Here is a 144,179-nt window from a genome sequence, read left to right on the forward strand (position 1 = left end):
TCATGCTATTTTCGAATTCCAAATAAAAATTAGAACGGTTTTCATCGTAACGTCATAGACAAGACTTTCACTTGCCACGTGCGGTTATTAACTTTACACTACTCTCGTCTGTTGCGCTGTACAATATTTTGTTCAGATGATAAATATATATACTGAATAGGACTAAATCACACAAAACAATTCTCCATGTTTCGAAGAACACCTCAGTTTTGTGTGCTTTCCTCCGTTTGCTATCAATTTTAGACTCTCAGGCACAAATGCGAGCCAACATTCAGTACAAATAGTTGTAATATCCATATCGAACAGAAGACAATTATACATTAGAGAAAACAAAACAATGTGTTGCCCAAACGGATTTACACTTTTGCACAAACGTTGTAATATTCATATCGAACAGAAGACAATTATACATTAGAGAAAACAAAACAATGCGTTGCCCAAACGGATTTACACTTTTGAACAAACAGTTGTAATATCCATATCGAACAGAAGACAATTACACATTAGAGAAAACAAAACAATGTGTTGACCAACCGGATTTAGACTTTTGAACGTTACTATTTCGAACAAAGTAACAAAAACTGTGAATTTTTAAGTCACGTAAATGGTCACGACGTTACGATGACGTTTTACTGTTGAAGATGTTCAAAATGCAACACTGTGAAACGGGTCGACACACGTGTGTCATGGCTGCCGTTGGAATGGATTCACAGGGAATCACATCCCCTCTCTCATGTCGTCCAGCGTACAAGACTTTGTGGAGTAGACCGTGTCCTTTAGAGTTTCGTCCCAGAAAGGAGTGTGGCGGCGTTAGATTTGGTGATGTGGGTGGAAACTCATCCAGGAATTGCCGCACGTCACGATGACAATTTGGGGATGTATCGTTTTGCTGAGAAAAGCATTATTCAGCTCGGTACAGGCGGTAAACAGCTGATAGTTTGTTCCTGGTAAATGGTAAGATTACATTTGTCACTGCTCTTTCAAAAAAGAACATCAAAAGAACAGGCTCTGCGAACGGTATAGTATGCCTTCCACATCGCTGACAACGGGTTCTACACAACACTGGTGACTACTTTGAAGGACAGTAACAGTTGCAAACATCCAACTCTTTTGTGTCGGTTGTTAATAAATAGTCGCCGCTATTTAGGTTCCAATCCTCCGCTTTTACATTAAACAGCCATACTTCGTAGTTAGTTCTCGTGTTAGTATATGATTTAATACTGCATACATTGACACACGTATACATACTGACATAAACACAATCATTAAAAAGAAATAGTAAGACGCCCTTGAAAATAAAGTCGTGGGATTCCTCCTAACATCGTGACGGACATTGTTTTGTCCGGTGTGTCACAGCAACTCGACTTGGCGTGGACTCAACACGTCGTTGGAAGTCCCCTGCAGAAATACAGAGCCATGCTGCCTCTCCAGCCGTCCATAACTGCGAAAGTGTTGTCGCTGCAGGATGTGGTGTTCGAACTGGTCTCTCGAAATTTTCAATTCGATTCATGTAGAGCGATCTGTGTGGCCAAACCAGTTGCACGAACTGTCCAGAAAGTTCTTCAAACCAACCGCGACTAACTGTTGGTCGGACACATCGCGCATTGTCATCGATAAAGATTTCATCGTTGTTTGCAAACATGCACTCCATGAATGGTTACAAATGGTTTCTAAGCAGACGAACGTAACAATTTCCAGGCAATGATCGCTTCAGTCGGACCAGAAGACTCGGTCCATTCCATGTGAACACAGTCCACATCATTACGTAGCCATCACCAGCTTCCACTATACTTTGTTGACAATATGTGCTCGTGGCTTCGTAGAGTCTGAGCCTTACTTGAAACCTACCATCAGCTTGTGTCAATTGAAATCGGAGATCATCTGACAACACCGTGGTTTTCCTGTTATTTAGGATCGAAGCCATATGGTCCCGACCGCAGGAGATGTGCTGCAGGCGATGTCGTGCTGTTGGCAAAAGCACTCCTGTTGTTCTTGTGTTGCCATGGCCCATTAACGCCAAATTTCGTCGCTCTGTCCTAACGGACACATTCATCTTCGGTCCAACATTGATTTATGTGATTATTTCACGCAATGTTGTTTATCTGTTAGCACTCCCAAATCTACGCATCGATAGTTAACCGAAAGCCGGGACCACTGCGTTGTTCGTCGGGAGAGATAATTACTGAAATTTGGTATTCGCGGCACGCTGTTGACACTTTGGGTCTCTGTCTCTGTCTCAGTCTCTGCTCAACGGGAAGGTTCCCTTTATACAAAATTCAAGTTGATTTCAATTACATGGCAGAGGATATACTGTTTATTTATAAAATTCAATATTCAGAGGATGAATCTCTTTATTTCCTGCCAAAAGCTCACATCCAGCAACTACGGGTCCTAATTACATAATTAAACTGCTACAGATTAGGGTTTTGTCTTAGAAAATTTTCGTGTGTACACTCACCTTGACATGCAGGAATCAACTGAGCTGGTGCACAATACCACCACCAGAGGATGTTCCACACCCACTCCTTGACCCGTCCGTCCCCTCCCCTTCCAGAGTAAAGTGGTGAGAAAAACACACAGTCTGTGCTGGAGAGAACGGATCCCATGACACGAAATTCGAATCAATGTTGGGTTGGGTTGTTTTGGGGTAGGAGACAAAACAACGAGGTCATTTGTCTCATCGGATTAGGGAAGGATGGGGAAGGAAGTCAGCTGTGCCCTTTTCAAAGGAACCATTCCGGCATTTGCTTGAATAGATTTAAGGAAATCACGGAAAACCTAAATCAGGATGGCCGGACGCAGGATTGAACTGTCGTCCTCCCGAATGCGAGTCCAGCGTGCTAACCACTGCACCACCTCACTTGATCGAAATCAATGTCAGTAATATATAGACGGATTTTTTTAAAATCTGTTTATGGGACACAGGGCTCCCCGACTTGGGTAGAGCTTATGTCTGCACCTCTCACACACACTTCCAATGATTTAATTGCTCCAATTACAGCAGAATGGAATGAACTGTGGCCGCTCTTTGGAATCTCCTGCAGCCTTCAGGTCTGGGCGCCACCGCGAAGGTGAAAACCCATCCAATGTCCTAATTATAGATCATGATACAAAATGCCGCAGACCAAGGATCGGATGTCGGCCTCATTTGATCTTGTGATGTCAAACGAAGCATCAAGTAGTGGCAGTCAGTTGATTAGAAAGTTCCAGACAAGCTTCCTGTCTCGATACCTCGCTTAGATGGAGTTCTTCAGCTCTCCTCAAATTACTGTGTTCTTATTGACTAATGCTGGGGACTAAGGGGAGCTGATGCTATTTCTCTATCAAAAACAGAGGGAAGCAGTCCATTTGCACTGTCCTATCTTATTAATCGGTTAAAATGGCTCTGAGCACTATGGGACGTAACATTTGAGGTCATCAGTCCCTTAGAACTACTTAAACCTAACTAACCTAAGCACATCACACACATCCATGCCCAATGCAGGATTCGAACCTGCGACCGTAGCAGTCGCGCGGTTCCGGACTGAGCGCCTAGTACCGCTCGGTCACATCAGCCGGCTCAAATTAATTGTTTAACAATTTACAATAGTTAAATTGGTCACTTACAACACTCAGCTCCACCTTAAGATAATCCTTCTTCATGATAAAAATATATTTTCAACGTATAAGTATCACACACAAACATTATGCAATTCAAATAGTTACATTTTCGCCAAAAATAGATCGTACTGCTAAATATATCTGAGATCTTGTAAGCACTGACACTTGAGAACAAGCACGCTCCACCACCGTGACGTTTCCATTAAACATATCTCGTGAAAAGAGTACTGCTGATCATATACACTTGCGATCGTGAAGAGCGTACCGTCTGCTGATTGCTGAGAGGTGCAGCCACGCCACAGGCAGGGAATTCGCACCATCTCACGGGCACTGGTCAGGAAAGACCCAAACAAGTATCCGCCATGCCGCCAGCTGTACTCCCATCCCCTGGCGTCCACATGCCAGCTCTCATGACCGCTCAGAGGACTAAGAGACTTTCACCAAGCACTCAACCAATTAATTCATATGGGGGAGTAATCGTACAGTGCAAACATCCATCATATTGAATCTTCTCTTGCAGCACACACGTCCGCTTCTGTTTCCACTCACCCAGCATAAAGGTCACTTCGTTAGGGATTCATCCAGCGAACACTACCGCGGGGACTTGTCCCCACTGGAGCGAGCAAGAGCTGGCAGGCGTCCCATTCTTCGTATCTAATCCACAATTTCCGTTCGACTGAAGTCTTGTGCCCACTGCTGACAAGCAGCGGCAGCTTGGATATATAGTTCTAATAGCAGTTCCATCCCAACGTAGACATGTAAGAACTACTTCAATCTCCATCAATTTTGTCGCATTTTGAGATATTTTTGGTAATTTATACCTATTTTCCGTTAATCTTATAATTTCACCGATTTTATGTCGCTTCTGCACATGTCATCTTGACATCACTTCTCCCCATGTATTCTGAAGTTGCTTGTAAATGTAGTACTGTTGTCAACACCTAATAACTGCGTTATTTTTCTGTATGTATGTATGTGTGTGTGTGTGTGTGTGTGTGTGTGTGTGTGTGTGTGTGTGTGTTTGGCAGTATCAGTTTCACTTGGGGTGCCACACATGGTACAGGGTACGTTTTGGGATAGGATCAGGAGAGAGCTTGTAGGTGGATCCACAACTCGTTACGTCAGGAAATGGGTTGTGGAACGAGCACTCTTTATGGTCATTGAGGTATGTTTCAAAGGAGGATCCACCAAGTGTTATGGCTGGGAGAAGGTCGAAGGTGCATTCTTAATCACCACAACTCTGTCACGTGTATTAGGTTTGAATCTCGTATACATGAGTGAAGGGTTCCAACCTCCTTAACACTCATGCATTTAGGGAGATCGTGTGTAATTAGATGAACAGTGTGAGTAACATGGGTGCAGAATAGTTTACGCAGAATGGTAGTTATGTTATTGGAATGAGAATATCAGTCTATATCACAGGCAAGTTTTGAGCACGTATTATTCTTTCCCAAGAGCAAAATGTCAGAGTGTATTGATTACGTGGAACTAAGTTCGTTGTGTTCCTTAACGTGATGTCGAATGTAGTGGATATAGTGCGCTCCTACTTCTGGTCAGTTTTAATCAGGATCAATTAAAGCGAGTATACTTCGTGACTCCTATTCAGATACGAAGGGATGGCCAATCGTAGTAAAATTTTACTGAATTTATAGAGTGTTTCAGGTAAGGAATGAAGTTTGGCACCTCCTCCCAGCTGAGGGCTACTTCCTACAATGAGAAACAGTATTTGCGTCATGTGATGTAGGCAGAGTAACAGGGTAAAGAATATGATGCTCTCAAATTAATGGAGGGATTGGCTTAGCAATGATACGGAAAGTGAGAACTGTGCTGCAATGTCATTGGCTGATAGCATCACGAGATCGACTGGATGAGACGTTTTGTTGACATGATAACTCGTCAACAGTGGTGGTTTAGACCTCGAGTAATTGAGGAAAATGTGTTGAAATTACAGAGAAATTAAGAAAATTTGATGGAAAATCTATGAAACTGATGAAAATGTGACAAAAATTAAGTAGTGTCTGTCGGTCCATTATGGCCAAGGGACAACGATTGGTAAGCACTTCTCAATTCAATAAACTTTACCAACAGCCCTATACTTTATTTTATTTTATTTCGAACGCTACCAGTTTTGGCAATTCATTTTGGCACTGAGCCCACATACAGTCCACCTGGGACTGGATGGATGAGGGTCCTTGCAAGCTCCCTTGTGTGCATGAAAATCATTCCATTCTGATGGGATTGACAACTGATTGTACATGCTAGCCATGCTCTATGGATTCAAGTTCTGCAGAATACCCTCTTGTTACACATGGAGTTATGTATGTAAGCCATAAAAATGAAAGGTGGAGTGTTCAAAGGTTTGAGGGTCAGGATGAGGATTACTAACACCTAGGACTCCGAAACAGGAATCATATACTTCCCCCACCGATATCAGAAAAAAATGCTCTTGGTCTCAAAAATGGAACACCAAGACATCTCCTCCCCTGTCACTATGGAACATGAATTAAATGTAGAGGTGACAACCACCAGAGAGCTGTTTGGAAGTGCTCCACAATACCATAATATCTTCCAATTTCCATAAACTGTGATGCCTTTCACATTTTTTTCTATAAGAAACAACATGTCTGTCTTTTGTTTCAGTCATCTTGTGTCTTGTGGGATCAGCTTAACTTACAGCGTGTGATGTCCAGCTTTCTGTGAGAGCTGGTGGATAAAAATATGTTAATGGAGGTTTAGCACTTGATCCAGACCTCAAAGGCATGGTGGAAAAACAAAATGTATGGTGGTGTATAAACCTGTAGTCATACACTGCTTTGATGTGTTACAGCAGGAAGAACATTGAAGCAAAATGCTTATGAACGAACAACACAGGAACTCTCTCTTGTAAGCCTTCAGTGAGAACATGATGGGATTTCAAGAGAATTAGCAGGGCTTGTGACTTGGTGGACATCTCTTAATTGTCAAAATCATATGGGTTCAAATGTTATATATCGAAAACTGTAACACTCGTGAGAATAAAGCGGGTAAGCAGTACTCTGGCGCATGGGGGATTAAGAAGCGAGCTCTACACCGCTTCTTCTAAGTGTTAGGGCACACATATTACAACCTCTCACGTAGGTCTTACAGAGTGATGACAAGATAAACTGAGAGCTAATACTAAAATTTTTACTGAGAGACAATCAGCAGCAGATGTTATGTCTTTTGCTTTCTCGACAACATCCTTCCGTGATGTATGTGTACCTATAATTGGATCTCAGTATTCAGACTATGTTGCAAGCCATCGTACAGTGTGTGCTGCAGGTAACATTGTACCTCCACTAGTCGTTTCCTATTCTAATCTACTTGCATATAGATTGAGGGAAAGAGACTGCCTATACACACACTGAGCAATGCTTATTTCTCATTTCTTATGTTCATGATCCTTGTGGAAAATGTATGTTGGCAGCAGTAGATTCTCTCTGCGCTCAGCTTTAAATGTTGGTATCGTGTTCCTTGTAAAGAGCATCAACTTCTCTACGGTTTCCTATTGGAGCTATCTGGAGAATGATATCTGACAGCTGCAGAAAACTTATTCGCCATGCAAAGTGACTCTCATGATCAGTCCAATTAATTAACTATCAACCCTTTGATATTAGCAACATGCTGCTGGATGGAGGTGACGACTAGTGTACCACTGATATGATTTGGGAGTAGGAGAAATAATCAGACTTTTTCGTTGCAGTGATATCTTTTAATGAAATTTCAAACTACCACCTACACAGGAAGAGATGACCATCGTAATAAAACCAGATATATTACCGAATTTAGAATATGATACATAGTATCAACCTGATATTTATAACTTCAGCATGCTACCTTGACAAACTTTGTAGGTGTTAAAGCATTATGTTACTGTAAGAGAGTTCAAAAGTGAAGAAGCAACGTGCCACAGAGGTAGAGCATGCTCTTAGTACTCTATCATGAACCAAAGATGAGTTCAATTTTCTAGTTGTGTGATGCGGGGCATGGTAGATGTTCATTTGTTGAGGACCGATTATCCTTACCTAATGACATTTAGAGCACAGCATTGTATGGTAGTGAAATATGGACTATAGGAAAACTTGAAGAGAAGTGAATCGAAGCATTTCATATGTGGCACTACAGCTGAATGTTGAAAATTATATGGACTGATAAGGCGACATATGAGAAAGTTCTGTGCAGAATCGGGGTGTACTAGACGGAGTTGTAGAGTGCGAAAACTTTAGAGGAAGACAGAGATTGGAATACATCCAGCAAATAATGGAGCATGTATGTAGCAAGTGATACTCTGAGATGAAGAGGTTGGCACAGGAGTGGAATTCGTGGTGGACTGCATCAGACCAGTCAGAAGACTGATGAATAAAAAGAAAAATACATAATACTTAGAAAAAATATACCTTAAGCCACATTGTTGTCCAGGATTTTCGCAACAAGTAATGATACTTTAGCGATGTGAAACTGCGTGTATGGTCCGATTTTTTCTGTCTTCGAAATTAAATCTTATAAAAGGGAAAAATCTACAGTTTGTGTGAGAAATTCGTGGTGTATGATCAACAAAATTCCTGTCACAGATCAGATTAAGTAGATTTTTTTAAAACTGGGAGGAGTCTACGTTGGAGTAGAATTGCAATTAGAACTATACGCCCAAGTCACTGCTACATGTCTTGCAGCAGACCACGGCCAGTGATAGAAGTGGGCACGAAACTTTGGTCGACCGGTAGTCGTGTATTAGATACAAGGATGTATCGACGTGTTGGCTCTTGCCCGCAGCTGTGGGGACAAGTCGAACGGTGGCAGTCTCTGGATGACTGCATAGCGAAGTGAAACCTTTGAACATTCACTAGTGCCGGCGTGTGGATGCCAGGGGATGGGAGTGCACTTACCAGCATGGTGGATGTGTGTGTAGGTATCTCTTGATCAGCACCCATGAGACGTTGCGAATCCCTTGCCAGCAGCGCAGCCACATTCCTCAGTACATGGTGCGCTTTTTGTGATCACCAATTGTGTGATCAGTAGTATTTTTTTTCATGAGATATGTTTAATGGAAACAAATATTTACTATTAAAAACAGTCTTGGTTTCAATTTACGAGGGTTGTCCAGAAAGTAAGTTCCGATCGGTTGCGAAATGGAAACCACTGGGAAAATCCGGTAAAGCTTTGCACAGATATGTTGGGCAGTGTCTCTAGTATGCCCTTCGATCGTGTCGCGTCGCACTTTTCAGTTTTGAGTGAACAGTAAGCACTTAAAGATGCATAGGGAATAGCGTCTTTCGCCAAGTATGAGGACCTGGTTAGAGATTTTGCCTCTCTCATGCAGCACACATCACACAGCTGTCGAGCAGTTCCTTCTTCGTGCCAATTCTAGGCCGCAAACTGCAGGGTCAATGAAGACGTTCCTGCAGCGTTTCCGATCAGAAGTGTCTGATCACCAACAATACATTTCGTAATTTTACTCCCCCTGAGTCTCATCTCTGCTCACAAGAACCGCTGGCTATGAAGACAAAATTTTTAGACAGACAGCGAGCTGCAGACCAGTGGAGATATCTGGCCGAAAGCACAGGCGGCTGCTTTCTATGACGAGGGTATTATAACGTTGATACAACACTGCGACAACACTCGAAGCTGGAGCGACGACTATGTAGAGAAGTAGGTGGAAGGTGTACCTAACTGTTGCAAATAAAACGTCCCTGGTTTTCACTGTGGTTTCCGTTTCGCGACCAATCGGAACTTACTTTCTGGACAACCCTCGTATTTATTTCGGCGACTGGTTTCGACCACTACTGTGGTCATCTTCAGACCAATGAGTAAGAACCTCCTTCTGCTGGAGAATCACTACTCAGTAGCGATTCTCCAGCAGCAGGAGGTGAGACGGAGTTACAGTACGGCGGGCATTTCGTAAATGATTCCACGTTGAACCACCAACCAGGAAGGGCATAAGCCGTTGGTTTAAGAAGTTTCAACAAATGGATGTCTCTGCAAAGGAAAGAGCACAGGCTCACCGCCTCTGTCAGAAGATCACGTCAGACGGTGGCAAAACAGTTTTGTTCTTAGTCCCCCTAAGTCAACCAATAAGGCCAGTATGGAGCTGGCAGTACCTCAAGTAACCATACGGCGAGTATGGAGACGGCAGTTGCTGTACACGCGCTACTGCTTAAAATTTGTGCGTGAGAATAACAAAGTACAGCGAATTGAATTTTGTGATGACTTGCTAGAAATGAAGGAGGATGAGACGTTTCTTCTGTGCTTAGGTTTGAGCAGTAAAGCTAGGTTTCATCTGAGTAGAAAAGTGTATAGAAACAATTTTCACAAATGGGGCGTACAGATACCAATACAACATCGCAGCGTAAGGGAGATGTTCTGTGTCTGCTTAGGGACAAAAGTTTACGGAACATTCTTCTTTGTGGAAAGCACTGTAAGTTGAATAATGTACCTGGACATGTTGTAAAAATGACTTTTCCCGCAACTTACCGAATATTCACAAGCAGTAGACTTCGTTTTAGAAAAGGATGGAGCTCCACTCACGGCAGTTTTAAAACAGTCTCTTACTCAGTGATAGACAGGTCACATGGGGAATCTCGACTGGTGGATGGACAGTCGACTCCTGACTCGATTCAAAGAGCCAGATGTTTCTAGGTAGTGGGCGACGGGTGACTCAGAGAAAAACTGATGGTACCTCACCTGATTTCAAAATTCCTGTCTGGTGGCTGTAGTGAGCTGAATGAAAATTCTCCGATAGGCAGCTATAAGGGCGCCCTGTGTCACAGTCTTAAGAATACGTTTACCAAGTTACAAAAAAAGTGTTATAGACCATGTGCGCATGTGGATTTGCATGCAATGTGACGCTTTTCTCATCCATGAAAACAACAATTAATTGGTTGTCAGGCCATATCCATTCATTCATCTCAACAGTAATGCCACTGAAGATGGTTCAAAAGTAAGCACAACACGCAGTCCCCGAGTGGCAAAAAATGTTTGACCCAGCCAAGAATCGAAGCCATGTCCATCCAATCAGCAACCCGCCACGTTAACTACGACGCAGCTACTGAGACTAATGAGACACTGGCTCTTTAGAACAGTACATTAACATAGAAAACACTTCCAGCATCCTGTTTCCATGCTTCATTTGAAAAGAAAACCTGAAAATTCAGAAGCTGAATAACCGTTTGTATACTTTTGAGTGACTTGTTACTTCTTATGCTTTGACTTAGTAGCCGCATTCAGAATGTGTTGTTAGCGGTGATATGACCGGCGATCTTCAGCTAATGTACGGTAGGAGTCTACCGCAAGGTGACCCACACGTCACTCCCGTCGCAATAGCTCCACATCCTACCACTCTCACCTATCGGAACAAAAGCCGTTCACTAGCTCACTGCTGCCCACCATTCTCAGAGATAGGATTACCAGAGTGCTCATTAACTTACTTCTCCCCAGCACTCTTACGGTCCAGATTGCAATGTAGCTCACTGCTCCCACCACTCTCACAGATGCGATCGCATGGAGCAGACCACACGGTGACTTGAGGTGTCACTTTGTTCTCTGCGATCCTGGCACAGTGATACAGCTTTAAACTCGCTTTCCTGACTGGACATCTCTCCATCTCAGTTCAGCTTTTTATAAAAATAATTATATATGAAACATATTACTATTTTAACTTACAGGGTGTTACAAAAAGTTACGGCCACACTTTCAGAAAACATTCCTCACACACAAAGAAAGAAAATATGTTATGTGGACATGTGTCCGGAAACGCTTACTTTCCATGTTAGAGCTCATTTTATTACTTCTCTTCAAATCACATTAATCATGGAATGGAAACACACAGCAACAGAACGTACCACCGTGACTTCAAACACTTCGTTACAGGAAATGTTCAAAATGTCCTCCGTTAGTGAGGATATATGCATCCACCTTCAGTCGCATGGAATCCCTGATGCGCTGATGCAGCCCTGGAGAATGGCGTATTGTATCACAGCCGTCCACAATACGAGCACGAAGAGTCTCTTCACTGGGTACCGGGGTTGCGTAGACAAGAGCTTTCAAATGGCCCCGTAAATGAAAGTCAAGAGGGTTGAGGTCAGGAGAGCTTGGAGGCCATGGAATTGGTCCGCCTCTACCAACCCATCGGTCACCGAATCTGTTGTGTCGTACTTGTAAAGGCACATGTTCTAGCAGCACAGGTAGAGTATCCCGTATGAACTCATGATCATTGCTCCATTGAGCGTAGGTGGAAGAACAAGAGGCCCAATCAAGACATCACCAACAATACCTGTACTGTAGAGCAATGAGTCGCATGTCAACACAAGCACCGAAGTCAACATTACCTTCCTTGTCCACATAACATCTTTTCTTTATTTGCGTGTGAGGAATGTTTCCTGAAAGTTTTTCCGTACCTTTTTGTAACACCCTGTATATGATAGTCCATGTATACAGCTTGTCTCAGGAGGAATGGTCAAAATTCAGCAATATTACATGAACGATTATTTGAAGCAAAAATCTAAAAATGGACATTTGCCTTATTCCAAAGGGTTTCTAAGGTAGAACGCATTTAAAGTTACTTTCGTATATTTTTCTTGAATAACTCGATATCTGCAGCCTGTACTGAAAACGCTTCACAGTACAAAATTAAGCTACATTAAATACCCTGTGTAAAGTTCCTATTCATTTTTTTCTAGGACTTACACTTTGCCAAAGAAGAGGGAGAAAATGATGAAAATCTTGCACGATGTGCATGCACTGAGATGTAGGCAGGTTTTATAAGTAAATTTGAAGTAACTTTCCATCTTGATAGCCCACATGTTAATCAAATTATTTGTCTCGACTTGGTGTACACTACAGTTGCGCGTTGTAAACGATAACAGTCCACTGAATAATAAATAAATAACAATGTACATTGAATATGTTCTATCTCGAAAGCCACTGACAACAGTGGGCAGCAGAAGCTTTCCCACATCACGTACTATGCTCATAAGAGGTGCCAGTTTTCTACCACTCTGTTACTCGTCAGTTGTCCCTTGGATTCCCACTTCTATTGTGGAGTACCACAACAATTTTATCTATTTTATGATAACCGTTCCTACCCTTACGTCGTAGCAGATCTACTACCACTTCCTTCATTTTCATTACCCTTCCTGTGTGTACACCAACTGTTTGTGGAAACATAATGGGCACAAGATCTCCTACATACATAACCTTATGGCAAAAAGAATTACATCGAAAAACGGAAGTAACGCTCACTTAAACCTATTCAGAGACATCTGTACATACATTCATGTTTTCAATATGAAGTTCGTCGTAGAAAAAATAAATCGCATACCATAACGAAATATTCCTCAAAATTAGCATCCTAACATTCCTACCCCCGTATATGCCAAGTAATTTCCTCCAAATTTACTTTTAATTTTATCTCCTTGCTTGTCTCAAATATTCTATACTGCCCATTATTCAGCTTCGCAGATATGTCTGAAGTTATCTACGATTGGACCTTCCTTTTCTTCACTTTTTTCGTTTGGAACGAACTCTCATTTCCTGTCATTCTCTTCCTTCACATCCTGACCTTCCGTCTCATCCTCCTGTTGACTCACCGCCTCCTCTGCTACGTGACCTAGTGAGAAAATAATAACACAATCTTCCCCATATTATCCAATTTGAACATTTTCTGCATCACTACTGTTTTCATCTGGCACCTCATTCTCAATATCTTCCTTCTCCTCCAACGTAAAAACTTCTGTCCTATTTACATATCCTACTATGTCGGTTGAATTTTATTTCTTCTGTGTGTGTTTTTAAAGCTATTCCCACATCCATCACCAGTCATTTCTGTGATGCAAGTGCAGCATGAATGCTGTCACTTGGTTCCTGTAGCCTGATTTCGACACTCGCTGTTTCTTGCCAGCTCTGTACGAACGCTGACCCATTATTTGGTTGATATAGATTCCCTGCTTTTCTATTTGTTGGCTAAGTTTTCAATTGCAGGCCCCCTCCTGGCTGTCTGTTCCTACTGCTACTTCTATCGTTACTCCAATGTGGTGGTCCGTTAAAGTTATTGTAAGAATTATTATACAATTGTTCTCTTCTTATCCCACATGCTTGATTCTCGTCATGTGTATTGTGATCACAAAACAATTTTTTGGGCACTTCAACGTTGTTGCCGCATCTAAATCCCAGTACTTGCTGGTATCTAATTTGTAATTTCATGTGCCGAAATCTGACGATTTCACTAGTGCTACAGGGCACATCTAGGAATTAGCTATTTCTCAATAATGTGTCCAAGAAATTCCCAGGGTTTCTCTGCCATGACGCTTGTAAAATTTTTCACATTACTTTCTACTGCTCAGTTCGTTCTTGACTTTCATTTGACCAATAGCTCACAAGTAAACACACTAAATCTCGTGTAAGATTTGCAAGTTAGTGCAAAAGGCCTCATCCTTAGCACCATACCCACTTGTGAAAGTGTACACACGAAGTCCAGTTTGTACTGCAGTGGGCCAATGACCATACCCAGTGGTAATACAGGTTCACGTTAGATCACGAAAGTTAAGCACTGTTTGGCTTGGCTAGCACTTGTGTGGGTCCGTTACCGAGCACCGTTAGCAAACGGGGTGCACTCAGTCTTTGTGAGCCCAATTGAAGAGCTACTTGATCGAGAAGTAGCAGCTCCAGTCACCAAAACCCACAACAGCCGGGAGAGTGGTTTGGTGAGCGCACGCCGCTCCATATCTACATTCAGTGACACCTATCGGCCGAGGACGACAGGATGGCCGTCGGTACTGTTGCGCCTTCTGAAGCGTTTTCGGATGGAGTTATATTCTAGTGGCAAAGTCGGCCGCTGTGGGCGTGCGGTTCTAGGCGCTTCAGTCTGGAACCGCAGTGGTGCTACGATCGCAAGTTCGAATCCTGCCTAGGGCATGGGTGTGTGTGATGTCCTTAGGTTAGTTAGGTTTATGTGGTTCTGAGTCTAGGGGACTGATGACCTCAGATTTTGTAAGTCCCATGGTGCTTAGAGCCATTTATACCATTTTGTGTACAGGCCATGGTGATGGCAACGACAAATCAAATTGAGAAATCAATGTCTTGGAGTGCCGCACTTCTTGTATACGTGACATCTACATGTAGAAAGAAAATGTTTGATTTCAAACTCCTCTTCCACCCTGGTGTACGTCGTAGTTGCTACTGGTGAGACACTATTCTTTTCGTCCCATTACGCAGTTTTGTCAGACTCGTTGTGGCAAACTCATTAGTGCAGCATGCCCTTGCGCTAAACTCGTTCACTCCTCTCATATCAGTCCTTTAGACGCACAAAATTGCGTTTTCCCTCACGTCTGCTTGTAGTCTTAGCACCTGCATTACTTATTTTCTGAATCCATCAACACATTGGTTTCTTTGCTCTTGTGCCTTTTCGAACTGGAAGAGAGAGTGAACTTCTTCTTACCCTGCAGTCGAATCTGTATTTGAGCCATCCGAGCCGGCACCTCTGTTGTGTAATTCTCACTTCATCAGTTACTGATTATGTGACCAGCTCTTCTGCCGCTACATGTAGTTTGATTGCAAAATATTCTTCAATGTTATCTGTCTGCTCTTTTCTCTTGCCTATCCACACCTCCTGCCATTTCCGCTTATCGCTTATCTTCCCCGGGTCTCGCTTTATGGGTGAAAGTTGTGGTGATCGAACATTCGTTTCTTTGTGCTCCTTTTTTCTCTCCTTTGGCCGTTTTTAGTCACTTGCACTTCCTTCCTTCCTTATAGTTCGTCTTTTGCTTACTTCGCAACTTTTCTGAGATCTTAAATTTGTTGCTGTTATCCACCTTCTCCTCATTTCTTTTCTTGCTTCTTTAGATCCTTTCTAAAGAATGCTTCATGAAGAATTTTTTGCTCCTTATTTGTTCTAATCTTTCCTACATTTCTCGTCTGATCATTTGTTCTTCCTTTCTCGCCTCCCTAATCTCTCTTATTTCTTCTTCCGCCACTTTCCTAGTTCCTTTTGCTTATCTCCTAATCTTCCCTGTTCCTCCTTTTGTGTTCTCCCTTCCTTTCAACAGGAGAGCCATTTCGCCAAAGTTCGTAGCACTGTGCGGCTGACCGAGAAGAGAGAACAAGCTCTGCAGAATGGCTGGATATCTCCAGCATCCGTCCTCCTTACATGAGTCAAGCACGTGAAGCCGACGCTGTCCATGCCACCTGAACTAGAGCATGGTGTGGTGGTTCTTCTGTAGAAATTCCCTGGCTCCGGTGTTCCTGACACAGTACATGAAAATCATCTTAGACACACTCAGTACATCCTATCGAATAACCACAAGTGCCGAAACGAAAGAAATTGAAGACATCACATACGCAATCACTGTTGTTGTATTGCAATTGGAAATAAACATAGGTTTGGGCTCTCTCCCTGATTTCTTTAGGATTTAATTGAAATGTAATTAATTTGCATATCTAACGGACTCCTATTTGCGTATGAAAATGAGGCTAATTTTCACACAAGCGTATCACGGAATGAAAACAGACGAGCCATACCGCTTCGACGATTTCACCTGTAGTCGTCGGGAGTGTGGTTGGAAGATTAGTATTTTTGTTCTTTTTATTCACAACTTGTATTTGCGGTAAGCGCCTCATTTTAAAGTGAGACAAAGGTGTAGCGTTGTAGCTTTCTCGCCCACAGTAGCACTCCAAATTATAAAGTATCACAGAATTTCAGATGACAGCTTTGAAGTACGATCTATGGAATCACCTCTGGAGGCCAAATACGTTTCTCCAGTTTTACACTAATAAAAATTCAGTTCGCTAAAGAAGAAGATCAGTGTCATTAAGAAGGGATGAAGTAGAGTCCTTTTGAATTGTGAAAGAGAAAGGGGTGTCTACAATGAATTGTACAGTCTCTCGATTATGTATATTAGCATCAATTCCAATGTTGAGGATCAAAAAGTCGATATATCTTTCATGTCTCAACTTTAGGGAACTGTAGTAAGAGCAGTTACATTGAGACAGCAGTAGTGTTGGTGATAATGCTCCTCATGCTACGAAGAATTCAATAGTTCGGTCTTTCACGTGATTTGTCAGAGCCTCTGCTCGTCGTGGACGTGACAAGCGAGCCCAAAATAGGCAATATGAGTGACACTAGCCCATCTGTTCGTGGTGTGTCACGCAGGAGTCACTGTTTCTGCTGCATCACCTGCCGCTGGTGACAACACATGTGCGACAGTGGCCACAAACGACCATTGCTTGCTTGTAACCTATAACGCTGCATGTCACTATTAGACAACAGCTGAGCCTGCACTCCCCGTGGGCTACACAAACCACTTCTCCATACGTAGACCACTGTTTTAGTGGACAGAGAGATTGGCACTGGCTCACATCACGAAAAATGCCACTTGAGGCTAGTTGTATTGAAGACATCAGCAAGGCTTCCAAATCACGGGACACCTGGCACACTGCGATCGAATATCACATGACGCGACGTATCCTACTCAACAGTGGGACACCTCTGTCAGACAAGTGATGGATATATTCTAGTGTGAGAGATATTTAAATGTGAGAAATGAGACGGTGACGCAACTGCTGTCACCTATTAATTGCATGCGAACGAGGAATCTAATATCCAATCATGCGAGTGCCTTTGTACTCTTAAAGCAACCATCAGTTGGCCGTGACCTACTGTAGGACGATGCAGCACTCATTTGGTTGCATCAGGATCTCTTGAGGAACACGCAGACGGCAGACAGCTAAATGATCATGAATCTTGATGCGTAGCTTCTCGATGCCTCGACGAACATATGACATCAATCTCTGATGGACCATCATGGCCAAGGGACATCGGCTGGTTAAGTGAGTGTCATTGTCAATAAAATTCTCCATCAGCAGGATTTTATTTTATTCTGAAGACAACCAGTTTAGGCATTTCACCGTGCTATCTTCAGGACCCATACGCTTCTATCCAAAAAAGCAAACTTATCGTTGAGCTCCATAAATCATGCCTTCAAAAGAAGCAAGTTGCTATCACGTCTTCGAATGAAGCAATTGTATAACGATTTAATTAACGATGTCCAGTGATTTAAGGTGCTCTACAAGTTCGTTAATTTGGATAGAAGCGTATCGGCCCTGAGGATGGCATAATGAAATGCCGAAACTGGTTGCCTTCATAATAAAATGAAATATTATCTCAAAGTACACGGCTGTTTTTTGAATTTTACTGATATTGTCAGTTACCATGACACCAGTAGTCGTCGCCCTCATCAGGTCGACAGCGATTACAGCACGCTCCTAGGCAGTGGTTTCATAATTCAGTTGTTCACAAGTGTACTTCTTTTACCTTACCTGTTTGTAGTTTGGCTCTGCTGCCTGCATACTGCCGTGGAACATTTAATAGGAACAAATTCAACATGTATGGGAATGAAATACGACAGATTTCCGAGAAAGTAATTACGTGGCTGTCGACGCAATTAGTCGCTGCAAAGAGGTCTGTGTAATACGAGGGTGACTAAAACGTTTTTACGCACCCATTTCGTCGAACGGAAGGGAAATATGTTCCGTAATTTTGTAACCTACAGTTGTCGCATTTGACGCTTTAATCTTGTTTGAGAACAGAGCAAATCAGAAAACCGGTGAGATTAATCTTGACGTGTGAAGCTGTCGCTGCTCTATCTTATTATGAGCGGTAACAAAATCCCCGTCTGTCAGCTGGTATATATGTGCAATGACACATCTCGCAGAGAGAGTGCGGAACAGACCCCTCTACAATCCCCACGTGCGACACTTGTTATTGTTCTTATGGCAGGTACACTATTTGCGAATAAGAACAGAACACTATAATTAATCTGCAGTTACATCTTCTGGTTTATTAATTTACAATAGTATGAATGTAGTGCTGGATATGTATCATAGAAGCCTCATACCTCTCTAAAATTAGGGTTTGAGCTTTTAGCACGTCTGACTTGATCGTTCATTTTCTTCACTAGTGGTTAACTCGACAGGTATGCGTGATGTACGTCTCATATTGCATATGAGCATGACAAGATGAGACGGGCCAGTGCCTCTGGGAAATGCTGTACAATGGAATATGCCGTAATATAATGTGTCTACATGTATGGAATTACTCTCTTCTTCTCGTCGTGATTCTTCGCAAATACACACATAAACAGTGGAACGGTGATTGTTGGTTTTCTTATATAATAAGGGTAGACGTTAATTCTCTTATGGATTTCGTCAAATTAATGCGCTGAACTCGGACTTTAGAGGACTGCTGCCAATCATCAGCATTCAGGTCAGGTGTGTTGCGTTAAACCAGTAAAGACAAAAGGCTAGGTGGTTGTCGAGAAAACACCGTGTCTTTTACGTTCACTTCATAATTCCGCTCCGTTTCTAATGATCTCGTCGTTAACGCGACGCAAAGACGCTGACAGTAATTTCACCATTATATCACTAAGTTACTCTTAATTTACTGTCACCCTGTCGGATACGGCTTCAGTTTTACTATATTCACCTTCCAGAGTGTTTCGCTTTTACATTACTGGCCATTAAAATTTCTAAATCAAGAAAAATGCAGATGATAAACGGGTAATCATTGGACAAATATATTATACTAGAACTGACATGTGATTACATTTTCACGTGATTTGGGTGCATAGATCCTGAGAAATCAGTACCCAGAACAACCACCTCTGGCCGTAATAACAGTCTTGGTACGCCTGGGCATTGAGTCAAACAGAGATAGGATGGCGTGTACAGGTACAGCTGCGCATGCAGCTTCAACACAATGCCACAGTTCATCAAGAGTAGTGACCGGCGTATTGTGACGAGCCAGTTGCTCGGGCACCATTGACCAAACGTTTTCAATTGGTGAGAGATCTGGTGCATGTGCTAGCCAGGGCAGCAATCGAACATTTTCTGTATCCAGAAAGGCCCGTACAGCACCTGAAACATGCGGTCGTGCATTATCCTGCTGAATGTAGCGTTTTTCAGGGATCGAATGAAGGGTAGAGCCACGGGTCTTAACACATCTGAAATGTAACGTCCACTGTTCAAATTCCCGTCAATGCGCACAAGAGGTGACCGTGACATGTAACCAATGGCACCCAATACCATCACGCCAGGTGATACACTAATATGGCGATGACGAATGCGCGCTTCCAATCTGCGTTCACCGCGATGCCGCTAAACACGGATGCGAACATCAGGATGCAGTAAACAGAACTTGGATTCATCCGATAAAATGAAGTTTTTCCATTCGTGCACCCAGTTCCTTCGTTGAGTACACTATCGCAGGCGCTCTTGTCTGTGATGCAGCGTCAAGCGCAACCGCAGCCATCGTATCCGAGCTGATGGTCCATGCTGCTGAAACGTCGTCGAACTGTTCGTGCGAATGGTTGTCGTCTTGCAAACGTCCCCATCTGTTGGCTCAGGGATCGAGACGTGGCTGCACGATCCATTACAGCCATGCGGATAAGATGCCTGTCATCTCGACTGCTAGTAATAGAGGCCGTTGTGATCCAGCACGGTGTTTCGTATTACCCTCCTGAACCCACCGATTCCATATTCTGCTAACAGTCATTGGATTTCGGCCAACGCGAGCAGTAATGTTGCGACACCATAAACCGCAGTCGCGATAGACTACAATCCGACTTTTATCAAAGTCGGAAACGTGATGGTACGCATTTCTCCTCGTTACACGATGCATCACAACGTTTCACCAGGCAACGCCGGTCAACTGCCTTTTGTGTATGAGAAATCGGTTGGAAACTGTCTTCATGTCAGCAGCTTGTAGGTGTCGCCACCGCCATCAAAAAATTGTGTGAATGCTCTGGAAAACTAATCGTTTGAGTGTCACAGCATCTTCTTCCTGTCTGTTAAATTTCGCGTCTGTAGCAAGTCATCTTCGTGGTCAATTTCAATAGCCAGTAGTGTATGTAAGTTGGAGTCATCAGTTGAAATTCTGCGTGTGAGAATCGTTACCTCTATCGGTTTTCCCAAAGAAAGTGACAACCATGAACTTAAGTAGATTATACAACGTCTGGACAAACCACGTCTAATTAATACTGTGTAACCGATAGTTTGCCGGCCGCGGTGGTCTCGCGGTTCTAGGCGCTCTGTCCGGAACCGCGCGACTGCTACGGTCGCAGGTTCGAATCCTGCCTCGGGCATGGATGTGTGTGATGTACTTAGGTTAGTTAGGTTTAAGTAGTTCTACGTTCTAGGGTACTGATGACAACAGATGTTGAGTCCCATAATGCTCAGAGCAATTTGAACCATTTTTAACCGATAGTTTCTTCATTTACTCGTTTTGGAACAGATCAAAATTCGTGCTCTATGTGAGATGAGATTAGAGCTGATTGGAAAAACGTTCAGTTACATACTGTCCGCTTACAACTACCGCTGCCCCACTCATACTTCACAATGGTTAGGATGGAAATCAGGATCTGTAAGCCAGTAGAAACGACGCCACCGAGTCAACTATACACTGGTGTCCAAAACTAAAGCACCAAACGGAAATTTTGCAAGATTGTGTTTATTTTGCTACAAAACAGTATAAACAGGTGATAGTACAGTAGAAAAAACGTAACGAATACTTAACGTAAACATCTGTAACATGCATAACGGCAGAAAAAAATGGTTTTAGTTTTTTCCAGTTTGACAATTTTCATACACATTCCGAAAACTGGTTAGTGTGATTAGTACGGGTCGTGACTGCTTTGGCAGCAATGCAGTCCTTACTACATCAGGGAATGCTGGAAATGATGTTGTCATTCTCACTTTGAGGTAACAACACCCATTCTTCTTGCAGAGCTGCTCGCAAGTCTTGGAGAGTAGTTGGTGGATGCTGATGTGATGCAACCCGTCTCCTTAGCGCATCCCAGACGTGCTCTATTGGACTGAAATCGGGAGAGCGACCAGGCCACTCTATGCGTGCAAATTCTTCCGTTTCCAAGAAAACCTCGACCACTCGCGCTCTACGAAGTCTGGGCGGCCCAGATCGTCTCTCAACAATCATACATGACAACCCAAGATCTCGCCACGATACCTGAAACCGATTAAATCTTGCCGATCCATCCGTGAAATTTCACAAAGAGCTGTTCGAGTGGTCAACGTAATCCTTGCCACACCATTAGGTATCCCCCTTGATATCGTTTTTTTTTTTTTCACAACGTTTGGGTCCCGAAATCGTGTTTCACGTTCCCTCCAGATACGAATCCGTCGATAATCACTCTCCAGGCCAAATCTAGACTAATTTGTTAAAAGAAAATTGTCGCACTGTTCGAACGTGAAGATGGAATTTTGACCAGTCTAGACGCTTCCTTCAGTGGAGACCACTCTGCCGAAGCACACATGTCCAGTGGATGCTGTGAGCTCAGATGCCAGTTGCCATGCAGTACTGAGGCTGTACCGTCGTGGCATAATAGCCAAATGACGATCCTCTCTTTCTGATGTCACACATGGTCCGCACTGCCTTGGACTTCGGGATATAGTTCCGGTCTGTATAAACTGTCGCTACCTCTAAGAAACAATAGAACGATTCACATTATGCCAACGAGCTTGCGACTATCCTGCTTCCATTCTTCCCATGCCCCTCCACCGCCGAGACAGTGGTAGGCGTCTTCTCTGTGCCATACGGCACCTACTGTAACAAACACTATCACGTTTGGTAGGTGCTCTGACGGCATCACTGGCGTTGTGGTCCGTTGACCATCTTCTGTACAGAACACGATCATACAGACATCTGTACTCCAAATGAGTGTGATACGCCCTTCGCTGTTCCTGATATATATAAACGATTTCGGAGTCCATGTGAGCAGCCCATCACTTCCATTAATGTAGAAGTAGAAGTGACGCAGTCTTGTGACTATGTAGTGTAGTACTAATGTTTTAAGCCTGACAAGGCCAACATCTGGCATGTTAATTTTATATTGTGACGTTTCTGAAGAAGGCTACATTATTATAGCCGAAACCTAGGTAAAGTTTCCTTGCTCATGCAACTGGCGGCTGAAATTTAATATAATTACATTTTACAGTTGCTGACTCTGCTGCACCATGCTAAAACTATTCATATTATCTTCGTCCATTTTGATACTCTGCTCTCATCTGTTGTCGTGAGACAGCGGCTAGCATTTTGGGCTCTTACTATGTGAGCCAGCCTTGGTGCGCTCAGGGATTCCTTGTACGCAGCTCCCGGACCAACTGGTTTATAGGAGGTATGTATCCACTGGGCATCCTGTGGCATTGCTGAGTTGTTATCTTTTTGTGTGGTGTCACACATTTGTCTTTGTATGTCTACATGATCTGTGTCATTTTAAATCTCTGTCTGTCTTGATTGATCTTGTGTTGATCTATAATCCTCAGTTCAAAACTACACGTCGGTTTGTGTGCTTTCATAGACCTTTGTTGTTCACACATGTATGTGTCTTCGTTAGCCTGAGTGTTTGTTTGACGTTTCGTGGAACCCATGGTCCCCAACTTGTATTTGTTTCTGGAATTCAGATTAAATTTCATGTTAAACGTTTTTTTCATACTCAATTGTTTGTGTAACTCACTCCCCTAGTAATTATAGTTCGGTCTGGTCATTCTTCATGATTTTGGTGTGTATGTACTTCTGTTATCAGCTGCTGTTTCTAGCTCTCGTGTTTGTGGGGCCATAGCTAATGACTGATTTCCATCCCCAAGAGTCTGTTCAGATGTTATGCTGTTGGGATTGTTGGGATGTCGTTTCACTCGTAAGGGCTTCCCGTTTTCTTAAGCCCCTCACTGCGTGTCTTAATCTCGTAATTTGAGATTTATGCTTTGAGTTTTTATTACGTTCTTAATTCTCTACACCTCGGTTACATGATGCCCAAGTCTTTATTACCCATTTTAAATCTCAATTGGAAATTTTTCTTATATTCTTCGGATTTACAGTGATCTCCAAAGTTTTGATTGTATATAAAGTCTAATGTTACCTCTCGTGACCGAGCGAGGAGGCGCAGTGGTTAGCACACTGGACTCGCATTCCGGAGGACGACGGTTCAATCCCGTCTCCTGCCATCCTGATTTAGGTTTTCCGTGATTTCCCTAAATCGTTTCAGGCAAATGCTGGGATGGTTCCTTTGAAAGGGCACGGCCGATTTCCTTCCCAATCCTTCCCTATCCCGAGCTTGCGCTCCGTCTCTAATGACCTCGTTGTCGACGGGACGTTAAACACTAACCACCACCACCACCGCTCGTGATAATCTGTTAGGTACGCCATACATTGTCATTAGTGGCCACCACTTTCCTGGTGGTTCATATATGATCACATTTTAAATTTATAGTAGCTCAATATTTTTTCACAGTTCGACTTTGATGCTGCCTCTACTACGACAAAGTTTTTCACTGTTTCAGCATTGTTTATTTTCACCTTGTCCACTCTTAGATTTACAGTTTTCGTGAAATTGTCTTCCACCTATTTTACATTATAACCTTACTTGGGCTTTAGAAATAGTGTCCACCTGTCCTGCTATTGTTTTCCCCGTTATTTGCGGCTTTACAGGATGCGAATTTCCCGCCACACTTGCGTATGTCTTATTTTCAACGCACTGTTTTCGCAATCTTTCATTCTCTTTTTCCATTTCAGCAATTCTGCCCTCTGATATCTCTGTACTATTGCTCAGCGAATCATCGTATCTTTGATTTCGTTGAGTCTGAAAAATTTTCTTTATTCGTGTATAGGCGACTGTTAATCTCTGCAACCCTCTCTTCCTCCGACTCATACGCTCGCATGGAATTGCGAGCTTCAGTTCGCTCGGCAATATCTCTATATTTGTAGCCATGTTGCGGTCCTAGTGAGAGAATGATTGGGAGCCTCGTTTCTTTCCCCGGCCCGGCTCCTCCGGCACGAGAGGGCAGGGGGGCTTGTAGGGCTCACCCACTGGTCCTGTCTTGGGACTAAGCGCTGTCACAGGAGCTGCTAATTTTAGCCTCCCATTCACAACAGACTAGTCCTCCTCTGATGCCCGATCACTGAGGAGTTTTCCCGTCCCTTCCCGGCAATTGCCGCACCCCTCGACCTTCGCCATCTACTGGGCCGAGTTCCAATCTAGGCCTTGGCCGCAGCCCTACTAAGGTGCTCGGTCAGTCTCCCAGACTTTCCAGTCTGGCCGCATGTAACCTAGCCAGGGACACGTCGTCACCTCCTGAATTGACGGATCATGTCTGGGACATTCTGAACACGGTGGAACACGGCGAAAGTATAGATGCTGGTGTACCTCTGTGACGCTGCTTCCATGACACGATACACACCTATGCTTTTGCACTATGTTGGGAGGCTGTTAAAAATCGGCTACTTTATGGATGTCTCTGAGCTAGACGTCCTGTAGCGTGCATTCCACGGACCGCAGGCAATAGCCTTTTGCGATTTCAGTGCTGTCATGCGAGAGCTCACTGCAGTGCAGAGTGGTGGCCTGTTGTGTTTTCTGATCGATTCTGCCTCGGTGCCAGCCATGGCCGTGTGTTGGTCAGAAGGTCCAGTGAGCGCCTGCAACCAACTTGTCCCCGGCCTAGACACGCTGTACCTACAACTGGAGCTATGATCTAGGGTGCGATTTCATATACAGCAGAAGCATTCTCGTGGTTATCCTACGTACCCTGACTGCCACTTTGTACCTTAGTCTGGTGATGGACCCGTTGTGCTGCCACCCAAAAACAGCATGCCAGGAGGTGTGTTTCAACAGGATATCGCTCGCCCACATACCGCTATTGTAATCCAACATGCTCTACAGTGTGTCAGCTTGTTGCCTTGACCTGCCAGATCACAGAATCTGTCTCCAAGAATGCACGTACGAGTATGTGATATCCTCGAACGACAACTCCAGCGTCATCCACAACCAGCACTAACTATCCCTGTATTGACCGACCAAGTGCAACAGCTATGGAACTGTCTCCCACAAACTGACATCTGGCACCTGTGCGGCGCAATGTATCCACGTTTGCATGTAACATTCTGGCGGTTACACCTGTTATTAATGTACCAGCATTTTCAATTTGCAATTGATTTTCTCGCATTTGCATTAACCTGTCAACTTACAACATGTATCACTTAAATTGTTACCTAGAGAAATTTATTCTCGAAATTTCACTCTACATTCATTATTTCTTAGAGTTGCGATTTTCTCCGTTAGTGTATTAACAGCAACAGCAGTCTTCATTTGGCCGATCACGCTACGGACTGGCGGTAGCATGAGGCTTCTATACGTCAGCCACAGCCATAGCACTGGTGTATGGTCAACGCTATCACCCACAGGGCTGGGGTGGAGATCAGCATACCGAGAGGTACTGGGGTGGTATATTTTCTGTTCTCGCCATCGACACTAGTAGGTTAGGTTAGTGTTGTTTAACGTCCCGTCGACAACGAGGTCATTAGAGACGGAGCACAAGCTCGGGTTAGGGAAGGATGGGGAAGGAAATCGGCCGTGCCCTTTCAAAGGAACCATCCCGGCATTTGCCTGAAATGATTTAGGGAAATCACGAAAAACCTAAATCAGGATGGCCGGAGACGGGATTGAACCGTCGTCCTCCCGAATGCGAGTCCAGTGTGCTAACCACTGCGCCACCTCGCTCGGTCGACACTAGTAGCATCGAAGTCTAAAAACGTAAACAAAGTGGAATAAAGGATTTCTTGTGGCCATGATCTACCTTCTTTGCTGTGCCTGCACCCATCTTACGTAGAGAAGCACAGCCCAATCATAGTCATCCCAAATACCCCGTTATAGAGGAACCCATTGTTAAATCCTCATTTAAAATTGAAGTAAATGACGCAATTTTCTTCTCTATAAAATTGTGTTCTTGGCACCTAGGATTAATATACCGTAGAAGAGGGGTTATAAAACGTAGACTGGCAATGGAAAGAAAAGCGTTACTACAGAAGAGAAATTTGTTAACATCGCTTATAGATTTAGGTGGTAGGAAGTCTTTTCTGAGAGTATTTGTGTGGGGTTCAGCCATGTAAGGAAGTGTAACGTTGAAGATAAACAGTTTAGACAAAAACAGAGTAGAAGCTTTTGAAATGTGGTACTATGTAAGAGTGATGAAAATTATATGGGGAGATCACGTAACTAATGAGGAGGTACTGAATAGAATTGGGATGAAAAGAACTTCACTAACTGGTTAAATGGACACATTCTGAGACATCAAGTATTTAGTATGGGAGGGAAGTGTGGGAATGGGGTAAAAATTGATTGGAGAGGGAGACCAAGAGATGAATACAGTAAGTGCATTCAAAAGGATGTAAGATGTAGTAGTTATCCGGAGATGAAGAGGCTTGCACAGGATAGAGTAGCATGGAGAGCTGCATGAAACCAGTCACTGGACTGAAGACCACAGCAGTGACAGCTACATAATTAGTCTGCCTCCTCTGTTGTTATGTTACCGGCCAAACCCGATTTTAGGGTGAACTAGTTTCGCCTATGTCAAACTCGTTCGTCACCTAATCTGCAATTTACTTATTTACTTATATTTGCAAGGTTTACTTTGGTGGCACTTGGAATTGGAGAGTACTTTGTTTTTCTTACAATTGCATTTGTTTGTTGTACAGTTTTTCATGTAACTGCATTGCACGAAGCCTTGCCCTGATCCATCAGAATGTTTTGTGGCTGCAGTCCTAAAAGATATTTCAATATCCTTGCTAATATCTTCCACGTGTAATAACTTCTGAATGCAAACGTCCAAAACAGTTCTAAAATATAAAAAAGAAATTAAAACAAATATTTTTCATATTTTATTACAAAAAATTGTGGAAAATTTTAATTAAATTATACCTGCAATAACGTTTTTGAAGTACGCCATATTTGGTTCCATGTTTGTAGAAACACTCATCAATCTTCTGAAGTATTACTCCAATTATGTTTCGAAGGTCACCTCTGCCTTTATCTAAATATGGAATAGATATGGTTACGTTGTCTCCAATGTCAGCTGGTGGATGGGATTTGTCAGAGGAAGCTTTCATTCCTTCAGCTTGTTTTTTTTTTTTTTTTCAAATTTTATGTCGCAATTTTTCTAACATCTTGAATGTAGTTTGTGTCAATTTTCACAATATTCTCATCGTCAATGTCTTCGTATTGTTCAGTATTGCTGTCATCTTCGATTGCCTTCTTTAGGTTATCTTCATGATCAATATCAATTATGATCTCATTAGGCAACGAGGAAGTGGAAAGTCCTACTCCAGGTTCGATTCCGAATAATGCTTTGTAAGGTGATTGTATTATACCAGAGTGGTAAACTCGATTTTTCATGAATTGGACATACCTTAATCCTTCCGACCAGTTCGTCGAATTATTGTCCTTTAACGAAGAACTTATCATAATTTCAATGTCTTGGTTGGCATGTTCAACAGAACCCTGACTTTGGTCGTGCCTTGGTCTTCCATATACAATTTTATGTTCTGACCAAAGCTTTGCAAGTTTACTTATAACATTATTGACAAATGCTGCGCCATTATCAGATTGAATGCACGGTGCCCCTACAGTTAGGAATATGTCATTCAAATGATAAGCCACTTCTTCAGCCCTCTTTGATGTTAACGCATGAAGGAGAACAAATTTTGTGAGATGGTCTTCGTCAACTAGAATGAATTTTAAATTCCCGTCTGCTTGTGTTCGGAAATCAATCAAATCAACGTGGCATCTGGTATTCATTTCGAATTGAAATTGGCTTTGAAACTACCTTTCTTTTCTTTTTTGTCTCCTATTGTTGACAAACATCACACATTGATATATACAGGCATATCATTTCCTTTGTGATATTGGCATATTTTTTTGATGTCTCGGGTAACATCCTATCGCACCCACTATGACTCACAGCTACATGAGCTGCGTTAGTCACATCATAAAGTTCAGTATGGTTCAAATGGCTCTAAGCACTATGGTACATAACATCTAAGGTCATCAGTCCCCTAGATTTAGATCTACTTAAACCTAACTAACCTAAGGACAACACACATATCCATGTCCGAGGCAAGATTTGAACCTGCGACCGTAGCAGCTGCGCGGTTGCGGACTGAAGCGCCTAGAACCGCTCGGCCACAGCGGCCGGCCCATAAAGTTCATGTGATGGAACAAAGTATTTTATATTCCCTTCACACCGTGCATTTTTCACATCAGGAATTTTCAAAACAGTAAATCGTCCCAGTCTTCTTTTTCGTAATGATGTTCTTTTTCCAATCTTTCCAATCTTTTGTTCAACCAAATCTGCATATTTGTATACTTATAACACATTATAAGAAGACTTTTGTTTTCACTTTACAAAATTTGCTCCAGAAACTTTTCTCCCCACAGCTTTTGACTGGCTTGTCTATTACACGAAGGCTCATCAATAATGAAACGCCTCACAATAATTATACTAGGATTATAATAAAATCTTTTAAACGCAACCAGCAACTTAGTGCGCACTCGTCGATGCAAAATACCTTTGAAAACAAAGAACAGTGCGTGCAAAGAGCGGTTGAGAGGCGCGAGGCGCGAGCCGGTGATGATCCGGGGATATCCCGTTCGTACAGGCAGCGACACGCTTTCCAATTAGGCAAAATTAGTTCAGAGAACGACGTACCAGTTTATCCTAAAGCATGTAAATTCTAACTAGGATAAAACTATTGGACCTAGGCTAATCTGTTTTATCCTATCGGTAACGGGATGAACGAGTTTGACGTAGGCGAAACTAGTTCATCCTAAAATCGGGTTTGACCGGTAGCAGCTATATGTCATATTACGGTCGTCATCAGAATTTTTAAATGGAATGACCTTTAACATGGTCTCATATCTTCAAATTGTTTTCATGTCTCAGGCACTGTCGAAGCTACCACCGCCCTCAAAACTACTGAATTATATTTATCACCGGAAAATACTAACGACAAATTGTAAAAAGTTATTGTCTTACTGAGAAAATGATCTTGAGGGTTCCTCTGAGGTTGTTGGGCGATTACCTGTAGTGAGGTTACACGAGTAATGCCACTCACTGCTGACTGAGGTTTTGTACACGCAATTGCAGAGCTTCGGGAGGACAGCTGGCTGGACAGCGGAATACAGCAACATGAGTGGACTAAACTTCGACGAAGGTTCGACGCAGACTGCTGTGGGCTAAATTAGTGGCACGTGTACCACTGCGTTGGTCCGCATCTTTCATAAATCACAAACGTCTCACATACTACGTTTATTCGGGGTTGCAAATTCGTTTTCCGTATTCAGATATTTCGATCCCGTTTTTGGTCGGTTAGGTGAACAACATCGATTCCGGGTACAAGGGTCTGAGAGGTGTATGTTATATTTGTAGTAGTTTATATAATATGTTACATGTCACAGAAACACATCAAATGCAGCATTTAATAATAATTTACGTTTATATAATATGTTACATGTCACAGAAACACATCAAATGCAGCATTTAATAATAATTTACGTCTAATTCGAAATAAATTCCGTGAATTTGCAGCTTATCGGGATTCTTGGCAGAAAATGTTCCTGTAAACGTTCATCTCACAGCAGCAATTCATCAACACAGCAGCACCTCACAGCAATTTGAAAATGTGAAAAAATCGTTAGTTTAGATTGTGAAAGAGTTACTGATGTTTACAATGTGAATCTGTTTCTTTGTTGTTTTGTTTTTAAAATTTAAAATTCCTGTGCTCTCCCTTCCTCAGTTCTAGAAAAACAGTAAATAAATAATTGATCTCACTGACTGATCCGAACTACAGATTGAGCTTCTGCTTACATCTGAGAACGATTGTACCAGCATTGTACAGTTGCGAGTTTTAAGACACTGAACTAATCTTCACATGCTTTGTCTCAGCAAAGATTTTAAAACTTAATTTTTAAATAGTTACTCGTATCGTCAGCAACACGAGGGAAAGCGTCAACTGATCACTGTTTTTCTCTTGAACACCATCGTACGAGTGAGTGTTATTGAGTCAATCGGTGCTATTCCCACGTGTTTAAGCCTCATTACTTTCCAGAATGAGATCTTCACTCTGGAGCGGAGGGTTCGCTGATATGAAACTTACTGCCAGATTAAAAATGTGTGCCGCAACGAGACTCGAACTCGGGACCTTTGCCTTTCGCGGGCAGGTGCTCTGCCAACCTTTTTTTAAAATCTCTTCTTGTTCGTTTTTGTTCGTTGAATCTGATCGGGGCGGACGTCGGAAGACACCCTTTTGAGTTCGCTGTTGATCTATTAACTCAGCTTTTTATTACAGAGGGCAGCTAACCCTCTGACAGAACACGCTGAGCTACCGTGCCGGCAGACTGAGCTACCCAAGCACAACTGACGACCCGTCCACACTGCTGTAATTCCATCAGTAGAGCACTTGCCCGCAAAAGGCAAAGGTCCCGAGTTCGAGTCTCGGTTCGGCACACAGTTTTAATCTGCCAGGAAGTCCCATTACTTTGCTTGAAAATACAGACTGGCAACGGGAATGACACTTACGACCCGTTAGTATAATCATACAGGTAATAGCATCTTCATATTTCCCTCTTTGTATCTTTCTCGTATAACAAGTGTGTCCCAATATAAGCTTTCCGGACCTAACAGGTAGGGGCAAAATCCATCTTCGTTATTGATCACATAAAGCTATAACGACTTTTGCAGAGCGGTGATGTACCGTTGCACATATTTTAAAGAGGTAAATACTATCACTTGCCGCATTTAAGCCGGTAATAAATGTTTTCTCATGTGTACTCCTAGTCATTCTGAAAGAAAAAAGTGCTTGGTAAACGCTCTATTTCATTGTATATCCGTTAGGTTTTCTTCGGATATGACGTCCTTCTCAGAGTATTTTACTGTGCTTGTCTTATTTCCTTCTGCATCTTCAAAACCAGAAGTTATCAAAGGCTATTAAAGTTTCTGGGTATAGTCCATTCAGATTATCTGTTTACAGTTGCTTCCAGCTTACTCTCTATCAAGTCTTGTGTATAATAGAGATGGCTTGAATTTGCTGCCTTAACGAGGACACTTATTGCACGGGGAACAAGCCATCAAAGGAATAATTTATTGGAATATTTACATTTAGTGGCACAGAAGAGCGAACTTGTTGTCTAGTGGAGCGATGTGTACATTTATCGAGTGAGGAAAGGTCAAAGGTCATCTTTATGTGAAAGTAATTACAGCCCACGGTCGAAATTTACGACGTCACAATTGAAGTGCTAGCAGTTCGTTTTGGAAAGTGTTTCTTCCTCGGCGGTATTGACAAAAAGGAAAATATTGGATTAGGCGGACCTGTGCGCTAACCCCGTCACTAATGAAAAACAAAGGCTCCTATTAACGAGGTCGCCTACAGCTATTCGCCAGTATGACAGGTGATTTCGAAAGCTAACGTTAATCGAGGCAGCTGTATGGAGCGTAGGTGGAGCAGTAAATGTCAGGGGGGGGGGGGGGGAAGCTAAAAGAACCTCTCAGGATTTTATGCTCATGCAGTATTTTCGTTTGCTTACTGTATGTCTGAGAAACCGAGCTCCAGAATTTCTTAGCAACTTCATCACCAGTCTCCAGTCTCGATAAGTATTATTCATCTGACTAGGCTGTCGCTTTTACCTTTCCTGTACTTACACACGGGCATTACCAACTTGGCGATTTTAATTGTGCAACATTAAAGTAAGATGGCATCTGGTACAGAAGCTGCAGTACACAGATAAATGTACAAGAAATCAAAGATGTCCTTAGACGTCTATCGCGACCAATAAATAAATAATAAACACAGGTAGCTAACAGTAAAAGTCATGAAACTCAAGAGGCTAACCATACTTGCGGTGCATAACTCCATTAGAGATATGAAAAGATGGCTGGAGATGAATGCACTTCACTGAGGCCGTAATGTAAATTCCTCTTGCAAAAATGATCACTTGATGTCTTTGAAGGACAAACGTTGCCCCAAAGTCAAACAATTCGGTAAATATTGTGCAAAAACTGAAGAAATCCAACGAGATAGATAAAAATATTCGCTTATTACTGCCCTGGCACATAAAAACGCATCGCATTTTTATTAGGGTAACCAAAAAGATAGCTAGAGTAGGGATATGGCTGCCAAGGAGGGGAAGGAATCCAGCATGCTCTCTGTATGCATACCGGAAGCAGTTCAAAAAAAGTGGTTCAAATGGCTCTGAGCACTATGGGACTTAACATCTATGGTCTTCAGTCCCCTAGAACTTAGAACTACTTAACCCTAACTAACTTAAGGACAGCACACAACACCCAGCCATCACGAGGCAGAGAAAATCCCTGACCCCGCCGGGAATCAAACCCGGGAACCAGGGCGTGGGAAGCGCCGGAAGCAGTGTTAGAGGCCCTCTACCGTTCCTGATCTATATAAACGATTTGGGAGACAGTATCAGCAGTCCGCTCATAATGTTTTCTGACGACGCTGTCATTTACCATCTTATAAAGTAATCAGATGATCAAAACAAGTAAAAAAATAATTTAGGCAAGAGCTGTATTGTGCGAAAAATGCCATTTGACTCTAAATAATGAAAAGTATGAAGTTATCCACATGATGAATCACAAAAGCCTGTGAGTTCAGCTAAGAACAGTTACGGGGAGCTTAAATTGGAACCATCATATAGATAATGTTGTGTGGAAAACTAACCAGAGAGTGCGATGTGTTGGCAAGACACGTAGAAAATATAGGTCTACTAAAGAGACTGCCCACAGCGTGCTTGTCCACTCTCTTCTGCAGTAATGCTGTTCGTAGTGGAATCTGCATCGGTTAGGATGGACGGACGACATCGAAAATGTGCAAAGAGGGACAGCTCGTTTTTTAATATCGTGAAATAGAGGGAATAGTGCCAAGGATATGATAGCGAATTGGGGTGGCAATCGTTAGAGCAAAGGCGTTTTTCGTTGCGGCAGGAACTCCTCATGAACTTTCAATCACCAAATTTCTCTTTCGATTGCGAAACTATGTATTTAGCACCATCTACGTTGTGTGAAATGATCGGCATACTAAAATATCAGAAATCAGAGCTCTCATGTAAAGATGTAAGTGTTCGTTTTTCCCGCGAGCTGTTGGAAAGTGAAACGGCAGGATGCTTGAAGGTGGTGCGATGGACCCTCTGCTAGGCACTTACATATGAATTATAGAGTAATCATGTACACGTATATGTGTAGGATTTATCACGAGGGACCATTTTAAAGTCAGACTGAGTAACGGCAGTCTTGCTGAGAGGCTATCGCTGAGTGATGTATCTGCTGCAGAATTTGCACTAAATCCGTATTGATTTACTAGACTAACGATAGTTTCTACAGGGTGTTTCAAAAATGACCGGTATATTTGAAACGGCAATACAAACTAAACGAGCAGCGATAGAAATACACCGTTTGTTGCAATATGCTTGGGACAACAGTACATTTTCAGGCAGGCAAACTTTCGAAATTACAGTAGTTACAATTGTCAACAACAGATGGCGCTGCGGTCTGGGAAACTCTATAGTACGATATTTTCCACATATCCACCATGCGTAGCAATAATATGGCGTAGTCTCCGAATGAAATTACCCGAAACCTTTGACAACTTGTCTGGCGGAATGGCTTCACATGCAGATGAGATGTACTGCTTCAGCTGTTCAATTGTTTCTGGATTCTGGCGGTACACCTGGTCTTTCAAGTGTCCCCACAGAAAGAAGTCACAGGGGTTCATGTCAGGCGAATAGGGACGCCAATCCAAGCCGCCTCCTGTATGTTTCGGATAACCCAAAGCAATCACACGATCATCGAAATATTCATTCAGGAAATTAAAGACGTCGGCCGTGCGATGTGGCCGGGCAATATCTTGCATAAACCACGAGGTGTTCGCAGTGTCGTCTAAGGCAGTTTGTACCGCCACAAATTCACGAAGAATGTCCAGATAGCGTGATGCAGTAATCGTTTCGGATCTGAAAAATGGGCCAATGATTCCTTTGGAAGAAATGGCGGCCCAGACCAGTACTTTTTGAGGATGCAGGGACGATGGGACTGCAACATGGGGCTTTTCGGTTCCCCCTATGCGACAGTTCTGTTTATTGACGAAGCTGTCCAGGTAAAAATAAGCTTCGTCAGTAAACCTAATACTGCCCACATGCATATCGCCGTCATCAATCCTGTGCACTATATCGTTAGCGAATGTCTCTCGTACAGCAATGGTAGCGGCGCTGAGTGGTTGCCGCGTTTGAATTTTGTATGGATAGAGGTGTAAACTCTGGCGCATGAGACGATACGTGGACGTTGGCGTCATTTGGACCGCAGCTGCAACACGGCGAACGGAAACCCGAGGCCGCTGTTGGATCACCTGCTGCACTAGCTGCACGTTGCCCTCTGTGGTTGCCGTACGCGGTCGCCCTACCTTTCCAGCACGTTCATCCGTCACGTTCCCAGTCCGTTGAAATTTTTCAAACAGATCCTTTATTGTATCGCTTTTCGGGACTTTGGATACATTAAACCTCCGTTGAAAACTTCGTCTTGTTGCAACAACACTGTGTTCTAGGCGGTGGAATTCCAACACCAGAAAAATCCTCTGTTCTAAGGAATAAACCTTGTTGTCCACAGCACACTTGCACGTTGTGAACAGCACACGCTTACAGCAGAAAGACGACGTACAGAATGGCGCACCCACAGACTGCGTTGTCTTCTATATCTTTCACATTACTTGCAGCGCCATCTGTTGTTGAAAATTGTAACTACTGTAATTTCGAAAATCTACTGTTGTCCCAAGCATATTGCAACAAACGGTGTATTTCTATCACTGCTCGTTTAGTTTTTATTGCCGTTTCAAATATACCGGTCATTTTTTAAACACCCTGTAACTACCTGGTCGCCATCTGTTCTGTGGAACAGGTTTTACACGGAGAAATAAATATTCTTGTACACGTAAAAAAAGCTATTCACTTTAGAATTTGGTGTCGGTGCAAAAGCAAGAGCTGTGATGATGGCGTAGGTAGCACTAATAAGTTCCAAATCGTAGCCCAGAGAATAACACAGTTCACTTCCATAAGACTACCTGGAACACCATGAAGTAGACAACAACAGGACCACCTGCAGTGGGTGCGTGGTCTCTTAAATTCTCCGCTCGGTCACGCTGGTATAACAGCCGATGGCCAGATGTGATGCTGTGGTAGAGGAGGCACATCTACATCCAATTGTACATACGTACTCTGCGGGCCACAATACATCGTTTCAGTTAAAACCGCTGCTGTCAGAGTCAGAAACCTTGAGCAGCACTGTCGTGATGAATGGGTCGTCTATCGACTTCCGTCAACTTTATCAGTAGACAGATGGGCAACATCGTAACATACCTTTTCAATATAAGTGTTTTATGTGGGCATACGCAATATATTCTTCACATTGATAAAAAATCTTTAAAATTTTTTTGGAGTAAATGGTTATAAAAACCGTGCTTTAGCTGCTTGTAGCAGCTACATGCCTACACCATTTTCCGGTTTCAAGCTGCGCGACAGCAATAGGTATGGAACTATACTAACGAGAACCATACGTGGAATGATACAGTGATTAACATGGCGCAGAAAAAATTACCATTGGAGTACAATGTCTGCGGCTTGAGCCTATTGAAATAAAAGTGTTCTGAGTATCGTGCTCCTGGAGAAACCAACGTGGCCACGGTTACAGTAGTCTTCTGGGTCTACTGATGCGCTTTAGCCGTGTGAAGTCGCTTAAATTTTGTTACTGTTGCTCACCAAGCATGACGTTACGTCACAATTTTAAAGAGGTTGTTGTAATGAGGTATCACCAATTTAGTATTGCAGGGCAGCGTGGAGGAGGACCAAGAGATAAATACACCAAGCAGATTCAGAAGGATGTAGGTTGCAGTAGGTACTAGGAGATGAAGAAGCTTGCACGTGATAGAGTAGCATAAAGAGCTGCATCAAACCAGTCTCAGATCACAACACACAACAACTTTGTAATGACTGGTTACTTGAGACGGAAGGAGCGGGAACCGTCTTATAATACTTTGACACTGTGGAGGGAGTGGAGATCTACTGTTGTCTGTTGCTTCTTGCATTGATTGTTGCCACTGGTGTTCATAGGCGAATGACGTGCGCGCTGCGGTTTTCCTCCTGCTGGACGCAGGCCGCGGTGTGGCGGACAAGCGGACAACAGCCGATAGCGTCAACAGTTCGTGGCGCATCTTATTGGACTCTGAGGGCTGGCAGCCAAGATGAGGCAAACATGTGTCATCCTCTGTGTTCATTTTGTTAGGGTGTTTTATTATTTCTAAGACATCTCTAATCTCGCGTTTCGTCGAAGCCAGCTGCTTAGCTAGTACGTGGGCTTAGTTAAAACTGATTTGCCGGTTGTTCGGCCACAGCAGACTTGCTGTGCTGCCTCATATGAATGCAGCGCTCATGTTCGCGTATGCGAGATGCTGTCGGGGTGCCGATCTCACCGATGTATACTTCTGCACACACAGTGTGTAAAGTATCTACTTGTCCTTCGTGCAGGAAGCAACAGACAGCAGCACATCCCCACTCCCTACACCGAAGCAGCCTATTATAAACTCATCCTCAGAAGAAAAAACAGAACATCTTGAACGACTAGACAAAGGACGTTTATATTCACAGGTGCGTTTATTAATATGTTCTGCAGAAATGATTAGCATTTCAATCACCGCAGTTCAACATGTGTCCTGTTCCCCAGCAGGCACAGGGACCTTCAAGGGCCCTGACAACTTGTCCCATAAGTGGTCTCATCCACGCATATAAGGAGCGAATGGCGTCCTGTGGTGTAGCCATCCATGATGCGTTCACCTTGTTCCAAATTTCATCTGTGGTGTAAACGTAGGCTTCAGCGACCGTTGTCACGGTAAATAAAATTTTTCTGGATTTGGGACCTAATTGTCAACTATAAAATTCCGACGTTTCGGCGACTCTTGGCTGCGGGCAGTGACAGCTTTCCGGGAGGACAGAGCAACAGGAGCGCGGTAGCCCACAGCGGCGGAAGGTACACAGAGTGCTGACGCGCGATAGTCGATGATAGGCAGTTGGTAAACAGCGCTACGTTACAGTTGCCGGTCAGTTTCCTATTCACCGATTTCCACCAATGGCAATTAATAAAGAAAACTCCAATGGAAGCCGCCTATTTCCACTAATGACACCAAACAATGCGAAGACCAATAATGTTGTTTCTTTGTTGTGGTCTTCAGTCCAGAGAGTGGTTTGATACAGCTCTCCACGCTACTCTATCCTGTGCATACTTCTTCATCTCCCACTGCCTACTGCAACCTACATCCTTCTGAATCTGCTTAGCGTAGTCATCTCTTGGTCTCCCTTTACGATTTTTACCCTCCACACTGCCCTCCAATACTAAATTGGTGATCCCTTGATGCCTCAGAACATGTCCTACCAACCGATCTCTTCTTCTGGTCAAGTTGTGCCACAAACTTCTCTTCTCCCCAGTCCTATTCAATACTCCCTCATTAGTTATGTGATCTACCCATCTAATCTTCAGCATTCTTCTGTAGCACCACAATTGAGTGTAGACAAGTGTAATGCTCTGCGAATACATAGAAAGATAGATCCCTTATCATTTAGCTACAAAATAGCAGGTCAGCAACTGGAAGCAGTTAATTCCATAAATTATCTGGGAGTACGCATTAGGAGTGATTTAAAATGGAATGATCTTATAAAGTTGATCGTCGGTAAAGCAGATGCCAGACTGAGATTCATTGGAAGAATCCTAAAGAAATGGAATCCGAAAACAAAGGAAGTAGAATACAGTACGCCTGTTCGCCCACTTCTTGAATACAGCTCAACAGTGTGGGATCTGTACCAGATAGGGTTGGTAGAAGAGATAGAGAAGATGCAACGGAGAGCAGCGCGCTTCGTTACAGGATCATTTAATAATCGCGAAAGCGTTACGGAGATGATAGATAAACTCCAGTGGAAGACTCTGCAGGAGAGACGCTTAGTAGATCGGTACGGGCTTTTGTTAAAGTTTCGAGAATATACCTTCAACGCAGAGTCAAGGAGTATATTACTCCCTCCTACGTATATCTCGTGAAGAAACCATGAGGATAAAATCAGGGAGATTAGAGCCCACACAGAAGCATAACGACAATCCTTCTTTCCACGAACAATACGAGACTGGAATAGAAGGGAGAACCGATAGAGATACTCAGGGTACCCTCCGCCACACACCGTCAGGTGGTTTACGGAGTAGGAATGTAGATGCAGATTTCGAAAGCTTCTATTCTTGTCCAAACTATTTATCGTCCATGTTTCTCTTCCATACATGGCTAAACTCCATCAAATAATTTCAGAAATGACTTCCTATCACTTAAATCTATACTCGATGTTAACAAATTTCTCTTCTTCAGAAACGCTTTCCTTACCATTGCCAGTCTACATTTGATATCCCCTCTACTTCGACCATCATCTGTTATTTTGCTCCCCAAATATCCAAACTCCTTTACTACTTTAAGTGCCTCATTTCCTAATCTAATTCCCTCAGCATCACCCGACTTAATTCGACTTCTTTCCATTATCCATGTTTTGCTTTTGTTGATGTTTACCTTATATACTCCTTTCAAGACACTATGCATTCCATTCAACTGCTCTTCCAAGTCCTTTGCTGTCTCTGACAGAATTACAATGTCATCGGCGAACCTCAAATTTTTTATTACTTCTCCATGGATTTTAATACCTACTCCGAATTTTTCTTTTGTTTGCTTCACTGCTTGTTCAATATACAGATTGAATAACATCGGGGAGAGCCTACAACCCTGCCTCACTCCCTTCCCAACCACTGCTTCCCTTTCATGTCCCTCGACTCTTATAACTGCCATCTGGTTTCTGTACAAATTGTAAATAGCCTTTCGCTCCCTGTGTTTTACCCCTGCCACCTTTAGAATTTGAAAGAGAGTATTCCAATCAACGTTGTCAAAACCTTTCTCTAAGTCTACAAATGCTACAAACGTAGGTTTGCCTTTCCTTAATCTAGCTTCTAAGATATTGCCTCGCGTGTTCCAACATTTCTACGGAATCCAAACTGATCTTCCCCGAGGTCGGCTTCTACTAGTTTTTCCATTCCTCTGCAAAGAATTCGTGTTAGTATTTTGCAGCTGTGGCTTATTAAATTGATTGTTCGGTAATTTTCACATCTGTCAACACCTGCTTTCTTTGGGATTGGAATTATTATATTCTTCTTGAAGTCTGAGGGTATTTCGCCTGTCTCGTACATCTTCCTCACCAGATGGTAGAGTTCTGTCAGGACTGGCTCTCCCAAGGCCGTCAGTAGTTCCAATGGAATGTTGTCTACTCCCAGGGCCTGGTTTCGACTCAGGTCTTTCAGTGCTCTGTCAAACTCTTCACACAGTATCGTATCTCCCATTTCGTCTTCATCTACATCCTCTCCCATATCCACAATATTGTCCTGAAGTACATCGCCCTTGTATAGACCCTCTATATACACCTTCCACCTTTCTGCTTTCCCTTCTTTGCTTAGAACTGGGTTTCCAACTGGGCTCTTGATGTTCATACAAGTGGTTCTCTTATCTCCAAAGGTCTCTTTAATTGTCCTGTACTCCGTATCCATCTTTCCCTTAGTGACATAAGCCTCTACATCCTTACATTTGTCCTCTGGCCATCCCTGCTTAGCCATTTTGCACTTCCTGTCGATATCATTTTTGAGGCGTCTGTATTCCTTTTTGTCTGCTTCATTTACTGCTTTTTTATATTTTCTTCTTTCATCAATTAAATTCAATATTTCTTCTGTTACTCAAGGATTTCTACTAGCCCTCGTCTTTTTCCTATTTGATCTTCTGCTGCCTTCACTACTTCATCCCTCAAAGCTACCCATTCTTCTTCTACTGTATTTCTTTCCCCCATTCCTGTCAATTGCGCCCTTATGCTCTCCCTGAAACTATGTACAACCTCTGGTTCTTTTGGTTTATCCAGGTCCCATCTCCTTAAATTCCCAGCTTTTTGCAGTTTCTTCAGTTTTAATCTACAGATCATAACCAATAGATTGTGGTCAGAGTCCATATCTGTCTCTGGAAATGTCTTACAATTTAAAACCTGGTTCCTAAATCTCTGTCTTACCATTATATAATCTATCTGAAACCTGTCAGTATCTCCAGGCTTCTTCCATGTATACAGCCTTCTTGTATGATTCTTGAACCAAGTGTTAGCTATGATTAAGTTGTGCTCTGTGAAAAATTCTACCAGGCGCCTTCCTCTTTCATTTTGTAAGTAGGCTGTTTAGGTTTTCTTATTGGTAACGCCGCTTAGCGCTCGGTATGAAAAATCACTGGGTGTGCTGTGCGCAGTCTGTGTTTAGTTTGCATTGTTGTCTGCCATTGTAGTGTTGGGCAGCGGCAGCTGGATGCTAACAGCGCGTAGCGTTGCGCAGTTGGAGGTGAGCCGCAAGCAGTGGTGGACATGGGGAGAGAGATGGCGGACTTTTGAAATTTGTAAGAATTGGTGTCACGAACTGATATATATATTATGACTACTAAGGTAAATACATTGTTTGTTCTGTATTAAAATCTTTCATTTGCTAACTATGCCTATCAGTGGTTAGTGCCTTCAGTAGTTTGACTCTTTTATTTAGCTGGCAGTAGTGGCGCTCGCTGTATTGCAGTAGCTTGAGTAACGAAGATTTTTGTGAGGTAAGTGATTTGTGAAACGTATAGGTTAATGCTAGTCAGGGCCATTCTTTTGTAGGGATTATTGAAAGTCAGATTGCATTGCGCAAAAAAAAAATATTGTGTGTCAGTTTAAGCACAGTCTTGTATAAATTTTTCTGAGGGGACGTTTCATAATTTCTTTGCCCCAGTCCATATTCACCTACTACGTTTCCTTCTCTTCCTTTTCCTACTACCGAATTCCAGTCACCCATGACTATTAAATTTTCGTCACCCTTCACTATCTGAATAATTTCTTTTATTTCATCATACATTTCTTCAATTTCTTCGTCATCTGCAGACCTAGTTGGCATATAAACTTGTACTACTGTAGTAGGTGTGGGCTTCGTATCTATCTTGGTCACAATAATGCCTTCACTATGCTGTTTGTAGTAGCTTACCCGCATTCCTATTTTCCTATTCATTATTAAACCTGCTCCTGCATTACCCCTATTTTATTTTGTGTTTATAACCTTGTACTCTCCTGACCAGAAGTCTAGTTCCTCCTGCCACCGAAATTTCTCTAATTCCCACTATATCTAACTTTAACCTATACATTTTTCTTTTAAATTTTCTAACCTACCTGCCCGATTAAGTGATCTGACATTCCACGCTCCGATCCGTAGAACGCCAGTTTTCTTTCTCCAGATAACGACATCCTTTCGAGTATTCCCCGCCCGGAGATCCGAATGAGGGACTATTTTACCTCCGGAATATTTTACCCAAGAGGACGCCATCATCATTTAATCCTACAGTAAAGCTGAATGCACTCGGGAAAAAGTACTGCCGTAGTTTCCCCTTGCATTCAGCCGTTCGCAGTACCAGCACAGCAAGGCCGTTTTGGTTATTGTTACAAGGCCAGATCAGTCAATCAACCAGACTGTTGCCTCTGCAACTACTGAAAATGCTGCTGCCCCTCTTCAGGAACCACACGTTTGTCTGGCCTCTCAACAGATACCCCTCCGTTGTGGTTGCACCTACAGTACGGCTATCTGTATCGCTGAGGCACGCAAGCCTCCCCACCAACGGCAAGGTCCACGGTTCATAATAGACCACCAAATACCATTCCACCTCACCCTCATATCCAATGACAGCACTGCTCCATAGCATATATGTAATCAAACTAGTGCCCATTCAGTACTTATCAATACACCCTGTGGAAGGCGTCTTGCAATAGTCGTAGAAACGTCGAAATTTTGCAGTTGACAATGCGGTCCCAAACCCAGGAGAATTTTATTGACTGGCGTCATGGCTTTGGGTCACAGAGCTGCACCCGTCGTTTCACCATATCCCACACATTTCAAATTGATGACAAGTCTGGTGATCCGGCGAGCTAGGGCAAAAGACTGACATCCTGTGAAAACAGGAAGACACGTGTTCGTGCAGCATTGTCTTGCTGATAAATGGTGTCTGGGGTTTTGTGCAAAAAGGGCATGGCTTACGGTCGCAGGATGTCATTCAGGTAGGCCACACTCGTCACAGTGCCCTGCACACGCACCAACCATGATTTGTGGTTGTACCCGATACCACTCCACACCATAACACCTTGAGTTGACGCTGTCTGTCTTGTGGGAACACTGTCACTGTGATGCCACTCCCTCTGTGTGCGACGAAGCAAAATGTGGGCGTCATTTTCAAACAAACAAACCTGGTTTCATCTGAAAACACTATCTGATGTCGTTCCTGCCCCAGTGACGTTGTTCAACACATTACATCCCCAAGCATGTTTCTGCACATTCGTCAAAGGTAGGCAGAGAAGTGGACGACGCGCTCGTAACTAACCCCATAATAAACGGCGAGGGACTGTCATCCCTGATAGTGTACAATGTGTTACACTATTTCACCATTGACCAGTGCCGAGGACACAGATCTATGCTGCAATGTCATTTGGATGATGCGTCGATATACCGGGGGGGGGGGGGGGGGGGGGTCTGGGTGTTTCTACCTAACCTGTTTCGTCGGTTCTACGGCCTTCCATGAACCAATCTGCATACACATTGCACTGCCGCAAAAATTCGTCCGACACAAGCAGCAACTTCCCGGATGGATGCATTACAAGCTCTTATGCTAATAATGCACCCTCTTTCAGACTCGCTGTGTTGACTCTACGGTCCGCGCATACGTCTCCGAGGCATCCTTCACGTCTGCTCAAGTCACACTGATCCATTTACTTCGGTTTGTAGGGACAATGAGAGCCGAAGACACATATTACCGGTAGGTGGTGTTGCGCCGATATCACCTTGAATCCGCGGGCTAACATGGTTCAAATACTAATCGTTTCTGCAGAATATACAAATGGACATGGCCTGTGAATACGAACATCTTATCTCCAGTTGCTCAAGGTATCCTGTGTTTTTCTAAACGTGAGTGTAGTATAGTTCCCACTCGTTCCGCTTCGAGTGACAACGACTTCTATAAAATGGTGACGTAACGTCATTTTCCGGCAATTCTGAGCATCGTTTATGTGGAAATGGATCTGGACGGAGGCTCAGTATTTTTCGGTATCTCGTGGAAAATGTGACACACCACTTTGTCCTCAGGGCGAACTGGAGCTCTACTCGGCACTAGACAAACGAATACAAATGTTGGAGGCTCTTAAACATGTACTTTGGGTGTTACAGTTCGAAGAAGAGGTTCGTGGAGTATTTTCAAAGAATTATTTCTAGTGTCGGCAACATAAGAGCACTAATGCTGTATTAGAAATGGTTCAAATGGCTCTGAGCACTATGGGACTTAACATCTGAGGTCATCATTCCCCTAGAACTTAGGATTACTTTAACCTAACTAATCCAAGGACATCACACACATCCATGCCAGAGGCAGAATTCGAACCAGCGCTCGTAGCAGCGGCGCGGTTTCAGACTGAAGCGCCTAGAGCCGCTCAGCCACAACGGCCGGCTGTTGTATTAAAGAAGGCGCACATACTGAGCTGCATGGGAAAGAGTATTGTACAGATGGTGACACGGTGAATTATTTTATTACATTGCTATTTTATTTGACTGTTTTTTTCTTGCCGCAAAAAATTTGAATTTTTTCAGCATGAATTGGGTCACTTACAAGTACTTGTTCGGGGAATGCAAATTTCACGTGACTATCGACTCCGGTAGTTGGAACTGGTCACACTTGATGTAAGGTGGTGTCAAGGCGGCGGCAGCTCGCAGAGGAAGGCGAGCGGCAGGTGGCACGCCACGTCGAAGAGCGTGCCGTTGGGGTGCAGCGCCAGGCAGTCCTCGTAGCCGTAGCCGTCGCCATTGTCCGGCTGGCCCGCCTCCCACGCGTCGAATTCCATGTCCGACAGGTACCTGGCTGCGGAGAAAAAGAAACCAACGACAGTTTAATCTTTTTGTCCCTCTCCTCCATAACCTTTTCTTGTTTGCATAGTTTTCACAACCAATATCTTTAAATTTCCCCCAAGTGACATTTCTAACGTTGTGCCTCAAATGCTGTTTCTGGAGAACCTTTTATAATACCTCCCAGTTTGCTTCTATGACGACTTATCTGAGAAACACTTTGACCGCCTGGTTCCAAGTATTTATTAGGGGCGTTCATTAAGCAACACAACGGTTTTTTCTGAAAGCAGGTAGGATTCGAAGACACCACATTATTCCCATGTTTCAAGACAATCTTCGTTCCATGCCACCTTACTGGCAGGGCCTGTAACCTGGCATGATACCTCCCTACTACTCGACGTCGGAGCTAACTTCTTAATGCATCAGTTACCTTGGAGGAGGGCGGAGGAAGAATTGTGTTTAACGTTCCCTAGACAATGAGCTCATTAGAGGCACAGCAGAAGCTTCGATTAGAGATGGGGAAGGAAATCGGTCATGCCCTTTCAAATGAACCATCCTGACATTTGGCTTAAGCAATTTATGGAAATCGAAGAAAACCTAAATCAGGATGGGCTGACGCGATCCGAACCGTTGTCATCCCGAATGCGAGTGTAGTGTGCTAATCGCATCAATAATTTCCCAGCCATCCACGTGAAGTGCATCCATCCTTGGGCCAAACAGATGGAAGTCTGAAGGTGGAAGATCATCGCTGTATCTTGGATGAGGAAAACTGGTCGAATGAAGGCTTGTGAACTTCTTTCGGGTGTGCAGACTTATGTGAGCCCTTGTGTTTGTATTTTTCTGGCGGCGATGACGCTGAAGTCGTTTCTTCAGTTTCCTGCAGGTAGCACAATAAGTTCAGAGTTGATCGTTTCGCCATGAGGGAGGACATGCAACAGTTTAATCCCTTCAGAGTCCCAGAAGACCGTCGCCATGCCATTTCCGGCTGAGTGTGCGGCTTGGAACTTTTTCTTCGGTGCAGTGAACACATAGTGTATTGTGGGGCGATCACTCTGGTCCAGAAATAACTCAAAAGCCAAGATCGCTTAAATACTGTTTACTGGATGACCAGTTTCAACACACTAAAGATGCCATCATCGGATCTGAATGTAGCTTAACATTTATAAACCATTTGGATATAACGACACATGAGGCAGACCAGCTGATAAGAGAACATTGTCATATAAAATAAAAAGCAGCTGTTCTCATGGTCATTCTATTCCATATCTGACCATGAGAGTAGTTTATTTTTATTTTTTTTATCTCTGTGACAATGATTTTATATCAGCTGGTCTGCCTCATGTATCGTTATATCCGAATGGTTTATAAAAGTTAAGCTACATTCAGATCCGATGATGGCACCTTTCGTGTTTTGAAACCGGTCATCCAGTAAACAGTATTTAAGCGACCTTGGCTTTTGTATTATTTCCTTTTCTTCGGATGAGAGTTGGTCGACTACCGTTTCGTTTCTGGTTCAAGGTTATAAATACATATTTCATCGCCTCTGACGACTTTCGATACAAAATTGCAACGATCAGCGCCGTAACACGCAAGAAATTCCGCACAGATGGTCCTTCGGTGCTCCTTACGGTCTTCTGTCAGGCGGCAAGGAACCCAAAGATCATTCACCTTATAGTAGCCCATTTGGTAGACGTTTGTGTGTCAGCACTATCAACAAGAGATATCCATTTAAGTAGCGAGATGCTTGATTTTGACCCGTTGATCACATGGAACGAGAGTGTCCGCACGTCACAGCTGTGTACGTCCGACCGGCACGCAGGAGATCGGAGAAATTTGCGCGACCTTCACCCAAAGACTCACTGCCAGATCTCGTAGACATTCTGCAAACGCCTATGAATATATGCGACGCTCTGGTTTTCCGCCAAAACAAACTCAACGACACCTCGCTGCTTTTAAGTCACCTGTGTCACAGACACCATTTTGATGGCTACGTATGGCGCCGCCACCCATTCGAAATTCATGAAGCTATAGGAGCTGTAGAGGGGATATTCAAGGAAGTCCTACAACAAATTACGCATTTTTCAACCGAAATTGTATAAGAGAAAAGATGTATTGCATTACTAATTGAACGCTCCTCATAATTTTTTAAGTCTCTGCATATAAGGTTTTTCCAGTATTCACAAGTTTCCCCATAAAACGATGTTCGTGTACAACGGTAGGCAAATATTTACTTAAATGGTCGAAAATATAGACATACGCAATTGATTTGTTTGTTTGTTTGCTGGTACAAGTTCGCAGACCTGGTATATACTTAAATACCAAAAGCCAAAACAGAAAAGCACAGCCAATTGATGACTTGGAGATGGGCAGCACACTTTTGTTTCGGCTCATCTAACGGCTCCGGTATGGTGGCGCCGGTATTTCGGAGTGTACTTCGACTGCAAACTTGTTTCTGAGAACAATCAAACTATTAATTTAGTAATGCATGCATTGGTCTTTTCCACAAATCTATTATACTACCATACATATCATTTCTCAAGTCAACATCTCTTTTTTCATCGCATATTACTCTTACAGGGATGAATGAGATATCGTTAGAAAGGTTTTTTTAACAAGCTTCTGACATCGCATATCAATCTACATCTACATGATTACTCTGCAATTCACATTTAAGTGCTTGGCAGAGGGTTCATCGAACCACAATCATATTATCTCTCTACCATTCCACTCCCGAAAAGCGCGCGGGAAAAATGAACACCTAAACCTTTCTGTTCGAGCTCTGATTTCTCTTATTTTATTTTGATGATCATTCATACCTATGTAGCTGGGCTCAACAAAATAATTTCCCATTCGGAAGAGATGTTGGTGACTGAAATTTCATAAATAGATCTCGCCGCGACGAAAAACGTCTTTGCTTTAATGACTTCCATCCCAACTCGCGCATCATATATGCCACACTCTCTCCCCTATTACGTGATAATACAAAACGAGCTGCCCTTTTTTGTACCCTTTCGATGTCCTCCGTCAATCCCACGTGGTAAGAATCCCACACCGCGCAGCAATGTTCTAATAGAGGACGAACGAGTGTAGTGTAAGCTGTCTCTTAGTGGACTTGTTGCATCTTCTAAGTGTCCTGCCAATGAAACGCAACCTTTGGCTCGCCTTCCCCACAATATTATCTATGTGATCTTTCCTACTGAAGTTGTTCGTAATTTTAACACCCAGGTACCTAGTTGAACTGACAGCCTCGAGAATTGTACTATTTATCGTGTAATCGAATTCCAACGGATTTCTTTTGGAACTCATGTGGATCACTTCACACTTTTCGTTATTTAGCGTCAACTGCCACCTGCCACACCATACAGCAATCTTTTCTAAATAGCTTTGCAACTGATACTGGTCTTCGGATGACCTTACTGGACGGTAAATTACAGCATCATCTGCGGACAACCTAAGAGAACTCCTCAGATTGTCACCCAGGTCATTTACATAGATCAGGAACAGCAGACGTCCCAGGACGCTTCCGTGGGGAACACCTGATATCACTTCACTTTTACTCGATGATTTGCCGTCTATTACTACGAACTGCTGCTAAAGTTTGAAATGTATGGAAAATTTTAATATAAAAGAGCTTTTAACATCACAGGTGTTCAGTTTCCTACCTACGGAGCTAACTTATTAATCACAAAAAACAGACTTCCTTTTCGTATTTTATTATTAGATATACCACTTTTTGTTTTGAAATACTTGTAATTTGTGTACAACACTGTCACAGATAATTACCGTGACCACTGCGGTAGTCCATCATATTTGCCCTTCTTACAAGATGACTTTTCTAACGATTATACATTCTGGAACGACAAACATATCTTTCATTGTCGCGTTGATTTGTGATTTGCCTATTGCTTCTACGGCCTAAGGTACTTATATAAAGTAGGACGTGAAATTAAATTCTCTAAATACAGTAAGAAGCCGGCCGGAGTTGCCGAGTGGTTCTAGGCACTACAGTCCGGAACCGCGTGGCCGCTACGGTCGCAGATTCGAATCCTGCCTCGGGCATGGATGTGTGTGATGTCCTTAGGTTAGTTAGGTTTAAGTAGTTCTAAGTTCTAGGGAACTGATGGCCACAGCAGTTAAGTCCCATAGTGCTCGGAGCCATTTGAACCATTTTTACAGTTAGAAGTTATTGTGGCTTTAGTGATATACCAGGTAAGAAGTGAACACTAATCTCTAAACTTCGTATTTATTTACTTCTTTCATTTTACATTAAGATTTCTCATTAAAATTCTCTTCAAAAACTCGTAAATGTAAATATTACAGTTTAAAGTTACAAATTACAAGCAGTAATGCGTGGAAATTTGTATAAGAATGTATCATAAATGCATAATTATTATTTCATGTCGTTTCATTTTATTCTCGAAACTATCCTTATCCCAGTGACAACTAATCGCAAATATCTCATTATTTAAAGCAGTAAAAGTGCGAAAGTTTTCCACTGGTCCTCTGGTTTTAGTTTTAAAAGCCATCCACGTATCGTTTGGTCACTGTTTACATGTTTCGGTATTGTTTTTCACTGTAAGAGTGAGAGGAGAAAAGTTTGCTGTAAATTCGTTGTCTAAACTAAGTGAATGTGTAGGTGATTAATTTTATGTTAAATGTAACGTTTTCCAAATGAGACGAGTATGAGCTTTTGAGCGGATATTTGTTTATGCTGGATTATTATTTATTTGAGGTACTTCTAAGGTAGCTTATGGCTTTACGTCACAACAAGTATAGAACCGTACGGCCTGCTTAATGAGGGTGACGGAGTAGGCGCCGTGAAGAGTCGTCAACGAAGAATACAGTAATGGAAACCTTTTACAATGCTTTGGTAAAAATGTCGGCAAATCGATTCAATGGAAATTAAATCTCCACTCAGAACGCGTTATCTGTAGATAGCTATGACCATATGAACTAGTTGAAAGATATTTCAGAATATAAATAGGAGAATTTATAAATAATACATCAAGATAAAACCTATACCACTATATAGTCACGGTTTTGCCATTACATCAGCTGAACTCTAGAACAGAATGTCACATGAAAGTGGGAATTGATGTGATACGCGTGCTGTCTTAGGTTTAGTGTGCGCGTTGACTAACAGTGAGCATTCAGGTGTCGCACGGAATTGTAGTTTTCATTTGGTGCGCAATATTCATTCACGCTCTAGCGCTCAGTATCTATACGACTACAGAGCGGCAAGTTGTTTCACTTTTTCTGTGTCTTCCTAGTAGTATATTTATTAAATTTCTTGCGTGTTTTTCTGTTTATGAGGTTTAACCCCCTCACCCCCCGTTTTTGTAAGTGTAAACTTATTCACTTTGTAGCGCTGTAGTTGCTCACTGAACAGCCAGCTAAATAGCTCATTAACGCATCAGCGTTCGTTGGTGACCCATCAGGAGAGTAGCAGGTTGCATATCTAGGAGTCTGCCTGCTTTTATAATTTACTTATTTAGTTTTGCTAGGATGGTCTGTGTGCAGACGCAGCAGGGGCTCGTCACATTTCGCGATCACCAGTGTGTGCTTTAGACTACAGTCAGACACCTTCACGCTACTCTCTCGGGGTGTAGCGGCGGCGGAAAGTCTGGCGCATCGCATGGGAACACCTCAGCTGTCCTTTTTTTTTTTTGCCCACAGGCTCTGCTTCAGAAGCATCTCCTAGTTCACCTGGCGCTGTGAATCCACCCGTACAGCAGGTTTCGCGTGGCTCGAGGCGAAGGACAAATGTGGCGACCGGGCGCCTGACATGGCCCATTCTCCCTGACAGTGGACAGATGGCCGCTCCTACAGCTCCTCCAATGTTAGGCGCGTTGTGGAGCCCCTTAGGCAGACAGTGTTCAGGGCAGGTAAGGAACCCGTTGTGCACTCTATATGTCTGCAAGGGGGGCCTCATCTGACGTGAGACGTGGAGGCAGCATTGGCCGGGGCTATCGAGCATGCAGAGTGCAGTCATCTGCAAGTTGTGGCCCGCGTCGGCAACAACAATGCCTGTTGCATGAGTGCTGACGCCATCCTCAGTTTGTACATGCGGATGGCGGAGGTGACGAAGACTGCTGGTCTTTCACAAGGGGTGCAAGCAGAGCTCGCAATTTGCAGTATTGTTCTCAGAGATGATCAGGGACCTTTGGTTTGGAGCCGAGTGGAGGGTCTCATTCAAAGGCTAGGTCGACTCTACGACGGTCTTGGCTGCAGATTTTTAGACCTGCGGTACAGTGTGGGGATTTCCAGTATTCTCCTTGACAGGACAGCTGTGCTCTACACAAAGGAAGCAGCTACTCGGGTAGCAGATGAGTGGTAGACAGCACACGAGGATTTCTTTGGCTAGACGGTAGTTTGAGGTGCTCTGAAAAACACTAACCAATCGATATGCAACAAAAACAAGTAAAACGGCGTTAGGAAAGAAAGACACTTCCACTATCATTTTTTAATCTGTAAACTGTCCAATTATTCGAAATAAACTTCCAGATTTTACTGTTCTCCAGGTACGTTCTCACGTTATTCGTGGGAGCGAGAGCTGGCTGAAGCCAGAAATGAAAAGCTCTGACATCTTTAATGAGTTCTGGAACATATAACGGATAGATAAATTAGAGGCCATACAGAGGGAGTATTCATTACAGTTAACAAAAATATTGTCTCGAGTGACGTCGAATTTCAATAGGACAGTGAAGACATCGGGTCGTGTATAAGAGGTGTAGTGAAACAAAATTAATTGTTGGAAAGCTCTGACATCTTTAATGAGTTCTGGAACATATAACGGAAAGATAAATTAGAGGCCATACAGAGGGAGTATTCATTACAGTTAACAAAAATATTGTCTCGAGTGACGTCGAAGTTCAATAGGACAGTGAAGACATCGGGTCGTGTATAAGAGGTGTAGTGAAACAAAATTAATTGTTGGATGTATTTTTCCGGCCACCCGATTCCGCTGTGACAGTTCTATAGTCATTCAAAAAATGTCTACCTTCAACAGCGCATAAATACCCACATAATGCAATACTAGTTAGGAGTGAATTTAACTTGCAGAGTGTAGACCATGGTTTCATTGGAGGTGGTACAGACAAAGTCATGCGAAATTCTTTTGAACACGTTTTTCTGAAAACTGTGTTAAACAGGTAGTTCGGCAGTCGACACGCAATGGAAATAACTTAGGCTTTGTAGCTACAAATAGGCTGGAACTTACCGACAATGTCAGTATAGAAACGGGGACTCACTATCATGATGTTATTATCAGCAACTATTATTACAAAAGTTAATAAATCAATCAAGACTGCAAGGAGAGTGCTTCTGATAGACAGAGTAGACACTGAACTGGCATCACTTTGCTCCTGTAAGTTGGAGGTAGAGGAATTAAGGGGAAACTTTAAGCAGATTGTAAATCGTGGTCTGGGGAGCTATGTGCCTAGTAAGTGGATGAAAGATGGAAAAGACCCACCGTGATTTAATACGAAATTCGGAGCATATTGAGGAAGCAGAGGCTGTCTGTCTGTTAAAAACTCTATGCGTAAAGCATATAACAACTATCACCGTCACACCTTAGCAGAAGATCTGGCAGGGAACATGAGAAAAGGCTTCCATATAGTCTCCCGTTTATCAGTCTGGTGTGGCAGTTGATGATAGCGAAACAAAAGTCAAAGTCTTAAATTTCACTTTCCAGAAATCGTGCACACTGGAGAATCGCACTAACACACCTTCATTTGACCATCGGACAGATTCCTGTATGGACGAAAAAATAATGAACATCCTTAGAGTGGGAAACAAAATGAAAGATTTAAAAGCAAATAAATCACGAGCCGTGGATGGAACCCTAATTCGATTTTACAAAGAGTACTCACGGCACAGGCCACTTGCCTAGCCTGCATTTATCGTGAATCTCTCGCTCGGTACGAAGTCCCGAGCGGCTGGTAAAAAAGCGCAGGTGACTCCAGTATGCCAGGAGGACAAAACAACGGACTCCCAAAATTACAGACCAGTATCCCAAAATTTTTTTGCCCTTTTCTCACATTGTATATACTGTGAACAGTGGATTAAGGGCAACAGACAGACTCCATATCTATAGATTTCTGGAAAGCTTTTGGCAGGGTGCGCCAATGAATGCTGCTAACGAAAGCACGAGTATATAGAATAAGTTCTCCGATATGTGAGTCGCTTCAAGACTTCTTAAGTAATAGAACCTCGACGGCGAGTGTTCGTCAGAGACAATGGTATTATCGCGGGTGTCCCAGGGAAGCGTGATACGATAGCTGTTGTTCGCTCTATACATAAATTATTGGGCTTGCAGCGTGGACAGCAATCTGCGGTTGTTTGCTGCTGATGCCGTGGTAAACGGTAAGGTGGCGAAGTTGAGTGACTAGTAAGGTACAAAAAGATATAATTTTCAGTTGGTGTGAAGAATGGCAGTTAGCTCTAAATGTGGAAAAATGCAAGTTAGTGAGGATGAGTAGAAAGATAAAACCCGTAATGTTCGGATAAAGTATTAGTAGTGTCCTTCTTGACACAGTCAAGTCCTTTAAATATCTTGCCGTAATGTTTGCAAGGCATTATGAAATGGAACGAGCATTTGAGGACTGTGGTATGGAAGGTGACTGGTCGAGTTCGGTTTATTGGGAGAATTTTATGAAAGATTCGTTCACCTGTAAAGGGGACCGCACTTAGGACGCATTTTCGACCTATTCTCGAGTACTGCTACAGTGTTTGGGATACGTAACAGGTCGGATCGAAGGAAGATATCGAAGCAATTCAGAGGTTGACTGCTATATTTGTTACCGGTAGGTTCTATCAATACCAAGTGTTACGGAGATCCTTCGGGAACTGAAATGTGAATCCCTGGAGGGGAGGCGGCGTTCTTTTCGAGAAACACTATTGAGAAACCGTTGAATACCGGCTTTTGAAGCTGACTGCTAAACGGTTCTAGTGTCTCCAACATAGATTGCATGTAGAGACTACCAAGGTAGGATGCGCAAAGTTATGGATCATACGGAGTAATATAGATAGTCGCTTTCCCTCGGTCTGTTTTCGAGTGGAACAGGAAAAGAAATGACTAGCCGTAGTACAGGGTACCCTGCGCCACGCACCGTACGGTGGCTCGCATAGTATCGATGTAGACACAGATGTAGACCAACGCATGGCGCCTTCTTCGAGTGCTGCGAGTTTTGCGTTTATGCGTACTTGGTGTCTGGACCCCAACCAGGCAACTCTTTAGCAAAATGGAAGTTGCAGTGCACAAAATTGTGCTGACATCAGCAGTGTGCGGCGTGTGTGTAGCGTTATGAAGATACTTTGTGTACAGTGTGTATAGTGACGGGGAGTGAGAAATGAATAGACATCATAGCATTAGCCTTTTATCATTTTTAAATAAATTCTCTGAAAAGAGCATTCTAAACTAATGGTAATCCGAAGAACATAGCGCTGTCTTAAGCAGAGTGGCATTGTTTTCAGGAGGGGGTCTTCAGTCATCATCAACCCACCCCTATCCCGCTTTAGGTTTTCCGTGATTTCCCTAAATTATTACAGGCAAATGCCGGTTATGGTCCTACTACAAGACCACGAACTACCTGTCCCATCTTTGTCATTCCAGACCTGTAAGTCTATAAATGTCTGTGTAAAAGAATTACAGGGTGACTTTAAGCAAATATTCGCTAATTGAGTCAGTGTAGACAGAAAACTATTTACCCTACGGATACCCAACCGTATAGGACTGAGGTTCAGACTGTGCGCTGCAGGACATGTGTTGCTAGTAATGTTAGTATCTCTACTTGCCATTAGGCGCGTGTAATGGTATAGCAACGCGGAAGGAATTCGGACTCCAAGTACCATGTACACGCAGCATATGTTGCGTCAGCGGCACAAGCTACTGTGGTCTGCTTCGCCAACGTGTGATCCCTGCTCTACAGGACAGAGATGCTTCGGATTCAGTTGTTTAGAAGGTTGATGGAGCTCCACCTCGCATTGCGCTTGAGATCGCTTGATTACTCCGTAACACAATTGGAAAAAACCGAATCACTGGCCGATCGCTTCAGACTGCATCTCCTCTAAGATCACCAGACATGATCCCGTCTGACTTTTGGCTGTGGGGCTACCAGAAGAACAAGGTTAATCAACAGGATATTGAAACACACCTAGGTTGAAGGTGAGCATTGCGAAGGAGGTAACCAACATCCTGCCTGAAATATTTCAGTCAACAGCAGAGCAATTTTTAGCAAGGTTGGGAACCTTGAAGTAAATATCGTACGCAGTTAACAAATGGTACGTTCTCGTGTGGAAATTAAAATGTGTTTCTTTCACTAGTTTATTAGTTGTTTCTCTTAGGCATGTCCTTATAAATGTTTCCACAAAGTTTCGTTGCACTATGATCTCTTATTTTTCATGGTGGCCCTCTCCAGTAGTGAAAGTCAATTTATAACCACCCTGTACTTTATTTTTGTTGTTCTTAAATTGTAATACCAAGGCACGTTCAATATCGTTGTAATAGGTATCTACGGATAAATAGAACTACGACTTCTACTACTACTACAAGAAAATCCGGAAGCATACTACCGATGTGTTATTAGGTCTCCGTACCCTGAGTACCGTCAGTACCTTACCAAACCTTACCTTAGTTTGTTGTCAATAGCGTACATCGTCTGCAGCACGGGATGTAAATAAATATAAACTGTGACAGTGAATTTGTGAATATTACTTGTACTCAAAAGCCTTAGACGATCATGGAAGCGAAACATTTAACGGAAACTTAAGTACATAGTTTTGTCACATTACAAAATTATTGCCATAACGAATTTATTTCACATGTGGGTGAGGTAGGTGTGTTAAAAATCCATGAGCTGCCACGCATAAACCTGAGAAGCCTCGTCTGAGTTAATTAGTAATGGAGCAAAACATGCTATTGACAAGAATGGAGAAGACAATCAGAGCTGCCCTTTAGTCGTATTTCAGGACCTAATTTTGTATGACTAGACATGGAATTGCACCCTATTCCTCCTGCTGCCAGTCCTGGGTTCTAATAACTGCTTCCAAACACTCGATAATAAGAATGTGGCTTCACTAATTTTAAAAGTTTCAGCATCTCCCTCCCCTGGACTGTACCTAAATTTCTTTACTGGCGATCGCGGTTTCGTTTGTTGTACTACTCACAGGTAATACCTTATTGTGATCTTCATTTATGCATATTCAGTCTTGTTAAAAGGAAACCATCCTCATGTACTTACATACTTCACGTAATATGCACATGCTGTTAGAGTTACTGCAAATTTTGCTGATAGACGTACCAATAAATTAGCCTACTATGCCTGTTTTCATTCACTGCTTTCAAAAATGGTTCAAATGGCTCTGAGCACTATGGGACTCAACTGCTGTGGTCATTAGTCCCCTCGAACTTAGAACTACTTAAACCTAACTAACCTAAGGACATCACACACATCCATGCCCGAGGCAGGATTCGAACCTGCGACCGTAGCAGTCGCACGGTTCCGGACTGCGCGCCTAGAACCGAGAGACCACCGCGGCCGGCCACTGCTTTCATATGGTATGATATTTTGGGGTAATTCATCATTAAGAGAAAAATATTCATTGCACAAAAGCGTTTAATCAGAATAATAGCTGGAGCCCACACAAGATGACACTGCAGATAGTTATTCTAGGAACTATGGATATTCACAGTATTCACTTAAGAAATTCATTTTTAATAAACCATCCCAATTCAAAAACAGTAGCAAGCAGAAATGGTTTTCTTCTCTATCCTGGGTAAAATCTGACTTTCGTACAGAAAGGGGTGAATTAACCTATCACAAAAATCTTTGGTGATTTGCCAAATGGCATTAAAAGTCTGACAGATTGCCAACCACGGTTTTAAAACAAATTGAAAGGATATATGAATGACAACTCCTTCTACTCAATAGAGTAACTTTTAGATATGAAATAGTAACTGTGAAAAAAAAATATATATCGTGTAAAGGAAACTTATGTTAAACTGACATGTTCCACATCATTATGAAATATCGTATTCGTGATCTATGGAGCAATTATTAACGTAATATAATGTCATGAAACAAGATTGTTCGTCCTCTGTGAAAGAGCACATCAGTTAATATATTGAGTTCGATCGAATTCATGTCAAAAGTGAACCATTGTTTATAACTGAGCGTGTACCAGGTCTGCCATTCGTCATGTTTTAACATTATGCAGAACTGTTTTGACGATTATGCAGCTCTGTCAGTTACAATTTGCCGTATCGTACAGAACTGTGTTCGCTGCCTTTAGAAGCGAATCACCCACTGGACAAGTGACAGATGGTCACACGACATTGCTTAGTGTATTTATCTCTTGGTCTCCCTCTACGATTTTTACCCTCCATGCTGCCCTTCAATGCTAAATTTGTGATCCCTTGATGCCTCAAAACATGTCCTACTAACCGATCCCTTCTTCTAGTCAAGTTGTGCCACAAATTTGTCTTCTCCCCAATCCTATTCAATACCTCCTCATTAGTTACGTGATCTATCCACCTTATCTTCAGCATTCTTGTGTAGCACCACATTTCGAAAGCTTCTATTCTCTTCTTGTCCAAACTAGTTATCGTCCATGTTTCACTTCCATACATGGCTACACTCCAAATACTTTCAGAAACGACTTCCTGATACATAAATCTATATTCGATGTTAACAAATTTCTCTTCTTCAGAAACGCTTTCCTTCCCATTGCCAGTCTACATTTTATATCCTCTCTACTTCGACCATCATCAGTTATTTTACTTCCCAAATAGCAAAACTCTTTTACTACTTTAAGTGTCTCATTTCCTAATCTAATTCCCTCAGCATCACCCGATTTAATTTGACTACATTCCATTATCCTCGTTTTGGTTTTGTTGATGTTCATCTTATATCCTCCTTTCAAGACACTGTCCATTCCGTTCAACTGCTCTTCCAAGTCCTTTGCCGTCTCTGACAGAATTACAATGTCATCGGCGAACCTCAAAGTTTTTACTTCTTCTCCATGAATTTTAATACCTACTCCAAATTTTTCTTTTGTTTCGTTTACTGCTTGCTCAATATACAGAATGAATAACATCGGGGAGAGGCTACAACCCTGTCTCACTCCTTTCCCAACCACTGCTTCCCTTTCATGCTCCTCGACTCTAATAACTGCCATCTGGTATCTGTACAAATTGTAAATAGCCTTTCGCTCCCTATATTTTACCCCTGCCACTTTCAGAATTTGAAAGAGAGTATTCCAGTCAACATTGTCAAAAGCTTTATCTAAGTCTACAAATGCTAGAAACGTAGGTTTTGCTTTTCTTAATCTTTCTTCTAAGATAAGTCGTAAGGTAAGTATTGCCTCACGTGTTCCAACATTTCTACGGAATCCAAACTGATCCTCCCGGAGGTCCGCATCTACCAGTTTTTCCATTCGTCTGTAAAGAATTCGTGTTAGTATTTTGCAGCTGTGACTTATTAAACTGATAGTTCGGCAATTGTCACATCTGTCAGCACCTGCTTTCTTTGGGATTGGAATTATTATATTCTTCTTGAAGTCTGAGGATATTTCGCCTGTCTCATACATCTTGCTCACTAGATGGCAGAGTTGTGTCAGGACTGGCTCTCCCAAGGCCGTCAGTAGTTCTAATGGAATGTTGTCTACTCCGGGCGCCTTGTTTCGACTCAGGTCTTTCAGTGCTCTGTCAAACTCTTCATGCAGTATCATATCTCCCATTTGGTCTTCATCTACATCCTCTTCCATTTCCATAATATTGTCCTCAAGTACATCGGCCTTGTATAAACCTTCTATATACTCCTTCCATCTTTCTGCCTTCCCTTCTTTGCTTAGAACTGGGTTGCCATCTGAGCTCTTGATATTCATACACGTGGTTCTCTTCTCTCCAAAGGTCTCTTTAACTTTCCTGTAGGCAGTATCTATCTTACCCCTAGTGAGATAAGCTTCTACATCCCCACATTTGTCCTCTAGCCATCCCTGCTTAGCCATTTTGCACTTCCTGTCGATCTCATTTTTGAGACGTTTGTAGTCCTTTTTGCCTGCTTCATTTACTGCTCTTTTATATTTTCTCCTTTCATCAATTAAATTCAATATTTCTTCTGTTACCCAAGGATTTCTAGCAGCCCTCGTCTTTTTACCTACTTTATCCTCTGCTGCCTTCACTACTTCATCCGTCAGAGCTACCCATTCTTCTTCTACTGTGTTTCTTTCCCCCATTCCTGTCAATTGTTCCCTTATGCTCTCCTTGAAACTCTGTACAACCTCTGGTTCTTTTGGTTTATCCAGGTCCCATCTCCTTAAATTCCCACCTTTTTGCGCTTTCTTCAGTTTTAACCTACAGGTCATAACCAATAGATTGTGGTCAGTGTCCACATCTGCCCCTGGAAATGTCTTACAATTTAAAACCTGATTCGTAAATCTCTGTCTTACCATTATATAATCTATCTGATACCTTTTAGTATCTCCAGGATTCTTCCACGTATACAACCTTCGTTTATGATTCTTGAACCAAGTGTTAGCTATATTTAATATTTGAAAATGTTGATAGAAGGGTTTTAACCTTTAATATTTGAAAGGTTAAAACCCTTCTATCAACACTGAAGCCTCTACGCACGCTGATGTATTCATAACAACAGTTTCAGTTATTACAAATTAAGCTGCAAAAATTAACAAAATAATTAGATCTCTGTATGAATATCAGCGGAGATTTCCGAAGTATCACGAAAGAGGGCCATGTGCAGAAAGTTGGGAAACACAGTTTATGACTAGAAAATCATCGGTTAGCCTGCTTGACATGAACAAGTATTACTCATTTAAGGAAATGGTTTAGAGTATAATTTTGCTCCAGGAAACGTTAATTTAAAATTAATAGATGGTGAATTGATGTTTAATATTTGTGGTGAACATTGCAGCGGTTTATGTCTTTTGACTGACGCTCACCTAGTACTGACTGTATTACACAGGAGAAAGTTTCCTGACGTAGCTTGGAATACTAAATAAGTTGGCATCCCATGTATTTAAGGGCTCGGAACATTAATGTAAGGATGTAGTAGCAATCGCAAAAGCCGCAGTGAACTTCAGTGATGAAAATTTAATGCTAGAAGCCACGACCTGACAATATGAACTGCATTGGGGACAATGATACAGCAGGCCGACACTAGAGAAAAGAGGAAAACACTAAGCGCTAACTGACAGAATTTACTCTTGTGGTTTATATTAGGTGACAACTTCACGTGAGGGACACTCTACGATGTTATTATATCTAGATGCAGTAATGTATCGCTACAGGAAGATTCACTATTTGATCATTCTCGTAGGATGAAGAGGAAGCACTACACTGTGAACTTAAATGAAGGTAAGTCAGACGTTAGAAGCTTCCTTAAGATGAGTTGTAAAGTGCTAATGAAAGATATTCCCAGGTATAATCACTGCTTACGTGCTAAAATTGTATTATTCTACAAGTAATTAGGACATTATGTCATCGACCAATAGACTTTGAAATTTTTGATATGGTGTACACCGTATGTCTATCATTTTCAGACATTTTAGTTATTTATTCACAGAGTTAAATAACTCCATTACACACTTTAAAACTGTAGACATGCGGTAGTCGACATTTTTATAGTTTTAAAGACACTCAGAGATGTAATACTATGGAAATTAGTTGCAGAGCTACAGAATCGTGGTGGTTGTAATTCAAACTATCTAAGATAATCGACGTTAGTAACGCTCGATAACTGGTAGCTCTCGACAAATATCACATAGCTGAGCAGCCACAACGAAATTAGAAGTTTTTGTTACAAATACTTGGCATCTATTCCTTGCTGATTCTATATCTGCGTTGTCATCTACGAGGACGTGCTTAGAAGTAATTCATCCGACTTTTTTATGTAAAATCTAGTAAAACATTTTACATGAAAAAAATTTATTAACATACTACATCTTTATTCTTCTTGTCTACATATTTATTTCTCTGCGCCGTCACCCAGACGACGAACATATTTCTCCCAACCAGAGACCAGTTTGTTGACTTTGTTAAAGACAAAACCTCACCTTTGTTTGCACCGCTTCATCGATATCAAAGTGAAATTCTCGGGAGGGTTCGTTAAGTTCTGGAAAAGATGAAAATCGGATGGGTATTATTCGGGACTGTATGAAAGATGATCAATGATAGTGAACTCAAGGCGTCGGATATTTGCTGATGTCGTAGCGCTCGTGTGTTGTCTGGCATTGTCATGCCGAAGAAGAGGATGTTCTATGTGTGGACATTCTCTTCAAATTCGAAGCCTGATTACAGTACGCGGTTTCTCACTGACTGATATAAATCCGTTCCACACCTCCACATTACACGATACACTTAAAAGCCCCCTAGTGGCAGCGGGCTCTAAATATGTAAACAGAAGGATATATAAAGTATGTGTCGGAGGGTACTTTATGTGTGTCACCTACAACTGAGAATGGTACGCCGGAGAACTATTGTTGTTAAGCCCCTGAGTGAATAGTAGTATCTCTGATTTTACGTTCATGGCTGGTTTTTTGTTTTCATAAGTGTTCTGACTGGTTTGATACGGCCCTCCACGAATTCCTCTCCTGTGCCATCCTCTTCATATCAGAGCAGTACTTGCAACCTACGTACACAATTATTTGTAGGATGTATTCCAATCTCTGTCTTCCTCTATACATTTTACGCTCTACAGCTCGCTCTAGAACCATATAAGTTATTCTATGATGCCTAATTAGATGTCCTACAATTACGTCTCTTCTTCTTGTCAGTGTTTTCCATAAATTCCTTTCGTCTGAGCAGAACTTCCTTATTCCTTACGTTATCAGTCCATTAAGTTTCAAGGTTCCTCTGTAGCACCACATCTCAAATGCTTCGATTCTCTTCTGTTCCGACGTTCCCACAGTCCATGTTCCACAACCATACAACGTTCCCACAGTCCATGTTCCACAACCGTACAATGCAGTGCTCCAAACGCCGGCCAGTGTCACCGAGCGGTTCTAGGCGCTTCAGTCTGGAACTGCTCGACCGCTACGACCGCAGGTTCGAATCCTGCCTTCGGCATGGATGTGTGTTATGTCCTTAGGTTAGTTAGGTTTAAGTAGTTCTAAGTTCTAGGGGACTGATGACCTCGGATGTTAAGTCCCATCGTGCTCAGAGCCATTTTGAACTCACTTGAACCCTGCACAAAAAAGTTGGAACAAACATGACACACCACAGCCGAGGGCAATTTTTTTGTGTGCTCCAGACGTATATTCTCAGAATTTTCATCCTCAAAGTAAGATCTCGTTTGATGCAAGCAGACTTTTCTTGGCCAGCAATGTCCTTTTTGTCAGTGCTAGTCAGCTTTTTAATTCTTCCTTACTCTGTCCGTCGTGGGTTATTTTGTTGCCTAGGTAGCAGAATTCGTTAACTGCATCTACTTCTTGACCATCAATCCTGATGTTAAATTTCTCGTTGTTCTCATTTTTGCTTCTTCTCATTACCTTCATATTACTTTCAAATGGCTCTGAGCACTATGGGACTTAACATCTGAGGTTATCAGTACCCTAGAACGAAGAACAACTTTAATCTAACCAGCCTAAGAACATCACACACATCCATGCTCGGGGCAGGATTCGAACCTGCGACCGTAGCGGTTGCGCGGTTCTAGACTGAGGCGCCTAGAACCGCTCGGCCACACCGGCGAGCCATCTTACTTTGATTCACTATCAATTCATATTCTGTATTCGCTAGATTGTTCATTCGATTCAAAAGATCCTGTAATTCTCCTTCACTTTCATTGAAGATAATAATGTCATCAGCGATTCTATGTTTTCACCTTGAATTTTAATTCCAATCTTGAACCTATCTTTCTCTTCCAACATTGCTTCTTTGATGTATACTAGTACATTGAACACTATGGGCTAAGGCCTACATCCCTGTATTATAACCTTTTTAATCCAAGCACTTGGTTTTAGGTCTTATACTCCCTTTATTCTCTCTTGGCTCTTGTTGTATATCAACCGTCTCTCCCTATACCTTACACTATTTTCCTCAGAATTTCTAATATCTTACACCATTTGACAGTGACAGACGCTTTTCCTAGTCGATAAATCCGCTTCTTTATTTTTCTTTAGGCTTGCTTCCATTATCAGCCGCAACGTCAAAGTGCCTCTCTGGTGCTTTTACCTTTACCAGTCTGTAGCTGTTCCTCGGTACGCCTTACAATCGAGTCTCTGATTTCCGAATCTCTCTCCGAACATGATGTAATCAATTAGCAATCATCTCGTGTCTCCCGGCCTTTTCCTAGTATAGTTCCTCCTCTTGTGATTCCTGACCAGAGTAATCGCTGTTAGTAGCTGTAGTTTATTTCAGAACTCAATTAGTCTTCTTTCTGCGTCATTGATAGTACGATGCCTATATTCATCCGTTATCCTTTCCTGTACTCCTTCCTCTACAACCGTGTTCCAGGGCCCCATACTTAGATTTTCATCTCCCTTTACGTATACTGAATTACTATCCTTGTAAAGTCATAATTGCTCTATGAAGTTAAATCGCTTGGAGCACACTAGATGGAGGACATGCTGCTTGACATGTGGAAGCGTAAACTTCCGCAACCGCTATAATCTTCAGGAAATGTCTTAAGAGAATGTCGTCAAGTTGTCATTTTTATGAAGAGTTATTCTATCATCATTTCGAGATCTCTTCGAAAGTGTCTCAACACACCACTCCCTCGAAGGCTACCTGCTACGGCAGCCAGAGCCTTGGTTTGTATAACAATATGATGAAGAGTTCACATATCCTGAGAAGTTTTACTGAAGTAGTGCCTGGTGCTGAGAATTTTTACGTGTGTCAGCTTCTCTCATCGTATCTATTTACTGTGACATTAACGAAAACCCATTATTACTTACAGATTTTTCACGAAAACCAACCTCTTTCGAATGCTGTTGAATTTATGAAGGACACTCAGAGGCACAACTTTTCTCTCGAGGTTAGAGCTTGTAGCAATTAGAAGTGTTAGGGTTTTTGATTCCATCATTACCTCGAGATTTTGGAAACAGATTTTTCTCTTTACTCTGTGCCTGGAATTGTGGCCTGCGTAAGAAATTTGTGACATGTGGCCTATCATTTTTTTATTCGTTCACTGTCGATTGTCCTGCAATTTCCTCCTTACTGTCTGCGGTAGTGGTAGTAATGTGTGAACACTAATCTCTTCTAAACATTCATGGTGGTGTCTGTTCTATAGCGTGTCTCCCTACCAATTCCGCGCAACGACGCTCTGAGCGTGTTTTTTAGGGAACTGATTAGTTTGAACCTGGGACCTGTTGCTGGTAAGGAGATGCCAGACTACACATGACGTGTAGAATTCAGAAGAGTTGAGTGAGACTAGCGATGATATAACTAAATACTTAATCTCAGCGTCAGCTCCACTGCACTCCCTGTAAAAGAATCTTAATACTAATGAAATTTAGTGGAAGCGGTTCAAGGCTTTCCTATTTTTAGTTAGCTGGTAAAATAACCTCAAAAAGGAATAAGTTTACCATTGGAAATTTTATTCTACTCACAAAACATTGTTTATAAATTGCACTATTGATAAAAGGAAGTGTTTTAATACAGGATGGTAAAAACCAACTGCGTTAAACAAAAATGTGAACGAATATTCCCTGAGTGGGTTTCCAAGTTGTACAATGGATCGAAGGATGACCTATGCCATATCACATCGATAATATAGGTTTAATTTAAGTTTCACAAAAGAGCAAACTATCAAAATGGTCTACAGTGACCCTCAATTATCTTTAATTACTTATCTAACTTGTCGTAAATTACAGTGGCTAATGTGGCTTCTCAATAACTATATAACAGAAAAATCATCGCGTTTCAGATTTTTACTTCAAGTGGCAAATGTGAACACCATGAGCTTTAATTGACGATCGACACTAGTATTACGCAAAAAGGGGTTGTAGCAGATGAGACTTCTGCAGTTCTGAGTGAAGCCTTATGCGCTCAAAAATTCGGAATCGCGTGCGTTCATTACCTTGTCGGTGTTTAGGCAGCGTCAGGGCGGCAGCGGGCAGCGCAGCTCCGCTCATCTCGCCATCGGAACTAACTCCTCTCCTAACTTCTCCTTACTACAATTTACCGAAGTTGGTTTAAAAAAAACTATCTGGTTGTGTTTTCATCTGACCAATCAGGGTCTCAATGTTAACCTTAAGCTCCGCCTACAAAAATTCTGTCTATCCAATGAGAAACGTTATACTTTTCGTGGTGGGGCAATGTTTTTAAAGTTTACAATGTAACAGAGACGCGAAAAAGTCTCACGCAACTGGTGTGGTCCTTTTAGCGTTATCGTAAGATCTATACTGTTCTTCTGGAGGGCTCTATCTTTTAACATAGGCTGGAGGGTGGTCCTAATGTAACAGACACGCGAAAAAGTCTCAAGCTAAAACTTGCGGGTGGTAGTGGCCGTTTTTGTGTTATCGTAAGATCTATACTGTTTTTCTGGAGGGCTCTAGCTATTAACATGGGCTGGGATGGTGGTCCTTGACGTAACAGACATGCGAAACAATCTCACGCTAAAACGTGCGGGTTGTGTGGCCGTAGTGGTTAGCTGACGATGTGGGTGTCCAGTCCGTCCCTTATCGTAGTGCCTTCTAGCTTAGCACGGTTCTACTCTCGGCATCTATTCTCGTTTCTCCCCTCGGAACTGTGTCTGCCTCACGGTGGGAAGGTATGACATGCATTTAGGTCATTCTTGTGTTAGTTTGTGGTATTCCATTTGCTCACTCGTTACTCGTATTACTTTGGTTAATTTAATACGATTTATTCGGAGCTCTGTGACATACTGCTGGATTTGTTTATCATGACAGGGTTTTCATGGAAGGTGTTGGATTTGCCTGACACCTTACAGTCTAATAGAAATGGGCTTTAGTAAATTTCTTGTGGGCGAGTTGGTGCAGTGAACACTTGACTCTAATTCGTGAAGACTGGGGTTAAAAAGTGCCGTTAGACCATCCAGATTTTGATTTTCTGTGATTTTTCTATCTTCGTCAGATCGAATGTCGGTTCCTTACAAAGGACTCAGCCAGATTTCTTCGCGAACTTTGCCCAGTTCGAGCTTGTGCTCCGGGCGTAATGACAATAATGCCTGCGGTACGTTGAACAGCATGGTACATTTCTTTAAAATCTGATCCGGAAGTGCCGTTGTACCGTTGTAACAGCCTGATGCAAATAACTCTAAAACACATGCTCTCTTGGCGCCTGACGCTATTTTCACTAAGCACGTATCACCCGCGCGGAAAAACGGAAACCGCGGGAACCAAACGGAACAGTTCGACGATTTGGATCCATCCATCTGTAATATTATATAGCAAATAGCATTTCTATCATAGTGGAACTTTTATGCTTTTACGTAAATGACATAATACACTTGGCACGTGAACCCGAAATACTATCTGTCCATTTTGGCGCTTATAAGACATCTTACAAGAGAACAGTAGATGGAACGCATTCCCAGATGTCACAGGTAATGAAAATTCCAATTTTACAACACGAATTCTTTGAAAGAATGAATCAATACATCTATCAGTCAATCAAAATCTAACAACCATACCCACGTTGGGTATCTGCGTATGAACTGAGATGACTCAAGTTTCACAAATTATTGATCTACAGCACAGATTTGACCGTTAGAAAATTAGGGAATGCATAAGACGATTTATTTTAATTGAGCTGCCTTCTCTGTTTGGCGGGATTTCAGTAATCTTCCGAAACACGGAAGAAAAATGAAGTTTTGTAGCAATATTGGAAATATTCTGGTCCAGGTGTAGCGTCTTTGAATCATAATCAATACGTCTTCGGTCCCGGGTTCGATCCCCGGCGCTGCCTAAATTTTGATAAATAATCAGCATTGGCGGCCGAAGACTTCCGGCATAAGAAGTCAGCCTCATTCAGCCAACGGCCTTGTCAAAGAGGGTGGAGGAGCGGATAGAGGTTCAGGGCACTCTCTTGTCCTAGGGGTGGGAAATTGCCCCTAAAGGCGAAAGAATCAGCAATGATCAACGACGTGAGGATACATAAGGCAATGGAAACCACTGCATTAAAGACACGTAACGTGTATCCACAGGACATGTGGCCTGTAGTTGAAGAAGTGTCATGATGATCTCTCCATTGGCAAAAGATTCCGGAATAGTCCTCCATTCGGATCTCCGGGAGGCGACTGCCAAGGGGGAGGTTACCATGAGAAAAAGATTGAATAATTAACGAAAGGATAACGTTCTACGAGTCGGGGTGTGGAATGTCAGAAACATGACCGTGATAGGGAAACTAGAAAATCTGAAAAGAGAAATGCAAAGGCTGAATCTAGATATAGTAGGGGTCAGTGAAGTGAAGTGGGTGGAAGACCAGGATTTCTGGTCAGATGAGTATCGGGTAATGTCAACAGCAGCAGAAAATGGTATAATAGGTGTAGGATTCGTTATGAATAGGAAGGTAGGGAAGAGGGTGTGTTACTGTGAACAGTTCAGTGACCGGATTGTTTTAATCAGACTCTACAGCAGACCAACACCGACAACGATAGTTCAGGTATACATGCCGACGTCGCAAGCTGAAGATGAACAGATAGAGAAAGTGTATGAGGATATTGAAATGGTAATGCAGTATGTAAAGGGGGACGAAAATGTAATAGTCATGGGCGACTGGAATGCAGTTGTAGGGGATGGAGTAGAAGAAAAGGTTGCAGGATAATATGGGCTTGGGACAAGGAATGAAAGAGGAGAAAGACTAATTTTCTATAACAAGTTTTAGCTAGTAATAGCGAATACCCTGCTCAAGAATCACAAGAGGAGGAGGTGTACTTGGAAAAGGCTGGGAGATACGGGAAGATTTCAATTAGATTACATCATGGTCAGACAAAGATTCCGAAATCAGATATTGGATTGTAAGGCGTACCCAGGAGCAGATATAGACTCAGATCACAATATAGTAGTGATGAAGAGTAGGCTGAAGTTCAAGACATTAGTCAGGAAGAATCAATACGCTAAGAAGTGGGATACGGAAGTTGTAAGGAATGACGAGATACGTTTGAAGTTCTGTAGTGCCATAGATACAGCTATAAGGAATAGCGCAGTAGGCAGCACTGTTGAAGAGAAATGGACATCTCTAAAAAGGGCCATCACAGAAGTTGGTAGCTGAGAAGAAACCATGGGCAACAAAAGAAATACTTCAATTGATTGATGAAAGGAGGAAGTACAAACATGTTCCGGGAAAATCAGGAATACAGAAATACAAGTCGCTGAGGAATGAAATAAATAGGAAGTGCCGGGAAGCTAAGACGAAATGGCTGCAGGAAAAATGTGAAGACATTGAAAAAGATATGATTGTCGGAAGGACAGACTCACAGGAAAGCCAAAACAACCTTTGGTGACATTAAAAGCAACGGTGGTAACATTAAGAGTGCAACGGGAATTCCACTGTTAAATGCAGAGGAGAGAGCAGATAGGTGGAAAGAATACATTGAAAGCCTCTATAAGGGTGAAGATTTGTCTGATGTGATAGAAGAAGAACCAGGAGTCGATTTAGAAGAGATAGGGGATCCAGTATTAGAATCGGAATTTAAAAGAGCTTTGGAGGACTTACGGTCAAATAAGGCAGAAGGGATAGATAACATTCCATCAGAATTTCTAAAATCATTAGGGGAAGTGGCAACAAAACGACTATCCACGTTGGTGTGTAGAATATATGAGTCTGACGACATACCATCTGACTTTCGGAAAATCATCATCCACACAATTCCGAAGACGGAAAGAGCTGACAAGTGCGAAAATTATCGCACAATCAGCTTAACAGCTCATGCATCGAAGCTGCTTACAAAAATAATATACAGAAGAATGGAAAAGAAAATTGAGAATGCGCTAGGTGACGATAAGTTCGGCTTTAGGAAAAGTAAAGGCACGAAAGAGGCAATTCTGACGTTACGGCTATTAATTGAAGCAAGGCTAAAGGAAAATCAAGACACGTTCATAGGATTTGTCAACTTGGAAAAAGCGTTCGACAATATAAAATGGTGCAAGCTGTTCAAGATTCTGAAAAAAGTAGGGGTAAGCTATAAGGAGAGACGGGTCATATACAATATGTACAACAACCAAGAGGGAATAATAAGAGTGGACGATCAAGAACGAAGTGCTCGTATTAAGAAGGGTGTAAGACAAGGCTGTAGAGTTTCGCCCCTACTCTTCAAACTGTACATCGAGGAAGCAATGATGGAAATAAAAGAAAGGTTCAGGAGTGGAATTAAAATACAAGGTGAAAGGATATCAGTGATACGATTCGCTGATGACATTGCTATCCTGAGTGAAAGTGAAGAAGAATTAAATGATCTGCTGAACGGAATGAACAGTCTAATGAGTACACAGTATGGTTTGAGAGTAAATCGGAGAAAGACGAAGGTAATGAGAAGTAGTAGAAATGAGAACAGCGAGAAACTTAACATCAGGATTGATGGTCACGAAGTCAATGAAGTTAAGGAATTTTGCTACCTAGGCAGAAAAATAACCAATGACGGACGGAGCAAAGAGGACATCCAAAGCAGACTCGCTATGGCAAAAAAGACATTTCTGGCCAAGAGAAGTCCACTAATATCAAACACCGGCTTTAATTTGAGGAAGAAATTTCTGAGGATGTACGTCTGGAGTACAGCATTGTATGGTAGTGAAACATGGACTGTGGGAAAACCGGAACAGAAGAGAATCGAAGCATTTGAGATGTGGTGCTATAGACGAATGTTGAAAATTATGGGGACTGATAAGGTAAGGAATGAGGAGGTTCTACGCAGAACCGGAGAGGAAAGGAATATGTGGAAAACACTGATAAGGAGAAGGGACTGGATGATAGGACATTTGCTAAGACATGAGGGAATGACATCCATGGTACTAGAGGGAGCTGTAGAGGGCAAAAACTGTAGAGGAAGACAGAGATTGGAATACGTCAAGAAAATACTTGAGGACGTAGGTTGCAAGTGCTACTCTGAGATGAAGAGGTTAGCAGAGGAAAGGAATTCGTGGCGGGCCGCATCAAACCAGTCAGCAGACTGATGACTAAAAAAAAAAAAATAAAAAAAATAATTAGCAAATTAGATTTTCAAACCCACCAATAGATACATAATGCAGGCTACAGTGTTTACTATTATTTTAGGTATAAGATGGACAGTATGAAGACTTTAAAATAAACTGTACCCACATATCTGTAACGGCGCTTGTTTTGACAGTCTAAAAGCAGCCTAAAGATCAAAATAGTGCTTCCCAGACGCAATCACTTACTGTTGTCGTTGGTGATGAAGCTGCCTTCCGACTGCAAGTCTGTGAGCCCGACGTACACGTGTCCCGCTGCTGCAGGGATGAGTCTGATCATGGCCTCCGCCCGCCGCCACGTGTCCGGCACCGCCAGCGCGCCGCCGTCCGCCTCGCACACCTTCTGCGCAGAACTGTAGGCCACCTTGTTCTGTGTGTACAGCCTGCCGGCAACGCATATACAGCACAAATCAGCAGGTTTACTTCAGTCTTAAGTGATAAAGAATGCTAAAACCTTTTGCTGTAAAACACCAAACTGGACTTTAGGATGTAATGTTTGAAGCAAATAAACTTATACGGTGAAGTTCTAGGAAGTGTGAATAGAAGGTGTATCAAAGCCGTTTATTAATGCAAGGAAAAAACACAGATTCATACACTGTTCGTAGGAACAGCTATGCGGTCGTTAGATAAATAAAACGATAATCCACATCTCGCCGGTTGCAGATTGCAGTACCATAATCGTCAACTGGGAGCACTCCCACCACCCAGAGAGCATAACTATGACAACTAACCTTAGGCAACAAGCGACTGACCCATACCGTTCCAGTCAGAACTGCCAGTGCTAAGACCCCCATACCCACCCCGACCCTCGTTAAAGTACATCCCTGCAATTTTTTTTTTTTTTTGCTGAGGTGTTTAACAATGCTAGACGCACCGTCATACGGTGAGAGGTTGAAACACGTTACGTGATTGTTTTGGTTGTCCAGGTGTTACGGTGTGGAGAGACATAATGTTGCTTGGGGGTACTGACATCCAAATATTTGAAAACGGTACACTTGCCGTCCTAAGTTATTGTAACACTCCACACCATCCCCATGTTAGTCTCTTCAAGGGCGCATTCGGCCCTGACTTCACTTTCATGAGTGACAATGCGAGACCATATCAAACCGCCCAGGTAGTAAAACTCTTGGAACGAGAGAATTTTCAGCGAATGGAATGCTGTGCCCGATCCCACGACTTAAATCCTATCAAGCACGTGTGGAATGCGTTCCGGAGTCTTACGACAGTACGTTCACGTATACCAAAGACTATCCAGAAGTTCTCAATCATGCAGGTGGGAGATGGAACATCTTACTACAAGAATTCCTTACCATCCTTGTGGCCAGTATCGGAGCACGCTGCAAAGCATGTACTGTTGTCTGTGGTGATCTTCCATCCTATTAAGAATCATCTTTTGAGGTGCACAGGATCATTATAAACTGAGGTAGTTTGAGTGTAATAATTGTCATTGAACAAATGTGTCGTTCCTATTCATCTCACTGCATATTTCTTTCATTTGCCTTCTGTAGCACATTACAGCAGCTCTTCTTATGCGTGGTCCAAATTTTCCACACTACACACGAAACGAGTCACTGTTACAAATTGTATAACCTTTCCAAAAAATCGGAAGTTAGACAGAACCAATATCTTATGGTTTGTGGCAACTAACGTGCAACGGTTTTAATATAATTTATCATAAAGAACATATTATATTTGTACCTCATAATTATATATAGTACTTAATTATAAGATACTGTTGAAAAATGGTTATTCGTAGGATTACAGAAGGTATTCTTTTCGAAGAACAGTGAATGTATTAAAAATCTGCTTTACATTTCAATCCACAAAATATCTAAGTTGGACGGTGTTCTCACACGTACTTGACATTAAGTAGTTTGTTATGACCTTCAATTTGCTGAAACTGTGATCAAAAGAAGCTCCGGTCACTGACACTGTCACATATCCTCAAAGCCATTTCAGCGTTTTGATAAGCATCTCTTGATATAATATGTGGAAAACAACTTCAATGTACCAAAATGACAAGCTTGACATTAAGTAGTTTGTTATGACCTTTAATTTGCTGAAACTGTGATCAAAAGAAGCTCCGGTCACTGACACTGTCACATATCCTCAAAGCCATTTCAGCGTTTTGATAAGCATCTCTTGATATAATATGTGGAAAACAACTTCAATATACCAAAATGACAAGCTGCACCAGAGCTCTTCATCTTCAGTTTTACATGGAAATTGAAAGCAGCTATATCATTAAGTATCTCAACCTTATCAATATCTCTCCTGTATTTGGCACCAAAATCTACAGTACATTTCTCAAGATAAGGTACAGGACTTTCATTCAGTTTTCTGACTGTAAGTGTATGTAAGGAGTAATGTACTTGAAGGGTTCAGTGAATTCAAAAATAAAGCTCTATTTATCAACTTTACAGAAAATTAACTTGACCATGCAGAGTAATAACGGACGATTTGGAAATAGTCAGCTTGAAGAAAGTCATCTTCCCAAGCAAGATCGCGTTCGTAAAATCTTTATTTAGGGTGACCAGTTCATCATCTGATCGCGGTACAGGCAACGTATGCCCAATTTGAGCTACAAATGTACTCCTTATCCTAATTAGCTGGACAGTTGTCGTTAGATACATTGGAATGTCAAAGTTAAAACCAGTTCCTACAGATCTTCAGAGCTGAAACCAGCATACAAGACGCTAGTGTGACATGTCCGTGAGTACTGCTCGAGAGTTTGAGCTCCCCACCAGGTATTAATAAAGGAACTCATCGAAGAAATTCAAAAGCGTGCTGCTAGATTTGTAATCGGTAGGTTCGATCAACAAGCAAGTATCAGGGAGACGCTTCTCGAACTGAAACGAGAAATCCTGCTAAGAAGACGACGTTCTTTTCGTGAGGCAAATTGGCATTTGAGGTTGCAATGGTACTTGAATTACGTAACCATTACGGCACCTCAACTCAACCTCTCGATACCAGCAATATTCTACTGTGTTTTTGTAAAGTAGTTAACATACACCCCTGGAAATTGAAATAAGAACACCGTGAATTCATTGTCCCAGGAAGGGGGAACTTTATTGTCACATTCCTGAGGTCAGATACATCACATGATCACACTGACAGAACCACAGGCACATAGACACAGGCAACAGAGCATACACAATGTCGGCACTAGTACAGTGTATATCCACCTTTCGCAGCAATGCAGGCTGCTATTTTCCCATGGAGACGATCGTAGAGATGCTGGATGTAGTCCTGTGGAACGGCTAGCCATGCCATTTTAACCTGGCGCCTCAGTTGGACCAGCGTTCGTGCTGGACGTGCAGACCGCGTGAGACGACGCTTCATCCAGTCCCAAACATGCTCAATGGGGGACAGATCCGGAGATCTTGCTGGCCAGGGTAGTTGACTTACACCTTCTAGAGCACGTTGGGTGGCACGGGATACATGCGGACGTGCATTGTCCTGTTGGAACAGCAAGTTCCCTTGCCGGTCTAGGAATGGTAGAACGATGGGTTCGATGACGGTTTGGATGTACCGTGCACTATTCAGTGTCCACTCGACGATCACCAGAGGTGTACGGCCAGTGTAGGAGATCGCTCCCCACACCATGATGCCGGGTGTTGGCCCTGTGTGCCTTGGTCGTATGCAGTCCTGATTGTGGCGCTCACCTACTTGGCGCCAAACACGCATACGACCATCATCGGCACCAAGTCGGAAGCGACTCTCATCGCTGAAGACGACACATCTCCATTCGTCCCTCCATTCACGCCTGTCGCGACACCACTGGAGGCGGGCTGCACGATGTTGGGCCGTGAGCGGAAGACGGCCTAACGGTTTGCGGGACCGTAGCCCAGCTTCATGGAGACGGTTGCGAATGGTCCTCGCCGATACCCCAGGAGCAACAGTGTCCCTAATTTTCTGAGAAGTGGCGGTGCGGTCCCCTACGGCACTGCATAGGATCCTACGGTCTTGGCGTGCATCCGTACGTCGCTGCGCTCCGGTCTCAGGTCGACGGGCACGTACACCTTCCGCCGACCACTGGTGACAACATCGATGTACTGTGGAGACCTCACGCCCCACGTGTTGAGCAATTCGGCGGTACGTCCACCCGGCGTCCCGCATGCCCACTATACGCCCTCGCTCAATGTCCGTGAACTACATATACGGTTCACGTGCACGCTGTCGCGGCATGCCACCAGTGTTAAAGACTGCGATGGAGCTCCGTATGCCACGGCAAACTGGCTGACACTGACGGCGGCGGTGCACAAATGCTGCGCAGCTAGCGCCATTCGACGGCCAACACCGCGGTTCCTGGTGTGTCCGCTGTGCCGTGCGTGTGATCATTGCTTGTACAGCACTCTCGCAGTGTCCGGAGCAAGTATGGTGGGTCTGACACACCGGTGTTAATGTGTTCTTTTTTACATTTCCAGGAGTGTATTTCTGAGACAACATTCAGATTTTATTTCATTAATGTAGAGGTACTTTGATAGATCGATATGTTTATATTGCAATGATATTATTCTTATGTGTATTCTTTCTTTTGTCACTATGATCTTTGACGTACTTGTAACTCTTGATTTTTAGGCGCTAAGCGATTATTAGTTTTGTAGTCAGCTTATAAAATGTGAACTTTAACAGTGAGGAAGATGTTTTCAAGTATGTTTTGCACTGTGAAGTGATGTTTTGTGTGATACGTGATATTGCAGCAAAAGTAATAAAAAAGAACTTAAATTCAGAGTGCGATTGTTTTTTTACATCACCATTGTGCTAACTTTCAAACGTTTAATCTTCAAGAATGGTTTGAGAAACACGTCTATAAAACTTTTGAATATAGCAGAACAAAACCTAGGCCTCTTTGCATCCGAGCTTGGAATCATCACCACCTAGATTTTCGGCGATTGAGCCTGTAACAACGAGACCAACGTGGGAAACATGAAAAGATGAGTGCCTAGTTTATTCATTATTACATGAAATGAATTTATTAACTGTGCTCTAATGACACCTGCCACATAATAACTTTTTTGTTGCCCGAAAATGCAGTATTTAGCAGCGTGAGCAAAACCACAATCATTATTACATTTTGACCTTTGTTGTGGTAGGGTTGTTAGAAGGTCGATTTCAGAACTATTCTACTCCCCTAAAGGCCGGAAAGAGGAGAGAAACTAGGACTCATGCGAAGGCTTATGGGCGTTGTTTATCGCTCGGTCCATTTTCAAGCGGAAAAGGAAAGGAAACGCCTAGTACTGGTGCCGTCCAGCGTGCACCGTACGGTGGCTGGCGTGGTACGTACACGATGTTATCAAAAGTATCCGGACACCTGGCTGAAAATGGCTTACAAATTCGTGGCTCCCTCGATCGATAATGCTGGAATTCAGTATGGTGGAGGCCCATCATAAGCCTTGATGAAAGTTTCCGCTCTCTCAGGCATACGTTCAATCTGGTCCCGGAAGGTTTCTTCGGAAACGGCAGCCCAATCCTCACGGAGAGCTACACTCAGGAGCGGTGTCGATGTCGGTTGGTGAGGCCTGTGACAAAGTCGGCGCTCCCAAACGTCCCTAATATGTTCTGAAGGATTCAGGTCCGGACGCTGCGCAGGCCAGTCCATTACAGGGAAGGTATTATCTTGTAACCACTCCGTCAAAGGCCTTCTCTCATGACCCGGTGCTCGATCGGTTGAAAGATGCAGTCGCAATCCCCGAACTGCTCTTCAACAGTGGGAAGCAATAAGGTGCTTAAAACATCAATGTAGGCCTTTTCTGTGATAGTGCCACGCCAAACAACAAGGGGTTCAAGCCCCTTCCATGGAAAACACGACCACACCATAACACCACCGCCTCAGAATTTTACTGTTTGCACTATACAATCCAGCAGATGACGCTCACCAGAAATTCGCCATACCCACACACTGCCATCGGATTGCCACATTGTGTACCGTGATTCGTCACTCCACACAACGTTTTTCCACTTTTCAATCGTGCAATGTTTACGCTCTTTACACCAAGCGATGCGTCGTTTGGCTGACATTTACTGGCGTGATATGTGGCTTATGAGCAACTGCTCGAACATGAAATTCAATTTTTCTCATCTCTCGCCTACCTATCATAGTACTTGCAGTCGACCCTGATGTAGTTTGGAATTCCTGTGTGATGGTCTGGATAGATGTCTGCTTATTACACATCGCAGCCCTCTTCGACTGTCGCCTATCCCTGCCAGTCAACAGACGATGTCTGTCTGTACGCTTTTTTGCTGTAAGTGTCCCTTCACGTTTCCACTTCACTATCACATCAGAAACAGTCGACCTTAGGGATGTTTAGAAGTGTGGAAATCTCGCGTGACACAAGTGACACCCTATCACCTGGCCTCGTTCGAAGTCCGTGAGTTCTGCGGAGAGTCCCATTCTGCTCTCTCACTATGTCTAATGACTACTGAGGTCGCTAATATGGAGTACCTGGAAGTAGGTCGCAGCACAAAGCACCTCGTATGAAAAACCTGTGTGTTGGTGGGTGTCCGGATACTTTTGATCACATAATGTGTGTAGATGAGCAGGCAGTTCGGGAACTACCGAAATGTCAGAACAGGCGGATGTCGGTCCTCTCTGGGCAGTCACCTCAAGTAGATCAGTGCCAGCTACGCTCTCTCATAGCCGGCACGGTAGCTCAGCGTGTTCGGTCAGAGGGTTAGCTCTCCTCTGTAATAAAAAAACTGAGTTAATCGGTCAACAACGAACTTAAACGGATGTCTTACGACGTCCGCCCCGAGCAGATGTAACGAACAAAATGAGAATTAAAAAAAAAGTCTCATCTCCATTTCCTCTACAACGTCGCTCCGTCCCTCATTTACAGCTGTGGGACTTTATCAGCAATGCTTGATTACAAGCAATGACTCGAAAACATATCCTGTGGATATGTCGAGTGTAACACAGAGAACATGCTCACGTTATTATGAAGTTAACAGATTTCACCTTGTAATAAACAATGAACTTCTTGGGTCATGGTCAGTAATTACTGTACCTATAAAAGTGTTCCTATTGTGTACTGATGTTGGTTACAGCATATTTTTCCTCTGTATTATCTTGTCTTTCAAACAAGATTGAATAGGAAAGTATTAGTCTGAGCTTGTTACTCCAGCTCACAAAATACTTTTCTTCCAGATTTATCTTCTTCTGACTAATCTTACTAGGCCAACCAAGAATTTCTCTCCTGTGTCAGACTTTTTGTCTGAGAGTAAAAGTTGTGGCTTGCGTCCTCATTTAATTGCCAGATATAATCCAATCTCTTCTTCCTCTACAGTTTTCACCTCCAACAGCCCTCTCTAGTGCCATGGTAGTTACTTTCTGATACCATAACTAACGTGCCATCATCCTGTCCCAACTCCTTGTGAGTGTTTTCCATATATTGCTTTCCTTTGCCGATTCTGTGGTGATCTTCCTCATTTCTTACCTCATAAGTCCATCTCATTTTCAATATTCTTCTGTACAACCACGTCACAGTTTCGATTCTCTTCTGTTCTGGCTTTACCACAGTCCATGTTTCACTACCGTACAATGCTGTCCAGCAAAAATACATTCTCAAAATTGTCTTCCTGAAATTAAGGCCTATTATATTAGTAGACTTCTCTTGGCCAGGAATGCCCTTTCTGCCAGTGCCAGTCTGCTTTTGATATCCTCCTTTCTCCTTCCGTCATTGGTTATTTTTCTGCCTAGGTAAAAGAATTCCTTAACTTCATCTACTTCCTGACCATCAATCATGATTTTAAGTTTCTCGCTGTTCTGATTTCTGCTACTTCTCGTTACTTTCGCCTTTCTTCGATTGACTCTTAATCCATATTCTGTACCCATTATAAGGTTCATTCTATTCAGCAGATCATGTATTTGTTCTTGACTTTTGTTAAGGATAGCAATGTCATCAGCGAATATCACTGATATCCTTTCACTGTGAATTTTAATTCCACTCTCGAAACTTCCTTTTATTTCCATCATTGCTTCTTCGATGTATAGACTGAACAGATGGTGCGAAAGACTTTATCCCTATCTTACACCCTTTTTAATCCGTGCACTTCGTTTGTGGTCTTCCAGTCCTATTTTTCTCTCTTGTTTCTCTTACATGCTGTATATTGCCCATCGTTCCTTGTGGCTTCTCCTACTTTTGTCAGAATTTCGAGGATCGTGCACCATTTTACATTGTCGAACGCTGTTTCTAGGTCGACAAAGCCCATGAAGGTTCTATTATCTATCGCATCTCTATCTCTGGTGAATTTATCTTTCCTAAAACCACACTGATCGTCATCGAAATACTATAATCGAATGAAAAAGTTCTTATACATTTGTTTGATTAAAGAAGTTGAGAAAAACCATTGATCTATGATTCAAGAGATTCTGATCGCTATTCGTTTAGGCAGACAGAGCTTACAATTATCTTCGTCGAGTAAAATATAGTTGAAGTGTAAAGGCTAGGTGATCATCCGATACATCTGCAATCAGCGGACAACATTTGAAAACAAATAATTTATAGATAGCAAGCTGCTCCACATTGGCAGGCTCCTTGTCAGTGATTTTCACATCGCACTTCGTTCATATGCTTTCAAAATATACATTTTATCTGCTTTCCAAATATACATCTTATCGAGATGGTTAGAGACGCGATTATAATTAATTTCATTATTTTTGACTAGAAAGAAGATAACCGATGTCTTTCATCCCTTCCACAGATTGGAGTTATCGACTTATGTTTTAGCTGGACTTTTTTGACAATTTTATCTATTTGTTACTCTGTGGTACATGTAAAAGTCACATTTCCTAAAGTGTCAACACACCGTCTGGGACCTAATGTCTCTACAGAGCATATTCTGCTATGTACTAAGTTTTCTGGATTACCCAGTTAGTCTAGCGAGACAGCAGTTTAGTCTTAACCTTTTGAATTTCTGTAGCTCTCTAAGAAAATTTCGTACACATGCCATAAAAATGACCAAGACCAGATACAGAGTTGATACAAACTCATTGTTTTAGGAAGTATTCTCAAATGTTATTGTCTTGTAAGTGCTTAAAGTTTGATGTGTTATCAGTACGAGTTAAATGATTACCGATGTGACTAGAAAATCGAGTTTCTTTCAAGCAAGCAAACAGTTGTAGGTGTTTGCTGTTCTCCGCTAGTATACACTCTAATTAGAGCGTCAACATAGGTGACAATGATTTCATCAATGGACTTGCTTTAGAGAGGAGTAGTGCTGAATTCCTCCTCTGGACGTGGAGTCACGTGGCCCATATAGCACATAGATACTGAAAGAAAGAATGCAGGGAGACGCACTTGAGGAAAGCAGAGGCGCCGCCCACGTATCGGTAGCCGGCGGGCAGGGGGCTGGCCTGCGGCCGCTCGCAGAGGAAGGGCGCCGGCGCCTCGCACTGGAGCCCGTCCAGCCGCCCGTCGTCCGTCATGACGACGCACGTGTCGTCATCGCTGCCGTGGCCCGGCTCCCCGTAGCGCCACTCCTGGTACGTCGCTATTTGTCCTGCAACAAGCACAGCTGTGGCTGGACACGTGTCCACAAATGGTTCAAGTGGCTCTAAGCACCACGGGAGGTAACATCTGACATCAGTCCCCTATACTTAGAACTACTCAAGCCTAACTAAGCCAAGGAGGGTCGTTCAATACGTCATGAAACACTTTTTTCTGAAAGCAGATTGGCTTTGTTCAGCATTCCATTGCACCACATTATTCTCCGCCCTTTCCAACACGAACTCTGTTCAATGCGACGACCTTACGTCATCATACTTGTAAGGCGTGCATGCCTGCATATTACCACTCTAAAGCCGTCGGCACACGGACCGTGCATCCGAACGTTGCCGAGTTTATGACGTCATAGCGTGGAATAGCACGTTCGGGAGTCTTTCCGAACGTGCAGAGCAATATCGGCCATGTCAGATATTCTGAGCGTGCGTCTGAGCGTTGACCAATGAGACAGCGCAACGCCACCAACGCCACACGCACTCCGTCTCCCTTCTGCACAGAGTTGTGAAGCGCCATATTGGCACTCATTTCAAGCCTGTATGTATACAATTATCCCGTTTCTGAGCACCAGAAAATTGAGAATCACGGGAAAACCCGTTGTTAATTGTGTGATTCGCTCCAATAAAATAATGATAAACATCATATTCGTGGCAAAAACATTATTCTAGCTTGCTTATTATGAGAGTAGGCTATTTGAAGGCAGTGACACACTGGAGAGCTACTCAAAACGCATTGTTATTCGTATAATTTGTTATAATTAAATTTCACTTAGTAACATAATTATCTACGATTAACGTTTTCAGCAAGGGCTAACACAATATGATGAAGTACAACGACTGTGTTGTTGGTGTAGTGTAATGAGTAGCGTGACTTCCCACGACTGAGTTGTTGATTTAGAATCCGGCAAGGTAGCTCAGCGTGCTTCGTAAAAGGATTACCTACATTCTGTAATAAAAAAAAAATTAAAAAAAAAACCTGAGTCAACGGGTCAACAAATAACTTGAACGGCTGTGGTCGGACGTCCGCCATGAACAAATTTATAGAGCAAATGCGATAAAAAAAAAAGTGTAATGAATGGCGTCACTGTCCACCAAAGAGATCTTTGTTGGGCGGTGGTTCGCGTCTTAATACTTCCAAATTTTTTTCCTAACATTCCCGTTTTTTTAGGTTCTGATACTTTATTATTAGTTTAACATAAGTATATGCTATTATATTTGATGATATGTAAACATAAGTTCACCTTTTTTTGAGGGGTAACTTTGTTCGATTGGCTTCATCTATAGGAGAGCTTACACTATCCGTATTAAGATATTTTGGTAGTTTTTCTTTTACGCTTCGTAATTCACATATTGCAAAGAATCTGCTACTGGGTAGGAACAGTGATCAAGTAAAACTGACCTTGGGGCTTTACTAAAATGTGGGAATAATGAAATAATGTTTATCTTGTACCACACTATTTGTAATGGAACTTTTATAAGCCTGTGTCCTTATTGATTGGACAAGGTACTTTCCTTTTCCTGGACGATGGTGGAAATGTGCGTTTTAATAGAGCCAACGTGGGAATTTTACGCGCTCCTGTTGAGTAAGCAGTGTGATTAACGAACTACAAACATCCCTCAACTGCCGCTGGAGTGCATTGCGATCGCGTATACCACGTTGAGGCCCACGTACCGTATGCACGACTCGCATCGTTCCTGAGCGTTCAGCAGCACGTTGAACTTGGCACGCTCAGCGTTAACGTTCGACAGCACGGTCCGTGTGTCGACGGCTTAACGTTCGACGTTGGAACCAATATGTTGATGCCTAAATAACCTGCCCATCAAGCACGTACTGCTTCCCGCGGAGTGCCTCCTTCAAAAATGGCTGTGAGCACTATGGGTCTCAACTGCTGTGGTCATCAGTCCCCTAGAACTTAGAACTACTTAAACCTAACTACCCTAAGGAGATCACACACATCCATGCCCGAGGCAGGATTCGAACCTGCGACCGTAGCAGTCGCACAGTTCCGGACTGCGCGCCTAGAACCGCGAGACCACCGCGGCCGGCGTGCCTACTTCACTGGGACAAAGAGATGGAAGTACGAAGGTGCGAGATCTTGAATATACACTCCTGGAAATGGAAAAAAAGAACACATTGACACCGGTGTGTCAGACCCACCATACTTGCTCTGGACACTGGGAGAGGGCTGTACAAGCAATAATCACACGCACGGCACAGCGGACACACCAGGAAACGCGGTGTTGGCCGTCGAATGGCGCTAGCTGCGCAGCATTTGTGCACCGCCGCCGTCAGTGTCAGCCAGTTTGCCGTGGCATACGGAGCTCCATCGCAGTCTTTAACACTGGTAGCATGCCGCGACAGCGTGGACGTGAACCGTATGTGCAGTTAACGGACTTTGAGTGAGGGCGTATAGTGGGCATGCGGGACGCCGGGTGGACGTACCGCCGAATTGCTCAACACGTGGGGCGTGAGGTCTCCACAGTACATCGATGTTGTCGCCAGTGGTCGGCGGAAGGTGCACGTGCCCGTCGACCTGGGACCGGACCGCAGCGACACACGGATGCACGCCAAGACCGTAGGATCCTACGCAGTGCCGTAGGGGACCGCACCGCCACTTCCCAGCAAATTAGGGACGCTGTTGCTCCTGGGGTATCGGCGAGGACCATTCGCAACCGTCTCCATGAATTTGGGCTACGGTCACGCACACCGTTAGGCCGTCTTCCGCTCACGCCCCAACATCGTGCAGCCCGCCTCCAGTAGTGTCGCGACAGGCGTGAATGGGGTGACGAATGGAGACGTGTCGTCTTCAGCGATGAGAGTCGCTTCTGCCTTGGTGCCAATGATGGTCGTATGCGTGTTTGGCGCCGTGCAGGTGAGCGCCACAATCAGGACTGCAAACGACCGAGGCACACAGGGCCAACACCCGGCATCATGGTGTGGGGAGCGATCTCCTACACTGGCCGTACACCTCTGGTGATCGTCGAGGGGACACTGAATAGTGCACGGTACATCCAAACCGTCATCGAACCCATCGTTCTACCATTCCTAGACCGGCAAGGGAACTTGCTGTTCCAACAGGACATTGCACGTCCGCATGTATCCCGTGCCACCCAACGTGCTCTAGAAGGTGTAAGTCAACTACCCTGGCCAGCAAGATCTCCGGATCTGCCCCCCATTGAGCATGTTTGGGTTTGGATGAAGCGTCGTCTCACGCGGTCTGCACGTCCAGCACGAAGGCTGGTCCAACTGAGGCGCCAGGTGGAAATGGCATGGCAAGCCGTTCCACATGACTACATCCAGCATCTCTACGATCGTCTCCATGGGAGAATAGCAGCCTGCATTGCTGCGAAAGGTGGATATACACTGTACTAGTGCCTACTTGTGCATGCTCTGTTGCCTGTGTCTATGTGCCTGTGGTTCTGTCAGTGTGATCATGTGATGTATCTGACCCCAGGAATGTGTCAATAAAGTTTCCCCTTCCTGGGACAATGAATTCACTGTGTTCTTATTTCAATTTCCAGGAGTGTAGAATGGGTCAGCAAGAAAAGTCCAATGAACTTTTGTGAGCTGCTATCAGGTGACAGATTTGTTTGAGGCCTTACTTTGTCGTGGAGATAGAGAAATTCGTTTGCAAGTTTGTGACGACGAACACGCCTAAGTTGTTATAGAGTTCTGAGTTGGCCGTTGCACCAGGGTGGATGACATCGAACAGAATAACACCCGAAGTCCCACAAGACCGTCACCGTGGCTTTACCGGCGGAGTGTGCGACTTCTATCTCTTCGGAGGAGAGATGGTGGATTGCCGGTTTGTTTCCCAGTCAAAGTGATGAATCCCTGTTTCATCGCCTATGGCGATGTGTAACACCACAGGTCTTGTGCTGTATGGATTTACTTTGCTTTTGTTTTATTTAATGTTACATCGTTGAGCTTCTGTAAATATGTTTGATTGAATAGATGTCACAAAATTGTATATTCTTTTCTTTGTTTAAAACTTTGATGCCATGATTTGATTCTATGCAATGTAGTGTATCTGTCATTTGAATTCTTTGTCTCATTTGGAGGGAACAAAACTTACTGTATATGATTGTAATTTTGTGTGAATAATTTTTGATAGAAATGTCAATATGTGCAAATGTTTTGTTTTATTTAATGTATTTGATTATTGTTATGTAAACTGCTGATCCTCACTTAGGGTTCTTAGTTCTTTAGTATATAAAAGGTGTAGTGGTTCCCCTCGGGAAAGGAACTGTGTAGCGCGCGCAAATTGTGGTTGGCCTAGGTAGAAAAGGTGGAAGAAGAGTCAGTTAAGGACGAGCCACCAGTCGGGGACGAGCCACCAGTCGGGACGAGCTACGAGTCGGGACGAGCTACTAAACTGTGCACTGCCATGTAAATGTTGAATACTGTGCTGGTTCCGAGAGAGGCTTTTTCTGCCGCTTACCAATGCCTCGGATGGATGGATAAATAGATGGGACGATTCTGGAATTGGTATTCATCATCGCCACCAAGAAGGGCCAGAGTCCAGCAATTCCACCTGCGAATCCACCTACCAACATGCAGTGGCCACCACACTGCGCAATCACTGTAACGGAATACTATAGTGATGTACAGTGAAGTATCAGCTAAATGGTTGTGTTAGAGGACTCAAATATAAGGTAATTTATAACTGAATTTATGTACCCACCTTGATTTTTCTCCTTATCATAACACCTCTCAGGTTCCCCTCCGTTTGCACTAAAGTGATTTCCGAGTGTCCTTACTGAAAGAACATTAAAGCCCATTGTTTTGCTAATTGATGCCTCTTGAACATAGTTAAATGAAAGTTAAAGTTAATGATGCTTGCCGAAAATGATTTTCCTAGTAAAACTGCTTATTACTGTATTGTTGCCAACTTCAAATAAAAAGTTCTTATGACTGAGGCTTATAAAGTTTTGCTTCGTAAATGATCTCATTACTGCCTGTTGTAAATCACAGAAGGTGAGTCAGTATCTTACATATATATTAATTTTGTCTCTCAATGTAGTAAGAGAGGAAAACTGCAGGTTGAAACGTTATATACTCATGTTTACTAAGTGTTTGTCTCTATTGTGTTTGTGCTGCTCCAGTTGTTAGCTTCAATCTTAAAACGTACGCATGTGTCAAGAGTTCACCGTGCTCGCGTGTGACAAAGTATAGGTTGTGTTTATCCATTAAAGTTACTAATAACTGTTTTCTTGAACGAGAATGTTAATCATTCTCTTGCCTAGTAAGGCTGGTGACCGTTTTCTTTACCCGTTAAACAGTGCAGATAGGCAAAATTTTGTTTGTTACTGTTCAGATATTTCCGTAATTCTGACTTTCACTTCCAATAAGCCACCTCTGTTAGGTACAACACGGTCAACACAACGAAATTCCTCTCAGAGGGTAACACTGCTCTGTTGCGTTGTACTATAATTGCTTTAATAAAGTAGTTTCTCACACAACCTGCTTCCAGCTTTAAGGTTATGGTACAGCAGTAGCAGACGGTAGTGTTATAGATGTTCAACTAAAAACTGACATAATCAGCATTGTAATGCGCAACAGTTCCGCACAGATGGTCCTTCGTTTCTCTTTATGGTCTTCAGTTCGGTGGCGAGGAATTCAGCGGGCACACACCTTTGAGTAACCGAAATGGTGGGTGAATATATTAGCGCTAGAAACAGGAAAGTCCAAGTGTGCAACGAGGTGTTTTGTTGCGATAGGTGAGAGTGTCGTACGTTTCAGTGTTGCAGGAGTAAGAGCTGCATGCGGCCGGCCAGCAAGTGGGAGAACGGACAGGTTTGACCGATATTGTTGCAATGATGAGGACAGGCGCCTTGCCCAATGACTGACTGTGCCCTTGTTCATACACATTCTGCAAGCGCCTATGAATATCTGCGATGTTCCGGTTTTGCACCAAAATAAACTCGATGGCAGCTCTCTGCTTGGAACGCACGCAGACGCCGTTTCGAAGGCTCCGTATAGCGCAGCCACCAAAAGGACCTTCATGAAACTGTAGGGGCTGAAGCAAATTTACTTCAGGTGTGTCCTTCCCAATAGCTGAATGTAAGATGTGCTACCAGACACAATCAAACCTCGAATGTTTCTGTACCCGGAGGACAAACATTTTCCCGCAGCCAAATGTCATGCTATTACGTGGGTTAAAGGGTGGGCGGTCGCTTATCTCTTTCATGAGAGACCTAAATCCCGCCTCGACTTCTGGACCTATTTAGCAACATCCCATGCAGCTCTCGAAAACACGCCACGTTACCGAACATTATTTGCTATCTATCTTCGTGGGGTCTTTGTTAGACCTCAACTAAGTTGGGGGGGTGCCTGCCTCATAGGGCACCTACCCCTCCTCACCCGGCGGTGTTTGAGTTTAAGCCGCCTACGGTCGATTCTACTTCTGACCTCCGCGGATGGGAGAGTGAGTCGCAGATTGCGCGGATTTTATTTCCTTTTACTTCTCCTTTTTCTTTACCCAGAATATATATATATATATATATATATATATATATATATATATATATATATATATACTTCTCTGTCGCCATTGTGTTCGATGTAATTTCATGATAATAGTAAATATTACAAAAAACACAATGCAGATAAATAAATAACAACAGCGCCTTCCGCTTCTGTTAATTCCTGTGTCTCCCACTTCCCTAGGTTTCACAGGGCCGGTGGTGATGAGGGGGACACTGTGGCCAGGTCTCGGGTTTTGACCCCTGCCTACTTTTACCCCCGAGCCCCCACCGGTCCACTACCCAAAAAAAAGAGAAGAAAAGAAGGTGAGCGTGACGGATTGCCGTCCTAAGAGCCCGGGTTCGATTCCCGGCTGGGTCGGAAGTTTTCACCGCTCAGTGCCTGAGGGTTGTGTTGTGTTCATCATTTTATCCCCATCCGGCGCGCAGCTCACCCAGTGTGGCGTCGAATGTAATAAGACCTGCACAAAGGAGGCATGACCTGCCCCGCAAGGGGCCTCCCGATCAATGACGCCGAACGCTCAAATTCATTTCCATTACTCCATAATGTCCTGTATCAATTATCACATGTTTTAAAGTGAAACTGGCCGAGAAAAATGTGTTACATTACTTATTACGCGCCCCTCATCCTCAGAATACAAAATGTTCTGTTTGCCTTGAAAATAGCGGAGATCTACTGTTTGCAAAGAGGGTAGTAGATGAAATCCACACAATTGCAGATGACTGTGGTTGCAGCCCATCTGTTGTAAGATGGTGGAATAAATTATAATCTGTAACACAATGAGGTTTGTTGAGGTAGACCAGCTCTCTCAATACCCAGCACTGTTTCAGGAAAAACCACACACGAGAAGCACTGTTAACTTCATCTGAATATGATACCTTGAAAAAATAGGCTTCCGAAAGTCTTTCGACGCTACGTCGCATCACTGACTATAACTCAGACACGATCATACGCATTGTCTTTATAAATATGTAACTGGGACGAGAAATGTTTGTCTAATAGAGCACTACGTGATGCTGGACAGCGAATGTTCCAGAGAAAGGAAAGTAGCATTGTGTGTCACTTCAGTATGCGTAAAGGATTCATCTAGCACGATCAGAAGCGCAGTAAGAGTGTTCACTGACGACGTCATTTTATACAGGAAAGTAATTTTGAGATCTCATAAGAAACTATAGATAAACTTGGACAAAGTTTAGATTTGGCTTAATAAATGGCAGCTCTCTTTAAATGTCAATGAATATAAAATAATGGTTGTAGCAGATCGCATCCAATAGGATCTGTTTACAAGACTGGTGGTGAACAACTTCACCACGTTGCTTCGTAAGTACTTAGCAGTATCGCTAAAAAGCGATGTTAAATAGGGCAGCGACATAGAATGAATATTAGAGAAGGTAAATGGAATACTTGGAATTTTTGAATGGATTTTGGGATAATGTAAATCGCAAACAAAACCAGTGGTGATTGTTTCAATGTTTGGAGTCCTTGTCAAATAGGCGAGACAAGAGAGACTGAACGATTAGAGACGCGATGCTAGGATCGTAAGAGCTCTATATTGCCCATACGGAAGAGACCTTGAAAGAAAGACGAGGTAGTTCTCGCGAAATCGCCTAGGGAAAATGTAGAGAAACTGTATTGGGTGACGACTGTGCCATAGCTGTATTCTCATCCACCCATAATTCGCACAGGGATCACGAAAAAATATCATAGAGACCAGTGCGCTTACAGTACTTACAGTCATTTTTCTCTCGCTCGGTACGCGATCTGAACTCCTGGATGCATGAGTAGCTAGTCTCACAGCAATGGATGAGAGAGGTCTGTAAGAACTGAAAAAAGTTGAAAATGGTGCTATTAAAAAAATTAGCAAATTTTGACACAGAGTGTGTAATAAAGTATTTATTATGATACAGTCCGACACTTTCATTTCTTGAGCGTTTGCAGAGTAGTTGATCACTTTTGTTTATGATCAATGTGGGCACAGGAAGCATCTTTATTTTGGTGATCTTCCAGTTTCCGTGAGCTTCATCTCTTGAGGGTCAACTTCATTTTGGAGGTAAGAGTCATTGATTCTCATCTCTTCTACAGAAAATATTGTCGTTTTATCCGATCTACCTTCTGTGTAGTTCGGATGTTGCTGTGAAAATAAGCACAAGATATTTATTGCTGCTTCATGCAAACTTTTGTCTGTAAACCAAAGTACCTTATTCTTGACTGTCCCTTTGAAATGTATATTTGTCTCTTTTGGTCAAGATAATCAGTTCCTGCTTTAAATTTATTACAGAATAAAACTTTCTGTCTCCTGTTTTTATTGTTTTATCTACAGTGCTGCTGTGATACAAAGTACTTATCAACACCACACGCTTGTTCATTTGTGATGCTGAATTTAAAATTTCTCTACACGTGGAAGTCTTCATTTAGAATAGATTTCCTATTTGTGTTGTTACACAACCTGTTACTGGACCAGGTAGAATTTTCATGATGTTGTATGTTCAGGACCGTCAGGAGCGGACCGGCAAGATTGGGGCGTCCCTTCGTTTTGAAGAAAAATATCAAGTTAAATCAGAATGAAAATTTATTCAGATTCGGTATATAGCGTCACCAGGAGGACGTCTCCAGTTCAGAAGTGAGGGGGCTGAGAGGAAGGCATGAGGAGGCAAGGCTAGGTATGTCTGTTCGGTTTGGTAGCCAGCAGAGATGAGAGCATCGCCTTCGTAGCTACGTCTCTTCACTGGTCGTAAGAGAGCCTCTCGCCATAACATCCATCTCCCACTCTGAAGAGAGCAGCGGCGCCATGCACTCAACATTTTAACCCATGCGTAGCTGAGTGTTATTCACGCGTACGACTCGTGGTGTGGTTGTGGTGGGTAGCCAGGCCAAGCCAGCTCCGACAGGGGCATTTAGGTTAATTGAAGTTGAAAGGCTGAGTGCTCTGGTATAGCTTTTACAGTACTGCAAAAAAATTTTAAAAAGGAATAAATTTTTGAGAATGTACGTTTGGAGCACAGCACTGTATAATAGTGAAACATGGATAGTGGGGAAAACGGAACAGGAGATTATCGAAGCATTTGATCTGTGGTGCTGCAGACGAATGTTGAAAATTTGGTGGACCGGTAAGATAAGCAATGAGAAGGTTGCAAGGGGAATCGGGGGGGAAACACTGGTAAGGAGATGGGACAGGATGACAGGACATCTGTCAAGACATCACGGATAAGTTCTATGGTACTAGAAGGAGATGTAGAGAGCAAAGTCTGTAGAGGAGATAGAGATTATTATACATCCACCAAATCACTCAGAACATAGGTTGCAAGTGCCACTCTGAGACGAAAGGTTGGCACAGGAGAGGAATTCGTGGAAGACCGCATCAAACCAGTCAAAAGACTGACGCCTAAAAAAAAAAAAATCCTTTCTAACTAGCGGCTCTGCACACTCGTATTCTGCTCATCTGTGGCAGTGATTTGCAGCATTGAGTTCCATCTCGACCGAAAAGGAAATCGACAACTCTGCATCATCTGACTTTTCACTGTTGCTTCTGTGGTGTCACCGCCACACGCCACACTTGCTAGGTGGTAGCCTTTAAACCGGCCGCGGTCCGGTAGTATACGTTGGACCCACGTGTCGCCACTATCAGTGATTGCAGACCGACCGCAGCCACACGACAGGTCTAGAGAGACTTCCTAGCACTCGCCCCAGTTGTACAGCCGACTTTGCTAGCGATGGTTCACTGACAAATTACGCTCTCATTTGCCGAGACGATAGTTAGCATAGCCTTCAGCTATGTTATTTGCTACGACCTAGCAATGCGCCATGATCAGTTTCTATTGATATTGTAAATCATGTGCCGTCAAGAGCGACGTTCGTCATTAATGGATTAAAGTTAAGTGTTCCACCAGCTACGTGCGTTTTTCTCACTTCCACTTCCCTTGTCATGTTCCAGACCTCACGCCAGCCTGCGTGAGCTAAAACGCGTGCATTTCGGCCTCCTTTAGTAACACGGTGTTGGCTCTCTTGCCAACCACAACAGAGTCTCTTAGTACGCTAGAAGATACCGCTTTTTTATCCTGGCTACCGTGTCTCAGAAACACTTATGTCTCCAAGATCAACGAATGCTTCATATTCAAACCACTCAGTAATAGATGTTCCAAAATTTCAAGCTCTTGTGCTGACTTAATAATTTTTTATCTCTTACAGTTATTATGATACCCATATTATAAGGAAACGATAAAAGTAAGTTGCATAACTATTCTGTTTATCAAACGAAAGTGATTTCATCTGAAAGTATTTTGGCATTAATAAACATACGAGTACTCTGTTATAGTTTTTAAAGTATTTCTGAACTGTCATCTAAGATCATAAATTTGCCAAACTGGTAACTATTGTCTGTAATCTAGCTACTTTAATGCAATATTAGATAAAAAGATAACTATTGGAAAGACGGTTGATTCACTAGGCTGTCCAAAAGAACCCCCTCAAGAGTTAGACGTCTAGGATTACAAAATTCTTAATGTAATATAATTAATAATGTTTTTTTTCGAAGAGAGTAAATTGTATTTCGAAGGATTACACTGGACATCAACCACTATAAACGAGTTTTAATACAATTTATTGAGAAAATGAAAGGTTTCCGGGTCTAAAAGACATCTGTTATGCATCAAAGGGTTAATACGAAAGGAAATCGACATGTAGTGTTTAGTGGCTTGCAGTGTAAGTACGTAAAAACAGATTCATAGCTGATGGTTCTTATGAGGCTTCTCTCTGTATCCGAATCTACCTAATTCACGCTATAGTGGAGCTGCTCGAACTAGACAGTAGTTTCAGCTGGGGAGATACTCTATGCACTGTTTTCTGTCAAGTTTTTGTACATCTTGTGATTCTCACGCAGTAGTCTTCTGAAACCCGGAACCATTTAAGAACAAGCCAGTAAACAGTTGCGAATTACTGCTGAAGGAACTGGTTGTGTGCACTTGCCGTCATCGCCGTAGAAGATGCCCTCGGTCATGATGTCGTGTATGCCGACGAAGGCGGCGTCAATGCCGGGCTCGCGTCGCACCATGTTGCCCAGCGCGGACGCCGCCGCTTTGTCCCTTGGGATGGCGAGTCTGCCGCCGTGGCGCTGGCAGGTGGCGAAAGCCGCGTCGCGCGCCATGTGCGGCCGGTACAGCTTGAACAGCCCCCACGGCTCCACGTACTCGTAGCCCGCCGGCACGTCCTGGACGCTGGCTGCAGCACAGCGGTAATTATCCGTACAAATTATAAAAATGGATTTATGTATGTATGTATATTCCATCGACCACTTGACCGAATTCAACCAAACATATGAGTTACAGCATGAAAAGAAACACTGCAGGGGTAAAAGCCACCAGCTTCGTATTGTGCACTGGAGAGAGATGGACAGACAGCGAGTGGACAGGAGAACAAAGGGACACATAGGAGGAGGAGGAAATGGATAGATATATGGAAGGTCGATATGGACAGATAGTGGGGAGACTAGAAGATGGAAACAGAAAAGAAAGAGGAGGAGATGGACAGAGAGAAGGGAAGTAAGAGAGAGGTAATGAGATGGAGGAAGGGGTGAAGAGAGGGGAAAAAGGAAATGGCAGAGAAAGGGAAGAGGAAGAGAAAGAGATGGACAGAAAGAGGGAAAAGGGAGAGATTATTAAAGAGAGAGGGAGGATGATATGGAATTAGAGGGGAGAAGGAGGTAGACAGCGAGAGAAGAGACAAATGGATAGATGTGGAGGAGCAGATTGACAGGGAGGGTATTGGTTAAAACAGTCTTGGTTGCAATTTTAGTTTTTTTTAACAACGCGTTTCGCCTTATTTAGGCGTCTTCAGGCTATCTACATAGAAAACAGAGAACAAATACATCTATTTAAGAATCGCGATTGCGATCGCGTTGTGCAGACTTGGATAAGTATGTACAAACAGATAAACTGTCGAAAGAGTAAATACCTTAATTTGGTATTTCTTAGAAGAATCCTTTAATCATTGTAGCCAAAGGGCATCGTCGAATATATCTGACCAGTCCGTTAAACTCAGTAAAAACTAGAAATATAAATTACGTTATCCAAGTCTGCACAACGCGATCATGATTCTTAAATAAATGTATTTGTTCTCTGTTTTCTATGTAGATAACCTGAAGATACCTAAATAAGGCGAAACGCGTCGTTGACAAAAAAAAAAAAATTGCACCCTAGACTGGTTTTAACCAATACTGTTAAGCACTGGTTTGCTGTATGCCACATATGGATTGGAAGAATTTCGACAGAGAGGGTGACAAGTACAGGCTACTGGCCAAACCATCGCGTCGCTCACTGTTGCCACGAGAGAATGTAAATCCTATCGGTGCGACCAGACGAGTGACACGTGAAAGGAATGAATCCCGATGCATTTCCTTGGACATGTTTCCATGTATCTACCAGCTGGAGACCATTGTTGAGTGTCCATTATTCGGGGCACGGTGAATAGCGTAGCAGCTGATATTTAGGTGCTTGAGTGCTATTAAAGTCGCACCCTAAAACCCGGTCGTTGCCCTGCCCTGAAAAAGCGGTGCTACTTCTTCCGCGAAGAATAACGAACTGTCGCGGTGGCTGATCGTTCCGGAAGAGGCGTACAAATTGATAAACTGGACGCCTAGCACCGTTACGGCTATTCGTCTAGCGTCGGGGAGATATGGTACTACTTCCACCTCGAAAATATCCTTGAGGAGAACCGCGACACCGTTATGATATGGCGAGGCGCGGGCCACGTGGACCGTATAACCATACATACCCGAGATATCGTCGACGAAAATCTCTTGGAGAAAGACGGTGTCAATTTCTGTTGCAGTGAGCATGTATTGGAGCAACGACAACGTGTCCTAATGATGATAACTTTGATCGTTTCCTGCAAGTGGGTCCGCTGTCAGCGTCGCCGTAAATGTTGGGGCCTGTCTTCTGGGAGCCCGCGTCTGTGCCGTCATCTGCTGCTCGTGAGGGGCCAGGTGTGTGAGGAGACACTTATCATACACCACAGCGGGGATAGAATAATCTTTTAAGACACCCGCCCAAGGTCCGTAAGCTAAACGTGGCTGCGGTAGCTGATCGATCAAGGTTGAATCCGTTGTGTCCGGCTGTGTGCCGATGGCGGACGCTGTTCTTGTGATCTGTTTGCCCGAGAGAGCGGAAACGGTTGTATCGAAGTGAGGGAAGGCAATAGATTAGGGCGATCTTTTGTCATCCATGTTTTCCGTCTCATAAGCCGTCCGGCTGTCAACCTGAGAAGACGCCCGCAGGACGCAGTCGTCCGAGGGTGTACGACTTTATTTTTTTATGTTTCCTCGGTGACGTCTGTTTCCGGAGGTGGGTTTCCGTGTCCGAGAGAGTGTGTGGTTACTGCATCGTGTCCTTGTTAAGATGAAAAGCAGAGGTCGGTACAACCTGAGTACTGAGTTTCCTGTGGAGTCGATGGGCGATCTCCTTCCATCTCTGTTGAATTTTTAATGGTGTCAGACAATTCTGTCCGTGTTACAATTGTGCATTCTAATGTTCCATGTCTTCCAAGTGGTCTTCGATCTTCCATGATGGTCGACCGGGTCATTGCGTAATTGTGGGCAGGGCCGTTGACGTATGGAGTGGCGCCGTGTCACGTAACGTGAGTTCTGTAACCTGACGCTGAATACACACCGAACGTACATGACTCTTTTGGCCGCAACCAGGATAAATACGAGTCGGCCTATAGTACATCACGATTGCTCTTCATCCATTTATGAGTAGGTAGAACGGCACCTGTTTTGGCTGGCTCTGAGCACTATGCGAATTAACTTCTGAGGTCATCAGTCGCCAAGAACGTAGAAGGAAGTAAACCTAACTAACATCACACACATAGATGCCCGAGGCAGGATTCGAACCAGCGACCGGAGCGCTCGCTCGGCTCCAGGCTGTAGCGCCTAGAACCGCACGGCCACTCCGGCCGGCTCCTGTTTTGTTAATTCAGCTTTAACTTGTCGCTCGGCGTTGAGGACCAAGGACGTCTCGAAGGTCTTCAATTTTTCTGCCATGTGACTAATTACTGTCCCATACAGTGGGAAGGCACGGTGACTGCGTCCTGCGGCACTTCGAACGGGAGTTTGAAGACTCGTAGTGTGAGTAATCCTAGTCCTGCGTGGTCAACGGTAACCGACCTGACGTGGCCATCGGAGTGTTTGAACTTGACAATGTTCGCACATCTGCTCACAAAAGCGTGACTTACCACGTCGTCGACCATCCTGACGTAGATGACGGTACTTGTGATGGATAGGTGGATACCAATGATGTGCTGTGGTGCTTCGTCACGGATGGAGCATTCTATTTCAAGGGCTCTTGTTCCTGCGTCGGGCCGGAAGCTGATTTTGATAATAGCTTTTCCGTATAAATGAGCGGGAGTGACTCAATGTCTACAGACGCGAGTACTAGTTGCGGCGACGAAGTAAACAAACTACGCACTCTGGCGACTCTGCAGACTGGAAGCAAACAAGACGTCGCCGATAACACGCCGGAAGCAGACTTCGTACAATTCGACGGTCTACCACTCTAACATCTGAGCTAACGAATAATTTGCATTAGGTGGATAAAACGACAATTTCCGCAAGGACGTTAATTTCGTTGCATGACGCTATTCTTCGCTGTAGCAGTGGGGGAGCACAACTTTTGATGAAGTTAGTAAACTTGTGTGTTGACGTGGTGGGAATTTGCCGGTACAGTTCAACCACATTTAACGCATCTTCTCAATCTGTGGAACACTGAAAAACTACTTTTCAGGAGTTATTATTGATGTATTTGTACAGTATGGTGCTACACACCATTTCCAAAACACTTTCCGAAAAGTAAATTAAAAAAAAAATAATTGCCTTATGACAGTAGGAGCAGTGAGATAACCGGTGACATTAGAAAAGCAGGTGACTCGAATGGATCCTTTTAGCAGGCTCTCAAACTATTTTAATTTCATTTCCGTTTTTACAAAAGAATACTGAAATTCAATAGGGAAAAAAGGATATTTCGAGCATGAAGTGACATAATTCATCTTCTGAGACAGTATCCAGAAAACAGTAAAATATTAGAAACATGGATTTCAAACTGCTCTTTTGAACGAAAAAGACCACATTGAGCTACCAATAAATTGCCTGAAATGAACGACTCGGAAATGTTTTGCATTTTGCTGTCAAAATAGTTCATTTTTCGTTTGAAACAGAACTGACAATTTTATTGTCCTGCTGGCATCCTGTACGTAGCCCACTCATCTCATCCTCGACGATGACGATGGTTCAAGGAAGAAGATGAAATAGAAGAGTGGGCTGTCAAAAGACATTCCTTCAGTAACGGGTGCCAAACGCTTGTATAAAAATACTGACGCTTTTCCACCGTGTTCGAATTTTTTTTTTAACCTCCGTGATTATCCTGACTCCTCAAGTTTGTAGTGAAATTTGCTATCTTACATCTGCACCAAGGTTAGTCCTTATTAGCGGATGCCAACAACTGATTCCGGGATAGGGTTTCAAACTAAAGATCAAGTGATGCACAAAGATCAAAGAGTGGACTTTTTTTTTTTAATCATCAGTCTTCTGTCTCGTCTGATGCGGCCCGCCACGGATTCTTCTCCAGTGCTATCCTCTTCGTCTCAGAGTAGCACTTGCAACCTACGTCATCAATTACTTGCTGCATGTTTCCAATCTCGGTCTTTCTCTACAGATTTTTCCTATACGGTTCCCTCTAGTACCAAGGAAGTCATTCCCTGAATTCTTAACAGATGTCCTATCATCCTGTCTCTTCTCCTTGTCAGTGTTTTCGACATATTCCTTTCCTATCCGATTCTGCGCAGAACATCCTCATTCACCGATGGAGGTGGCGCAGTGGATAGACACTGGACTCGCATTCGGGAGGACGACGGTTCAACCCAGCGTCCGGCCATCCTGATTTAGGTTTTCCGTGATTTCCCTAAATCGTTCCAGGAAAATGCCGACTTCCTTCCCCGTCCTTGCCTAATCCGATGAGACCGATGACCTCGCTGTCTGGTCTCCTTCCCCAAAACAACCAAACAACCAAACAACCATCCTCATTCCTTACGTTGTTAGTCCACCTAATTTTCAAAATACATCTGTAGAACACAAAAATGGTTCAAATGGCCCTGAGCACTATGGGACTTAACTGCTGTCGTCATCAGTCCCCTAGAACTTAGAACTACTTAGAACTAACTAACCTAAGGACATGACACACATCCATGCCCGAGGCACGATTCGAAACTGCAACCGTAGCGGTCGCGTGGTTCCAGACTGTAGCGCCTAAAACCGATCGGCCACTCCGGCCGGCTGTAGACCACATCTCAAATACTTCAATTCTCCTATGTTCTGGTTTTCACACAGTCCATGTTTCGCTACCATACAATGCTGTGCTCCAAAAGTACGTTCTCAAAAATTTCTTCCTCAAATCAAGGCTCATGTTTGACACTAGTAGACTCCTCTTTGCCAGGAATGATGCCCTTTTTACCCTGCTCTGAGCGTCATTGGTCATTTTACTGCCTACCTAGTAGAATTCCTTAACTTCATCTACTTCGTGGCCATCAATCTTGATGTTATGTTTCTCGCTGTTTTCATTTCTGGCGCTTCTCATATTTTCCTTTGTTTTACTTTTGAATATTCATTCCATTCAGGACGCCATGTAATTCTTCTTCACTTAGGATAGCAGTGCCACCAGCGTTTCTTATCACTGATATCGTTTCACCTAGAATTTTAATTCCGCTCGTGACACTTTCTTTTATTTCCCTCAATGCTTCTACGATGTACAGATTGAACATTAGGGGCGAAAGACAACATCCTCATCTTACACCCGTTTCAATCTGTGCACTTCGTTCTTGGTCGTCTATTCTTACTTTTCTCTTTTGGCTTGCACCATTTCATATTGACTTATGCATTTTCCAGGTCGACAAATTTATGGACGTATCTTGCTTTTCTTGTAGTCTTGCTTCCATTATCAGCGGCAATGTTAGAATTGCCTCTGTGGTGCCTCTATCTTTCCTGATGCCAAACTGATCGTCATCCAACACATCCTCAATTTTCTTTTCCATTCTTCTTTATATTATTCTTGTAAGTTACTTGGATGCTTGAGCGCTTAAGCTGATTGTGCGATAATTCTCGCACTTGTCAGCTCTTGCAGTTTTCGGAATTGTATTGATGATATTTTTCCGAAAGTCAGATGGCATGTCACCAGACTCATCCATTCTACACACCAACGTCAATAGTCGTTTTGTTGCCACTTCCCAAAATGATTTGAAAAATTTTGATGGAATGTTATCTGTCCCTTCTCCCTTATTTGATCTTAAATCCTCCAAAGCTCTTTTAAATTCTGATTGTAATACGGGATTCTAAATCTCTTGTAAATCGTTTTCTGTTTCTTCTACTAAAAATCAAAGAAATCTTCCCCCTCAAAGAGGCCTTCAATGTACCCATTCCACCTATCCGCTCTGTCCTCGGCACCTAACAGTGGAACTCTCATTGCACTCTTAATGTTACCGCATCTGCTTTTAATTTCACCGAGGGTGGTTTTGACTTTCCTATATGCTGAGTCTGTCCTTCCGATAATCATTTCTTTTCCGATTTCTTCACGGGTTTCATGCACCCATATCGTCTTAGCTTCCCTGCACTGCCTATTTATTTCATTCCTCAGCCACATGTATTTCTGAATTTCCTTGAACATTTTTGTACTTCCTTCTTTCATCGATCACCTGAAGTATTCCTTCTGTTAGCCATGGACTCTTCACAGTTACCTTTTTTGTACCTATGTTTTCCTTTTCAGCTCTGTAATTGCCCTTATTAAGAGGTTCACTGCTCTTCAATGGTGCTGCCTAATGAGCTATCCCTTCTTGCTGTATCTGTAGCCTTACAGAACTTCAAGCGTATCTCGTCATTCCTTAGTACTACCGTATCCCAGTCTGATTCTTCCTGACTAATCTCTTCGGCCTATTCTTCATCACTACTAAATTGTGATCTGAGTATATATCTGATCATGTGAATGACTTACTATCCAGTATCTGACTTCGGAATCTGTACCTGACCATGACGTAATTTAACTGAAATCTTTTAGTGTCACCCGGCCATTTGCAGATCTCTCTCCTCCCGTTGTGATTCTTGAATAGAAAATTCGGTAACACTAGTTGAAACTTTTTACAGAACTCAATTAGACTCTCTCCTCTCTCATTCCTTGTCGCAAGCCCATATTCTCCTGTACCTTTTTCTTCTGCTCCTACCCCTATAACTGCATTCCAGTCCCCCATGACTATTAGATTTTCATCTGCCTTTACGTACTGTGAACCCCTTTCAATATCCACGTATACTTTCATCTTCAGCTCGCGACGTCGGCATGTATACCTGAACTGTGGATGATAGTTCTCACAATTGTTATCATCCCTTACGCGCCAAGAAGAAATGTTGAAAAAATCGAGCAGTTCTTGTAAGGTGTAGCAAATTCAACAGAAAATCAGTACTATATAACTGAGAAATTAGGTGCAGAGAGATAAGCACAGAAGGTGATGCAGCTGGAGATATACGGCTTCGACGCACGTTGTACGTTGCGTCATCTGCAGACGAAAGCCAGAAACAGTTCTGTCTAAACCATGACATATGAGCTTCAATCACTGTACTGTGGAGCGGAAATGTTGATATTCTACTACTAGTGTGATGTGTCGTTTTTCAGTAACTGTTCTTCAACAGCCATGCTACAAGCTATTGCATTTCATTATGAACTTGTTTCAAGTGAGAGCCAATTTGCAAGAAATGTCCTCAGTATACAATAATTTGTTTTAGAAATCTATCCTACCGTGTACCTGGCATGATATTGGTGGCATAGAAGCAATTCAACTACCAGTTCTCCACCTCGGCTGTTTTTCACAAGTATTCAGTTTATTCTATCTTGCACGATTGGTCAACTTGTGCCTTACATGTCATTTTTAATAAAGCCTACGAAGAAACAGATCAGACAAACAAGTATAAGTATGACATACTGACATAGAAAAATAAAATTGTAGTTACAGGCGTAGATGTTTTTTTCCCCTTTATTGTTACTGTTCTCCCATGTGGGTGGAGAGCTGTCAGTGGTGCAATATTCCACTCTACAGCCAAAGCATCTTCAAAAATTTAGTATGAATGAGATAAAGATGATGAGGACTTCTTTGCTCTTTTAAATTAAAAACCAAAAACGGACATACAAAACAAACGAAAATAAATACATTTAAAAGAAACATGTTACAGAATGGTAAAATTCGTCAAGGGAAAAGGGCAGAAGCACTGCGCTTTCACTTAAATCTTGAGGGACTTGCACTGTGAGAAAAGTATTTCAGGGGAGGGGGGCGGGAATACGTTCTGTAGGTATGAGGGGTAGGAAAATTACTGAAAATGAAGATAGGCGTTTGGGTGGATAGTCGGGGGCGGGTGCAGGGATTTTTTTATGGATAGTATAGTGGTAAGAAGAGGAAAGAGATGGAGATGGGTGGAGAGGGATATGGAGAGAGGAACTCCTGATGTGGAGTGCGAAAGGTGGGGAAGATTTAAAGTTGTTAGGATGGATAAGTTATCGGGGCGGATTTCATTGTCTGGAAGAGGGAGTTGGGTGAAGGTGCGATGGGATAGGATGTGGAATGCTTGTAGCTGAAGGGCCCATGGGGCCTGTTTGTAGAAGCGCGTCAGCATAGCAGAGTTGGTGATCAGAGGGGATACATTGGCGTTGTTGGAATCTAGATTGCAGATAGTATAGGAAATGAGGAGGTTTTCTATGTGCGTGAAGAGGGGTGAGGATGTGATGAAGTCGTAGAGCATCCATGTGAGGAAGGGTAAGCGTATGTGGAAAGCGAGACGGTGTGCATTGCGTTCTAGGATTTGAAAGAACGTTGGTGGGGCGGAATGTGTTGAAACGTGCGAGTGTCAGAATTAAAACCAGAAGAATGCTGTGTGCAGTAGTAACTAATGCCACGTTATAGTACACTATTTGTTGCTGGATACCAATTGTTCACCCCGAAAGAGTCATAGCTAATATATAGCATCTGAATCAGTGTTTCCTTAGATTGATACATGAGTCAGTGAGTCAGACGTACTGTACTACGCACTATTATAAGCGTGTACTAGAAGGTCGAAAATGAAAAAAAGTCTACAATGAACAGTATGCCAAGGTTCAGATGCGTCTGGAGAGTGCCGTTAAATTCAGGAAGATGAGGCGCGGCTTTATTACATCATTATAAATATAGTCTGCCCCGATAGCTGAGTGGTAGCCGGAACGGTAACTCAGCGTGTTCGGTCAGAGGGTTAGCTACCTTCTGTAACAAAAAAACTGAGTGAACGGATCAACGAAGAACCTGAACGGGTGTCATCGGACGTCTGCCCCGAACATATTCAACGAACAATATAGAAAAAAAATGAGATCAAATAAAAGAAAAGTGGCCATCGTGACGGATTTCCGTCATACGGGCCCGGGTTCGATTGCCGGCTGGGTCGGAGATTTTCTCCGCTCAGGGACTGGGTATTGTGTTGTCTTCATCATCATTTCATCCCCATCCGGCGCGCAGGTTGCCCAATGTGGCGTCGAATGTAACAAGACCTCCACCAATGTGGCCGGACCTGTCCAGCAAGGGGCCTCCCGGACAAAGACGCCAAACGCCCATTTCCATTTTTCCATTATAAATATATATGTGGGTACATAACTATATATGTGACATTGTTTACTTTAGCTGCAAAATAACTTTGATGACTGAAGATGGATCACATTCACAGTCAAAATAGTTACTGGAAAAGTGGTGTAAAAATACAAAAGTAAAAATATATTAAGGCAGTGATAAAAGTTGTTTTCTATAGCAAAATAAAGACATGTGGAAAAGAAAAAAATTATCAGTTTACAATTTTCGGATCATGGCTGTAACATCATCTTTCGTAGAGGGGACCAGCTACTAGCAGCTAATATTGCTAATGCTGCATCAGGTAAAGAGTATATGTATCAGCACAAAAGGTGCGATCCCTTTCATAGGTTCCCAGACCATGATACGAGAATTGTTATACAATATACATTTTAATGTTGTGCCTATACCCAGTCACTTATTTTTTTCTGTATCAAGCTGCCTCTCTACATATTTTAAATATTGACAACAATATACTTTAGCCAGCTATACACTGGTGTCCAAAATTAAAGCAAAAAATCGGAATTTTACAAGGTTGCCTTTATTTTGTCACAAAAAAAGTACAAACCGGTGATGGTAAAGCAAAAACAATCTAATAAATATAGAACGCAAACAGCTGCAACAAACATAACGGTAGAGAAAATTGTTCTTCCTTTTTCCAACTTAACGGATTTGCACATTCATTCCAACAACTGGTTAATGTGCTCAGTATGGGGTGTGATCACCTCTGGGGCCAATACAGGCCTGACAATGACGGGCATGCTGTGACTGGTGGCATCAGTCTCATGTCGAGGTAGTAACGCTCATTATTCCTGCAGAGCTGCTCGCAGTCTTTGAGAATGGTGGTGAATGTTGACGTGATGCAACCCGTCTCCCTAGTACATCCCAGGCGTGTCCTACATGGTTCAAATCCGGAGAGCGAACAGGCCACGGCATGCGCGCAATATCTTCCGTTTCCAAGAAAACATAACCACTCGTGCTCTATGAGGTCAAGCATAATTGGTCATCAATACGACGCCTCGGCCCACAGCATCTCTCAACAACCGCAAATGAGGTCCCAAGATCTCGTCACGATATCTGGCAGCAGTTAAACCTTGCCGAGTCACTCGTAAAATTTCATACAGGGGTTCGTGTGGTAAACATAATCCCTGCCCAAATCATTTGTGATTCTCTTCGATCTCGGTCTCTTTCCACAACGTTTGGCTGTGTTCCACTTCCCTACAGATACGAATTCATCGAGAATCACTCTCCAGACTAAATCGGGACTCGTATGTGAAAACAACATTGGATCAGTCTTCGACCGTCCGGGTGGCATGCTGATGACTCCACTCTAGACGTTCCCTGCTCTCAAGACGCGTCAGAGGTACATATACAGCAGTTTTCCGACAATAAGGATCAGCGCGTCGAAGCCTTCTGCACACCGTGTGTCTCGATGCAACACGTCCAGTGGATGCTGCGAGCTCACATGCCATTTTCCATGCAGTACTAAGCCAAATAACGGTTCTCTCTTCTAAAGTCACACGTGGTCGGCCCTGCCCTGGTCTTCGGGATGCAGATTAGGCATCTATAAACTTCCGCCACATGCAAGAAACAACAGAGTGAGTCACATTATTTCTTTCAAAGGCTCTCCTCCGCAGAGAGTCTGGTAGGTATCTTCTCTGTGCCATACTGCACCGTCTGTGACTGTGCACACAGCGATCTTGGGGCAACCCGGGAAACAGTACCTCGTTTCATACGTGCCCTGACGTCATCGTTGGCACAGTTATCTGTTGGCCGGGATGACATCTTTCGTGCAGAACATGACCGTATGATTATATCGTGGATTATTCACAGGACGGGGAAAAACGGTTTGCTGCTTTAATTTTGGACAGTAGTGCATATTCTATGGTTTGTGGTATTAGCGCCTAGTAATCCCCCCCCCTTCCCCTCAACCCCCCTCTTTAAAGTAAATTTCCAAATGATTATTTTTGTTTTATTTTTCACGTCTTTCTCTCGCTACAACATATAACTTTTGACACTTTCTTAATATATCTTTACGTTGGTGTTTTGTTACTTAAAAATTTTGATGTGTCATCTGGCGAGCCAAGTATTACAAAAGCTATTCTTACTCATGGATGTCGCCTTATATCTGAAACATTATTTATCACGTGTATGTAGTTATGTAGTCACAGGCTACGTTTCTAATCATGTATCATATGGCTCAGTTGTATTTCTAGTTATTTTACGCCCAAAATGTGACAGACTTCCTTCCCCCATTTTCCTGAATTTCACCGCATTTTGCAGGATCATTTTATTTCTTGGCACATTTTCTTCGCAAACTTTCTTCTCTTAGCGCGTTACGTCGCACGTGTCGATCTGTGGACATAGTGATTGAAAGTGCTATATCTTAGCTGTTACTGTTTGCTGCGTGGACAGAAGTGACAGCTGGCATCCACCAATGACAGCGAGCGCATCATTCGTTATGACGAGCTTATTACTGCACACAGCATGCTTTCTGGTTATCTTCTGACGCCCGCCGTTATATGCTCGCTTTCTGATCGACTATATTTCTTTGTCAATAAGCCAAATGTGAACTTGTTGTATCTTTTCTGATAGACTGCGCTTGAAAATGGTCGAAATTGGCCGATCGTGCAAGATAAAATAAACTGAATACTTGTGGATAACAGTTGAGGTGAAAAACTTTAAAATGTCCTTTAATAAATATATGGTTACGGTACCCACATGAATGAAACACTAATCTTCCATTTTTAACTATGTGGATAGTTTCTCAGATATTAATTTCATAAACCACCCAAATACGTAAGTCTAGATTACAGTGGCGGGTGGCTTAAGTCTAATCTACGATTCAGAAGTTCCGGTTTAGATGATCGTCCAATTATACATTATTTTTCAAATTCTAATGAAATTCCTAACAGGGTACAATTTAATGTTAACAATTTCAGAATGTTTTTATTTAAAGTGCTGTGAAATAACGAACTAACACTGGGAATTCATGTCTATTTGTTTACAAACAACATAAACAAACAACTCAAGCTGATACAAATAATTCAAAGTTACGACGACCATTCTCAATACATGCCTTATAAAGCAGCGCATTAATTTTATCCGATTCAATTTCTAGAGCAAAATTGTGCTACAGCTACTTCATATAGGCTCACAGGAAAATATTCACTATCGACTCATAAAAGGCTACCGTGTATCGTACTGGATGATTGCACCAGGATTAGGGTCCCGAACATAAGCACTATCGGCTGATACTTTCTACCACTGAGACCTGCTATCGCCTGGAATATTTGTTCCTTAACATTGGTTCCTTTTTTCGAAACATTCCAGCAAGTACCCTGAACATCTGTATAATTTTGACTCTGAAGGCGTGGGACATACTGCACAAGTTACTGAAATATTGGCATTACTTCCTGCGTTTACACATTTTTTACAAATATGTTCGGCGCTGCACCTTTATTTTGTCTAAATGAAACATGGAACATTTTTCAACTTATTTTACCTTGTATGTGTGTAACGTCACTGTGTCCTCTGGTTGGTAGAAACCTAACTTTATTATTCAGTAATGTACTAGCTGAGTGCAAAATTATACATTGTGAAACAGTTAAGCATTTACTGAGCACTATAAGGACAATGTAAATCCAATAATAAGCAATATATTGAACAGAAGTCATATAATAAATAAATCTTCATCGCTGTTGGGAAAGGCAGTTGGTCACGAGGTACTTTCTCCGCATTTTTAGTTTATTTATTAAAAGTAATTACATTAAATCTATCTAAGCTATCAAAGCAAGGAGAAAGGAATGTTACGGCTCTGAAAACAGGCTTCACACTCACAAATACAATATTGTCATAACGCTGCAGAGATTTATTTCACTTTTTTCCATAACCAAGTGCTCGCTATTGCTCTAGTGTCACAGTCTCGTAAAGCGTTGGTCACAGTTGCGAACCTGCCTCTGATATGGGCTTTAAATATATCACAGACGATGAAGTAATAGACAGAAATATGTAAATATGTGGTTGGTTCATCAGTAATTAGCAATAACCGTGTAATACATTGGAATGTATACGTCGGGTCGGAACCCCATGAGATGTAATTTCACTAAATGCATAACATGCAACGGCCAACGAAGAAATAAAACCTTGAAAGGATTCTATATGATTTAGAGACACGCTGTTTAAAATGTTCCTTTGCTTAACATGAAATAAGCGAAAGTTATCGCCCATGCGTAACCACGTACGGCTTGTTTACACGCTTCCTGGCTCGGAATCCAATTCTTTGGTAATCTTATACGGGGTGTTCAAAAACTCTCTCCTCAGTGGCGTACGATTGTAAGTCTCGCGTTCCGCATGATTGTTCTTCTGCCTGTAAGTACCGTAATTTTCAACGAAACAATTAACGCACAATGATACTGCAGTGATATTCTCTACCCATTCATAGGAGAACTACTGCACGGTTATTTTCAACAAGATGGTCTAACCGCGCATACAGCTAGCGTTTCAATGTCACTGCTTGCTGATGTTTTTGGTGATCGCATAATATCACAGGGACTTTGGCCTCCACAATCGCCTGACCTAACACCACCTGAATTTTTCTTCTGGGGTGCAGCGAAAGCAACTGTCTATAAAAACCGTCCAAAATCCATCGATGAATTGAAAACTGCAACATCCACTTTTACTGCTTCTGTTACAGAAGAAATGTAATATCCTGTGTTTGGAAACTTGATTAGACGAATTGAATTGTGTAGTCAAGAACAGGAGGGATAATTTCAACATTTAATGTGAAAATTGGCAAGTAAATATGAATATTCAATAAATTAATAATTGAGTTTCGTTTCGGTATATTCACTGCGGCATACGGCACCCGCGGCTAACGTACGGAGAGACTTTTTGAACACCCCGCGGCATTTAGATAATGATAGATACACTTCTAGACATACAATTTAACACCAGCAGCGCAAATAGTGCTGAATACAATGCAATCCGTTTTCTTCTACGAGTAATGCTGTGAACAAGCTAAAGACACGTAGACATTACCAACACTATGGTGACTATGACAATATACATTTACGCATATTCAATCGAAGAGCCTGGATTCCAATTGGTCCTTATTTTTGTGGGAGGACACAATCTCGTTATTAACGCCTTTGGACCGAACAAAAATTTAGAATAGAAGGTTATGGGCGGAAACAGACTTAAGAATGTTAGACCTCGATGGTAATAGGCCTATACGAATTTTCAGTGTTGTGAGAAATACTCCTACGGAATACGCCAAACATAAAAAACTTATTATTGTTATGACAAATTCATAGCTTCCCTATGACAAACTATGATATTTCAACTTAAACTAGCCCTCCTGCTACGATGTAGATCCGTCTGTCTCCGTAGAACAGAAGTTTTGTGAACTTCAGCTCTTCCTTAACTGATTCATTGACTGAATTATTGTTGAATGCAATTAATCAGGCTGAAACTTTTCCTGTTACAGTATATTTTCCACATTATTATTGAATTACGGTGAACTACCAATGAAATCAAATGTTAGTATAGCTTGAGAAACTTACCTTTACTACACTGTAGTTTCCCGGCAAGATTCTGGAAAGAAATAAGTGAACATTGGTGTTAAAGGTTCCTTAGGGCGTTATCTTTAAGAAAGCGAGGTTGCGTAGAAGGCAAAACAAACGGATTTTGAAACGACTGAGACATTTCTTTCGTCGATTAAAAAAAATGTGTGTGGTGCGACTTACTCACCTTGGACTTTGAACAGACTACGTCCATCGCAGAGCCCCTTAGCCTGTTTATATTGCAGTGACACTGTATTAAGCTGCTCTGGCCACTGACTGTATGTAGTCCTATCAATAAAACCATAAGGAGTAGCTCAATCATGGAGCCAACAGGCGAGACTGAAACCACGAACATTGTAGGCTGTGAAGCAGAAACAATAAGGCGTAAGTCTCGTAGAAGATTTAACAAACATATATTCACTGTAACTACTACGGTATAAAATTTGCAAAATTATTTCAAACTTTTCGAAAACATGTATGAACAAGAAAGGCTATACAATTTATTCTCGTTTACACCAAACGACGATTGTCATTGGTTACATCTACCATGGTTCTCGATTAACCGATAACAGCTGTTTGTGTGTAATCACCACATTATTTATCTAGGAAGGGAATCTTTACTGCATGTATTGCGAGAATTGTAGGAATTGATTAATCGAAACACCTTTAAGAATAAAGTTACAATTGATGATGTGGCTGTTTCGCATTTTGATAGTGGCGCTCTACTTTATCGACTGTTTGTAACTCTATAAATTATCTCTTTTAGCGGTATTTCAGTAAGGGAAGGGTGAGGGTACATGATGCTGAGGGAATGGTTAGGAGACCGGGATAAAAGACAAGAGTTCTACGTTTCTCTAACGTAGGAACTCGGGAATCACAAGCTGTCTCCAATAGAACGCATAGTAAATAGCTTTGTTGCATAGAAAGAACCCGCCTAGTAAGACTGTGAGTTAATAACAATACCGACGTATCGTACGTTTGCTCCTCAAACTCCTCTCGGAAAGCAGGTGTTTCGTCTAAGAAATTTCCTCTGTCGTGTTACCCTTCATTATACTGTATACTGCATACCGATGGTGACGATCAACAGCGACAAAAGGCTAATTACGTCGTCGTTAAACAACTGCCTTCATTCAGGAACTCTCACGACATAACTAGAACTGAGTTCCTGAAAGATTACAATAAATTTTAATTTGAACGTATCAAACGAATATTTCATTCCATATGATTAAATGGTGAACTGAATCATGGAAACCTAGCGACCTTGCTACAACGTAATATGAGGCATATAAATACTGAGTACCACACTTGTATCCTGGGGGACTGTTATCCTCTTCTTAGAGACTATACCAGGGTATTACTAATTTCTTCCTTTAACTTTGCCTTGTAAAGGCGAGAGGTACACAATAATTGATTAATGGATCAAATAGCTGGGACGTAACGACTCGGGGGGAGAGAGCGGTCGTGGTGGTGTTTATGGTAGTGTTGGTGAAGAGGTAATGGCTGTTAAGTCGTGGAAATCGGGATATTATGCTACTGTGTGTTCTACGCGTCCTATGCCATCAAGGTAGCGAACCTCTTCCACCGTTCCAGTTAAGGAAAAAACAAATAAGAAAACTAACTTTGGGCTATATTGTACACCCTGAAGATAGTATTGTGTACTTTTTAAGTAAAAAAAATAGTACCCAAGGACACTACCAAGGTATCGAAAGAGTGCGAGGGCAGATGGTGGGAGCTTTGAATACCACGATTTTCAACCTGAAATAAAATTTCAAAAACAGCTTTGAAACTGATGTTATTGTTTAGCGTAGTTGCGTTGGGTTGTTTGGGGGAAGAGACCAAACTGCGAGGTCATCGGTCTCATCGGATTAGGGAAGGACGGGGAAGGAAATCGGCCGTGCCCTTTCAAAGGAACCATCCCGGCATTTGACTGGGGAGATTTAGGGAAATCACGGAAAACCTAAATCAGGATGGCCGGACGCGGGATTGAACCGTCGTCCTCCAGAACGCGAGTCCAGTGCGCTGACCACTGCGCCACCTCGCTCGGTCAAGCGTAGTACATAGGGATATTTAAAAAAGTAGTTTTCAATAAAATGATGGCACTTTTTAGTAAAAGCCAGTATTTTTGACAACAACGTTGTTACAAGAACCTGCGCCAATCGAAATTGAATTATATCACGAAAATCCTACGTAGTATAGTGGAATAAACGCCAGCTCACAAGTTTAGAAAAGGTATAACGTAATCGAATGTATATTTCATGAGTAATAGCTCCCGCCAACTTAAAAGCGTTATCTTGAAAACAAGCGTTTAAAGTTTCAACTTCTGTTTTTCAGTGTTGAATTTGAACAAACATTCAGTTGGTAATGCCTGCACCGATAAATTGTCCCTTTTTTCGACGATATCGAAACACTCTCACTTTGACGAAATTATATCGGTTAACTGGCTTCCACTTACCGATCGAAGCGTTTTTTGCACGATTGGGATTACTTTTCGAACATTTCCATCCGTATAACCGTATAAATGTGTTTCTTTGCAATCTTCGACTACTCACGTTTTACTCGTACTTTGTATATAAATCAATCGAAATTATATATTTAGCAGACGCGAGATAAGCACGGGCTTTCAGACTGTTTACCATAAACGAATCATGCTACGAAGAGGACTGCGGTTCAGAAGAGTAGTTTAGTTTCTACTAATGCCCTCTCTAATAGTATCCGATAACTGGACGCTTATTCCGCAGATAACTGTTGTAGTAATACATTGGTAGCATTCAAGCACTCGGATGCGCCAGATCCACCTGCAGTAAATCACACTCTTAACATAGTATATCTAAGGAACATTGTAGACCAATAAAAAACTAGGCTAAAAAATAATTTCGAACCCGTTCTACTCCCTGCCATCGATGTACTTGCCACGCATTAGAAACTATTTAAATCATTAAAACATTGTCCTCCTGAAATCATTTTCAGGGCGATAAACTTACTTCCGTCGTTTCTTACGTACCTTGGTCGTGCACGCCTGCTGGAGTTTAATACTGCTGTGCCGTTGTCAAGGAGCGGTGGTCTTGGCCGCGAGGCTCATAGTACGTTTGGAAGAGAGCCCACCTGCCTGGAGACTCCCGTTACACACTCGACCGGCACACTGAGCACGTCTCGTAACTGTCTTCAACGATCTGTCCGTCGGGACTACTCTTTAGCAAACAGCCATTAGCGCTCGTCGTCAGCGCCTTCCGCCTGAATGATATCACACAGATTCACTGCTGTCTACCCAACAGATTCTGCGAATGTAGACTCTGCATCTAGAATGCAACATATAAAACGAGTTTTATTAAAGTAGGGGGAAGCTAACAAAACTTCGAGGCTTCGCTAGTACGTTGCAGTCTTAGCGCTTGAACAATGTTGCCTGAAAAATTAAGAAATAGCTCAGGCCAAAAAACCAGTATCTCATTGTGAGTTTTATTCACTTTTATTTAGTCTTTGGCATAGCAAACTATGTATGCTTACATTCAAGTACAGAAACCTAGAACAATTATAATTAAGTATAAAGGGATATAGATCTAGTAAAGATGCCTTTGCCCGTCTTTCTCGGTCTGTTCATATCTTGTTGTGAATGATCCATATTTTCTGGGGAAAATTGATGCCTGTGTGTTTTTTGTGATACAGGAATGCCGTAAACAAGCATTTTTTTCCGTGGTGCCGCAAAATTGTCACCAATTACACTTAAGAGTCAAAGACACTGGTAAACGTAATATCGTGTAGGGTCCCCGCGAGCACACAGAAGCGCCGCAAACACAACGTGGCATGGACTCGCTAATGTCTGAAGTAGTTCTGGAGGGAAGTGACACCATGAATCCTGTAGGGCTGTCCATAAATGCGTAAGAGTATGGGGGGGGGGGGGGGGGGAGTGGAGATCTCTTTTGAACAGCACGTCGCAAGGAGGCATCGCAGATATGCGCAACAATGTTCATGTCTGGGATGTTTGGTGGCCAGCGGAAATTGTTAAACGCAAAAGAGTGTTCCTGGAGCCACCCTGTAGCAATTCTGGAGGTGTGTGGTGTCGCATAGTCCTGCTGCAATTGCCCAAGTCCGTCGGGATTGACAACACATATGAATGGATGCGGGTGATCAGACAGCGTGCCTACGTACGTGTCACCTGTCAGAGTCGTATTGGAAGTTTCAGGGGTCCCATATCATTCCTCCTGCACACGGCCCACACCATTACAGAGCCTCCACCAGCTTGAACAGTCCTCTGCTGACATGCAGAATCCATGGATTCATGAGGTTGTCTCCATACCTGCACACGTCCACCCGCTCGAAACAATTTGAAACGGGACCCGTCGGACCAGGCAACATGTTTCCAGTCATCAAGAGTCCATTGTCGGTATTGACTGGCCCAGGAGAAGCGTAAAGCTTTGTGTCGTGCAGTCATCAGGGGTACACGAGTGGGCTTCGGCTCCGACTGCCCATATCGATGATGTTTCGTTGAGTGGTTCGCACACTGACACTTGTTGATGGCCAGCATTGAAATCTGCAGCAATTTGAAAAAGGGTTTGACTTCTGTTACGCTGAAAGATTCTCTTCAGTCGTTGTTGGTCTCGTTCTTGCAGGATCTTTTTCCAGCCACAGAGATGGCGGAGATTTGATGTTTTACCGGATTCCTGATATTCACGGTAGACTCGTGTAATGGTTGTACGGGAAAGCCTCCACTTTATCGCAACCTCGGAGATGCTGTGTTCCATCGCTCGTTCGCTGACTGTAACTGCACGTACAGACTCACTTATACCTTGATAACCTGTCATTGTAGCGGTAGTAACCGATCTAACGACTGCGCGAGACACTTGTCGTCTTATATACGTGTTGGCGAACGCAGCGCCGTATTCTTCCTGTTTACATGTCTCTGCCTATACCAGTTTCTTTAGCGCTTGGGCGAATCTTTCTGGTTCTTCAGTCTTCAGGGGCTCTTGGGCGCTGCCTGTTCCCACACCTTCAAACAGATGGAGATTTGGGAGTGAAGGATAACTTTGTAGTTACATGTATACTCTGACGAGAACATGTTCCCGCTTCGAATGGATTCGATGATGTGAACGACTGTAAGGAGCAGGTGTGCAGGTAAAGAAGCTGTTCCAAGTATTATATGCATGGTCGCTTCTTTGCGTGGGTATTATTGAGCTACGCTGGTCCACTGCAGTGTCTAACGGTATACGTACTACAATTCGGAGGCTAGGGGATAACGACGCATATTTGGAATTACAGCTCGCAGGAGACAGTTCGAAGTTTCGTGACTGCCTTCGTCAGATATTACCTAAGCTAAAAAATCTGTCCAAGGTAACAGGAGATACGATGGAGGTACATTTTGAGGAGCGATGAAGCTCTCAAAGAAAAACAGTAAATTTCTGGGTTGACAGCTGGCTGTTTAAGTAGAAATGTGCTAGTAAGTAGGAACATGTTGCCTTTGGTTTGGTTGGACCATGTTTAGACAACTACTGGCAAATGTATGGTTTAAGAGCGTTTAATTCCTTGGAAATACTTCATCTACTGCTCCTATGGCTTTCTGAAAGGCATCGGCATTCTCGAATTCTGTGGACTCTGTGTGGGACCTGTCGGTGATCTTACGACTTGAAAGAAATGCCAGTGGATGCTGTCTAAACCGGGAGCCTTTCGGTTTAAATTTCTTTCATGGATTCAAGCAGACAAATTCTGCTCACATAATGATTGTAGCTTATCTTAAGCTCGTTTTATGTTGATGGTATAAGCTTGTTCACATTCTACCCTAGAAGTTCTCGCATGGTGATTTGCAATCTTGTTTCCTGACATATGGTAGGTCTCACATCTAAGCCGAATGCAATATTCCGATCCGCATGTTAGGCTTTCCAGCGCGATCTTAAGAAATTTAGTTGCTGCGTGGTTTCAAATCATTTGTTATGTACATCTGTAAGCAGGTTCAGGATGAGGTGGTGTTTGCAGTACTTAGTTTTCCTAACTCTTCTGGTAACCTCGTGTATATTATCGTCGTCTAGTATTCTCAAGTCTACTATCACGACAGTTTTATAGTATTTTAAAATTCTCTGCAGAGTGTGGCATTTTGCTTTGCTCACTCCTTCGACGCTGTAATAGCGAATTAGCATCACAGAGCCAAGATTTTCAGTCGGGTGGTCCCTATTGATTTATTTTTCGAGAGGCATTGTGATTTGCGTTGACCAGGAGGTCCATGAATCGTCACCAGTACTTTGCTGGTTCATTTGGTTTACGGAAATCGGTTTCAGAGGAGCAGCACAAGCAGATGAACTAGCATTGCACTCCATCACCTTTGAAGGTAAAGCAGCCCACGATGTTTGAACATCTTCTACGACAGCTGAACAATCACGCAAAACTTACTCCGCTATATGGGGTTGGTTTGTTTTGGGGAGGAGACCAAACAGCGAGGTCATCGGTCTCAACTCCGCTAATTTTTAACTGTTGATAAATTCACAGTACACCACAGAACAATAGTGATTGTTTCTTTTGTGTGAAAGTAGCTCTGTAAAACAATATTATTGCTTTCTCTCATAAGTGGAATCACTAGCAGCAGTGAATGGTTCGCCTGCCGTAGTTTAAATTGTCGAGACAATATAAGGGCTTCGAAAACCAACCCCGGAACATTGGGCTGAAATCGGAAAATTTTCCCGAGCACATACGTTAGTTCTTAAAAATAAAACAGAAGAAATTACCTTCGCGAATGTCTTCATTTAATGAATTTTATCTAACATTTATTACGATGTAATTATTTTCAGTGAACATGATTCCTCCAGAGACAAAAAGAAATAAACAAATAAATTCCGGGTTTACACAGATAAATTTAGCGCTCTCTTTTCTGTGGAAGGGCGAGGCGCTGTTGTCATTTTAATTCGGAAAAAAATTTGAAAAGTTGATGTACTCTGTTACCATAAACGTTTCCAATCTGTGGTCCATGCTCCTCAGCTGCCCCATTATGGCATCAGTAGTTTGTGTACAGTATGGTTCACTCAGAAGTAATACGCCTTGACAATCGGAGCCCATTTATAAATATGAATATCCTTAGGGGCACTTGAAACAATCTGAAACCGTGAAGATACTCGGAAGACATTTTTTATCCTTTTAGGGTTCCGTACTGCATCCAGGAAAAAGTTGGACCCGTTAGGGGATCACTTTGCTGTCCATTTGTCTGTCTGTCAGCCTGTCCGTTCGTCCGTCTGTTGTGACAGCTATTCCTGAAGAACGGGTAAAGGTATCTAGTTGACTTTACGTCAAATACGAAGATCTACGAACCCTTGGCGGTGTAGACAATATGAGGTTCTAAGTCGATGAAATGAAGAGATGCGACCGTTTATGTCACGTGTTTTTATACACGCCAACTCAATTGCATAATTAAGTTGTACTGAATACTCATAACGCGAGCTCCACTCGAAAGTGTTCGTCTTTTCTTTTTTAATGACATGTTACAAGCAATGGTACCCATTGCTACTGATATCACGGATTCATAGATTGTGGGATGCTTAATCACGGGTTAAACAGAAACGGTAATAATAATCTTTAACGCAGCTATTCACTTAGTAGAGACAATATTTGAAGCAGAATGGAGCAAAGAAAAATTCTGGGAACTGTTAGAGACATTATCAACTGGCACTGAAATTATATGAGGTAATCACTAATCCAACACAGTACGAGTTTCTGCTTCCCTGTATTATAACAACGTAATGGGGAAACCCTTTTTGTGCCTCAACAGGTTCTTTATTATATATTATTTATGAATATTTTACAGCCCTAAATGTACTCTGGATGTCGACACTTGTAGTTCGTCTTGTGCCAGCATCATGTTCAACTCGTTCTTAAGCCATTTACTCCTCGGTTTCGTTGTTGAAGGAGGCAATGGAGAAGTCAGCCACTTCAGTTTCACAAACATACAGGAACCTTCAGCAGCTATATACATCCAGTTATATCAAACCGGAAAGCAGCTGCTCAGAAAAGGAAGATACGACACCTCAATTCAGACCTCAGGGCGACTTAAGAAAGCCGGTCGGAGTGGCCGAGTGGTTCTAGGCGCTATAGTATGGAACCGCGCGACCTCTACGGTCGCAGGTTTGAATCCAGCCTCGGGCATGGATGTGTGTGATGTCCTTAGGTTAGTTAGGTTTAAGTAGTTCTAAGTTCTAGGAGACTGATGACCTCAGAAGTTAAGCCCCATAGTGCTCAGAGCCATTTTTGTACGACTGAAGAAAGAAGCGGATAGTCTTAAAAAGTCGCGTGACATTGTTTAACGTAACGTTCCACAATGATGAACTACCGAACAACGTCTTTGGATGTAATCAACAGACATCAGAGAACTCCGCTTTTAATTGAAACCTTTGGTAAAAGATAGAGGCTGACATTTAGAAGACTGAGAGGTTCTTATAGAGAGGCACCAATTCAGTTGAACACTGTACGTCACAGAAATAAACAAAAAGCGATTTAGGAAAATGAGAACGTGAAAGAATATAAAACTTAATTGAACCTGAAGTCTACACGAATTCCACAACTCACACCATAGTTATTCATGCAATATAACGCCTGATACATTTCCACCCGTGCTAGAAAAGAATCTCCTACTCTTTGTTGGCTGCTATTAACGTTCCTTGTTTACTTTTTTGCGTGTAGATACCAAGGAAAAGTTGTCAATTCCACTCACATCAACAATTTAGAAAGATGGAAGAACATGCATACTTTCTAAGTCGATGTACATAAACAATTGCTGCTAATGTTAATATGTTTGCTGTATCTTTTATTTCATGGAAGTATGTCCCAATTTTAGAACCAAATGAAAGGCAGTTTTTTTTTTCATACTCGTTTCATTTCTTTTGTTTATGAACCACCTTCAGTGGCCTGCAATATATTTGCTTCTAATGCATTATGTAGTAGTTACAAGCTGATTACCATGTTCTGGTGTCTCATGTTATAGTTCTTTTTTTTTCTTGCACGCTAGAAACAGCATGAAAACATCGGGTGAAAGAATTTGAGCAAAGGAACTAGGGATCGCAGATAAATATTTACGGCGCTATGCCAGCGTGAAAAATTTGCTACGACACAATTATGTTAATTAAGTGGTGGAAAATCTGTGTACGAGATTATATGCATTTTTATTTACTTTGATCTTTATAGGACTTTTGAAATATGAAAGGTCGACATGTAATGATTTCATTTCTAAAAAGTGCTTTACGGTATGTCATTTAAGTACAATACAAGTGTAAGTGATTCTTTAATTTTTTCTTGTTCTCATCGTGGCTATTGATTAGTACAATCATTTTATTTAGATATAAATTTTCTGTGGATCACGTTTCAAGTTGAGTAAAGACATCAATATGTCAGATTTCAGTTATGTTGCTGTAGCGTCGATAATGTGCAGCTGAGACCCCTAGTCCCTGTACTCATATTCCTTTGTTTGATGCTGTCTTTCTGCCCAACACTTTTGGTCAAATTACTTCCCGCACGCTGTATAAGCTCTTCGACCGTAACATCGTCTTCACTGGCCCATCATGTACAAATTCAGCTCATATTTATTCAGTTTCCTATGTGGGACACACGACGATAATGGCATATTTAAAATCCACACATTAAACTGAGTAACTTCCCTTAGTCCTTGAGCCCTGGCAAACTCTGCAGCGTACCGTCAAATTAGAGGTCATTAGACATGGCGATGACATAACCCCTGTTGTAGCCGCACTTGGCCTGTTTCTCGGAGACAGTCTTGTGAAGTTCCAAAGGTGCCTCCTTATATCCGATTCTGACAAGTTTCTGAGACATCCAAACAGCTTAACAGTCGTGTTACGTCACCACTCTACATACAGGCCATTTGGGAAGGAGATGGGTGAGAAATGTAAAGTCGGAGTCGGTTGTTTATTAGCAGTCTTACAAACATGAAGTACCAAGAACGCTGGAAATTTATATTTAGTGCTCCGGAGGGATCGCTTGTTGGTTCACATATGTAAAACGTGAGATAGGATATTTATTGCCGTTCTGTAAAAGAGGAGAAATATAGACAATCGTTGAACGTCAAACCTAATTTTAAATTCACGCATGCGTGTAAGTCACATCTGGAACTTGGTATCGTGCACTCTGAATTGGCAGCAGTTACATTCTGGGATTGGCTATTACATTAGTATTCCAGAAATTACACTGATCAGGTATGACCAGAGATTAATTTCAAAAATGGAACGTTGTTCTGCGACTATTATTTTGCAACAGAAATGTGTTTGGTTCAAATGGCTCTGAGCACTACGGGACTTAACTTCTAAGAACTACTTAAATCAAACTAACCTAAGGAAATTACACACACCCATGCCCGAGGCAGGATTCGAACCTGCGACCGTAGCGGTCGCGCAGTTCCAGACTGTAGCGCCTAGCTTTCCTTCATCTTCATTACATTCATAATTGCGTCTTTCGTCCCCGTCCCTTGGCTGGATTTTTGTTTCCTTTCCTGTCTGTGCTAACAGCCCAACTTGCGTCTCTACAATACACCCCAAGCATCTATTACAAGGCCTTCTCGTCATCTACAGTTTCGTAAAAATTTAGCGTCAATGTAGGACTTGGCCATAAATGAAATGACAGAATTGGGAGCTCCGGGCGCCCACGTGTTTAGAAAAAAATATCACTTTCTGGCGCGGGTCAGGCGAGGGAAGAGCCTTTGTGTTAGGTCCCAGGCTGCGAAAACCAAAGAGCACAGAACATGGAGTCGAGTCATTATGTGCAAACCTTTCCTTTTTTTACTAACAGTTTTTAAGTTACTTACACGGCAGATAAACTGAAATTAATTATTTGTTAATACTTTCATAAATGGCATGAAAGGGGAAGGCAAAGTGAAATTTGGTAGATGAATACGTGGCAAAATATAGGTACGTCATCATTACTTCAATAAAATCTGGGAAACTTGCGACAACTTTACACAAATATTTTTTGACGATGTGTTCAAGCCTTACGTGCAGCAGAACAAATTTCTCCTTTTAATTGACTCAGGTGGAGGACAGACAAATTCACATTCTCATGCGATCAGATTTTTCAGAATGAATAATGGCTGCCTTCATGTAGTATTAAAGTAATGCCCCACCCCCCCCCCCTCCCCCCACCTCCGACCCCAATGCCCACCCCAAAATTCAGTCACAAGTTCAACTCTCCGGTGTGTATTTTAATCTTCAGGTAAAGATTTTTTTTAAAAAAGGTTCAAAGCTGCTCTTGTCTCAACGAAAGAGGAAAAAGAATCACATCCCGAAGAGACTGAATCAAAAAGGGTCCCACTGACAATGTTTGGTGAAATTTTCAGTTATGTTTAATTTACTACCGCACTGTGCGATGAGCGGAATTTGTTATGATTGTTCACGATTTTTTTTATACTTACCAACTTTAAAACTACCGTGCAATTGTAAAAATGCGTTGTTTGTAATGTGTTCATGATGCCGAGAAAACTATTGTTTCCCCTGTTTTTACACTATCACACTAGTACTTGCAAATCATCGAATGTAAAATAATAAAAGTATCTACAATTTGATTTAAGAATTTCTCGTATACTCTTTACAGTCCTTTCCTGGAAATTTATCTGCAATCTCAAATTTTCGTTGACTTTCACTTATCTTACCCTTTATTAAAATATTGGTAAATACAAGTATCATTTCGGTTAATTTGAAGTGTAAGTAACATAAAAATAAAAAACTGAAATACGTTCCCGCATAGAGCTCGAACCCACGACACTCAAATTACCGGTCTTTTTTACTTCTTCAACTGCGCCATCCGGTACCTGGAGGTTACTTTTGTTGTGATCATCCTTTTCCAAAGCTTTAAAAATGTTATAAAAGGATATTATTTTGTGCACTCTGTGTGTTGCATTTCATTTGCAGTTTATGTTCAGCTTCTTGTGTAAGTCAGTCCATTGGAAATAGGCCTTATCACATGGAGACATTGCCAGTATCTGATTACTTCAGTTGGCGTATGTTCGTCTTCTGGCGTGCTCACGGTTTCAACAATATTACGGCCTTTATGTAGTTTTCTTTTACGATAAATAGTGGCATATGTTAAGTGATGTCCACATACTGACACAAACATTATAATTATTAGAGAAAAATGATGAAAAATTTTTTGTTGAACTACTCATGAACGAAATATTAGTAGCTGCTCAACAAGGACGAGACCTGTGTATACTTACCTCATCAGCAGTGCGTAATGTGCATGGACCAGTTCATTCAATCAGTTCTGTCTAAACAACTTGATGACAGAGCGAGCTCACACAATCTTCACCCGCAACGAACTCTGCATCTCTTGTAATTACTGAACTACCACTCTAATTGTGTTAACAGCGTCTAGCTGGTTTGCAACGGGCGATATCAGACGCATACGTCTGGATGCCAGTAGCAAGTGAGTTGAATGGTTACGAAATAATGTCTATATTCTCCTTCCTGACTTGGTACCGTTTCACAACGGGCGCATGTTACAGTTTCAGAGTGACGCAGCCGCTGACGCTTTCAAGTGAGTAAAAGCAGTATTTCGGCTGGTGTTACCTACGCAACGTATTTCTTGAAGTATTAAATACCCAAATAAAGGAATAACATCGTAAAAAGAATTTTGTCAAAATAGTGGATTAATAGAGTGCTCTCCAACAAAAATACAGATTTTTCTCTTATTTTTTCAGTTAATGTTGATGTCGAAGTATAAGGATCTTCTTTATTTCAGCATGACTTGTTAATATTTGTACAGCAGTGTGTCTTCACTTTCATTTATTATCACTTCTTGGTAGACTACACAAAGTGCAGGTGTAAAACAAAGGTTGTAGGCCTGACTTGGAAATTCCTGTACAAGGGAAAATAGAAAGTACTCGCAGTATGTTACGGGTTTTGCTTCTGCCATGCGACTCGATGATGATGATGTTTGGTTTGTGGGGCGCCCAACTAAGCGATTATCAGAGCCCTTACGACTTCTTTCCACAGTGCAGTCCCGCCATTTTGCCGAATGATGGTGAAACGATAGGGACAACACTGAACTTCGTGTCCGGGCGGAGAAAATCCGCGATCAGGCCGGGAAACGAACTTACGGCACCATGATCCATAGACAATAATGCTAACCACTAGACCACGAGTCGCGCTCGTGATTACAATAATATCGTATGTTTGTTTGATTGGAGAAGTCATTATATTTGGTTTTATAAATGTTTCGATTTGCGTAATTTGTAAGCCTTGTATTTTGTGTTGTGAAATTATCCATAGTAATTGTGTATAACGTGGCATTAGAAATGAAAAACATTCCTATCATAAGATGGTGACTATTAAGGAATGCACGATCTGAGGCTTTTTCTCGATGCTCCGAAATAATTAAGCTTGCAACTTCTGGCACCTGAGTACTTTAATGTAGTGTGAAAATAAAAGTTTAATTTTAACACATATAAATTTCCATGTAGCAGTCACTGTGAAATGAATGATTTCCTTTCTGTTTGCAGGTGCGTCTCTTCTCTGGGGTCACCCGATAAATACGCGAAACTGGGCAAAGCCTTAGTCTGATGTTAGTCTCACGTAGTGCCTGAACAGTGAGTATTGTAGTAAACCATAGAATCTCTCCTCCTGCACTGAAAACAGGTAGTGGGAGAAGGTAGAGTAATGTTGTCTAACCAATGAGCGTTACGCAGTATCATATACGAATCACATCTGTCCAATGTATTTCACTCCTAAATCTTTCTCGCCAAAAAAATCTAGGGACAGAATCTCGATCTTTGGAAGAATTTGGAATTTTACTTCTGCCCATTCAATTACACAGGATCATGTGAAAAACAAGAATCAAAACTTATCAGCTGTTTCGTATAAGAGAGATTAATTATTAAAGTTTTGAAATGTTTTTAACATTTTAACAGCAATATTTGAAACATTATGCATCTTTATAGGATTCAACAACGAATTATACCTTAAACACATTTAGTATCCATCCCAGGACTGAACGAATAACGTAACTTGCATGGCAAAATCTTAAATATTGTGTTAGAAAAGAAGCAGGAAGACTGAGCTCTAAACGTTATATTAAGAGTATCTGAATTTGTAAACTGAACTGTTTTTACATTAAGTGTTGTCTAAGTGAATGTAATAAACAAAATAATTTAAGATTCATTTCGCAGTACTACGCAGTACTATTTGTTGGTAACCTTTAATACATTTATTCCACGTTTCTTCGACTGCCCGAGCCAGAGCATTGTCTTTTAACAAGGAGATTTTCATTTGCCACACCCCGTTCCCAGGAAAGATATTCGCCGTGCGAGCCACAGAAATATTATTATGCGCTGTGATCTGAATGATTTGTCGTATATCGCATCTGGTAACGTCACTTCTGAAGTCCATATGTACACGGAACCCGTTGAGTTTGCTTACGGATAGGTTACTGGCATACATAAAACCGTTTGTATTTGGACGGGAGTGCTTCCAAGAGTGTTTTGTAGCTCATGGCGGTAATTAAAATTGGGGATTTGATCCAGTTTATTCAGCACACAAAAACCTTCCCCAATTTTTATGATAGTGTAAGGTGTAATGAACAAATCGGCTGTACTACTGCACCGCCTAAGGCTTTAGGTAATTAATATGTATCAGCATATAAATGCCAATGAAGACTCTTAACTACCATTTGTGCACAAGCATTTTTACTAACGGTAAATTATGGCACCAATGTCTTCATAAGGGTGGTGCAATAGAGACACAGTAATTTCATTTTATAACCAAGTGAGATACGTATGTAATGTAAGTGAAAGTTACGTGAACTTCTATTGCTTATTATAAATCCTCACACGAAACGAATGCAGTAGTTGCAATGAAATATAACACGAACATGTTTCATAACATGCTGTTCACTAACAAATTATCGCAAGAACATGAAACAGTTATAAGTACACAAGGTTAGCGGAGATTCTACAGAAGCCATCGATAGGTAGCTTAGTACATTATTAGCACACTGATCCGTTTCGGCGATCTGACGACAGTGATTGCCAAAATTTGAGTTCGTGGAATTATGCGTGACAGAAGGGCGTCTTCCTTCTACTCATTAACACTCTTAACGTTTACTGAGAACTTAGCGGTTTACACACGCGGAAGCCGATTGGAGATCTTACCATTTTTTAAACAGCGTCGTTCTGTTGTCTGCCGGAGCTACAGGCGGCGGCCACTGTGTCGGACGATCCCTGTGAAACCCGAAAAGCTGCCTACCGCAAACTTTACATCCTTCTCCAGTCGCAGCTGCAAAGTGAAATGACTACTTCTCACACCGAATTCCGCGAGCAGAATGCGAAGTGATTCTCTCACTTGTAGCGTATCAAGACCTGCTGTGTTCCCTCGTAACATGCGCTCCTTCTTCGAGAGCCAGTCCTAGCCTGAAACGAGCAGTCATCCAATCGTAAGACTCAATTCTCGGGGAGCGTCCCCCAACTCTCAATAATCTGACAAAACTACTATGTCGGACCAGGCAACCAGAGGGCTACAGCTAAAGAAAGGAATGTGTTTTTGCTCTGTCTTGTCGGTGCCTCAAAGGGACGTGTGAACTTGTTATTTTCTACGATCCTTCTAAGACTCCTGTCTACGTGTGGGACCCACTTACAGGTACTTTTTGGGACTTATAGAATGCTCACACCTTGCTTGCCGTGTTCTAGATTAGATTTACTTTCATTCCAATTGATCCGTAGTGAGGAGGTCCTCCAAGATGAAGAACAAGTCAGAAAAACAACAATACATGACAAATATTTACAACTCAAACAAATAAGCTAATGTACCATTCCGCAGGTCCCAAGTGGAATGATCGTCATTTTTTAATGAATATTATATGAAAGAATCATTTTACAAATACTAATGCACTGAATTTAAAATAAGTTTCTAAAAATTTACTTATAACGTAATAAACGTGTAATACAACTACTACAATACTTATTTACAATGAACACATTACTGCACTGAAATGGTGCAGACGTTAGATTGTACTTACACACACACACACACACACACACACACACACGCACGCACACACATACACATACACATACACACACACACTTATTTACAATGAACACATTACTGCACTGAAATTGTGCAAAAGTTATATATATATATATGCACATACAAATCAGTTTGTTCTACTGAGAAATTCATCAATGGATATCTTGTGAAGATATTCTTATTTCTAGTACTGATTCCATGAATTGAGCTATTGGTTTGAAAAATAGGTCTATTTTTAATGACAAATTTCATTAAAGAATAAATTTATTGGGAAGCAGTAGTTAGTATCCCTAGTTCCCTAAACAGGCTTCTGCAGGATGTTCTTGAGTTCACACCACGTATAACTCTGACTGCACTGCTGAGAGCATAGAGCCATACATACCTGTAGCCTCCACAGAGTCCCACGCCCGGGTTCCCGGTTTCGATTCCCGGCGGGGTCAGGGATTTTCTCTGCCTCGTGATGGCTCGGTGTTGTGTGATGTCCTCAGGTTAGTTAGGTTTAAGTAGTTCTAAGTTCTAGGGGACTGATGACCATAGATGTTAAGTCCCATAGTGCTCAGAGACATTTGAACTATTTTGAATCCACAGAGGCTGCGTAGACACGGTATATTGCTCTACCGGCGCCGTCTGCCCTGCATTCTCCGAACAAGGCTCATTATTGTCGCTTCCTGGGACCTTTGCTGTGCTTTAGAATATGACATCACCGCAGGAAAACGCCTTAGGAACGTGTGACCGACCGTCATCTCGTGCAGAACTGGAGCGGAGGTCTTGTTGTGCAGAATTCCAATTACGGCGTTACGTGCTCTCACTATTGCGTCGGGTCGAGAGGAGCACTGACCGGTGCACACAGCTGCCGTCACCGAACGCTGTCCTACCTGGCGTCGACGTCACCTTCACAACCTGCGTTAAGTTAATGGTGCCCACCAGCCCGCTTTGATCTGCTGTCTGTCTGTGAAACTGCCAGCCCAGCCAAACGTAATTATCAAGAAACAAAACGCCCACAAGTACTTTACACATTGGCAATCGCTATCGGATAACCTTAAATAAAATAATGGAGTAGGCTACTTTCAAATCAAATTAATTCGATTTGTATATCACTCTAAATAATGTATAGCTCGTAACTAATTAATGTAAAAGTCGACGAAACCGTCAGTTTCACCATCTTTCAGAGCACTTTCGTCCCGGAAAAGTGTGCTGTTTTTTTCTTCGTCTACTGCTTGCCGTTGGTACATAAATGTTCATGAATAAAATATCCTAGACAACCACTTACATTCCTCTGGCAGAAACTGCTTTGTTTTACCGCTTTAGGTTTCTGTGTTTAAAACTGCATCATTCCTTACGATATCGCCGATGGTGCTGGCCGAACGGTTTCAGGCACAACAGTCTGGAACCGCCCGACCGCTACTGTCGCAGGTTCGAATCCTGCCTCGGGCATGGGTATATGTGATGTCCATAGGTTAGTTAGATTTAAGTAGTACTACGTTCTAGGGGACTGATGACCTCAGAAGTTAAGTCCCATAGTGCTCACAGCCATTTTTGAACCTTACGATATCGGTGCCATGCGTCACCACTTCCTGAATAAATATGATGTCTAAATGCGTTAGGTATTGGTAATTTTTGATGTTTAAATTGTAACATTCGACTCAATTCTGTTATCATTTGCCGTTGCAATTTTATAAATCTGCATGATGTTAACACAACTATTATCTGAAGTAATTTAGGCACTCATATTCCCACATCCCCCCCATGAACCATGGACCTTGCCGTTGGTGGGGAGGCTTGCGTGCCTCAGCGATACAGATAACCGTACCCTAGGTTCAACCACAACGGAGGGGTATCTGTTGAGAGGCCAGACAAACATATGGTTCCTGAAGAGGGGCAGCAGCCTTTTCAGTAATTGCAGGGGCAACAGTCTGGATGATCGACTGATCTGGCCTTGTAACATTAACCAAAATGGCCTTGCTGTTGTGGTACTGTGAACGGCTGAAAGCAAGGGAAAACTACAGCCGTAATTTATCCCGAGGACATGCAGCTTTACTGTATGATTAAATGATGATGGCGTCCTCTTGGGTAAAATATTCCGGGCGAGTACGTTGAAAGATGTTGAGGCGGGAACATCTGACTTGGGTGACAAACAAAGAGTTGGACGTCCTGTGACAGCAACCACGGAGTTTCACAAGCGAAATGTTGGCAGATTGATTCAGGACGATCGTCGTATCACTCAGAGAGAAACTGCAAGCACAATCGGCATTTCGCAAGAACGTGTGAGTCACATTATTGCTTTGCTTGGCTATCGGAAGATCTGTGCACTATGGGTACCTTGGATGCTGACTCCTGAAACGAAAGCGCACAGACTTGAACTTTGCCAGGAACACCTCTCGCGTTACGAGAATGAAGGTGACGCCTTTCTCCATTCAGTTGTGACAGGAGACGAAACGTGGGTGCACCATTACGATTATGAGATTGTGATTGCAGAAACAGAGTGTCGACTTCTACCGTGACGGCTTCAGGAAACTTGTTCATCATTGGCACAAATTTATTCAATTGACTGGTGATTATGTGGAAAAGTGAGCATTGGTAATTAAAGAACACATTGTAAGGATTATTTATGTGTTTATTAAAATATTCCTATCCAAACTTAGTTAACGAAGGTGGAGGCATTCATTCAACCCTCGTCTTTATATTCTTTTGTTGTCAGCGAGGTAAGCTGCGTTTATTCAAAAATTCAGAAGTATTTTTTTATGAACAAGTAGTAGCTTATGTTATTGAATCAGCTTGATTTGACTGCTTTTAGATTTATTTCTCGGTAATTCATGTCCCTTTGTTATTTAGTAATACACGGAATGCAAAAATGTAACAATTATTTCGTTACTTAATCAGAAAAAAGAGTGTCGTGACTGTGTTTATTAGACTGTGGTAGAACACCGTCGGCAACATGTCCCACTCAAATACTATCATCAAACACTTGGGGTGGTCGCACCGAAGAACACTCTGTTTCGATGTGGGATAGTACAGGATTCCACATCCTAATAAGCGAACAATCACTATCTCTATTAGTCAAACTGTCTGCCAACCTAACTTCAGTTGCCTCTCTATAAACGCTGTTCCAAAAACCGGAAGTGTTGACATCTGTCACAGTCTTCATTCTAGAATTATGCCTGATGTTCCTTCATTACAAGTGAAATGAACGCTGAAGGCGTTAACAGATGCCGAATGCATTGAGCTCCTCCTGATATCATTAGATGGAGCACTTACGTTATCGTAGAGGATTTCAGCCAGTCAGAGAGGTCAATCATTATTCTCACTGTGAAGCTGTAAATTTTCTCACGGAATTCTGTGTATCTGGCTGTGTCACAGACGAACCGAAGCTGGACGAAACGGCTACGAATGAAGCAACATCAGCCACCGTTCTGGCACCTACTCAGCAAGAGGCAAGAGCGCAGTACTCGCTGTGTCTCGCAGCAGAACGGGGGTCAGCCATAAATCAACAATGGGAATTAAGGTACTTGTCAACGTATTAGCTCTTCGCTTCCATATCGGAATTTCCGGCAAACGTTTGATTTTTCTGACTTGTTGACAGAACGAGTGGCTGGCAGTGTCGAAGATTCACCTTCAACTGCTTTTGGAGAATTAAACTTTGACAATGACAGCCACACGTGCTGCAAACACGTCAAAGAAATTGTTAAACATCGGTCGGGGATCCCTAAACGGAAGCCAACAGCCGATGCGTCCGCAAGTGGCTATAAAAAGATCAACAACTTTCTGTTAGGTCCACGTCTTGGTTAAAGTCCTTGAGGAACGAGCGAATTGGTTAATGACAACTTTACAACGTGCTGGACAACATGTCAAGCACATGGTGTAGTCTTTATCTGTTACGATCAACGTCCCCTTTGTTTTTTAGAAAATGCGACGTCACTTCAGAATGAATAAAGCTGTGCTCAAATGAAAAGCATCACTGTTTTTCTCGTGTTTCTATTTCTGTTTGATTCATCGCATGATCTCATTTCCATTTGAAAATTACGGATCTCCGGGCGGGGACTACTCAAGAGGATGTCGTTATCAGGAGAAAGAAAACTGGCATTCTACGGATCGGAGCGTGGAATGTCAGATCGCTTAATCGGGCAGGTAGGTTAGAAAATTTAAAAAGGGAAATGGATAGGTTGAAGTTAAATATAGTGGGAATTAGTGAAGTTCGGTCGCAGGAGGAACAAGACTTTTGGTCAGGTGACTACAGGGTTATAAACACAAAATCGAATAGGGGTAATGCAGGAGTAGGTTTAGTAATGAATAGGAAAATAGGAATGCGGGTAAGCTACTACAAACAGTATAGTGAACGCATTATTGTGGCCAAGATAGATACGAAGCCCACACCTACTACAGTAGTACAAGTTTATATGCCAACTAGCTCTGCAGATGACGAAGAAATTGAAGAAATGTATGATGAAATAAAAGAAATTATTCAGATAGTGAAGGGAGATGAAAATTTAATAGTCATGGGTGGCTGGAATTCGGTAGTAGGAAAAGGGAGAGAAGGAAACGTAGTAGGTAAATATGGACTGGGGCAAAGAAATGAAAGTGGAAGCCGCCTGGTAGAATTTTGCACAGAGCACAACTTAATCATAGGTAACACTTGGTTCAAGAATCATAAAAGAAGGCTGTATACATGGAAGAAGCCTGGAGATACTGACAGGTTTCAGATAGATTATATAATGGTAAGACAAATTTAGGAACCAGGTTTTAAATTGTAAGACATTTCCAGGGGCAGATGTGGACTCTGACCACAATCTATTGGTTACGACTTGTAGATTAAAACTGAGGAAACTGCAAAAAGGTAGGAATTTAAGGAGATGGGACCTGGATAAACTGAAAGAACCAGAGGTTGTACAGAGTTTCAGGGAGAGCATAAGGGAGCATTTGACAGGAATTGGGGAAAGAAATACAGTAGAAGAAGAATGGGTAGCTTTGAGGGATGAAGTAGTGAAGGCAGCAGAAGATCTAGTAGGTAAAAGACGAGGGCTAGTAGAAATCCTTGGGTAACAGAAGAAATATTGAATTTAATTGATGAAAGGAGAAAATATAAAAAATGCAGTAAATGAAGCAGGCAAAAAGGAATACAGGCGTCTCAAAAATGAGATCGACAGGAAGTGCAAAATGGCTAAGCACGGATGGCTAGAGGATAAATGTAAGGATGTAGAGGCTTATCTCACTAGGAGTAAGATAGATACTGTCTACAGACCTTTGGAGATAAGAGAACCACTTGTACGAACATCAAGAGCTCAGATGGAAACTCAGTTCTAAGCAAGGAAGGGAAAGCAGAAAGGTGGAAGGAGTATATAGAGGATCTATACAAGGGCGATGTACTTGAGGACAATATTATGGAAATGGAAGAGGATGTAGATGAAGATGAAATGGGAGATACGATACTGCGTGAAGAGTTTGACAGAGCACTGATAGACCTGGGAGTAGACAACATTCCATTGGAACTACTGACGGCCTTGGGAGAGCCAGTCCTGACAAAACTCTACCATCTGGTGAGCAAGATAAACGAGACAGGCGAAATACCCTCAGACTTCAAGAAGAATATAATAATTCCAATCCCAAAGAAAACAGGTGTTGACAGATGTGAAAATTACCGAACTGTCAGTTTAATAAGTCACAGCTGCAAAATACTAAAGCGAATTCTTTACAGACGAATGGAAAAACTAGTAAAGGCCGACCTTGGGGAGGATCAGTTTGGATTCCGTAGAAATGTTGGAACACGTGAGACAATACTGACCTTACGACTTATCTTAGAAGCTAGATTAAGGAAGGGCAAACCTACGTTTCTAGCAATTGTAGACTTAGAGACAGCTTTTGACAGTGTTGACTGGAATACTCTCTTTCAAATTCTGAAGGTGGCAGCGGTAAAATACAGGGAGCGAAAGGCTACTTACAATTTGTACAGAGACCAGATGGCAGTTATAAGAGTCGAGGGGCATGAAAGGGAAGCAGTGGTTGGGAAGGGAGTGAGACAGGGTTGTAGACTCTCCCCGATGTTATTCAATCTGTATATTGAGCAAGCAGTGAAGGAAACAAAAGAAAAGTTCGGAGTAGGTATTAAAATCCATGGAGAAGAAATAATAATTTTGAGGTTCGCCGATGACATTATAATTCTGTCAGAGACAGCAAAGGACTTGGAAGAGCAGTTGAACGGAATGGATAGTGTCTTGAAAGGAGGATATAAGATGAACATCAACAAAAGCAAAACGAGGATAATGAAATGTAGTCGAATTAATTCGGGTGATGCTGAGGGAATTAGATTAGGAAATGAGACACTTAAAGTAGTAAAGGAATTTTGCTTTTTGGGGAGCAAAATAACTGATGATGGTCGAAATAGAGAGGATATAAAATGTAGACTGGCAATGGGATAGAAAGCGTTTCTGAAGAAGAGAAATTTGTTAAGATCGAATATAGATTTATGTATCAGGAAGTCGTTTCTGAAAGTATTTGCATGGAGTATAGCCAAGTATGGAAGTGAAACATGGACGATAAATAGTCTGGACGAGAAGAGAATAGAACCTTTCGAAATGTGGTGCTACAGAAGAATGCTGAAGATTAGATGGGTAGATCACATAACTAATGAGGAAGTATTGAATAGGATTGGGGAGAAGAGAAGTCTGTGGCACAACTTGACCAGAAGCAGGGATCGGTTGGTAGGACATGTTCTGAGGCATCGAGGTATCACCAATTAAGTATTGGAGGGCAGCGTGGAGGGTAAAAATCGTAGAGGGAGACCAAGAGATGACTACACTACGCAGATTCAGAAGGATGTAGGTTGCAGTGGGTACTGGGAGATGAAGAGGCTTGCACAGGATTGAGTAGCATGGAGAGCTGCATCAAACCAGTCTCAGGACTGAAGACCACAACAACAACAATTCCCACATCAATTCAAGATAGTTTCTAATTCGTTCGAGTCAGTTGTTTCCATTGTTTCGATTTCTTTCCTGTCCAAGTTCATTGCAATGATCTCTTCGTCCGTTTCGGTTCTTGGCCTTGTTTCACGGTCCTCTGACATTGAGACTTCCCCCTTCTTTATTTTACATGCCAGTCGTAATTTATTTTCTAACTTTCGTAACTCTTCGAGCGTATCTTGGCACGCAGGCCGTTTTGCCTTCCGGAACTGTGTGGTACATTATTATATTCCTCATCGATGTGGCTTGTGACCTCGTGTCTTGTTACACAGTGTCTGTCGATGATCATGCGGTAGTGTATATTTCCACTTGCGTTTGTGACCGTCCGAAGTTTCGGTAAGCATTTGGGCAGACTTGTTTTGTTTCTGTCAGGGTTCCCAGTTACTTGCACAGTAATTACAGACGGAGGGTTTTGCACTTTATGCACGTATTATGGACGTATTAGGTTGTATATAGGTCGTACGGAAACACCACTTTCTGTGTAAAGTAAGCGATAACCGTCTCAGTTCTCGCTTTGAGGTAATCTGTTGCTAACGTAGTTACCTTTAAAGGTTAGATCTTCTGTTCCAGAGTATACGCGTATTTTGCTGGAAATTACAGTACAGTTGCATAGAGTGGACTGTTTCCTAAGTTTCGTGGTTCCATCTGTGGGATCACATGTAAGATATGCTGATTTTAAGTGGCTGACGGAGCCGCAATTGGGGCAGATGCGCGGTAGTCCATCATATATCGCTAATACTTTAAATCTATGATTAAGTGCATATGAGGAAATATTACAATGTAACAACATCACATATGAGATATGACTAAGTATTTTTATGTAAGTGAATTCCAGCCCTCGTCGCCCGTTGCCTATGCTGAAGTAGGTTTCATTTTTCAGAGGTTATTTACAGAACAGTTCCATAACAGGCAAATGTCTTCTAAAATGGGTACAGTGTTGCTTCAGATAAAGCACGGAAACCTCTAACTGCCCTAAGTCCCAGGCATGCATGACCGATAGCTAACTTACTGACCTATCTATTTGGATGCACAAAATTTGCGGTTCCTTGGGTCTCTCACTAAATCTGACACACGTTTCTTCAATGCATCTTTTAACATATGCAGGTTTTGCAATAAAAATGTATTTTAAATGTATTTTAAATCATTTCACTGTCCCACAAACCAATATGATTGTGAAACTACGCATCCAGTTCAGATACTTGGTCGTTCTAAACTATATTGGAATAGAAATTTCAAGACGGATATGCGAACATTGAATTACATTTTCGTATTTGGTACTCTTCTCACAAACAACAATTCCGCTGTTCAAATTCTATGGGTGTGCACGCAGTGAGAGACCGTAAAAACTCTTTCTCGGCCGCAACGTAACAAAAGGTGCTATCCATGCACAACGGACGACGTCCTACACCGTTCTACTTCTGCCAGTACTTCATCTTCCGCCTTTCAAACTGCACGGAAGATATCCAGCATACCTTGTGGGACTTAATTTAATTTGTGATAAGGTCTTATGGGACCAAACTGCTTACGCACTACTTAATCCAAATGAAACTAACTAATGCTAAGGACAACACTCACATCCTTGCCCATGGGAGGACTCGACCCTCCAACGGTGCAGCCTCCCGGACCGTGACAAGACGCCCCAGACCGAGCGGCTAAACCGCGCGGCCCTTGCGGGACCCACTCTCATGGAAGAAAAGATGTTACAGAGACGTGGCTTAGTCACAGCCTAGGGGATTGTTTCCAGCACGAATTTTTATCCTTCAGAGGAGTGTAGGCTTATTGAAGTATCCGTGGTTTTTCTAAAGTAGGAGATAAGGTACTGCAGGAACTAAAGCAGTGAGTGAAGGTCCTGATTCGTGCTTGATAGCTCAGTCGTGGAAGGCAAGCTCCTAGGTCCGGCCCTTGGTCCGGCACATATATTGAAACTGCCGGGAAGTTTGTCGGCATAGTTTCGCATAATCTCGATTCACCAGGATTCCGTTGCTCGCAGAACTTTTGTAGAAACGCGCTTGATCGTCATCACCGATTTCGTCCTGATTTATTGTATATGCAAGGCTTGGCCACAAACAAACACGACAGAAATAGGAACACCAGATGGTCAAGAATTTAGGAAAAAAATAGTCGGACAAGGCGTGAGCCATTTGTGCTGGCGTAGATCCCAGGTAGCGGTAGGCGCAGCGAGTAGATTGCGTAATGGTGCTGTGAGGGTCGTTGGAACTTGTCCCTTTGCAGCAACCGTTTTTATTTTATACTTTCAGTTTTAACATTACATACACTGCAAATAAATAGAGATAATGCTCAGTATATTGTGTCATAAGTGACTAAAACCCGTGAACTGAAGAACAAATATCTTCTGATAACTGTTTTTCATGGGCAGGGCAAATCCAGAGTTATACAAGGAGATTTTTTTAGCATGAAGCAGAATTTCTCCCAAATACACAAGTGCAACACTCTAATGGTGTCCAATTCTATAGTCTGCTAAAGAATTTGATCAAAAATCTTGAAAACTGTCCTTATCTCGTCAAGAGAGAAATAGAAATCACATCCCGGGAAGACTGCATAAAAACAGGAGAACTCGTGGCACATTACGACATAGAGACACAACGGTATTGTGCTCTTCCTACACTGGAAAGTGGTACAACATATTGTAGTGGTGACTTGTAACTATGTCTCTGAATGGAAGGAAAGATGCGGTAGCCATTTTCACTTGGTGTGGAGTTTGACTTTAGAGTGAACGATTGTCCATCAGGTTTCCTGTTGTGTTCTTATAGCTTTCGGTGAATCTCAACGCGAGATAAGCTGTTAATTGATAATTGCTTTAAATGAGATGTAATTTTGAAGTCCGTGCAATTCGTTATATGTTAGTTTTGTAATACTTTAACCCCATCACTTATTATGCTCCAAAAGATTGTTAATTTGAAATGCGCTCCTGGAAGGGGAAAGGATGGAGCATAAGAGGATAATGTCCCATAATGCCCAGTAAATATTTGGTATAAGTAGAATTCGAACTGTAAATTTCTTTTCTTCTTAGTTTTTCCACATGGTGTGAACTTACATTAGAAAGACTGAGAAGCAGCAATGTAGGATTAAGTGAATGCAAATGGTAGTTTCAGCCAATTTTTCTTCAGAAATGGTAATTTAAAAGTATCTACGGAGTCCAACGTACCCACATCAAAGTTGGGAAGATTATTTCGTAAAGCTGAGTTTAATCCCAACTACAGAGTTAAGGAATCAAATGGCAAATTTAAAGATATGTTTACTGCAGAACAAGAAGACTAGCAGGAAGCATAACTGAAGTCAATGGGGAGCAGACTTTGTAGTCCAACGGTGAAACACCATGTAATCAAATCATTAGTCTACCAAATAGCAGACCTAAATGGCTTACGACATAGATTTGACAAAGAAACTCGTGTAGTCGACAGGACTAGGTTCGATCACAAGTTGAAGAATGCACCTGGAGCTCGAACGATGGTATTCTATAAAGTAACGGTAACAGTAATTTGATACCGTGTAAATCATTTTAAATGTTGTAACTTTTTTCAAGATGACACTGAAGGATTTTTATATTGTCATTTATTTTTTGAAAATTCCATATATTTTAGTCGAAGCAATTTTAAGTTTTCGCTTTAATATGATGTTGCTAATAATTTCAGTATGTAGGCAAACATTTCACAAAGCTTATCTTATTCCATTCTGTCTCGTGGCTGGGGCAGAAAGGGAAACATGCAAGCATTTCTTTTAACAATGTAAAGAAAAAATACATAACACACAGTTTTAAACGATTTTCAAGAATAGTACGTTACGTTATACTACGATGTGATGTAATGCCTCATGGTGCTCCTGTATTTAAAATAAAAAAGGTTAAACATTATGTATCCCATTCCGACTCGAATTCCCCTACATTCAAATATATATCACCAGCTGTCGTCGTCATTATTTGGCCGATAGTATGGTTTGCTGACAAACTGTGCAGAGAGAGAGAAGCTTTTACGAAGGTACACCAAATTCGTTTTGGTATAGAAAATTTTAAACAAACATGATAGTTTTAAAAATGGTGCGTCTGTAAAGTGTGCAAGATGCCGAGGAAACTACTGCTTCCTCTGTTTCTACGATGAATATTACTGCAGCATGCATAAAACATCAATAGTAAAATTATAAACATATCTAATTTTACAAACATCAAAAAAAGTTTTGCATCACTTTTGTTCCGAAAGCTCCGGAACATGTACAGAAAATTGGAAGATAGATCAACATAAACATCACTTCCTCCCTTTTTATTGATCATGAAAACCACGCATATCATGTTGTACCACCATACAGCGACACCTTCAGATGTGGTGGTCCATATTGCTATAGACACCGGTACCTCTGTACCCAGTACCACGTCCTCTTGCATTGATGCACGCTTGTTTTCGTCCTGGCATACAATCCACAAGTTCATCAAGGCACTGTTAGTCCAGATTGTCCCACTCTTCAACGGCGATTCAGCGTAGATCCCTCAGAGTGTTAGGGTGGGTCACGTCGTCCATAAACAGCCGTTTTCGATCTATCCCAGGCATGTTCGATAGGGTTCATGTCTGGAGCACATGCTGGCCACTCTAGTCGAGCGAAGTCGTTATCCTGAAGGAAGTCATTCACAAGATGTCCACGTTGCGGGGCGAATTATCGTCCATGAAGGCGAACATCTCGCCAATACGCTGCCGATGTGGTTGCACTATCGGTCGGAGGATGGCATTCACGTATCGTCAACCGTTACGACGCCTTCCATGAGCACAGAGGCGTACGTCGGTGCTACTTAACACCACCCCAAAACAGCAGGAAACCTCCACTTTACTGCACTCTCTGGGCAGTGTGTCTACGGCGTTCAGTGGTGGTGTGTTGGGGCTTATGGGCGCTCAACATCGAGGTCATCAGCGCCCTGACACACATTAAAAGGAACGAACGTGGACAGACCTAAGGAAACTAAAGCACACACTCAAAGAAAGCAGGAAAAGAAGGAAAATGCTACATAAGAAAGTAAAACCTAAGGAAAGGGGAAACTTAGCAACAAGAATGTCACAGGAAATTGCTATTGGCTGGCCACTTACATAAAATATGGGCTAGCTTGTCACACAGTGAGCAAATTAAAATCCTCTCCCTAAAATCTTTGTAAAAACATTTGACATGGCACAGAACTTTAAAACTTTAGCCACATTCGTCCGAGTGTTGCCTAAAAGAGATGGCAGGTCCGCTGGCAAGTCAGCTGCGGCCCGCTGGTCAGAAAATAAAACGCAATCCAATAAAACGTGGCGCACAGTGACCTGGACTCCGCAAGCACCACACATTGGAGGGTCCTCCCGCCGGAGCAGGTAGCCATGCGTCATAGGGCTGTGGCCTATTCGAAGCCGAGTGAGGAGAACCCCGTCCCGTCGATTGGGGCTGAAAGGAAGTACACCACACACGCGTTGTGGGCTTGACTATACGGAGCTTATTGTCAGTCACTTCCAGCCACTCGTCCTTCCTCCGACGCATAACCCGTGAGCTCAACAGCGAGGTGAGTGCGTGCAAGGGGATAGCACACTGAGATATGTGTGGGGCGAGACACGCCTCCTTGGCTGCGAGATCTGCCCTTTCATTCCCAGCAATGCCGACATGCCCCGGAACCCAGCAGAAAGCTACAGCCTTCCCCAGTCGCTGTAGTCGGAGGAGGGCATCCTGGATGGTCTGGACAGTTTTTTCTTCCGGATACAAACGTTGCAATAAGTGAAGGGCACTGAGTGAATCGGAACAGACAAGAAATATGTCTCATGTGCTCCAGTGCCCGCAAGATCGCAGACAATTCTGCATCAATGACAGCGAAAGTATGAGGCAGGCGGACCTTGAAGACACGATCTGGAAAAACAACTGAGCAACCAACAGAATCCCCTTGTTTCGACCCATCCGTAAAAACAGCTACATAGTCGTGGTGCTCAGATAAAATGGTAGAAAATGCTGCATTAAAAACGGTGGCAGGAGCGCAACCTCTCTTGTACTGCAATAAATCTAAAATCACTCACGCCCTCTTCAGTAACCAGGGTGGCAGGCGGTTAAAACCCTGGATTTGGGGTTGTACAGACTCCACACTTAGGGACTCTAGTACACGTTGCACACGGATCCCAAACGCCAACGTAGCCCGGGGACGGCGGGAAAAAAGGCGGTCCAGATGTGGATGGGCAACAAGATGGTGAGCAGGCGAGCTGGGAGTTGCAAGAATCTTTCAAGCCTGGCGCACCAGCAGGAGCTGCCGCCGGTTGGTAAGTGGCGGTTCCCCAGCCTCAGTACAGAGCCTGACCGGGTTGCACGATTGTTTGGTTGAAGATATATGCGACACTCATCGGTGAAGAGAAAATGATGCCAATCCTGAGCGGTCCATTCGGCAAGTTGTTGGGCCCATCTATAGCTCGCTGCATGATGTCGTGGTTGCAAAGTTGGACCTCGTCATGGACACTGGAAGTGCAGCCTATGGCGCACAGTTTGAGTCGTCACACGACGTTCTTTGATTACTTGAAAAGCATTGTTCAACATGGTGACGTTGCTGTGAGCGTTCACCTGAGCCATAATCCGTAGATAGCTGTCATCCACTGCAGTAGTAGCCCTTGGGTGGCCTGAGCGAGGCATGTCATCGGCAGTTCCTGTCTCTCTGTATCTCTTCTATGTCCGAACAACATCGCTTTGGTTCACTCTGAGGCGCCTGGACACTTCGCTTTTTGAGAGCCCTTGCTGGCACAAAGTAACATTGCGGACGTGATAAAACCGCGGCATTGACAGCCGTGTACCTTTTTCCTGTTGGAATGACTGGAACGTATCCTCTGTCGGACCGCTTCCGTCTAATAGGCGCTATTCATGCATGGTTGCTTACGTCTTTGGGCGGGTTTAATGACATCTCTGAACAGTCGAAGGAACGTCTAGTTCTGGGAACCGGGGTAATGCAAAACTTTTTTGATGTGTGTATGTACGAAATCCTCCAGTCGCCTTACAGTCCCTACATGGAAATTTATTTTAAGTTTCAAATTTTCCTGTTTTTCCTTTTATGAAAATATTAATGAACACAATAGGCTTATATCGAGCGTTAATTTGGTTTATTTGCGGTTTAAGTAATGTAAAACTTGAAAACGACAAAGAAGTCCCAGAATAAGGGTTCGACTCCCAGTACCTTTGAATTTCCGTTGTATACTCTTTATGCTGTAGCAACCACAGAGAGCAACCTTCACGTGTGTGGAAACTACGCTTTCATAAATGGGTCATGGGTCGCTCGGTCAGCGCGAGAAAAGCTACGTTCTTCTAAACACACAGCCGTCTGCAGCTGCCGCTTCTCTGACTTTCATTTCTGGGAAACACAACATATAACATAGATTTGGACGAAATTGGTGATGATAAGTCCCTTTTACATGTGGAGACAGAGTGTAAAGGAAACCTAACGGGTTTCTCTGGATTTAAAGGGACAGGAATTATCGTTTGCTAGAAAAAGGAATGAGTGTCATTAAGGAATAGAAACTTTTCGAACTGTAAAAGTGAACAGTGTACGTTAGATTCTGTACAGTCTTCCTTATGCACGTCAGCATCCTCTTTAATGAAGTGGTGGGGTGTATCTCTCGTGTTTCAAGTTTACGGCAGTGTCATTAAAAGCAGTTACATTTGATGCAGCACCAGCGTTGAGAGAAGAATGCTCCTATAGCCATGACGAACTCAATAGTAAGATCTTTCATTTGAGTATAATGCCAGAGCTTCACCCAGCTGGCAAGCCGAGAGTGATAGATACCAGCCTGTTCGATCGTGGTCAGATCCAGTGTGTCTGACGCAGGGGTCGTTGTTGTTGTTGTGGACTTCAGTCCTGAAACTGGTTTGATGCAGCTCTCCATGCTACGCTATCCTGTCCAAGCTTCATCATCTCCCAGTACTTACTGCAACCTACAGCCTTCTGAAATCGTGTAGGCACTTGATAGACCACATGTCATCGTATTGAGGTTGCATTCTGAGTTTCGTCGTTGGGGAAAACGGCCACAGCCATTGTCACCTGCTTTCGGTGACAGAGGTTGGATGACAGAGCACACTATCCCTACAGTTGGCTTATAACAATAGGCGATTAACTAGCAGGCACGTCTTCTCGGGAGGAGGCGGGAAGGGAGACAGAGGGGTGGGGGGGCAGTGGGGAACAAAGGAAGAGCTTTCACTGCTCCTCACACAGCCCGCTCGTCAACGGACACTGGGATTAATAGTAGCGTTCGAAAATCGCAGTTTGACCCTAGTTCATGGTATACGTCTTCTTTACCGACAAGTCTCATGGTACACGTGCCACACATCTATGACAGAGATCTACTTCGTTGAAAACCACTCATCGACTGGTTATCGATCAGTCAAGTAGTGGAAGTATTCTCATATGACAGATTTTTTTCAGGTCATGAATTGAGTCTGCGACACAGCTGCTGCAGCTTGCGAACTAGGAACCTAAAGTTCTACCTTGTACGTCTCAGTAAGACGGTGCACCACCCTTTCGTACAATTGTATCAGGATGACTTATGAAACACGCCACGCACGTGTTGACATTTCTGTGGTTTCTCAGAACACCTGATCTCTGTTCTTTTGAACACATTTGCCGCAGAGGAAAATGAGGGTGCCGTCGGACCGTATCTGACCAATATCCTTGAGTTGTGGGACGCGGTTGAATGATTATGCCTACCTGAACCCATGATATCAAGTAAATGCCATCGCCGTCGTCGACACCGAATGCCCCTCGCTTATAGGTAGTTACTTGTTAATTCGGCTGCTCACGAGATATTAGTCTTGACCACGCTATTTATTTATCTTATACTGTGTTATGCTTTTCGACCTGACGTCATTCTCAAAGGCTCTACAAGAAGAATACATGAAAATTATCAATTAACATACATTGATAAATAAAACGTGCTTCGTACTAACTGAGGAGGCAAGCACTCAGTGAAAAACTTTGATAAAATACATGAAATGAACATCGTAAAAACAGATAGAACTCACCAAAAAATCCATAAAACATTCTTATTTGATACGAAGCTTAGTCAATACTAATATCAGTTTGTGAGTGCATCGAATTGTTCGTACTTCAGCTCTTGTTTATTGCAGTGGAACAAATTCAGCACGCGTGAAAATGAAATATAACAAAATCGCTAGAATGTAATTACGTGGCTGTCGTCGCAATCAGTCTTCGTCAAAACGTTTTTCATCTGAGTAGCACAAAGACGACTAACACATTTTTATGCGCCCATTTCGTCAAAGAAGAGAAAATTGTTTTACGCGATTTTGTCACCTACAGTTGTCGCGTTTGACGTTTTAATCTTGTTATTAGAGAGAGCAAAACAGAAAAACGACGTGATTAATCGTGACGTACAAAGCTCTCGCTTCTCTGAGATGTGATTATGAGTGGTAACAAAAATCCCGTCTGTCAACTCACATTTAGGTGGAGCTGCAAATGAAGGGGAGAGCGAGAAGTGACTGATCCCTCTATAATCCTCACATGTGGTATTTATTGCCTGATGTTATTTTCACAGCGTATGCAGTATTTACAAATAGTAACAATACACTACCTCTGATGTGTTTTTCATCGTCTGCCTTATTAATTTGTAGCAATACGAATATACTGCCAAATGTAAATGACTGAAACCTCTATTGTATCTTTCTGAAATTGGTGATTCAGTTCCTTTGTTAGCTGTTAACTCTTTGGTGAAGTATGATGCATATACTACACTTTGTATTGACATGAGAAGCAGAGAATGACGGTGTACTTGGGAAACGCTGAATAGTGGAATGTGATCATACAAGGGACAGCGAAATGAAAACGAGACAGCTCGAAAAAGGTAAGTAACGTAATTATTATTTAAAAAATAATGGCCATATCTGTTAATGTATTTGTCTCAGTGTGAGACAAGGCGGTACGTGCTTCCATGTTAAAATGTTTCCCATTGCATACCGAACCATGGTTGTATCCAGGCGAGCACCACCTCGTCCGAAGCAAACCGACAAGCGCAAATATCTTTTGCAGGGCTCCAAAAATATGTAAATCACATGGGGACAGATAAGGCTCTATGGAGAATGTTTAAGTGCTTCCCAGCGAAACTTCTGCAGCATGTAGGTGGACCCACATGTCATTATATTATGCCTCCTATAATATGTCTCCATCTAACCACTTCTTCTCGTGCAAACTCCTCTGAAAATTAAGCACATAATCCCCTTGAACTTTGGTTGAGTGTATTTTGTTTAAACTTTTGGGAACTTAAATTCTCTCAAGGATTCGACCTTATTAATGAGCTAGCGAGTTAGTAATATGCTTAATTCACTGCATTTAGATTCGAAAGGATCGCAACCAGTAACAACATAATGCCTTGTCTATTGTCTTAAATCCGTTGTGACTAAAGGTGCGGTTGTTCTTTTGAAAACGCTGTTGGCAAAGCGAGTGCAGTCAGCCTTTTTCTGGTCAGTTGAGGAGCTACTTGAATAAGAAGTACCGCCATCAGTCACGAAAACTGACAACTGCCAGGAGAGTGGTGTGCTGACCAATTGCCGCTCCATATTAGCATCCAGTGACGGCAAAAAACTGAGGATGACACGGCAGCCACTCAGTACCGGCAGTCAGTCAGTACCGTTGGTCTCCAAGGCTTGTTAAGACGGTGTCTTTCATGATGATTTATCTGCTCCAGTCTCGACCAATTCATGATTTTGCTCTGTGGAAAAGGACTTACCCGATAACGTAAGCTATACAGGACGTTCAAAAAATCGTCGAAAATTTTGAGAGGTGGTAGCACTCATAGAAACGAGAAAATGTCCGGAAATGACTACAGCCGGCCTCAGTGGCCGAGTCCGGAGCCGCGCGACCGCTACGGTCGCAGGTTCGAATCCTGCCTCGGACATGCATGTGTGTGATGTCCTTAGGTTAGTTTGGTGTAAGTAGCTCTAAGTTCTAGGGGACTGATGACCATAGTAGTTAAGTCCCATAATGCTCATAGCCATTTCAACCATTTAAAATGAATACTTTTCGAAATTAGTTCAATAAAAATGGGTCCAGGTTGATGAGCTCGCACATCGTTGACAGGCATTGCGAACACCTGTTCCTTCAAGTGCCGCCATAACCAAAGGTCTAGGAGACTGAGGTCTGGGGAACGAGCAGCCCAAGGTGTGTCTCAACCCCCCCCCCCTCCCCCCGCACCCTCCACCGACCAATCAAGCGGACCTGAAATGTCTGCATCAGATGTGCACGCACATTGTGAAGAAAGTGTGCTGGTGCGCCATCATGCATGCACCACAATTGTATTCGTTGTTGAAATGGCGTAGCCTACAGCAAGATAGGCATTAATGAGAAACCAGATAACGGCCCCATTTAGCCTTTGTGGGAACACATATGGCCAAGTACTTCTGTATCGTTGTTGATGCTATCTTCCTTATATTGCATGGAGATTTACATTTGGCCCCAGGTCTTTTTTCCATCAAACATAGCACACGTTCCTCCACGACAGACGTATTGAATGTACAGGTCCTTCTGCCGTCAGTCTTCCAAGGTGCAAGGGTACTTTTGTCCTTCAGATGTTGGAAAAGTCTGTCGAACAGCTTATCAGAGGGCACTCTACGCTGTGGATATTTTACAGCGTCGAGAGCACAGGCTCGCAGGCTACGTCAATTTGCTAAACTCTAGCAGAATATTATAACCGCCATTCCACTTCACTTGTCGAGATACACGATTCCGTTGCAAAAATGAGTGGTGGAAGAGAGAAAATGTAAATATATTACACCATTTATACCTTCAAACAACGCAAAAGAGTAACCTCATAAGTGAATCTACGTTTGGAAGAAGATTAAACACCATAACACGTACTCAGCGTTGACAGTACTGTTGAAATGGTTCAAATGGCTCTGAGCAGCACTATGGGACTTAACTTCTGAGGTCATCAGTCCACTAGAACTTAGAACTACTTAAACCTAACTAACCTAAGGACATCACACACATCCTTGCTCGAGGCAGGATTCGAACCTGCGACCGTAGCGGTCGCACGGTTCCAGACTGTAGCGCCTAGAACCGCTCGGCCACCTCGGCCGGCGACTTTACTGTACAATAAGGCATACACACATTATGAAAACTAACGTAGTCTACAACACGATGCGAACCACACAACTGACTGCAGACCACCTAATGGTAGGTAGAGTACTGTCAGTAAGACATCATAATTACCTGCCGACATATCTGATGGAACGCCACTGCGACGACTGTGCTAATATCCACAACCAAGCGCCGTGCAGGCCTTGCTATAAACATGTGTTTATCTCGGAGAGTATGCGTTTCGGGGCGCATGTTTATTGTACTTCAAAAATGGTTCAAATGGCTCTGAGCACTATGGGACTTAAATGCTGAGGTCATCAGTCCCCTAGAACTTAGAACTACTTAAGCCTAACTAACTTAAGGATGTCACACACATACATGCGCGAGACAGGGTTCCAACCTGCAACCGTAGCGGTCGCGTGGTTCCAGACTGTAGCGCCTTGAACCGCTCGGCCACCCCGGCTAGAAGGTGCGTTCAGTAAGTAACGTAACCGTTTTATTTCTCTGCCAATTGCGATCGAAAAAATGTGGAATTGTTTGTGGGATATCTTGGACTATTCCCGCTTCATGAAGTTGGCTTAGATGACGGCGCTATGCGTGTCCTTCCAGTCTGCGGGGACGTGTTCCGAGCAGAGAGCTCTCATTGAGTTTCTTTTGACGGAAAACCAGAGACTTGCAGTGAGCCGTGCGTGGCTGGCGATCGTGCCATCTCTTATTTTAGATCCTGTTTTTTTTTCGGTTTGCTACCTCGTTATGTTAGTTTCAATTTCTGTTGTCAGTGAGTTGCTGCTTTGTCTGCCCTAACGTGTTATCTTTGCTTCACTGCTATTACTTCCCGGTTGTCGTCCGTCGTGGGGTGAGTTGGAACGTGCCAGCAGGGCAGTTCGAACCTGCCAGTCGTGGAGTTGGAACGCGGCCCTCGTTCAAGCGGGTTGGAGCAGCAGTGAGGTCTGGATGTCCATGTCTCGCACGACCGTTGCAGCCACGCATCACTTGTGCCTGGGACGGTCCTCGTGGATCGTCGGTCGGTCGTCCTACTGGACGACGTGAATTGGCTTGCCGATCGCTAATGGTTTGGCTGTATGTGTGTATCGACTCCAGAATTGTCTTCGTGATAGCACAGTCACTGCTGAGTACCGTTCAAGTCGTCGTCCAAGTGTTTGTCAAACAGTGTGTGCAGTTGGTGTCATTTGCACTGACAACTTGTTTTAAATGTAGGCGGGGTACTGGCAGTCAGTCGGTCGGTTGGAGTGGATCAGCAGACAAGTCTCCGCGCGGCGCAGTCGACCGGGCCCGCTGGGGGCCTCTACGCAGTGTCGGAGCGTGTGGGGGCTGTTAAGAGTGCTGCGAGGTTCGTGGCTCACTGGCCCAGGACATGAAAGTTGAGAGGTGTTTTAGTTGCCACATCTGTTCACGTTGTCCTCTTGGTTGATGGCTCGCTGTTGGCGGTATTCCTGGGAGCAACAGCGAGTGTTCGGGTTGGTGAAGATTTAGCACCCGCTGTGTGGTGGTATTAACTATATTTGTCGGTTTGAAATTCTAGTAAACCAGCGGCCGTTAGTGTTCCGGTTACCTGCCCTGGTCGCTGACGTAACTTCAGACAGTGTCCTTTCCTCACCTGTTGCCACTGTCCAATATGGTGTGCCGGTAACGTTTTGGCTTTGGAATTCTAGTATACTGGTCGGTGGTTAGCAAGTCGTCTTGTGGGTCCCTGACTGTCTCTTGGTTGTGTTGCCGGCGGATCGAGTATTGTTGGGCCGACTTCTTGTCTCACCTACACGAACGTTAAGATTTCAAGGGCAGACCGAGCCCCCTGAAAACTTCAGAGCGCCATTGCGTATACTGCCTTTCTTTATTGGCGTTGAATTGAGTATTTTTAATGGCTCACAGTCCATGATTGGGATTGGTATGCTTGAAATTGCGTATTTTAAATCAGAGGCCTTCAGCCGTTTTGATAGTAAGTTTTCTAAATTAGGCAAGTATTACCTTTTGGAAGATAAAGCCGTGGTCTTTCTGCCTGTTGAAAATTTATTGCAGTGTATTGTTTTTTAAAAAACCAAGCGCCCTCAGCCGCTTTAAGTTTTAAGGCTCTTACTTATCAAGTATTACATTCTTTAAAGATAAAGCTGTAGGCCTTCTGTCTGTTGAAAATTTATCGTAGTTGTCTTGTTCTAAAAATGATGGGCCTTCAGCTGCTTTAAAATTTTGAATTCTTGCTTATCAAGTCTTACATCATTTGGGCTTAAATACTATTTAAGGTTGAAAGCTTTGGGCCTTCTGCCTTGGAAAACTGAAAGCAGTTTTTTGTTAAAACCTTGTTGTACATTTTATTTGCAACAATTATTTTGTGACGTATTTTTAAAAGTAATCATTAAAACTATTTGCTACTAATGAACTGTTTTTTACAACGCTCCCTTCTCTTCAACAGTAATGATGACATTATGTATGGATTCTTTCCTTGTCTGTTATATTGATTTTGCTCAGTTATCTACTCTGTCAATTTCAGATTAGATGTGCATAGTCCTGAATTCCTTACGATCTTCCTTAATATGTTAAAGTACTGTATATAGTAAGGAAGTATTTCTGGGTTAGTACTTGTTCTTTCTATTTTGTACAAGTGATTTTTTCTTTATGAAGAGACATTGATACCTGGAGTGACCCGAGGATTCTTTAATGACTTGTCCTTATTACATTTAACTTTCTTTTTAGGAAAACATAATTAATTTTCACGTAACTTGTTTACCCCCAGAGGTAAGGTTATCTTACTAACGTTAACGGAAGCCGGTGGTATAATAGGGAGACAGGATACTGAATATCTCGCGCGGCGCCTATGCGCTGCAGCTTTCATAACCTTTGTAAATTTATGCTCAGTTGAGGAGATCGTACCAACTGTGCGAAAACTCCATACAGTTATCAGGCGAATAGTCAAATGCCCACGGTCGATCGAGGCATTAAGAAGTCATTACATGTAATGGGGCTCAAAAGAGAAGTGTGATAGCAACAGGAGAATTTTAATTGAGTGATCGTATAATGTCGCTTGGTGACCAACCTACTGGAGGAGTATCGGAACTTAACTTTCCCGGAACAGAAACAGTGTTTATCGGATAAACCTTGAGTGCACGTAATATAACACTTAGTAAATGCTGGCATGGCGAAAAGTATTATGGGCGTTACCACAAATGCAGCTCGTTAAACACATTACCTCTTGTTCAGGTACAAGGAGTGGATTTATCATTAGAGCAAGACATTTTTTACAGCCTGAAAAGCCTGTTGATATTATCACAGGTATCTGAATACTGTCAGATTTGAGAAGTGGGTAAACGGAGAATTCGTTCCCCAATCTACCCAAA

The 144,179-nt window shown here is 42.7% G+C and overlaps 1 protein-coding gene across 1 annotated transcript; it reads right to left on the minus strand.

Moving 5' to 3' along the window:
* Window positions 1-44,184: 44,184 nt before the first annotated feature.
* Window positions 44,185-108,901, minus strand: LOC126336290 (macrophage mannose receptor 1-like). The gene is made up of 7 exons (XM_049999823.1): window positions 108,822-108,901; window positions 106,008-106,181; window positions 105,821-105,851; window positions 90,558-90,809; window positions 78,909-79,110; window positions 69,799-69,992; window positions 44,185-44,500 (listed from the first exon to the last, which is right to left on the minus strand). Exons 2-7 carry the CDS (start codon window positions 106,173-106,175, stop codon window positions 44,334-44,336), a joined length of 1,014 nt encoding a protein of 337 aa, XP_049855780.1. The 5' UTR covers window positions 106,176-106,181; window positions 108,822-108,901; the 3' UTR covers window positions 44,185-44,333.
* Between the last annotated feature and the right edge of the window lie 35,278 nt (window positions 108,902-144,179).

Source organism: Schistocerca gregaria, chromosome 2 (assembly GCF_023897955.1).
Source record: "Schistocerca gregaria isolate iqSchGreg1 chromosome 2, iqSchGreg1.2, whole genome shotgun sequence".
Classification (NCBI taxonomy): Eukaryota; Metazoa; Arthropoda; class Insecta; order Orthoptera; family Acrididae; genus Schistocerca; species Schistocerca gregaria.

Excerpts from the sequence above, each read along its gene's own strand:
- LOC126336290 (XM_049999823.1), bottom strand. The coding sequence starts at position 106,175 with ATGTTCGTGGTTTCAGTCTCGCCTGTTGGCTCCATGATTGAGCTACTC. Across the intron at positions 90,810-105,820 it reads GAAACTACAGTGTAGTAAAG|CCAGCGTCCAGGACGTGCCG; the intron begins GTAAGTTTCTCA and ends GCTGTGCTGCAG. Across the intron at positions 69,993-78,908 it reads GGCGCCTCTGCTTTCCTCAA|GCTGTACACACAGAACAAGG; the intron begins GTGCGTCTCCCT and ends CGTTGCCGGCAG.